This window comes from Mercenaria mercenaria, chromosome 12, assembly GCF_021730395.1.
Source record: "Mercenaria mercenaria strain notata chromosome 12, MADL_Memer_1, whole genome shotgun sequence".
Taxonomy (NCBI): Eukaryota; Metazoa; Mollusca; class Bivalvia; order Venerida; family Veneridae; genus Mercenaria; species Mercenaria mercenaria.
In genome coordinates, this window is record NC_069372.1 from 3,246,013 (window position 1) to 3,371,904 (window position 125,892).

At 35.0% G+C, this 125,892-nt stretch overlaps 7 protein-coding genes across 8 annotated transcripts; 3 read left to right on the forward strand and 4 right to left on the reverse strand.

Moving 5' to 3' along the window:
• Positions 1-905: 905 nt before the first annotated feature.
• LOC123535370 (ABC-type oligopeptide transporter ABCB9-like) lies at positions 906-37,445 on the reverse strand. 2 transcript variants are annotated; one of them, XM_045318006.2, is made up of 14 exons: positions 37,315-37,445; positions 31,752-32,019; positions 29,607-30,162; positions 27,577-27,687; positions 25,710-25,824; positions 24,132-24,262; positions 19,641-19,846; positions 12,859-13,056; positions 11,602-11,730; positions 9,251-9,439; positions 8,111-8,284; positions 5,857-6,052; positions 5,384-5,490; positions 906-4,900 (listed from the first exon to the last, which is right to left on the reverse strand). In XM_045318006.2, the coding sequence occupies exons 3-14, from the start codon at positions 30,136-30,138 to the stop codon at positions 4,490-4,492; spliced, it is 2,499 nt and encodes an 832-aa protein (XP_045173941.2). In that variant the 5' UTR covers positions 30,139-30,162; positions 31,752-32,019; positions 37,315-37,445; the 3' UTR covers positions 906-4,489. The 2 variants fall into 2 exon arrangements, with proteins under 2 accessions (XP_045173941.2, XP_045173937.2); XM_045318002.2 differs by lacking the exons at positions 24,132-24,262; positions 31,752-32,019; positions 37,315-37,445 and adding an exon at positions 22,594-22,724 and having other exon boundaries at positions 29,607-30,891.
• A 5,512-nt stretch (positions 37,446-42,957) lies between these two features.
• LOC128547089 (cerebellin-1-like) lies at positions 42,958-44,891 on the forward strand. The gene is made up of 3 exons (XM_053518808.1): positions 42,958-43,091; positions 43,696-43,863; positions 44,446-44,891. Exons 1-3 carry the CDS (start codon positions 42,971-42,973, stop codon positions 44,886-44,888), a joined length of 732 nt encoding a protein of 243 aa, XP_053374783.1. The 5' UTR covers positions 42,958-42,970; the 3' UTR covers positions 44,889-44,891.
• Positions 44,892-51,229: 6,338 nt separating this feature from the next.
• Positions 51,230-60,637, forward strand: LOC128547182 (cerebellin-3-like). The gene is made up of 3 exons (XM_053518997.1): positions 51,230-51,415; positions 53,671-53,838; positions 55,565-60,637. The coding sequence occupies exons 1-3, from the start codon at positions 51,295-51,297 to the stop codon at positions 56,005-56,007; spliced, it is 732 nt and encodes a 243-aa protein (XP_053374972.1). The 5' UTR covers positions 51,230-51,294; the 3' UTR covers positions 56,008-60,637.
• A 1,205-nt stretch (positions 60,638-61,842) lies between these two features.
• LOC123534420 (uncharacterized) lies at positions 61,843-66,679 on the forward strand. The gene is made up of 3 exons (XM_045316662.2): positions 61,843-62,411; positions 63,616-63,774; positions 65,150-66,679. Exons 1-3 carry the CDS (start codon positions 62,159-62,161, stop codon positions 65,344-65,346), a joined length of 609 nt encoding a protein of 202 aa, XP_045172597.2. The 5' UTR covers positions 61,843-62,158; the 3' UTR covers positions 65,347-66,679.
• An 11,791-nt stretch (positions 66,680-78,470) lies between these two features.
• Positions 78,471-84,189, reverse strand: LOC123535188 (agrin-like). The gene is made up of 6 exons (XM_053518908.1): positions 84,033-84,189; positions 82,933-83,062; positions 80,667-80,784; positions 79,985-80,085; positions 79,584-79,716; positions 78,471-78,605 (listed from the first exon to the last, which is right to left on the reverse strand). The coding sequence occupies exons 1-6, from the start codon at positions 84,076-84,078 to the stop codon at positions 78,471-78,473; spliced, it is 663 nt and encodes a 220-aa protein (XP_053374883.1). The 5' UTR covers positions 84,079-84,189.
• Positions 84,190-85,952: 1,763 nt separating this feature from the next.
• LOC123535051 (four-domain proteases inhibitor-like) lies at positions 85,953-95,730 on the reverse strand. The gene is made up of 5 exons (XM_045317577.2): positions 95,575-95,730; positions 90,182-90,311; positions 87,760-87,877; positions 87,076-87,176; positions 85,953-86,088 (listed from the first exon to the last, which is right to left on the reverse strand). Exons 1-5 carry the CDS (start codon positions 95,609-95,611, stop codon positions 86,016-86,018), a joined length of 459 nt encoding a protein of 152 aa, XP_045173512.1. The 5' UTR covers positions 95,612-95,730; the 3' UTR covers positions 85,953-86,015.
• Positions 95,731-102,374: 6,644 nt separating this feature from the next.
• LOC123534701 (four-domain proteases inhibitor-like) lies at positions 102,375-106,327 on the reverse strand. Its single transcript, XM_045317052.2, has 5 exons — positions 106,175-106,327; positions 105,460-105,586; positions 104,893-105,010; positions 103,310-103,410; positions 102,375-102,528 (listed from the first exon to the last, which is right to left on the reverse strand). Exons 1-5 carry the CDS (start codon positions 106,209-106,211, stop codon positions 102,456-102,458), a joined length of 456 nt encoding a protein of 151 aa, XP_045172987.1. The 5' UTR covers positions 106,212-106,327; the 3' UTR covers positions 102,375-102,455.
• Positions 106,328-125,892: the final 19,565 nt, after the last annotated feature.

A 125,892-nucleotide genomic window follows, 5' to 3' on the forward strand; every position in this document is an offset into this window, starting at 1 on the left:
TTGCATGTTGTTTGCTGCAACCTTGATCCTTAATAGTGTGACCCAAAAAACAATTGGGGTCGTCTACTCTGTAAGTCTTATCACCCTATGAAGTTTCAACATTCTGGGTCAAGAGGTTCTCAAGTTACTGACAGGAAATGGATTTTCATACTCTGTTCGCTGCGACCTTGACCTTTAATAGAGTGACCCCAAAAACAATAGGGGTCATCTACTCCATAAGCCCAGCCACTCTATGAAGTTAGAAGGTTCTAGGCCAAATTGTTCTCTAGTTATTGATCGGAAATGAAATATGACTGGCGGAAGGACGGACAGGGCAATCATCCTAATATGAAGTTTCAACATTCAGTGTCAAGTGGTTCTCAAGTTATTGATCAGAAATGGTTTTCATGTTTAGGCCCCTGTGACCCCAAAAATTATAGGGGTCATCTACTCCATAAGCCCAGCCACTCTATGAAGTTAGAAGGTTCTAGGCACAGTTGTTCTCAAGTTGTTATTGATCGGAAATGAAGTGTGACTGACGGAAGGACGGACGGACAGGGAAAGAACAATATGTCTTCCCCGGAGGGGGGAGACATAATTATTTCATACTGTTAGTTTGTATGGGGTTTAACGTCACACCAACACAAGTATAGGTCACATGGCGACTTTTCATTTTTTGATGTAGGAAGAAGACCCCTTTGTACTTCCATGCATTGTTTCAGGCTCGCGCATACCCCTGGTTAGAACCAATGACAGGCCGTAAGCCATTAGCCAGCTGGGCGGCTTCCTGTCATCAAACAATTCTGTAACCCAAGTGAGGTTTTGAGCCAACAGCGATGAGGGGCAAGTGATTCAAATGTAACCAGTCAGGCACAGTTTCTTCAATATTGCTAGTAACACTGGAAAAAGACAAATTCCATACACTGTGGTCTGAAACATTTTATTATGCTGAATGTGCACACATCAAATAGAACACTTGTGACATTTTGAGTAACGTGTGATACAAAACAACACAAATACCATAAAACTGCTAAAAATGCCTTTGAAAATACATATTTGCGAGACAAATATGAAGGTATAAGGACAAAAGACGCAAAAACAGATAATTCTTTAACTGACCATCAAATGCAAGTTCTCGATAAAAACTTCAATAAAAGAACATACCAAATTGGTTTAAAACACTTTTGTGACAAAAATGGCACTCTACATTATTGGTAATTTGAAACTACAAACAATTAAACAACAAATTTTACAGTACTAACTAACTTAGCCTTATCCAGAAAAACGTCTTTTCAAATTGTATACTGCACGACTTTCACATGTTCAGTCAATATCAATTCAACAGTTATCAACAAAATTCAGTCAATTAAGACAATATTTATGGATGGAAAAGTAATGACATATCACAATACAATTGAGCACATAATCAGAACAATGTTCAAAATACCTATTACAAGACCACTAATTTAATTTTTACATTATTTTAAAATGCAACAGATATTCTGGCAGTTATTTTGTAAATTCTGTAAATCTCTATGCTTATCAATTTTAAAACGTCCAATATATCGTTACAATAAATACTGACTACACAGAGCTCCTATGTGATAAAACTTAATATGTTACTTCTCAAAATATTTTGGAAGTTCGAGTTTTGAAAAATATGCACCCCCACCATCGCCAAATAGATAATAAAAACATTTACGTGGTTTGAAAGATTAAAATAAGCTGGACATTAGTTTCGAGCTATTTGTTTGCTTGTTTTGTTGTGTTTCGATGTAGTTTGCTTGTTTTGTTGTGTTTCGATGTTGTTTGTTTGCTTGTTTTGTTGTGTTTCGATGTTGTTTGTTTGCTTGTTTTGTTGTGTTTCGATGTTGTTTGTTTGTTTGCTTTGTTGGGTTTAAAGTCATACTGACACAATTACAGATCACACAGTGAACTTTCCAACTCTTTGTGTTGGAGGAAGACCTCAGGTGACCATTTGGGCATAATTTTCGGCAAGAGCAGGCACCTGAATAGAACAGCCGACCTTCTGTAAACCAGCTAGATGGCTTCCATACAGGAAAAATTCTACACCCCATGTGAGATTCTGAACCCGAATTAGTGTGCAGCAAGTGATTCTAAGTCAGTAAACTTAAACATTTTAGATTATAAGTTATGAATTTCATTAGATACTATAGGCAGTGGAACTAAAGATACCAACTTCAGGTAGGCAGCATTAAAGTGCACAGTCTGAAGAAAAATATCATTTTCTGAAAAAAGAAAAGAAAAAGAAAGAGTTATTTGAGACAAAAATAAATGTTTGGAAAAAATGGAGACAACTTTGCTAAACATAGGTGACTGTGAGGCTATTTTCTTCTGCAATCCATGCACGTTTTACCTCTTTGCATGAAAAATGCATGCATCATTACTACAGTGGTCAGTGATATGAAAAGAAAAATATGTAAAGATCAAATCGAGAAATGCTATTAGGAATATGTGACATTTTTTGTAGTGAACTTTGTCAACAGACAGTTAAAAAAAAAACCCAACAGAATTTCACCAAGTCGCTGTTACCTATATAAATGCGTCAAAAAGTATGGGAGAAATATTTTGTGACTGTTAGATGCACGAGTGTGTTATCCTGTATAGTAGGTAACATAGATAGATTACTTTTCCATTACACTGAAATACCATGGACGGGATTAGGATTGACAAACGGTGTTTAATCAACAATTTCACTATAAACAGGTTGTTTCCCTTGTGTAAAGATAGTTAAGGTAAGTCTTTGTACAATAAATGTCTGTAATATCATACCTATTATTGTCAAATTCATATCTATTGTAGTCAAATTACTGGTATACATGACATGAAAACATTTCTCTAAGATTTACAAAAGACATACAACTGAAACTGTTCACAAAACCTGAGAAAGAATGAAACTAAAATACATTAGACTAAATAGTGACACTAAATGCTTTTCAAAATTATACAACTTTTTCTCTTTGGCAGGAGTTTAAAATAATTACAAACTTTTTTTATAAAATAATGACAAATAAATGAATTTACAAAAACAAATCTAAAGACTGACTAGTAAATTCATTTAACAGAAAAAATATGTAAAACTTAATATATAGTTTACATATCTACTACATATACCGTATATGTTCGCTTATAAGACGCAATTTTAGAAGTCATATTTCCAGTTCAAAGAGTGGGGAGCATCTTATAAGCATACACTACAAAGAAATCAAACGAAAAAGAAACCACGGATTGCATGGCCGATGCCGGGGTGCGTCTTATAAGCGAGTGCGTCTAATAATCGAAAATATACAGTACTCAAGAAAAAGGGCTAACTTAACCTGTACAAAATTATAATATTTAAAGTCTGGACTTCAAGTCACTACAGCAACAGAGTATATATAGCGCTCCATATTTCTGATAAAACAATAATTTATTCATGTTTTTCAGTAAATTAACTTAGAAATACATCTGGTAATTTCACACCAAAAATAAATGTTAAATATATTTTTCACTAAACTATGGTATATCAGATGATAAATCATAGGAAGGCAATTCTTCTTTTTATTAAAAACTTCTCACAGAAAGATAAAATAAAACATATACAGATCTACTTTCATCCAGTGATAATGGACTTGACCACATACCACAACATTTAACATCATAACACTCTCTCACTAGTCTGTGTAAAATCTATTGCTTGTAACAGAATATACAATGCCTCATTTTCTTCACTGTTGAACTACGAAACAAATCACGCCATCATGAAGTTATACAATATATACATTTTTGTAATACACACATAATACTTAAAGCCATTGAAAACACAGAGTAAAACTGGACACACAATTACAGTAATATAAAAGAAAAATAGTTCCATGTTAGTTATAAAATAAATCAATGAAAACATAGCAAAACAATTGTTCCCTATTGTTACTAATTTTGTAACAAGATTTTACCATGGTTTTGCTATTTCTTTGGAATATGACTTGGTGGATTTCCATTTCTCAACATAAAAGAATTAGGATTTAATTCATGGATAGATGCAACCACAATATCCATAAAACTAGTTCATAAAGAATATTATGATTTCAGAGCAAATTACATTAATTATATCAGCAATATTTCAGAAGTATTTTTTATCGTCGATCAAAAATAAATTTCAGCCTTACTTATAATTTCTTAAAAGACAGAAAAAAGGCCCATCTCACAAAAATGTTATAGAAATATATACATTTTACAGAGCAATTTTATTTTTCTAACATGAATTGAAAATAAACATGAAATGAAAATGAAAAATAATACAATTTGCTTTTACAAGACTGATGACAAAAAGTAATACAGTCAAAAGTAATAAAACAGTCTATATCATGTGTTAACAATAATAAACAGTTCATCTTTTTGTATCTTTGAGAAAGATAGAAAGAGTTTAAATACTGTATTCTACTCTATTAACAACTGTGCTTAGTGTAAAAATAAATGTAATATAAGGTATCAGTAGATAAGAAATCAATTAAATTGACCCCACAATAAAGGTGACATTTTCTCGTCCTGTTCCGTCTTCTTCTGAAAGCACGGAATTTCCGCTCGCATGTCTACTTGAGATTCTTCCACTGGGATGTCTATTTGATGATCTATGCCTTCTATAGCATGAACACTCTTGTGGTACGGTCAACTGACCAGATTCCTTTCCTGGCGAATTTGGGCCATCCTTCGACCAAGCATTATCAGACAAGAGTAACTGCCGTTTGACTAGATTCGTATAAATGCCCTTCAACCCAAGAAGTTGTTTATGAGTTCCTTGTTCGATTACCTCCCCTTTATCTATCACAATGATTCTATCGGCTCTCTCCACTGTGCTCAGTCTATGAGCAATGATTATCACAGTTCTGCCACTCAGGCTCTTGTATAAAGCTTGTTGTACCTGAGAAATATATAAAACTTAAAATGTTTACAACAGCTGACTGTTAAACAAGAGTCATCTACTAGTTACATGTACATAAAAACATCATTTGATGTATGATATAAACATGTATATGGATATCGTTTTTACTCAAAGGATTCTACTTGAGCTATTTTTATACCCACAGCCACCTTACCTGATTAGGTATAAATAAATAAAATAAATACAGGACTGTTTTCAATGAGTAAATCTTTATGTACACATTAAAACCTGCTTTAGTGGTCACCTCTATAAAGCAGCCAACCTGTCTTAAGCAGCCAGTGTCTCATTTTCCAAAATGGTCATTCATTCTATAAATTACCAAGAAGCCACCTGCTGTAAGCAGCCACATTTTCTCACTCTCTTGGCTGGCTGCTTAAGACAGGTTTTACTGTACTAGTAAAATCCTCGTTTCAATGACTTTAAATATATGCAAAAAAATAAAAGATGACAATGAATTCTCACCAGATATTCAGATTCTGCATCAAGAGCACTAGTAGCTTCATCCAGCAACAGTACTCTAGGTTTCCTTAGTAACGCCCTCGCAATAGCGATCCTCTGTTTCTGTCCACCTTAAAATGAAATACACAGGTGTACAGAAGACTTGTACATGAAGAATTTAGATGAATCATTTAATAAGTGTCTTGAGCTGTCCAAATTTAGAACACTGAAACTTCATACTGATTTCATTGTATACTTATTACAACTGCAAAACGCCAGCTCTGCAGTCTAAAATGTGAACTGAATTGTTAACAAAAGTTGACATTTGGCAGGGTAGCCGAATCCTACACCTGTTGGTATAACCGATGATTTATGTGTAAAAATGGGCTCAATATTGGAAAACTTTTAACAGATGCTTATAACTATTTTTGAGTATATCCCACACCGTCTTGCAGTAACCTTTCAACTGCTTTATAAAATTTTGCTATTTCCCTTACCTGACATCTGAACACCTTTTTCTCCAGTCTGTGTTTTATAACCATCTTTCAGCTCTGTTATAAAGCTATGAGCATTGGCCATCTCTGCAGCTTCTTTGATCAATTTATCACTCCACTCATTCTCGTGCAGGCCATATCGTATGTTCTCTTCAATAGATCTCGCATATAGGACTGGTTCTTGTCCAACCAAAGACACCTGATTTCAACAGAAAGATAAATATTTCATTCAGAAAACGTCTGAACAATTCTTTACAAGAGAACACAGCTTAGCTCAGTAGGGAGAGCGTTGGTCTACAGATCGCGGAGTAGCGAGTTCGATCCCCGGGTGGGGCGTATGCTCTCCGTGATGATTTGATAAAAGACATTGTGTCTGAAATCATTCGTCCTCCACCTCTGATAATTCAAGTGGGGAAGTTGGCAGTTACTTGCGGAGAAAAGGTTTGTACTGGTACAGAATCCAGGAACAGTGATTAGGTTAACTGCCCGCCGTTACATGACTGAAATACTGTTGAAAAACGGCGTTAAACCCAAAACAAACAAACAAACAAACAGAAATGTGAAAGTAGGTCACTAGGTCAAGATCAAGATCAAAGTTAATTTCGGTACACAAAACTATGCAGTTGGTCCAAATTTGAAGGCTGTAGCATGAGATATGTGAAAGTAGGTCACTAGGTCAAATTTCATTTCGGAACACAAAACTATGCATGTGGTCCAAATTTGAAGCCTGTACCTTCAAAATGTGAAATTAGGTCACTAGTTCAATGTCAAGGTCAAAGTTTACTTCGGTACAAAAACCTATGCCAGTGGTCCAAATATGAAGACTGTACCTACAGAAATGTGGAAGTAGGTCACTAGGTCAAGATCAAGGTCAACTCATGCCAAGGTTCATCTAGCCACTCAAAACTATACATGTGGTCCAAATTTGAATGTTGTAGGTTATAGACAAAATTTTTTTTGAAGCTTTTCCCTATATAAGTCAATATAAACCATGTGACCCTCTGGGCAGGGCCAGGGAAGGGTCATATTTGGCCCTAGGGGGATAATTTGAACAAACTTGGTAGTGAACCACTAGATGATGCTACATTACAAATACCAACGCCCTAGGCTTTGTGGTTTGGACAAGATTTTAAAAGTTTTTCCCTATATAAGTCTATATAAACAATGTGACCCCCGGGGGACACAACTAGGGTACCAATACATCATTCTGACAAAGTTTGGTCAAAATCCACCCAGTAGTTTCTGTGGAGATGCAATAATGAGAAATTGTTAACGGACGGACAGACGAAGGACCACATACGCAGAGTGATTTGAATAGCTCACCATCTGATGATGGTGGGCTAAAAATCAATAGGAAGCAAAATTTGCTTTCCTTTTCATATATCTCATTAATTGTTTTGTTTAGTTTTTAAATATGGTTTTTAAGTCACATACAATACTGTTCATATGCCAAAATTTAAGCTTTCATGGTGGACGTTAATCCCAGGTGCCCCTCCAAGGTAACGGCAGACACTTGGATAAGATCACTGAACTGCGAGTCAATAGTATAATGGCTTGAAATTGCTTCCATCACCTCTGCTATCAACTAAGATACACCAATCTTTGCTGGATTTAAAGCCACACAGAAACAGCGCAGGTCTAGTTACAAAGCAATGTTCAAGCCTTTAACAGTAGAGAACTTTTATTCTAAGCAATTATGTGTCTGGGTAGAAGCACCAACTTTCAACTGGCCAGTTAGGTTTATTCTACCTAGTTACATAACGAGCAAGTGACTGCATCAACAGTCTTGACAACACAGAAACTGATGTCCCTTTACCGTAGTTGAGAAAATATTTTCTTCAAACAAGACCTAATTTATTTCTCTTTTAATCAAAGAAGACTGAAACTGTGTGTTTTATTGCTTTGTATATCACAAATTATTACATAATAGCATGAAACATCATATCATGCACACTGGGAAAGAAAACCATACAAAACAAGCAAATATTTGGTGAATATCTTCAATGATGTAGATATAATAATGTGTTAGAATCGAAGTAAAATATCTCAAACAGTAACTTGTTCTTGAATTAAATCATTATTTACTTCAGATACGTATAATTGTGTCCCTCAGACTGTACCCTCATGATATAATTCTTTCACATCTGAACTCTTAACAAACGGTTTTATTCCATGACAAATCACTGTTTCGGACAATTACTTCTTAGATATGGTTGATTAAGTCTTTAAGAACATATGATAAGAATAATCGCTTTACCTGTTTATGTAGGTAGTGGTGATCATAGAGCTGTATTGACATATTGTCAAGCAATACCTGTCCGCTCTGTGGTGTGTAGAAATACTCTAACAGATTTACACACGATGTTTTACCTCCCCCGCTAGGACCTACAAGGGCAATAACTTCTCCAGGGTTCACAGTAAAACTGATATTCTGAAAATAAAGTATTTCCATATAAAATGCAAGGAATATAACATTACGATGTCAGATTAAGTATATGGAATCCTGAAAGTATTTTATTGTTCCAGTAAGACTTTTGACTGAAAATTTTCATTCTAAAACTTTTTAAACATTTTATTTCACTCTGGAAATTTTCATGTCATTATAGAGATACAATTAAGTAGTTGAAAAATAATATTGAAGGAGTACACTGACAAGCCTGTCATATTTTCATCTGGTTAAATGTCAAATATATATCCCATATTGTACTGAACAGCATTAAATAATCATACATTTTATGTTTTTTGTCTTGGTGAAAAAGATAACAATTCAGACAGGCATGACCTATATATAGAGATCAAGGTAATTGAAACAACAAATACTGCAAACATAAACAAGAAGAACAGAGCTTTAAACATTCATTAACACTGATTTTTGTAGGGGTACTTCTACAACTCCAGGGCTTTTATAATCCAGTACACACGGGTATTCTCACTAAATATTGAACAGTCAAATATTGAAATATATTGTATTCAATACCAAAATATTGTATGTGTCATAATGCCAATTGTTGAGATGAAGAGAATTATTATAGGTTATTAGCTTTGTATCGGGAAATATGCAAGAGTTCTGCAGCAGAAATACTGCGCGACTTTAGGAGCGTAATATTCTTCCGAGAACGAGTGCATATTTCCCGACGCAAAGATTATAACCTTTTTATTACATACGTATCTACACGCATAAAAGTAATGTTAATATTAAAAATTTGGACAATAGCCTGAATAAAATCGACAATGCTGAACTAAATAAAAAAATTAATGCAATGTCATACATAAATGCCCCCGATATGAAATTCAGGCATCAGTTTATGGAAAAATATTGACGTTTCCAGTACCATTGTAACTAAACATTAAACATGTTGAATAGAACTGAGTATGTAATAATATCCTTTATACTTACCTTCAAGACAGGAACATCTGGTCTGGATGGGTAGGAAAAGCAGACGTCCTTGAACTCTATATGACCTTGAATATCATCAGGTGCCAGGTTACCTTGGTGATTTATTTGGGGTTTTCTATCTATATATTCAAACACTTTCTCAGAAGCTCCAGCTGCTTGCATTAGCCCAGTATATACATAACCCATACTCTGTAATAATAGAAAAGAGATTTTAAGGCACACTGTATGGCAAGACAAACATCACATTATCAAAACATTTCTTAAATATTAATCAAAGGCCTGAATGGCCTGAGTCGGCTAATGATTGATGTACTGACAGTATAGTCTACCAGTTTCAGTTTGTTTTTAGTTTTTTTCTTAAAATTTCATTACACAGCTCGATATTTACCCAAAATATTATATCCGGATACGATTACACTTTTCTCCAGTTTGAACAATATATTTTACAAATTGTGATGATACGAAGACATTTAGCAGCAATTGGCAGTATCTGACATTGAAGTTTATGGTTCAATTACCTCTTATTTAAATCTTTTCATAAAAAAGTTATTTCGTTTCGTGAAAGCAGCCAAACATAGACGATCTACTTTCGATTTCAAAAACTACAAGAAAATAGAATTTAATGTTTCGTCGATTTGTTTATTTCGCGAAAAATAAGAATTAAAATCATTTTTAATATCAGTAGTAACTAAACAAACCAGTAAGAGCTTCTTCTTCCGATAATTTATCCGTTTACTGACTGCAAAATTCAACCCACGCAAAGTTTATAGAAATCATACGATGCGTGTTTACGTTCAATGTGGGAGAATTAAGCCTGATCGGCTATGTTACCTAACGCATCCAGACGATTCAGATTTTGTTTTTAAAAAAGCATTGTGTGCGTTTCTGTAATTTTATATACGTTTTTATACGCTTAGAAATTATTAGACACGCGTATTTGCATTATTACTATACGTAATTTACGCTAATACGCATCTTATCTGGAGCCCTGTGGAACTATTTTTTGTCTTTCGCTGGATGTTACCCAAGCTTTGTAAGCCTGCGCAATTCTTAAAATGCATATTTATGCTTAATGAGTTACATTTGAGAATTGCACAATTACAAGTCATAAATATTAACAAATAAGAAAAATCAACAACAACACGTGTAGCGTTTGTTCATAGATTATTATTAACTTCCAACGTTTCGGCGTTAAGCCTTCCTCAGGGAAGAATAACAATAAAAACAACGGACGTGACGTCGTTAAACAACGTCGCGTAAAAAGGCGGTAAAATGTATACAAAGTTTAGATCTACATTATTTACAATGTAAATAAATTAAAAATAACGTTCCTTTAAACGGATTTAACAAACATACCGAGTAAATTGTCGGATAGTGTTTATACAAAATTTCCTATACTTATGTATATAAAATGTTTTTTTCTGTTTTTTATATACATAAGTATAAGTCATAAATATGACAGATTACATCGTATATTGGTCATAGCAAAGGGACTTTACACAACTTAACTTCATTCATGCAGTGAACTGTTTGAAGTTTGAGAAATCTAATGGAACTACATCCCTTCACTGTGTTATTTGGTCCATTTAGAGAATCGTTGGATAGCAAGGACTCGTCAAAAGGCTTTCAGCCTTTAGCCGACTCAAAAATTAAATCAATGTCATTATAGTTGATCTATCAAGTACAACAACATTAATTTCAATTTACAACAACTTTTTACTTAATGACAAATTTAGTAGACCACTTGTCAACATATCTTGCATAAATCTCATTTTTTGTTCACAAATAATGCCTAGAAACAATATGGTGACTGATTTTTGCCATTTTGCAATGCCGGTCTGTCGCAGCAACACAACAACAAATGTCAAACATTAGGTTATTTGACTGGGTGACATTTGGTACGGCAATGTTCGGCAGTGCACCATGACAAGTTTTGGTGGGGAGATGTGCCGCTGCTTCAGAAGGACATAATGTATGATACAAATTAGCCTACATACCAAATCAATATGTTTTCATTTTTCATTTACATTAACAAACAGATGACAGTACTTTCCAAAACATCAATTTGGATGCCTTCACTTTTAAAATAAACAAGATCTTCTAAAAATCACTAAAAGCACATTTTGCATAACAATATTTTGTCGAGAATGGCATATTAAAAAAATTCAAGTATATATATCTATTTTAAGTGTTTTCAACAAAACAAATTCAGATTTCTATAAGGTCATTACTTATGAAACATGGCTGCAATATCTGATGAGTATTTGATTTTTAAAATATCAGTACAATAATGTCTATATGAAACTTGTATATGTGGTTGCCATAGTAACAAGGAGAAAATGCAGACTTACATCAACACAGTCGCCAAGTTGTATCTGGTACAGTATAAACGATATCAAGGTGCCTCCTGTCAGGGCTCCATCGATCACCAAATGTCCACCATAGTATAGTACAGACACTGTCAGGGCTAGCTCAAATAGCTGTAAAAGTTACAAATATAATTAAAAATTATGTAAGTTTCTGTATCCTTTAATACTTATCATTTACAAAGACCTATTACAAAACACTTGGTTCCAAGGTTTTAAAACTGAGTTTTGAGACCAGTCAAGAATGCAACTTTTTCATTGGTCAGCTTCAGGTACGAGCTCAGAATCAACCAATCACATGGTAGAATTTCAAGGCTTTTTAAAAAAGAAAAAATGAAAAATCAAGGGCCATAACTCTACTGAAAATCACTGTACAGGAACATGCTGATAATGGCCTAACAAGACTTGGCATTGATCACTCTTGTAAGGTTTGGTGGAAATCTACTGCATTATTTAAGTGCAGTGGTTAAAACATCATAAAATTTGATGAATCAAGAGTCATAACTCTGCTGAAAATCATCACAGGAACATGCCAATAATATGCATAATGAGACTTTGTAAAGTTTGGTGTAAATCTGTCCAGCGGCTATCACTCCAAAAAGAAACAAGCCCAGTGTATGCACAAAAATGCTTGGCAATGACCACTTGTAGAGTTTGGTGTAATTCCTCCTGGTGTGATCATGCAGTTGGTACTGATCACTATGGTAAGGTATGGTATGGTGGAAATCTGCTCAATAATGTCAGAGAAGTGGCCAAACACCATAAAATCTGATGAATCAAGGACCCTAACTCCGCTGAAAATCACTGACCTGGAACATGTCCATAATATGCATAATAAAGCTTTGTACTGTTCACACCTGTAAGGTTTAGTGGAAATCTGCCCAATAATATAAGAGATGTGGCCAAAACATCATGAAGTTTTATGAATCAATGGCTTTAACAGTAAATTATCAAACTGGAAAATGCTGATGATACAGTATGAACAACTAGGCTTAGCAGTAATCTTGTGAAGTTTGGTGTAAATCCATCAAGTGGTATCTGAGGAGTTGCCTGGACATACAGAGCACTAATCATTATGTCTCCTCCACTACATTTGGGAACACAGAACTCAATGAATCATTTTGGCTTTCCATTTTATCTACTTTTTAAATTTTATGCTAGATTCTTAATTCAAAATGATTTGAAATACATCTAAGGCAAACCCATTAAAAGTAAATCTATATAAAAACAAATGCAACTGACCATGTTTGACCAGACAAATCCTGAGTACATGAGCGCCTGTTTTTTGTTCAGTTTGTAGGTAACAGCCAGTTTGTCTGCATACCTCTGTATCTCTCCTTTCTCGTTGGCAAAACTTCGCACAGTACGCATTGTGGAACATGCTTCTTCTGCTACATTGTTAGCACTGGCCAGGCTGTCTTGTACCTCCTCTGACAGTTTCTGAAGTAGGCAAGTACACCACTGCACTAATTACATCTAAACAAGACTACATAACATTCCTCACAAATTTTCACTAAAGAGAATTTATCGTCCTATTCACCACTCCTGAAATGTTCTATAATTTTTTTGTTTCATATGGATTCCTCTAGCCTTGGAAGTCAATAATTTATGTCTTGACCATACTAAACATTACATGCTTTCAACACAATGCCACTAAGTGCTTATTGGCAAAAACTGGGTTTCTGATATTATCAACACTTTCCCCATATTAAAGAACGTTTGAAACATTCTTACTGAATTCCCTTTCCCAGACAAACACAATCCATTCACTGTTATTTGCTGGATTTTAATTCAACACAATTAACCCTTAGCCTGCTGGCGGCAGATGATTCTGCCTTTGCGACCAGTGTAGACCAAGCTCAGCCTGCACATCCGTGCAGTCTGATCATGGTCTGCATTGTTCGCTATTCAGTCTGTAAATTTTCAGTGAAAGCCCCTTTGAGTAATAAGTGGTACTGTCCAAATTAAAAGATGGACCAGTCCATTATAGAAATATAGCAGGTTAAGGGTTAAGATCATAATTATGGTATATTTACATCCTTTAATGCAAGAGTAAGACCTAAGGTGCCCTTCTGAACATTCTTGCAGGCAGTGGCAAGCATCTGGGTATAAAAGACCTTCCCTTTGCAGGGCAGCTGATGGCTATTGAAATAGCTTTCTCAAATGAAAGAATTCCTAATCCCAAGCTGGGTTTAAAGTCCACAGAAATAGTCAGCAAGCCAAAGAATCTTGTTGGCCTAACTCTCTTACTTACTGCGACAAGAGGTCATCTTTAACTACCAACACAAAATATACATTTTTAATATTCCAACTACAGTAAATACATTCTTCCAAGCGAAAGTACATGGTTTAACTAGGCATTTATTTAAGCTAAATAGGTCACTCTTAAACCAAAGCATTGCTGGTACTTTCTGAAAAACACTAGTTGTAACATGCTCCCATTCAATACAGCAAGCATGGCCCACACCTTCAAATGGCCCACACCTTCACCATCAGCCAACACCTTTAATATTAGCTAAAACCTTTACCATCAGCCAACATCTTCAATATCAGCTGAAACACTTTCACTATCAGCTGAAACACTTTCACCATCAGCCAACACCTTAACAATCAGCCAACACCTTCACAATCAGCCAACACCTTCACAATCAGCCAACACCTTCACTATCAACAAACACCTTCACAATCAGCCAACACCTTCACTATCAGCCATCTTCACTATCAACCAACACTTTCACAATCAGTCAATACCTTCACAATCAGCCAACACTTTCACCATCAGCCAACATCTTCAACATCAACCAACACCTTCACTATCAACCAACACCTTCACAATCAGCCAACACCTTCACAATCAGCCAACACTTTCACCATCAGCCAACACTTTCACCACCATCAGCCAACACTTTCACCATCAGCCAACACCTTCACCATCAGCCAACACCTTCACCATCAGCCAACACCTTCATTATCAACCAACACCTTCACCATCAGCCAACACCTTCACTATCAACCAACACCTTCACTATTAACCAACATCTTCACTATCAACCAACACCTTCACAATCAACCAACACCTTCACTATCAGCCAACACCTTCACTATCAGCCAACACCTTCACTATCAACCAACACCTTCACCATCAGCCAACACCTTCACTATCAGCCAACATCTTCACTATCAACCAACATCTTCACTATCAACCAACACCTTCACTATCAGCCAACATCTTCACTATCAACCAACATCTTCATTATCAACCAACACCTTCACTATCAACCAACACCTTCACTATCAGCCAACATCTTCACTATCAACCAACATCTTCATTATCAACCAACACCTTCACAATCAACCAACACCTTCACTATCAGCCAACATCTTCACTATCAACCAACATCTTCATTATCAACCAACATCTTCACTATCAACCAACACCTTCACTATCAGCCAACATCTTCACTATCAACCAACATCTTCATTATCAACCAACACCTTCACTATCAACCAACACCTTCACTATCAGCCAACATCTTCACTATCAACCAACATCTTCATTATCAACCAACACCTTCACAATCAGCCAACACCTTCACAATCAGCCAACACTTTCACCATCAGCCAACACTTTCACCACCATCAGCCAACACTTTCACCATCAGCCAACACCTTCACCATCAGCCAACACCTTCACCATCAGCAAACACCTTCATTATCAACCAACACCTTCACCATCAGCCAACACCTTCACTATCAACCAACACCTTCACTATTAACCAACATCTTCACTATCAACCAACACCTTCACAATCAACCAACACCTTCACTATCAGCCAACACCTTCACTATCAGCCAACACCTTCACTATCAACCAACACCTTCACCATCAGCCAACACCTTCACTATCAGCCAACATCTTCACTATCAACCAACATCTTCACTATCAACCAACACCTTCACTATCAGCCAACATCTTCACTATCAACCAACATCTTCATTATCAACCAACACCTTCACAATCAACCAACACCTTCACTATCAACCAACATCTTCCAGGGTTTTCCCGGACGCAGGTTTTCTGCGTCTCTGACGCGCTTTTACTGCTTTGAACTCGCATCTTTTAGTGCCTCAGCGTCCCACTGGACCCGCAAAATCGGTCACGAAACTCCTTTGCACTGAAGCCTCCTTTGCGCAGATACCCATGTAAAATGCGCAGTTTTTTACCACCGGGACCATCACGGAATCGTGGGTGCTCATTATACACAGGTATAGACGATTTTCCAACTTCAAAACAAGTTTTGTTATCGATGTTCGCCATTTTGGTAAAGGGAACCTACTCTCCCCGCTAACTGTCACCGCTAAAATCTAAGATTGCCGTTACGTTCCGTAACAGATCGAATGGTTTATTTTTTTATTAAACAACATTAATTTCATATAAATTTTAAGTATTTTGATAAAAAAATATTAATAAATCACAGAAATTATGATACTAATTAAGGATCAATATTATCTTTAACCGAGATAAAACTGTGAACAACATAATTGACACGAGGTGACACGTTAATTGCCGGTAATTACTGGCTATTTAATCATAACAAAAAGACTATCACACCTTTTGTAATCAGTCTGAATTGAGAAGCTCATGCCATTTGAAAGATACCATTCCGAAATATTGAATCAACTGCTGTCTAAATTAACAAGAGCACCGCCTTGCGGGTGCTGACGCTCATCTGATTTTTTTTGTATAATAGAAATATTGTCCTACCCATGATTTTCTAAGTCTAAAAAGGGCCATCACTCTTGCAAAAAGCAGGATAGAGTTATGTTTCTTGATGTACAGTGTCCACTTATGATGGTGAAAAACTGTTGCAAGTTTTAAAGCAATAGCTTTGATAGTTTATGAGAAAAGTTGACTTAAACATAATATTCAACCAAGAAAATGATTTTTCTAAGTCCAAAAAGGGCAATAATTATTGCAAAAAGCAGGATGGAGTTATGTTGCTTGCTGTACAGGGTCAGCTTATGATGGTGAACAAGAGTTGCAAGTTTTAAAGCAATAGCTTCGATAGTTTAAGAGAAAAAGTTGACCTAAACATAAAACTTAACCAAGAAATCTGATATTTTCTAAGTCCAAAAGGGGCCATAAATCTTGCAAAAAGCAGGATGGAGTTATGTTTCTTGCTGTACAGGGTCAGCTTATGATGGTGAGCAAGTGTTGCAAGTTTTAAAGGAATAGCTTTGATAGTTTAGGATAAAAGCTGACCTAAACATAAAACTTAACCAAGAAAACTGATTTTCTAAGTCCAAAAGGGGCAATAATTCTTGCAAAAAGCAAGATGGAGTTATGTTTCTTGATGTACAGGGTCTGCTTATGATGTTGAACAAGTATTCCAAGTTTCAAAGCAATAGCTTTGATAGTTTAGGAGAAAAGTTGACCTAAACATAAAACTTAACCAAGAAATCTGATATTTTCTAAGTACAAAAGGGGCCATAAATCTTGCAAAAAGCAAGATAGAGTTATGTTTCTTGCTATACAGGGTCAGCTTATGATGGTGAACAAGTATTCCAAGTTTTAAAGCAATAGCTTTGATAGTTTAGGAGAAAAGCTGACCTAAACATAAAACTTAACCAGGCAACGCCGACGCAGACGCCGACGCCGACGCCGACAACCGCTCAAGTGATGACAATAACTCATCATTTTTTTTCAAAAAATCAGATGAGCTAAAAAGATACAATTAAGTTCATTCGGTTTTGGGGTAAATTTTTATAGTAATAATGTCCATTTTCAAGATCAATACTTTGTGGACCCCCAAAAATTATTAGGGACCCTTAAATTAGCAGCCATGGGAGTCCATCCCAAATAAAAAACCCGAGGGAAAACCCTGATCTTCATTATCAACCAACATCTTCACAATCAACCAACATCTTCACTATCAGCCAACATCTTCACTATCAACCAACATCTTCACTATCAACCAACACCTTCACTATCAGCCAACATCTTCACTATCAACCAACACCTTCACAATCAGCCAACATCTTCACAATCAGCCAACACCTTCACTATCAGCCAACACCTTCACAATCAGCCAACATCTTCACTATCAGCCAACATCTTCACTATCAACCAACATCTTCATTATCAACCAACACCTTCACAATCAGCCAACACCTTCACTATCAGCCAACATCTTCACTATCAACCAACATCTTCATTATCAACCAACACCTTCACAATCAACCAACACCTTCACAATCAACCAACACCTTCACTATCAACCAACATCTTCACTATCAGCCAACACCTTCACTATCAACCAACACCTTCACTATCAGCCAACATCTTCACTATCAACCAACATCTTCATTATCAACCAACACCTTCACAATCAACCAACACCTTCACTATCAGCCAACATCTTCACTATCAACCAACATCTTCATTATCAACCAACACCTTCACAATCAACCAACACCTTCACAATAAACCAACATCTTCACTATCAGCCAACACCTTCACTATCAGCCAACACCTTCACAATCAGCCAACACCTTCACTATCAGCCAACACCTTCACTATCAGCCAACACCTTCACTATCAGCCAACACATTCACTATCAGCCAACACCTTCACTATCAGCCAACATCTTCACTATCAGCCAACACCTTCACTATCAGCCAACACCTTCCCGATCAGCAAACACCTTCACGATCAGCCAACACGTTCACCATCAGCCAACACCTTCACAATCAGCCAACACCTTCACAATCAGCCAACACTTTCACCATCAGCCAACATCTTCACAATCAGCCAATACTTTCACAATCAGCCAACACCTTCACAATCAGGCAACACCTTAACAATTAGCCAACATTTTCACCATCAGCCAACATCTTCACAATCAGCCAACACCTTCACTATCAACCAACACCTTCACAATCAGCCAACATCTTCACTATCAGCCAATATTTTCACCATTAGCCAACATCTTCACAATCAGCCAACACCTTCACTATCAACCAACACCTTCACATTCAGCCAATACTTTCACCATCAACCAACACCTTCACAATCAGCCAACACCTTCACAATCAACCAACACCTTCACTATCAGCCATCACCTTCACAATCAACCAACACCTTCTCTATCAGCCAACACCTTCACTATAAGCCATCACCTTCACAATCAGCCAACACCTTCACAATCAACCAACACCTTCACTATCAGCCATCACCTTCACAATCAGCCAACACCTTCACTATCAGCCAACACCTTCACAATCAACCAACACCTTCACTATCAGCCATCACCTTCACTATCAACCAACACCTTCACTATCAGCCAACACCTTCACAATCAACCAACACCTTCACTATCAGCCATCACCTTCACAGTCAACTAACATCTTCTCTATCAGCCAACACCTTCACTATCAGCCAACACTTTCACCATCAGCCAACACCTGCACCATCAGCCAACACCTTCACAATCAACCAACACCTTCATTATCAGCCAGCCAACACTTTCACTATCAGCCAATAACTTCACTTTCAGCCATCAGCCTCACTATTAGGCAACACCTTCACTATCAGCAAACACCTCCCTATCAGTCAATACCTTCACTATCAGCCAATACATACAGTATCAGCCATCAGCCTAACTGTCAGCTAACACCTTCACCATCAGCTTACATCTTCACTATCAGCTGACATAGTCAACACCATTCTTACGGCCAATGCCTTCACAACTGCTGACACCTTTACTATCAGCTGACACACTTTCACTGTCAGTCAACACCTTTCTTACGGCCAACACCTTCACAATGGCTGATGTGGCTGATCCCTTCACTAAAGGGCTGACACCTTCACTATCATCAAACACTTATGCCGTTACCTAACACCTTCACAATCAGTCAACAACTTTCTTATGGCCAATACTTCCACAATGGCTGACATTTTCACTATCAACTGACATTTTTCTAATCAGATGACACCTTCACTATCATTATTCACTAGCACTTACCTTGTAATATTTCCCATAAATTTTCGATACAGCTAGCATACAGGGTAGGCCAATGAACGTAACAACAGTCAGTCGCCATGACAATTTGAACATAAAGAAGAGTACACCTAAAGCTTTTATGAGGCTCCGTAAAAATATGTTCACATTGAGACCCAGTGTATCGCTCATCGTTGTTGTATCTGATGTTAACCTGGATGTTATATCACCTGTAAGGTATAAAGATAGGACTGTTACGTTTAGTCAACAATTTCCATCAAATTAATTATAATTCAATCTATATACTGATTTACAGCAATGATACTAATACAATATCAAACACTTCTGCCAGATCAAATTCAAAATTTAAATCCACCCAAAAAGGGTTTCCTACCTACCTACCCTATTTATTTTGGGCATGTTACTGCAAACAAACAAATTTTTTAAAGGTCTTATGGGAAATAAGAGAGAAAAAATATCACTTTTTTGATATAACAGTTAAGTAAAACTATTCAAAATTCTTGTCTGAATTGAGCTGCCCTGACGAGGTATGAACATGAGCTGAGAAATACAAACTGTAATAATTTTGATAATTTGATTTTTCATCTGTAATTCACAGAAAATAATTCATGCTCATCAAAATAATTCTGATTACCTCCCCCTTAAGCAAATCTTTTCAAACTCTTGAACAATTTCTGACAAAGAAATCACAACAAATCTCCATTTTCTTTCTTGTTTCAAACATAGAAGAGAGTGCATTATGGTACTTTAAAACTATATAACATTTTGCAAATTAATTTCATGTCAATTAGTTAGTAAGCTTGAACCAAAGGCCATTTTTAAAACATGAGGACCATGATGGTCTTGAATCGCTCACCTGTCCCCACATGACCCAGTTTTGAACTGAGTATGACATCGTTTTTTTCTATTATTTGACATAGTGACCTAGTTTTTGAGCTCATGTGACCCAGTTTTGAACTTGACCTAGATATCATCAAGATAAAAATTCTGACCAATTTTCATGAAGATCCATTGGAAAATATAGCCTCTAGAGAGGTCACAAGGTTTTTCTATTATTTGACCTAATGATCTAGTTTTTGAAGGCATGTGACCCAGTTTTGAACCTGACCTAGGTATCATCAAGGTGAACATTCTCACCAATTTTCATGAAGATCTCATGAAAAATATGGCCTCTAGAGAGGTCACAAGGTCTTTCTATTTTTATACCTACTGACCTAGTTTTTGACTGCACATTAACCCAGTTTCGAACTTTACCTAGATATCATCAAGTTGAACATTCAGACCAATTTTCATGAAGATCCATTGAAAAGTATGGCCTCTAAAGAGGTCACAAAGTTTTTCTATTTTTAGACCTACTGACCTAGTTTTTGACCGCAGTTCAGTTTTGAACCTGACCTAGATATCATCAAGGTGAACATTCTGACTAACTTTCATGAAGATCCATTGAAAAGTATGGCCTCCAGAAAGGACACAAAGTTTTTCTATTTTTAGACCTACTGACCTAGTTTTTGATGGCACGTGACCCAGTTTCGAACTTTACCTAGATATCATTAAGGTGAACATTCTGACTAACTTTCATGAAGGTCCATTGAAAAGTATGGCCTCTAGAGAGGTCACAAGGTTTTTCTATTTTTAGACCTACTGACCTAGTTTTGGACCGCACATGACCCACTTCCGAACTTGACCTAGATATCATCAAGATGAACATTCTGACCAACTTTCATAAAGATCCAATGGAAAATGTGACCTCTAGAGTGGTCACAAGCAAAAGTTTACGGACGCACGGACACATGCACAGACAACGGACGCTGGGCGATCACAAAAGCTCACCTTGTCACTTTGTGACATGTGAGCTAAAACACAATTTACAATGTTTAATACATTTAAAGCAGACTTCAATTTTCTAAAGTTAAAGTTAATAAGTGATATTAAGGTGAAGCAGGAAATTGTGTTAGGGAGATCTAACCAGAAGGTAACTTCTATTTATGGACATTTATTACCAAAAGATAAAACATTAATCAGGTATTGTAAATATAGAAGCTGCCACTCAAAGCATCAAATTCATCATTTACCGACATTTACAGATAAAAAGCAATCTGACCAAAAGGACAGAGTGAGAAAAAGCAAAAAGAATAGATAGAGAGAACTTTTTTCTTGCATGCCAGACTGTGGATTTTCTCTTGCTTTTCCAGTGCTAGAAAATCTCATCTTACACCCAGGGGTGTTAGATGACTCACAAGCTATAATTTATGAATGAATGCGTAAATTCATATGCTAATATAACAAAATAGCGCCTTTAAGAAAAACCTTCGTTTTTCTTTATATCTTTTACAAATTGAAGAATAAGGCATGCAAGAAAAAGAATCTATCTCTAGTCTAAGGTACAGATGGAAGAATCTGGCTCTCGGGTAACTGTTTTGCTGTAACTTGACTGAGTCTCCTTACCGACTAAACTGTTACCCTCGAGCCAGATATTCCCATCCACACCTTCAACCAGTGAAAGGTTCTTATAAGATGCAGACATGTCCGTCTAAGCTAGCCTAGCTCTATGCAAATAGACAGTCTGGTTCTTTAACTCTATTATGCTGGAAGTGATTGGTTCTGCCTTTGCGACCAGTGCAGATCATGATCAGCCTGCATATTTGTATTCAACCAGTCTTTTTGCTAAGCACCCCTTTTAACAGTTAAGTGTACTGTCCAAACTGGAAGATGGATAAGTTCATAATAGAAATTTAGCAAGGTAAGGGTTAAAATGCCAAGCATGTAGGACCCATACATAATGTACCAAGCCGGCTTTCCTGTGGAAAAACCAGTACTGGCTTCTTAGTTAGTAGGGAGACACTCAACAATACCTCAGAAAATTCCGTGCCTGGACCTACAGTCAAGCATTTTACTGCTAGGCCACCTAGCATCTATAGTGTAACATGCAACTTTTCTGTGCACAGCAATATCAAACCTGTTTGTACAGTGTCAAAGAATCCCACTTCTTGTTTCAATAGAGACATAAACAGAGCTTTTCTAATTCTGATGTTGAACCTATCTGAAGCTATTGTAAAACAACCACCTCTTATGCCTGCCGCAAGTGCACTGAAACAGGGGAATATTAAACTCTACCAAAATGTTTGTTAATATATGCAGGTACAGTCAAACCTGTATCAAAGACCACCTAACAATACAGACCACCTCAGAATAAAGACCACCTCTGAATTATATAAAAGACCATCTCCAAATAACAACCGCCTTTTAATTAAGACCACAACCATTGAAGATTGCTTAAAAGATATTAATTTTTATATCTTAAATGACCTACAAGTAGTACAACTTTACATATTATACCAGAGAAATACAAGACAAATAGTTAAAACTACATGACTGTATAAAAAATATGTTTAGATTTTTCAAATGTGGTCTTTATATTTAGGTTTTACTGTACCTTGCAATGCAGTCCAAGACATTCATTTACTTTCATACCAGCAGTCCTATATATACAGTGGGTTTTCGGATATTTGCACAACCTATTTCCCAGGACGAAATATTCATATAACAGGAGTGTACTGGTTATTAAGGTTTCTGATCTTGTTTCAAAAACATTTCCAAAGTTTTTGTTTTGTATATTAAACAAATGACACTTCAGTCCCTTGTATGCCAGAATGAAATATTTGTCCATTATTAGAGATAAGACATGAGCCGCACCATGGGAAAACCAACATAGTGGCTTTGTGACCAGCATGGATCCAGACCAGCCTGCGCATCTGCGCAGTCTGGTCAGGATCCATGCTGTTCACTAACGGTTTCTCTAATTGCAGTAGGCTTTTAAAGCGAACAGCATGGATCCTGACCAGACTGCGCGGATGCGCAGGCTGGTCTGGATCCATGCTGGCCGCAAACCCACTATGTTGGTTTTCTCATGGCACGGCTCACATAAAGATTTCAATAAACAGACATACAGTACAGATTGTATTACAGTCAAATTCTGAAATTTTGTGGTCACAAAATTTGGCGGTTCTGGTCAAAATGACTATTTTGTGAAGAACATTAAATGAATGTAAACTGTACTTGTTCATTTGGGTTTGGGTAAAATCCATGAAAATAAGTCCCTTTATGATTAGTTATGATTTTTCATTCTACAGATATTGCACTTAATGCTTTCTGCAATTTGCTTTTGAACTGAATTATTTTTTTTTTCAGGATATGCTTCATGAATGACTGCTGTGTTGAAAATAAATGAAATTCTTGTGACTTAGATCTAGGGTAAAAATAAACACAACGAACCATTCAGAATTATGCACCTTTGATAACATGGCCATTTTACTAATACTAATGAGCACCATTTAGGAATTTGATATTTATTATGTTGTTTTTTTTAATATTTTGGTTTATACTATCAAAATTATCAAATAGCATATTTTTCAGAAACGCACTGGCTTTAAATAATGTGGCAACATTTTATCAAAGATGCAAAATTCCATAACCATCATCCTGAAATTATCTGACCTGTTTGAACAGTATCAAAAAATCCCACTTCTTGATTAACAATGGAAGAAAATAGTGCATTTCTGATTCTCAGATTGAGTCTCCGATTGGCCATAAACATACAGCCTCCTCGCAGTCCTGCTGTTATTGCGCTGTAAATGTATAAATTTCATGATTCTTTAGATCGAAAGTTGTTAAAAGCCAAACATTTGTAGTATTGGCCAATCTGAGGCAAACTGTAATTATTGGTTTCAAAATTGTTTCACCAATTCTAATTAACCTTTAGCCTGCTGGCGGCAATTGGTTTTGCCTTTGCGACTAGTGCAGACCAAGATCAGCCTGCACATCCGCACAGTCTGATCATGGTCTGCACTGTTCGCTATTTAGTCAGTAAATTTTCAGTGAACACCCTTCGAATAATAAATGGCATTGCCCAAATTGAATGATGGACCAGTCCATTTTAGAAATTCAGCAAGCTAAAGGTTAAGTGTCTAATTTTGCCGAAAACAAAAGACAGGGTCCTAAATGCAGTCTGTGCTATGAGTTCAATGAAGAACCATCAGTCTACATTACAGTAATTCACTAATTTGCTGATCCATTTGCAAGCTCAAATGATTACTATTTTACTGTCGGTAAAATAGTAATCGTTCTGAGTTTGCAAATGGATCAGCAAAATGCCTGAATCTTCTAAGTTTCTGAGCAATTTAAACATAGAAACAAGGAGCTGCGTTCAATAAACGCTTGATGCCCCCAGTGGCATCCTTGTCAATACAAAGCAACCTAAGTCCAAAACAAGGTCAAGGTCAGCTGATGTTTGAAGATGAGGAATGGTCACAGGTTACATCTGTATTAGTATCAATTAATTCTTGTAAGCGGTATTGATGCTAGACGAAATGGTCCCATTTGGATAACCAAGAGATGGCCCATATAAAGCAACCTAAGTCCAAAATGAGGTTAAGGTCAAGGTCAAACTAAGGTCAGGTGATGTCTGAAGATGAGGAATGGTCACAGGTTACATCTGCATTAGTATAAAGTAATTCTAGTAAGGGGTATTGATGCTAGACGAAACGGTCCTATTTGGTTAACTCGTACGGATGGACGCACGAACAAACGGACGGACAGGACAATCACTATATGCCTCCCGCATCAGTAGACGCCGGGGACATAATTATAAGAAAAATGTCTGCGGACCATAAGAAAAGCCTCTGTGTTCCAGCTACTGATGCTTCAGCAAATGCCGTTTCATTATAACAACGGACGCCTGTTTATACTCTCCCTAAAAACTTTTACGCCAAAATTTGTGTTCAAACAACACTTTTATTCCAACATTTTCATGTGGGGAAGTAAGTTTATTGTAGTTAAGAAGCTAGAGCTTGTCAAAAATCTTAGTTTATGACAGAATTTAATTTAGCTTTTTATATATTTCATGTTAAAATAACTGTAATACAAATTTACCAAATACTATAAAATCTGCAGAATCTGTTGGATGCCCTCAGCCTAACCGCTGAAGCACAAAATGATTCCTCGGGAGGAGACAGATGTAATTAACAGGAAACATGAGGTTTTATGCACATATTTATATAAAAGTGTACTGCTCACCTTCCCACTGATATCAGAGCCATTACAATGATAGCCTTTGTAAATTCCTTCTGTGACTTGTCTATAACAATCCCATCTACAACCTTTCCTGTGTAAAATGGTATAAATATCTCACCTGAAATGAAACAATAAAATGAGCCGTGCCATGAGAAAACCAACATAGTGGGTTTGTGACCAGCATGGATCAAGACCAGCCTGCGCATCCGCGCAGTCTGGTCAGGCTCCATGCTGTTCGCTGTCAAAGCCTATTGCAATTAGAGAAACTGTTAGCGAACAGCATGGATCCTGACCAGACTGCGCGGATGCGCAGGCTGGTCTGGATCCATGCTGGTCGCAAACCCACTATGTTGGTTTTCCCATGGCGCGGCTCAAATATGCTTTTATTCCTTATAATTTAAATGCCCTGTTTCTAAAGGGTTAAAACACTGAGCTCCTAAAACATGGATGAACTAAAAATTTATGCTGATATTTTTAAGTTTGTTTTCTTAGTCCATTTCATAATCTTGGAAGGCTTAGACTTCATTCATCATGTGACAAATCAAATTTATTTTCACCTCATATACAGGGGCAGATTCAGACTGACTGTCAGGGTGCAATTTGTAAAGAGGTCAGCTTGTTTGACCCATGAAAAGCAGAAGTTAAAAGAAAAGATAATGGTATCACCCATTGAAATACTGAAGACAGCTTTAGAGAGACAGATGTGGAACTACATATAAGAAGTAGTATGATTAAACTGGGTGTGAGCCATGGAGGACGTGCTCTCAAAGATCACAACTGCTGAACGAAACCGGTCAGGGATGATGACCAGAGAGCAAGTCTTCCATGACTCACATCCAGCCAAACCATACTGGAAGTAATACCACTTGGGGCCTGGGGACATGCTTCACAGCAACTCCAACTAAGAATCCCACATCTGGGAGTAACTCAAGCATCGGCAATAGTCTAAGCAACCCTAAACATGCCTCTTTAGCCCTGCCAGCACAATAGTTACCGTGAGCAATAACAATATAGTGCCACAGAACAGAGAATAAAACTGAAACAACTCCAAAGATGAGAATACCTTTAGACATATCCAGTAGATGGATGTCTCTCTACAAAGAAGCAATATAGATCTCTGTAAATATGTACAGTCTCAAGGCACTGAAGACTACATACTAACACATACTACTGATCATCTAAACTACAAGGGTCTTCTACTGATCACAGGTACCGGTAATCATACGATGCAGTCCACGACACTAGGTCCAAATATTCTTAGGTTATTAATGTCAGAAACTGTTTTTAGACTCAAAGTTATTGTGACCTTGACCTTTGAATAACAATCATTAAATTATAGAGAAATCTTTACTTTCCATTAAGTTCAATGGCTGTACACCTAAGCAATCTCTGGTTCTACATCAGAAGCTGTTTTGAGTCTCAAGGCCACTGTGGTGTTGACCTTTGACCTTCTGAGCTCTTCAACTACAAGTCTCCTGACATGTAACAATGCCATGGCTTGATGGCTTTAAGCCCCAAGTTACTAACCCTAAACAGTCTTTAGTCCCAGTCACTTAGATCTTGACCTTTGACCTATTGACCATCAAAACTTTTGGGGTCATCTACATTTAATAACGTCTTGAAGGTTAATACCCTGGCATTAATTTTCTTCAGTCATTCAATTGAAACCATTTTCAGTCTTAGTCACAGGGACTTTGTCAACTGACATACAGTTCCCAATAAACACTGGTCCTCTACTTGCAACAAATGAAGTTTGAAATCCAGAGGCCCAAGTGATCTCTAGTTATCTATCTAAAACTGTTTTCAGCCCCAGGGTCATGACATACTAATCCTCAAAACTTTAGCTGCAGATAAAGTGTAGAACACTTACCAGTAGCAGACAGTGTTAGAAATAAGAACCCTGCTGAAATAAACATCCAATCTGGCTTGGAAAATGAAAACAGTCGTAGAATTGTACTTTTTGCATCACTTTTCTTTTTATCTGAAAAAACATTGTTAAACAAGAGGACCATGATGGTCCTGAATCGCTCACCTGTCTCCACATGACCAAATTTCCATGAAGATCCATTGAAAAATATGGCTTCTAGAGAGGTCACAAAGTTTTTCTATTATTTGACCTAATAACCTAGTTTTTGAAGGCACATGACCCAGTTTTGAACTTGACCTAGATACTATCAAGGTGAATATTCTCACCAATTTTCATGAAGATCTCATGAAGAGTATGGCCTCTAGAGAGGTCACAAGGTCTTTCTATTTTTATACCTACTGACCTAGTTTTGACCACACATGACCCAGTTTCAAAATTTATCTAGATATCATCAAGGTGAACATTCAGACAAATTTTCATGAAGATCCATTGAAAAATATGGCCTCTAGAGAGGTCAAAAGGTTTTCCTATTTTTAGACCTACTGACCTAGTTTTTGACCGCAGTTGACCCAGTTTCGAACTTGACCTAGATATCATCAAGATGAATATTCAGACCAACTTTTATACAGATCCCATGAAAAATATGGCCTCTAGAGAGGTCCCAAGGTTTTTTTATTATTTGACCTACTGACCTAGTTTTTGACCGCAGTTGACCAAGTTTCGAACCTGATTTAGATATCATCAAGGTGAACATTGACCAATTTTCATGAAGATCTATTGAAAAGTATGGCCTCTAGAGAGGTCACAAGGTTTTTCTATCTTTAGACCTACTGACCTAGTTTTTGACCGCAGTTGACCCAGTTTCGAATTTGACCTAGATATCATCAAGATAAACATTCAGACCAACTTTCATACAGATCCCATGAAAAATATGGCCTCTAGAGAGGTCACAAGGTTTTTCTATTATTTGACCTACTGACCTAGTTTTTGATGGCACGTGACCCAGTTTCGAAACGGACCTAGATATCATCAAGGTGAACATTCTGACCAATTTTCATGAAGATCCATTGAAAAGTACGGCCTCTAGAGAGATCACAAGGTTTTTCTATTTTTAGACCTACTGACCTAGTTTTTGACCGCAGTTGACCTAGTTTCGAATCTAACCTAGATATTATTAAGATGAACATTCAAACCAACTTTCATACAGATCCCATGAAAAATATGGCCTCTAGAGAGGTTACAAGATTTTTCTATTATCTGACCTACTGACCTAGTTTTTGACGGCACGTGACCCAGTTTCAAACTTGACCTAGATATCATCAAGTTAAACATTCTGACCAATTTTCATGAAGATCCATTGAAAAGTATGGCCTCTAGAGAGGTCACAAAGTTTTTCCATTTTTTTGACCTACTGACCTAGTTTTTTACCGCACGTGACCCAGTTTCGACCTTGGCCTAGATATCATCAAGATGAACATCCTGACCAACTTTCATAAAGATCCCATGAAAAATGTGACCTCTAGAGTGGTCACAAACAAAAGTTTACGGACGCCACACGATCACAAAAGCTCACCTGTCAAAAAGTCAAGAAAGGTGTTTTCATTAAAATATTATTTCATTTATAACAATAATCACTAGAACCACTGAATCAACTTATTCACAATTACTTAAAATTAAATGATAATAAATCAATAAGGATTATATAAACTTTTATGTAAACAGTATGATTTATATAAATTTTCAACCTTTTCTGCTATGAGCCGCGCCATGAGAAAACCAACATAGTGGCTTTGTGACCAGCATGGATCCAGACCAGTCTGCGCATCCACACAGTCTGGTCAGGATCCATGCTGTTCACTAACAGTTTCTCTGATTGTAATAGGCTTTGAAAGCGAACAGCATGGATCCTGACCAGACTGTGCAGATGCGCAGGCCAGTCTGGATCCATGCTGGTCACAAAGTCACTGTGTTGGTTTTCTCATGGCGCGGCTCATATCTTGTTTTACTCAGCTCTGAAAACACATATATTTTACCTTTGTCTTTTTCTAGTTTATTTTCTTCTTTCTTATCTCCAAGCAGGGCTTCTGATTCCGCAGGATCTCCATCACAATTTATCTTCAAAACTGGTGGTTCGACGACAGTTATATTTCCCAGAATTCTCCACTGAAGCACTAACAATACTGAGCTAACAAGTGTCCATGTGAAAAGGCTCCAAAACCAGACGTTATTCAAAAGCTGTGAATGTTCTGATACCGATAGAAGCTTTATCAGCGTAAACATCACACATATTCCCGCTAAAAATACTGAAATAGTTCTCGTTGATTTTACCCGATTTATTCCTATTTCTCGTCCTAACAAAATGCCCAAGACTAATCCAAGACTCACGGAACATCTCAAAACACAAAGTATCCATAGATCAAACACTGAACTTGTGAAAGAATAGCGGAAGAAAGCCCCCTTGAATGTCTGATGAAATTTACGTCCTTGACAATAGAACACTGTAGTCAATACTACATCAATTAAAGACACCACACTTACAAACAGAAGCACAATTATTCTCCTCATTTTTAAGTACGCTTTCAAATATCACTAAAAAAATGAACAAATCCTGGTAAAAGTCTGCGTCTTTAAAATACAATGTACATTTACACAATGTAAGAAATTTAAGGCTCTAATCTATTTAATGAGATAGTACTTTCATGAATACTACAAAATCAGGTAACTGTTGAGTTTGTGTGGTAGATAAATTGTTCATTAAATCTTGAAGCTTAAATCTATTAAATGAGGAAATACTTTCACCAACATCTTAAGTACATGTATATATAACATACAGACAAGGTAATTAATGAGCCATTTCATAATAGAAAGCTGTGTATTTCACAATATCCTGAAATTTATCACAAAAATAATTGCACAACTAAGAAAATAAAACAGAGACCTTGAAAATTAAAGTGACGTTAAGCAAACTGTGAACACAGTTTACAACAAGCAAAGATGCAAAAGGCAAAAAAGTTTTTTTACACAGATTAAATAAATACTTCAAGTGAATAACTCTAACTAGTATTTCCACTTTATCAAACAACTGGGCCGTTTGTGCTGGCTAATAGTTGAGAAAAATTCATGAATGGCAGTAAAGTTTTAGAAATAATCAAACAGATTTACGGTAATCTGAAATTACTGGCACAGTTTTTCTTAAATTTTAACAAACATACTACAAGTTGGAAAAAACTTCATTTTTTTTATAAACAGAACATTGGAAAAACAGTATAGAATTAACAGAAAAATAAAACATAAAAGTCTCAAAGAAAAAAAGAACTTAAAATTCTATTTAAAAAAACAACAACAAAAAACCCATTTATAAATCTAAAACCAAAAATAATAACTATAAATTATCCCATGTATAGTTTCATTACACTGTGTAAATAACTTAACAAAAATGAGTATTATGCAAATTTTAAACTTTATTTCTTTCTTTCAGTAATTACAAAGTACGTCCATATTAGGTAAAATGATATATTATATATTAAAAAAACAAAGTGGTTCAATGCTTGATTAGTGTATCAGATTTATACATTACCCGGTATCTAAATTTAACAAAAATGTAATGGTAACAAAACACACAAAATCTGTGTCCCAGAGAAATTTGTTCAAGTATTTTCTTCTTTGAAAGGATGCAGACTTAAACCCAGGAAGTTATTTTACAGCCTATAATATACATGTATGAGCGTCCTTTGCCTTACTTGAAAGACTATCAGGCCCGCAAAATCTGACCTACATGTAGCTTTACAAACCAAAAAGATGCGTAATTATACAATTTGGTTGCAACGTGGAAAAAAATTCACATATTACAGTTTAAATAACTAAAGTATTTTGATGTAAAACAGGGTTAATTGTCAATTCAAAATGGATTTGATGAATCAGATCTGTTTTGTAGAATGTTATATAACAAACTTAGTGTATTTGGTAAGTAGCTTTCAGTGAGAAATCTCATGCTGGTCTTAAATGCACTTAAAAAATTAACAAACCAGTCAAAAATGCTCACCATCTTGGGATTCTTTTTTCTTTGAAGGTGTATGTTTTTCTAATCTCAGTGTGGCAAACATTACCTGTTTTAAAAAGTTTCATTGATAGGAAAAAAAAAACGTTCATAAAATACGTAATTATGCTCTTCTGCTCACTATGTTCCGGCAACAATAAAATCGGGAAAGTTTCCTCTATTCGACGTGTCCTCCATCTTTTAATTCAATTCTTCGGGACAAGTACACAGCACCACAAATGGAGGCGACAACGATAAAGAAGGCGAAGATGTAAAACGACTCCTCATCAAAAATATCAGTAAAGGACGGGATGTGCTGTGACAATTTTGACACAATTTTATGTTTGTGTGAATCCTTCGGTAGCATCTTGATTGTCTTGGTGAAACAAGTCGAACAAGTTATAACATGTCTGAAAATATACGAATACATCCAAGGTCATTCACAAGTTTCATCCGAACTGCTTAACCCTTAGCCTGCTGGCGGCAAGTGATTCAGCCTTTGCGACCAGTGCAGACCAAGATCAGCCTGCACATCCGTGCAGTCTGATCATGGTCTGCACTGTTCGCTATTCAGTTAGTAAATTTTCAGTGAACACCCCTTTGAATAATAAATGGTATTGCCCAAATTGAATGATAGACCAGTCCATTTTAGAAATTTAGCAGGCTAAGGGTTAAATTCGCCTTAGTGTTGCTTTAAAAGTGTATACAATTTTGTGTAGTGTTACATATGCTCTTATTTCAATTTTGTACTGTCTAAATATGATTACAAGAGCACCACAATGCAGACTAATATACGCACTAAGGTATGACCCTTGACCCCTAGCCATCCAGCCATCCAAAATATGTGCTTTGCACGTTGTCTCGATGTGGTGAACATTTGTGCCAAGTTTCTTTAAAATCCTTCATGCTGTTCAAGAGTTACAGAGCGGACACGAAACAAAGTCATAAAGGCTTTGACCATTAAGTGTGACCTTGACCTTGAAGTGAACCGTCCAGAACATGTGGTGAACATTTGTGAAATCCTTCAAGGGGTTCAAGAGTTACAAAGCGGACTCGAAATTGCAAACTGACAGATGGATGGAAGAACGTCTTTACAAATGGATACTTATGTAGCTACCCTTTCGTTCTCTCTATTATTCTTTTAGCCGCTTAAGAGAAAAAACAGCCACATAAGAGCTTATGGAATGAATGACATCAAACAAAAACAAGAGCTGTCCGTAAGACAGCCAAGCTCGACTATTCGAAATATTGTCACAGAAGCAGGAAATTATTACCCAAAATGTTAAATATCAAAAGAGTTTTAAGTTCGAAACGGGACATAATTTGACCAAAATGCATATCAGAGTTATGGGACTTGATGCTATCAACTAGTTTAATAACCCTGAAGAAACATGTTAAGTTTCAATTCCACATCTGCATTAGTTTTGGAGATAGTAACTTGCATGTAAAACTTTAACCAGAATTTTCTAAGTCCAAAAGGGGGCATAATTTGCTCAAAATACATGTTAAGAGTTATGGAACTTGACCCAGTGAGGTTGGTAACTGACCTAGAAAAAGAATAAATAAGTTTCAAAGCTATATGCCTTTTGGTAATAGCTGTAGGTACTTGCACGCAAAACTTTAACCAGGATTTTCTAAGTCCAAAAGGGGGCATAATTTGCCCAAAATACATGTCAGAGTTATGGGACTTGATTCTATCAACTAGTTTTATAACCCCAAAGACACATGTGAAGTTTCAATTTAATATCTGCATTAGTTTTGGAGATAGTAACTTGCATGTAAAACTTTAACCAGGATTTTCTAAGTCCAAAACAGGGCATAATTTGCTCAAAATACATGTCAGAGTTATGGGACTTGACCCAGTGAGATAGGTAATTGATCTAGAAAAAGAAAAAATAAGTTTCAAATCAATATGCCTTTTAGTAATAGCTGTATGTACTTGCACGCAAAACTTTAACCAGAATTTTCTAAGTCTGAAAGGGGGCATAATTTGGCCAAAATACATGTCAAAGTTATGGGACTTGACCCAGTGAGGTAGATAATTGATCTAGAAAAAGAAAAAATAAGTTTCAAATCTATATGCCTTTTAGTAATAGCTGTATGTACTTGCACGCAAAACTTTAACCAAAATTTTCTAAGTACAAAAGGGGGCATAATTTGCCCAAAATGAAGGTCAGAGTTATGGGACTTGGTGCTATCAACTAGTTTTATAACCCCGAAGACACATGTTAAGTTTCAATTCAATATCTGCATTAGTTTTGGAGATAGTAACTTGCATGTAAAACTTTAACCAGAATTTTCTAAGTCCAAAAGGGGGCATAATTTGCTCAAAATACATGTTAGAGTTATGGAACTTGACCCAGTGAGGTTGGTAATTGACCTAGAAAAAGAATAAATAAGTTTCAAAGCTATATGACTTTAAATGATAGCTGTATGTACTTGCATGCAAAAACTTAACCAAGGTGTGATGCCGACGCCAGGGTGAGTAGAATAGCTAGACTATTCTTCGAATAGTCGAGCTAATTACAGTCACCTATTGTTCCTTTAGCCATCTAAATATCCAAATGTTAGCATGGACAGACACCAAGGGAGTCCCCGGGGTATAACATAATACGTCCCTTCGGGCGTATAAAAACAATATTCATATCTAATGGAATCAGTGACGCAGTGGTTAGCAGGTTGGACTACAACGCCAGCAGTCCAGGTTCGATTCCCGGTCGTGGCTGATATCCCGCTGGCTGATTTACTTAAACTGGTACTGTTTTCAGCAGTGTAGACCTAGACTGGATGCTGGGGAGGTAAATATGACACCTGCCGTAGGCTTGGCTGGAAATTAGTTGTTCCATCCATTCCAGGCGGGGACTTTCCTTGACTACCCACATCAAACAAGAAACTTTATCTTTATATATATCATGAAAATAATGCTGCGAGCAAGTACAGTCAAACTTCCATTGCTTGAACTCGACGGGACTAGTAAATTTTAATCCAGTTATCAGTAGTTCCCACCATCAAACAATGTACAGTATACAGGGATTTTGCCAGGACCTGATGATGAGTTTGCGGGAACAAAGTTTGACTGTAACAAGTAAATGATTTGTAGGGTTCTTGCCAGGATATTTTTGCATGTTGGGTGTGACATGCCTTCAGGCTTTGGGCTGTATATTCGACATCCCTTACTATTTCTGCCATCCCTTAAAGGTGGTCAATCACATCTGAGCAACATTTTCTGACATTTTTCAGTTTTCACATATTCTGTTAGAGATTTATTTAAGAAACAAAAAGGCCCATTACATAGAGATAGATCCCTATTGGAAAAGTGTATTTTATTATTTTTTATGAACCCTGACTTGTTACTAATAATACTAAGGCTCACACATTTATATATAACCAATATATTCTTTTGTGAAATGCAGGGATCGAATTTAACGGTCGCTAACTCGCAAAATTCGAGTAAGAATAAAAAAAATGCGAGTAGAAAATCATGGCACTCGAATATTTTTGCGATCACGTTCGAAAATCGGGGAATTCGCTCAAACTGTCCTTTTCTCTTTAAAAACTCCTTTCGGGCAGTTAATTTACCGATAATCACGTGACTGCTTCTAGACGCTTGTCGCTTTATACAAAAGTAATTATCGGATATGTAAGTAAGCGTCTAGGCAATATTTGTTTTCATTTTGGACGTCTGTAATTTGCAAAGTTCTGTGAAAATGGAGAGGAAATAACATGTTTCTTGGTGCAAAAAAGCCCGCGGAGCTCGAAAATGTTGCAACACTACCAACAGTGACCTGAGAAAAACTTAAAAGATCAACGTCAAGCCAAAAGTCCAAAGAATCATTGAGTACTTTGGTTTGTATCGTACTTACAAAACCAGAAAGTCCCAAGCCTGTCCGAACCGTGAACTTTTATATGAAACCAAACAACAACAAAACAACTTGAATTTAGCACGTAAACAGCTTTTAAATAATTGCTAGTTGAACCCATCATTTTGCTAGTGGAAAAAAATGGCACTAGCAAAAATTTGCTAGTTGGAAAAAAAGTTAAATTCGATCCCTGAAATGTGACCAGTTTGTTTAGGTCTCAGACCTGCTTCGTTAAAAAATATGATGCAGTATATATATGACAAAATAACAATATTAACTTTTAACCTGCTTGCAGCAAGCGATTTTGCCTTTGCGACCAGACCAGTGCAGATCTAGATCACTATTTGGTCACTAAATTTTCAAATAATAAGCGGTACTGCCCAAATTGAATGATAGATCAATCCATTTTAGGAATTTAGCAGGCTAAAGGTTAAAAGACCTGAATGCTTGGATCAGTACAAATATATGTAGGATACTTCAAGACATATGCCTGACAGCCTACCATAACACAGAAGGACATAAAACATTTTGACAACTTGAGCTGTCAGAGGACAGCAATGGTTGACTATCTGACTATTCAACAACCTTGTCAACTGAATGAATATTAAAGTAAAAAAAGAGGTATAATTTTGTAAAATTGTATAACAGGGTTATGGAATCTGTACAATGCATATCATCTCATGACAATGGACAACTGTGTGAAGTTTCAATCCATTCTCATTAGCATGATTAGTGGGTACTGAGAGTCTGAGATACCAGCTTACATACAAAAACTTAACCAAAATTTGCTAAGTCAAAAAAGAAACATAATTTTGCAAAAATGCAAAGAAGAGTTATAAATGTAACATGTGCATTACAATTTACATGTCAGATCATGACAGTGAACAAGTGCTGAACTTTCAATCCATTTCCATTAGTGGGTACTGAGATACCAGCTTACATACAAAAACTTAACAAAAAAACGCTAAGTCGAAAAAGGGGCATAATTCTGTAAACATGCAAAGTAGGGTTATGGAACCTGTGCACTGCATGTCAGATCATGACAGTGAACAAGTGTGTGAAGTTTCAATCCATTCCCATTGGTGGGTACTGATATACTAGCTTACATATAAAACCTTAACCAAAAATTTCTAAGTCGAAAAAGGCAAAATACTGTTATGGAACCTGTGCAATGTAAGAATCAGTTTATCACAGTGAATAAGTGTGTGAAGTTTCCCACAAGCGGTTACTGAGATACCAGCATACAAGAACTTTTAAACCAAATTGGGACGCGGACGCCTGGGTGAATCAAAAAGCTCTGCCTATTCTTTGAATAGTTGAGCTAAAACATAAAAATTTTACACTTGGGGCACTGCTTATTTTCAACAAAGCAACATGGCTTGAAGGAATTTGGTAGGTCACTCAAAGAACATTGATGTCAAATTATTTTGTATTGGACCAGCAACTGTATGATATCCAAGTCACGTGGGTTGACCCTAATATATACTGTTCGGCAAAAACTTAGGATGATGATTAATATATCACTTAATGAAGCAAATTTAACTTAATGTTTTTGTTTATGCTTTTTCTCTGAAGAAAATTTCCCAATTTACCACATCTCCCATAAAGTTTTCAAGTTTGCCTTCATAAAAAGTCCATAGGTATGCATGTCTGTGCAATTATCCGATTATCATTTAAACAGAAAACAACAAAAATTAATATAAGTATGATCAAATGATAAAACATCCAATAAAATTAATTTAAATTATGCCTGTCCGAAATAAAAACAGCCGAAATCTTAACGTTTAAGCGTGGAAAACATGTCTTATCTGAATACTTGTATATTTATCATGATCATAAACTTACACTTATCTAATCTAGTTATTTTGTGATTGAAAACGAAAGAATTTTGTAATCAAACAAATATCGACTGGTAGATTTGCGTGACGTTTCCACAAATTATTGTTGGTCCTGCCGGTTCAGTATAACATATTCTCAGATATCGCTGTCGTCTCTATCTATCTACTTCTACTTCTACGGGTTACTCCCCAAAAATCAACGAATATTATGACTGGGAGGTGCTAGTCAGGGAAACAGTGTTAGTCTAAAATAAAATAGTTAAGTGCATTAGTTAAAAGATAATAAGATAAAAAGAAGAGCGCAACATCTATATTAAAATTAAAATGGAGATAATGCACTAGAGATATTGACCGTCGCCAGCCCCTCTGTAAAGATATTGAGGTTGGGACTGGCTTGGATGTGACTTGGGAGAGTATTCCAGTAGCGGATAGCTCTAGGGAAGAAAGAGTTGAGATGGTACTGTGTTCGAGACTGGGCCGTTATGAGGAAATTCAGGTTTCTAGTGTGAGTCAGGTGATAATGATCAACAAAAACTAGCTTGTGTTGTATTTTATAAAGGAATATTACTAAGTTATAGACCCTTCTTTGATATAATGTTTTCCAGTGTAGTTCTTCTAACATCTGAGTAACACTGCTCGTGAAGTCATAATTGTTACAGACGTACATGGCCGCAGCTCTCTGTACACTTTCTACCTTATGGGCAAGATGTTTCTGCCAGGGGTGCCAAACAATTGAACAATATTCCACCTGGAGTCTGGCATAAGTTGTGTAGGCAGCCTCCTTAACCTTTTTGTTTGTTGTTTTGATGTTACGTTTAATAAACCTGAGTGAATTGTTTGCTTTGGAGGTGATGTTATCTATATGCTGTGTCCAGTTTAAATCTTTTGAAATGGTAACCACAAGGTATTTTGCTGAGTCAGTTGTTTTGAGTGTTGTGTTGTGCAAGGTATAAGGGAATATTATCAGTTGTTTTTTCCTAGTTATTCGAAGGACCTCACACTTGTCATGATTAACTTGCTTGAAACTCCATAGCCCAGTCTCGCTCCCAGTCTTCTAGTTTGTAAATATTATTTTGTAGGGTCTGTACGTCGGCCTGTGAGCTGATTGTTAAGTATATCATGGTATCATCAGCAAATAGGCGGGCCTTGCTCTTGATGGATTCAGGAAGATCATTGATATAGGTTAAGAAGAGACAAGGACCAATAACCGAGCCCTGTGGAACACCTGATAGTACTGAGAGTTCCTGAGATAAGTGACCATCTACCGCAACTCCTTGAGAGCGGTTATGTAGGAATGAACTTATCCAATTGACAGTTTCTAAATGAACACCATATCTATGAAGTTTATGGATAAGCTTATGGTGGTCTACTTTGTCGAATGCTTTTGAAAAATCCATGACTGTCACGTCTGTTTGTTGACCTTTTCCTAGCCTGTCAAATACTTCTTGTGTAAACTGACTAGCTGTGTATCACAGCTGCGTTTTTACCTAAATCCATGTTGGAAGGGACTGAGAATGTCATTGCTACCAAAGTAGTTCATCAAGCTGGAGCCTATTATATCTTCCATGAGTTTGGAAGTAATACAGGTCAGTGAGATTGGCCTGTAATTGTTGGGCTTTGACTTTGGGCCTTTCTTATAGACAGGGGCTATTGTTGCCTTTTTGCAATCCTGAGGGACAATACCAGTGCAAAGAGAAAACTTGAAAACTTCGCAGAGGATGGGAGCAATTTCAGAGTGCAGTTTTTTGAGGACTCTTGGTGAAATTTTATCAGGGCCATTTGCTTTATTTGGCGAGAGACTACATAGTAACTTATCTATTCCTTCGACAGTAATAGTAACAGGGAGCATGTGACCTTTTGGTGGGTTTACCAGACTTGTACAAAGCTGTTTCAATGATAGAGGTTGTGGACGAGAAAAGACAGATTCAAACTGTCTGTTTAGGACATTAGATTTATCAGTGGGGTCTGTGTAAGTAACTCCCTCTGACTTTAGAGGTGAAACTCCACAGTTTTCAGTTTTGTTATGTTTAACAAAGCTGTAGAATTTCTTATTTCGGCCTGGCTGTGAGTCTCCTTCAAATATGACTGTTTCTAAGTATGACCAGTAAGAACTGCGAATTTGTTTTTGGATAGATGCTTTATGTTATGTGATTGTATTTGTATAGCGTCGTGCTATTTATATCGCGGGAAATCGCACATACAATAAGAATATCGAGCTTATAAAAACAATAATGAATATACAACAACAATAACGTCTTTTACAATAAGAATATCGAACATACAATAAGAATAACGACATATAGAATACCAATGGTAACACTTAGAATATGAATGATACGACATTGAATAACAATATCAAAGATACAATAAGAATAACGAAAAATAGGATAACAATAATGACTTTTATCATAAGAATATCGAACATACAATAAGAATAACGACATATACAATAACAATGGTAAGACTTAGAATATGAATGACACGACATTGAATAATACATGTAATATCAAAGATACAATAACAATAACGAAACATAGAATAACAATAATGACTTTTACCATAAGAATATCGAACATACCATAAGAATAACGACACATACAATAACAATAGCAAATTTTAGAATACGAATGACACGACATTGAATAACAATAACAAACATACAATAATAAAAACATACATATATAATTTAGCAACGTTTGACATGCCATAGTCAGCTTGATTTTAATTCTTAATTTTGGTGTAAAGTTTGTCCTGTCGTCGAATAAGTCTGACTATATTAGGCATACTACAGGGGAGGTCTTGCCTGGTTTTGGTAGTTTTAGATCTTATGTGGGCTGAGCACAGGCTGTTCATTTACTTTTTAAACTCCCCTTTCCGGATATGTGCAGTCAGTGTCAGAGAAAGATTTTTACAAAAGTATTGACAGTGAGATGTCAAAGTCAGAACGTGAGACTGAAAACAGTTAAAAGTGTTAGATATACAGACAAGAGTAGTAAAATCAGGTTATTTAAAACACACACTCTGCTACAACTATTCAAGCGTCGGCAGAAGAACAATTTCAGATGGGAGGTTAATCTATAGGATGAGAGTCCTTGAAAAGAAAAAAACACACGAAAATTTGAAGTAATTAGAAACTGTATGGATTTGTTCATAAGCCAGGGTGTCTGTGTGACGAGTCAGTCTCCGGCGTTCTTCAAAATATGCCGGGACATGAATAGCTGCTAGGGAATACAATTTTGTAAAACACTATTATTAGTTTTGCATCAGTTCGTCTATTTTCCAAAGATCTTAAACCGAGAGAATTTTGCATATCTCAGATACTGTCATATGTGGAATAGCTGTTGTGTATCCATCTGAAGTTGCTCTTTTTTGTACCATTTCTATTTGACATTGATATCAAATTTAGTGTAGGGTGACCAGACTGAAGATGATTATCTTTTCTACCTGAGGTCTGACAATATTAAGAGTTTATAATGCTGTTTCTTTAACCTTTTTGTTTTTAGTTTAGATGTTACGTTTTATAAGTCTCAAACATTCCCACATTAATTGGTGGTAATAATACTAACAACAATAAATTCATTTTTAAAGAGTGTAAAACGCACCATGTTCTATACATAACATACGCATTTTTTTTTCAATGAGACCCTCTAACAAACAGAAAACACACAAATCAAGGTTTCACAGAAATTAAATTTGACACGGTCGGATCATTTTTTTTTCTACAATGTAAATTATGATTTAACTCCGGTTTTTTTTTCAGAAGTTCAGAATATACTTAGAAACTTCGACAAATAAAAAAGATATTGTCGTGTGCTTGATATTTCGCTTAGACTAATTTGAAAAAAAAAATGGATCTCACAAAAGTTTTCCTAATGGGAGTCTATGGGGAAATCACACTTTTGATGCTATTTTGGGAAAAGAAATTTTTCTGCACTGTAGAATTTAATTAAACTAAAGTCTTCTCACTGTGATAAATAAACAAATAGTCTATAATACAGTGAATTAAATGTATAGTTTCGTGTGTTTCTTTTGAGGTATTTTTTTTTTTTTTTGCATTATTATAGACATTCGCTCATCTCCAATAAATTTAAGACATTATTTGGAATTATTTGGCGTGTCAAACTTTTTGATATCATATCTTATCTTTAGAAATATAGCAACGTAGCAGTTGTAATACATTTACTCACGGGTTGCTGTTAATTCATGATTCCGTATGACAGGTCCAGGCTTTAACCTATGTAGTACGGATAAATTACGTTACGCCATCACTTCCGTGCAGAACTACCTTAAATAGAATAAACACCTGTATACATAGTGAATCTCTTCACTGTATATTAATTAAAAGAAAGTGTTTAAGTAAGTATTTAAATGAAATTATTGTGATAGCATTTCTAATTGAGTAGAGGGACGCACATATCTTTGCAAATTCGTACAGACAGAAAAAGTAAACGAACGGACGAACGTTAAAGAAGATTAATTTTAGCTGGAAGGTGCTGTATATCAAAAGTCGTTTCAGAATATGGTGGCTGATTTGTGATATTCGTTATTTCTTTCTGTCGCGGCGGCAAAACGACAAAAGTCGTTATGGCGCTATCCGCCGATCGTCGTTGTTATGGCGCCCCACCGAACGGACTCGCCCGGCAATATGTCTTTCAACGACCTTGGAAATGTTTGATGATATGGATATGAGTCTGTAATAGTTCGTTTCCTACTTTGAACTAGATTTAAAAATAGGAAATACTTCAGTTTCTTTAAGCTGATATGAAAAAAGCCCATACTGAATACTGCTAGCTATTTATGATGTTATAAATATTGCAACAGTTACAGTGTCACAGCAAAGTTTGATAACCAGATCAATACCATCTGCGCTGGTAGCCTTTGTATGAAAGATGGGTACACATTTTTTCTGGATGGTATATGTTTAAATATGGTATACCTGTTTTTTCTACTTGTTTTGCACTTTGACTATAAATAAACGGATTCCAAAGGGAAAAAAAACCCTCAAGTATTAAATCTTTTGAGACAATGTTTTAGAATGTTGTTATAACACGTCTTCTTAACAAAAATAAAATTTCAGGCTTAGGCGGGCACTGGTAGAACTACCGGAATTCAGTAAGCCAACTGGATGGCTTCCTCATATGAAGAATTCTACACCCCTAGCGACTGACGCTTCAAACTCACACTGATGAGGGGCTTTGAATGTTTAGTGAAGGGCCAGTGATTCGCGGAGGACCCAGCTTAAATGGAAGGGCATGAGGCATTACATGTTGCTATTATTATATGCAGAAGCATGCGCAATCTTTTATAAAAAAAAATTATGTGCCATAACACATGATATTGTTCTGTGGCGAACCTTCAGGGAAGGTAACTAGAGACATGCATTGGAACTCGGTACTAATTGAATATATACATGATTATTATTTAAGGTGAGTGAACAGAATACTTATTTAGAAAATATTAACCGTTGAGAATCATTTTAGGAATGATAAATGTATTCTTCCATATCGATTATAAATACTAAAAGTGTAAATACTAAAAGTATTGACATTAATAATTTTATCTACTCAACTACCACTTCTAAATCATAAGAACCGATTTATCGATCCACTCCAATTCTCTGTTGGGCTGTGTACTTAATTCTACTTTCAATTTGGACTTAAACCATGTTTGCGTATTTTATCGGATCGGTTGTTATTTTGTGTATCGGTATTAAATATATAATTTTAAATAGACTTGAGAAATTGCAAGCAGATTACAACTCTCTGACTATTCATGATGCCAAAGGTAAGTTATAAATACAACATTCTGATGTATCGATCCATAACGTGATTTTGTTATTGATGTTTGTATCAAAGAGCTATAAAAATAAATATACTTCTTTGTTTGTTTGTATATAGATTTACGGAACAAGACTGGATTAGTAAATCGGTCAAAATATATGCTTCTATTACAATATACTTCCGTGGCGTAATAAAACAAGTCCCTTATCAGGCTGTTTCACAATAATACGGATTGGCAAGCTGCAACTTATGTTTCTTTGACAAAGTTACTACCCGGCATTTCACACCGCTATTTTTTGTCTATCATTCAGAATAGTATTATCATCCAAGATGGTATACGAAATATAACGTTATTTTTAGGAGGGATTTATAATTTTAGTGAAACATAACCTAAATATTGCCTACATATGGAATAAGCAAAATACCGACAGTCTTGTATCAAAACATGCTGCAAATGATCATGACGAATTATAGCTCGTATCAAGATTATGGTCATTTAAAGTTTTGTAATTTGCGCATGTTTTAAGTCAATGCTCAAAGAGAGACAAAGCTTATTAAACCAAAGAACACGGTTCTATGTTATAGAAACGTGCTGTAATATTTTTCAGACGGTGTCTGGACACAGTGGGGATCATGGGACTCGTGCAGTGCAACGTGTGGTGGTGGTATAAAATCTCGAACCAGGACTTGCTCTGATCCAACACCATCACCTTTAGGAAAATTCTGTGACGGCGAAGGCATACAGTATGGACCGTGTAGTCAGAATGCATGTCCGTGTATGTATGCAAAGGTTGTCTATAAGTATAAAGTTCTATCGCTATCACTAAACTGTGTTTCAATGCCTCTCTTTCTCATGTTTAAATTTGTTTTGCATTATGCACTAATGTCCGAGATATTATAGAAGTCCATTATATGTGAACTTTCTCAGAATTAGGATAATGTGAGACATAAAAGTTTTGCTTTCTGTATTGTTTGTTTGTTCTGGGTTTAACGCCGTTTTTCAACAGTATGTCAGTCATGTAACGGCGGGCAATTAACCTAAACCAGTGTTCCTGGATTCTGTACCAGTACAAACCTGTTCTCCGCAAGTAACTGCCAACTTCCCCGAATGAATCAAAGGTGGAGGGCTAATGATTTCAGACACAATGTCGTTTATCAATGCTTTCTGTAGTCACCGCCCTATCTCTGATCTGCATGTAAGGTTATATAAGAAAGCTTAACCGCGCATAATCTCTCCTTTATTTCGCTGTAAAAACATGACATGTCTTTGGGTATTTTCATCATGATACAGTTTCAATTTTAGAATTGGTCATTGAAATACCATCCCATAGTCGACTTATATTTAGCTGATTTTTCAGGTGCAGATTTAACATCCAATATTGAAACTGTACTACAAAGACGAAAAACCGATGTCGCATTTACAGCCTATTTGTCCAAAGAGGCCTCCCAGCTCAGCGATGCTCAGATCATTCCATTCGATGAAGTGATATTGAACGAAGGACAAGGTTTCAACACTAACACCCACATGTTCACCTGTCCAGTTACCGGTACATATACATTTCAGACTGCTTTGCTGTCTCCAGGGAGTGCCATCGCTATAACGGAGATTGTCAAAGAAGGGAACCGGCTCGTTCAAGCTCATGCGGAACCAGGCGCAACTCATGCTCAAGGGTTTAATTCCGTGGTTACGAAATGCAACGAGGGCGAGAACGTGTGGGTTCGAATTTGTGTTCATGGGAATGCAGTTTATAGTGACAGATTCACAACATTTTCCGGCTTTCTTCTGTGGGAAGGAAAATAGAAGGCCAACTATCGTAATCATTATAAACATTTAACAATTGAAATACCTAGGGCTTAAACTTTGATTATAACTGATTGCAATTTAATCAAATATATAGTTTTTTGACATATCAAGTTTAATGTTGAACAATTTTGATACAAGTAGCATATGCGTAGGAGCAGGGGGCATGGGCCGCCCCAACCCCTTGTATTTGAGAAGGACGGGGTGGGGGCAGCATATGCTCCACCCCACCAACTTTTGATCAAGAAAACTGTTGTTGTTGTTTTTTTTTCACAGAAAAAGCAGTAGATAAAGGAAAAAGCAATTAAAGAGAGCACTTAGATATACTGATGAGAATGTAAGGATTTGATGTGATGTCTATAGTCAGAAAAACTGCGCCAATGAGTAAGATGCAAAAGAGCGAAATGAGGGATATGTTGAACAGAAAGTCTAATTTATAAGTTGGTGCATAAGCCAGTATTGTGGAGGTGCTACCAACTGTCGCAAGTCTAAGGGAATGTGCGCATTGTATTCAGCGGCTCCATTTTTCACGTTTGAGGCATACAGACACTAAATAGAAAAATGGCGCGAAAAAAATAGAAGTCGCATAATGGCGGATACAAATAGTCCTCAGTTTTTTTGCTCTGCAGAGCTATTTTCCTTATTTTCTTTGCAATTGTTTTGCTAAAAGCACATGACAGATCTATGTTTGACATGTAGGTAGCATTTTCATAATGAAATAACAACATGACAAAATTTTTCATGGAAACTTAGATCATACACCACCAGTATAATTTGGGGTCTCATTTTTTAGCTGATTTTGCAGTTTGTGTGTTTGACTGAAATTATTTTTCTTGCATCAAACATGACCCCCTCTTTTCTTTTGATTTTTAGTTAGCACTGACAATATTCTTCAAGAAAATGTAAGTTACATAAATTTAAAATGGGCCCTGATGTGTGCTGCGGTCATTGGAAATAGGTCAATTTTATATAGAATAAAGAACAACAACTATTTAGTGTGTTATAACCTTGATACGCCTTGTGTAGATCTAGTCGTTATAAAGCTGAAAGTGGAGATAATGTACGTAATAGATATTGCAACTGGCAACATATATTAAATATTTTATTCCAAAATAACTTTGTAAATTAAGCTCTCTGTCTTTCTGCCAATAATTGCGTGTCGCCGAATGAAACGCGCCAACAGTGACGTATATTAAAGGATTTGGCGTAATGAATGACAAAAACGGACTGAGTGGAATTTTGTCCTGCAGCTTGCTTAGTCGTACCCTTAAAAGTTATGCTCTTTGTGCTCTGACTTGTCTTCAGACAAGTTGTTAAATACAGCATTGGTGTAATTATACCTTAGATTAATTTAGGAGGAAAGCATCGCGGAGTCTTACACTTTATAAGTCATCGCACCATAAAATAGGAAAGAGTAGCGACTAACTGTAGAGTACGTAGAGAGGTCAATTACCAAACATGCACTGTGCTTTATGATTTTCGCATTGTATCATCTTTTGAAAAACATTCCTTACATGTTTTACAAATATTTGATTGAAATAAGCATTATGTTTAATCTTCCGAAGTCGGCATAGTATAGCTACTACGGACTACTCTGGAATATTTAGAACACTGTTCAGAGATATCAAAAGAATTATGGCCTTGATCTTTTCAAAGTACAATCGGTAATATCCCGTAAAATATATATATGGCACATCATTATATGACTCAATATACAATATTTCATCAACAACACGGAACTATAATTATATTTTTGACTGACTCACTTCCTATTTGGTGTAAATAGTCCTGTTTCAGGGAAGCCGTTACTTCTCTAGAATGCGATATAAATGTAGCAATAGAATTACTAACACAAAGATTCCTATTGTAACTGTGGGAAACTTACCAGGTGGAATCAGTGTGTACTTTATGCTGTTTGGGACAATAGCCAAATAATATTGACTAGCAACACCAGCAACGCCTTTTCGTGCTGCCCGCGCCAAGGGAAATCACTCTTGCTGTGTTCCGGGTTCAGGCTATCGCCCCGTAGACCGTACCAGACCGTACGCGGGCACTACACTCCTCCCCGTCCTATTGAAAGGAGGTAGTCCCTACACCATGGAAGTAGACCATAGTGTCTTAGACCAAGGAACTATACCAAGGTCTATGCTCATAAATATGAGATTTCCTGGGTTTAACCAGTACTAGTATTGTGTCACTTCAGCCACACTACCACCGCAACCGGCGACCATGGATCTCCGCATCCATAGTGCACCGGGATCAGCCCCTATGGCTTAAACAGAATCAGTTCTTCTATAGTTATTCAATGCTATCATAAGAACTGTTCCTACTCCAAGAAAGGTCAGCAGCCGAACTCTTACCATAAAACAACCTTTAGTCAAACAGGCGGCTGACCCTTTCCTCACACAGTTGCCTCTACCTGAGCTTTGCCTAACAGAGGTGGGGCCTAGGTAACCTTACTGCTAGTCCAAGCAGAGCTCAAGTCTCCCCTGTGACAGGGCCTTGCGGTGCCTGCCCTATCCTAGTAAAACTGTGTGAGACCATACTTTCCTCGTCTGTGGTCACTTGGACGAGGCTTCACCGGACTAATCTGTTTCAGAGTCCGATGTCTCAAAGAGGGAAGGCTATGATTGATTTCAATAGCTTCCTCCTTCAGACTTTTCAGCATACCAAGATGAATGCCGTCTTGACCTAAGTCACACTGACATAAAACACAATCTAACAGAAGGAATTGTTCCCTGTTTCACCGATTTGACTCAGCTGCTGGACTGGTACGAAACAGATCGGACCATGCCGGATCTGTCCTACTTTGTTTCCAATCCAAAACAAACAGCAATCTCTAATCCTGTTTCCGCTCATCACTCAGCTCCACTACTGAGAACCACCAACTACACAGTCTAGTTTTTTCCCTCGGAGCTCCTTGATCTGGTACCGAGATCGAACTCTGAACGCTAGACCCCGGACCCTGTGTAGAGTCAGAGGTACCTGTCTCACCCTTAGGCACGGCAAGTCTTTTTAGTTTGTCCTTTGGATAGGACCTTAGACTGTGAACTTGGCTGCCCTACAGTAGGCACTGAACCTGACTGTCCAGACGTGACTGTATTACCGAGGCTCTGAACAGCCTAGGTCTTAACCTTCCTTGTGGTCACCATGTTCATGCTTACAACAGCATCTTTAAACATACCTACCACAAAGGAGCTTACTACCTTAGAGTAGTCTAAATCAATACAAGCATCTGGTAGGCTACTTTTCTCAGAAGGGTCATCCCGCATCTGAGACTACTATTACAAAGACTGGCTTGCCATTCTTACCCTCGGTGTAATCTGTGGTTCCATCGTGATGCCCGTAGACAGTCGTACCCTATGCCCTTGTTGGTCCCAGATCCCCTGGATGCTCTGTAATGTAAACTCCAGGTAACCGCTTTTACCAACGGCACTGCGATGTCTACATCAAGATACCCGTAGACAGTCGTACCCATGCCCTTGTTGGTCTTAGGTCCCTCAAATGCTCTATGATGTAAGCTTCGGTGTCCCCTATGACCAACGGCACTGCGTCGTCTACAAGGTTAAAGGACCCCAACTTTCGTTGTCTTCTTAACAGTAATTACACCTGCCACAAGGTAACTGCTACAGTCGTGTTCCAGCATGATACTTTTTGCAATGCCTCCAACCGGCATTCAAGACATTGCCTTAGCTTTATCATGCTCACGACCTACCCCGTGCTGCAGCACAATATTCAACCGAGACAGCTTCTCCGGCCACTGTCTCACCAGTTGGCCTTGAGGCTCTTGGAACCCCGTGAACCACCTCAAACTTGAGTGGTCATTCCGTACAATACAGCCTACCAAATAAGAACATAACTACCATATGCAATGACCTTCTCCTTGCTGCCCTGGACCTATGGTACCCATGCACTATTCAAATTATTCAATGCATTGGTGTCAAGTATCAACTTATCTATCCCCGTCGGCAAGGCTAACACAGGCGGTTGCATCAGAGCTTCTTATCAAAACTTCCAAAGCTCTGACCCACTCCCCCCGCCACACAAACCGAAGTTTGCCTGTCAAAGCATAAAACAGATTTTGCTTTCATAAAGCCTCTATGGTGTTTCACCAGATCCACCTCTACTGGATCTGACTGTCATGACTTCTTCAAATTTAAGCTCTAATTGCTTAAGTGCCTCCATGACAGTCCTATTATTCGGTGCCCCTTGTGTGCTACCGGCCATTTCTCCCACTGCAGAAACATGTTCATCTTCTTTGCACCATTCCTCCTCTTCGAACAACTTAGGTTGGTGCTTTGACATACCAAATATAGCGATGTGTGTCTGTTGGTATTTACAGACTACCTGCTTGGCCTGTTGGATACTCGTAGGATGAAGCATAAACACATAATTGCCTGCATCCTTATCTAACAGGCCCTGGCAGAAACGACTTATGACTTGATTAGTCACAAACGAATCTGGCAGGCCTCTGAACGCTCTTGCCGCAAGTGTCAAAAGCCGGCCTGCAAAATCATCTAACGACTTGCCTTCTTTCTGGCAAGCCTGCTGAAATTGCAACTGAGCCGCAGCTGGCAACTCGTGCTCACCAAACCGCGCCTCAAGCTTACCATGTAAACCCCGATAGGAGTTCACCTCACCACTATCATGTATCAGTACATAATAGTCCATGGCTTGGCCAGTAATACACCAGCACAAGCCCTCATATTTGGCAGCATCTGACCATCAGCATGCCTCAGCATATCTGGAAAACTTTAAACCAAAAGCTTCCCAGCTGCCCTTACCATCAAATGTCAAATGCTTTTGCAAAGAACTTAATTTCTTTGCCAGCTCCCACTCCCCCATCTGAAATTCAGTTTCGTTTCTGGTAACGATACCTTATTCCTGCCCGATGCTGGTGTCCCAAGGAATTCAGCTGGAGTTTTCAAAAATGGCTTGTGCATACCAGAAGATACAACATGCATTCTCGGTCTAGGGGTGATCCTGAAGTGGCCATAAGTTATTCTGGGTAAAAGCAATTCGACCCAGCTCAGACTCTGTACATTTCTTACGACACAACACGGACAAGACTTCCGGGATTATGTTCCCCGTTGCCTCACGCACTGACAAAATTGCACTGGCAATCTTTGTATTAATGCCAGGTGTCATACTCAATTGCTCAAGGGTAGAAAAATTAATTGAAATCACTTGTGCACTAATACCAGATGTAACTGACTTACCTTCTGGACTCTTTTGTTGTGACATCTTTGATGAAAATCAAAATAACAACAACAAATTCAGAAATAACTTTAATTATTTCTATTCCAGAATGATCCAAAAAAATTCTTTTAAGGATCCTAAAACTTCAACCAAGGTAAACTACAATGCCAACTAAAGGGATTTCCAATGCATGGTGTAAGTCCCAACAAACTATCAGGAAATGTCGAATAATTTTTCACTTATTCAACCTAATACACTTAAATAAGTGTTTTAGACCTAGAACGTAATCGACTTTATTCAATTACGCCTCACCTGGTCCCTGATCTAATACATGTCACAACCGTTTTTAGACTGGCAAGTTGGCAAAACCTAAAAATCAAAAGTTCGGTAGCGATTTATTGGTCGGCGAAATATGGGTTCTAAATGAACCGCTGCCACCAATATTGTAACTGTGGGAAACTTACCAGGTGGAATCAGTCTGTGTTCCGGGTTCAGGCTATCGCCCCGTAGGCCGTACCAAACCGTACGCGGGCACTACATTCCGTTAGAATTTCATTCAAAATGGGAAGGTGGGGTCCCTTTTTTCGGCGTGAGCTGTATAACACGGATTTTGACCTATATTCTACATTAATAGGGGCACGAAACAGGGGCGCGCTGAAAAAGATAAACCATTGATTACTAAGTCTTAAGAAATTGAATATATTAAACAGAGGATATTTACTAGTTTTGTTACCCAAAACTTAAATGAGTTATTCTAATTCTAAGGTCTTTAGTAATTAATCATCGCAAGAGAAATTGAAAGTAAACTTCTTTCCCCCGTTGCGCACCTCGCTTAGGTAAGCTGAAAAATCTTAAATTTCTTGTTACGCCTGTTCATGAAATTAAAAAAAAAATACATGATCACCTAAGAGGAGCGCAAAAAACCTACACCCCATAATGGAAGTGCATGAGGTTGAAGACTACACACTATTTGATCATTTAATTATCTATTCTAATGGTAGATGCAGTCATACAATCATCATGAACTGGTGGTGAATACAAAGTTTACTTTTTCTATTCAACTTATTCATATATCGTCTTTACACAAGGTCGAACATTTGTAAACTATTTGGGTAAAGAATTGATTTACCCAAATGTATGTATCGATCCGCTCTAGATCTCTGTCTGGGCTGTATACTTAAGTCTACTTTCGATTTGAATTTAAACCATGTTTGCATATTTTATAGGATCGGTTGTTATTTTGTGTCTCGGTATTCAATATATAATTTTGAATAGACTTGAGAAATTGCAAGCAGATTACAACTCTCTGGCTATTCATGATGCCAAAGGTAAGTTAACAACGTTCTTTTATAATAGAAACATCAAGGATGTGAATAAGTAAGAAGTGGGTGGGGTATGGAGTAACATTTTTTTCTTGGAAACCATATATTTCTCTTAGAAGAATTAATAATACTGAACAAACATATATTGGACTAAATTTGAAATGAATAAATATACCTGAAACTATTTGTAGGTATTAACAGAAACTGTATGCTATCTGATGACCACCAAACGTGGCTCAATAACATTAATTTTACCTGTGCACAGGGCATTTTTAAATATTTGGACGTTTAACATGTCCCGGGCTATGCGAAAAGTCAAGCTCGTAAGAAATACGCCAATCATTATATATTTCAATGTATTTCACGTATAAATTTTGAATGAGTAAATGTCATCTTTCAAATTTGCTTCAGTATTGCTTAAATTGTGACAAAAGCATAACTGTACAATAATTATGCTATACTGAAATAGACCCGTAAATTTGATCTCTCAACTGGAATGTAACAAACATTTAAATTACCTTTATTATTTACAAGGATGTAAATTGACTAGGTCTTTAAAATGTTCGCATTATTCTTCTCCGAATAAAGTTACATTATAGCGAACTATTTGTAATTTCGGTAAATTTTAACCATCTAAAAAGTTATTTTGACGTTTTTTACACATTAAAGTATACACGTGTGTCGAATGACAGGGGATGTCCTGCATCTGAAGGTGACTCAAATAATTCCTCTGTCAATATTTGCATCCGCATATGCCGATACGGTCATGAAACTTTAACACGTGATGAGGTTTATTATATCTACTTATTTGATTAGCATTTTTTTCCATCTTTTGTTCTCATTTTGATGGCACATCGAATCGCAGTGCTGAGTCGAATACGATTTACCTTGGTGAGCTTACTTTTCCCCTGTGTTTTAGAGTTTCTCGGTTATCATGTTTTCTAAGCGTGAACGGCGACATTTTACAGTACCATTTGTATATTCAAACTTTTCAATCCTTCTACAACAACCAGATTTTTGTTGTTGCAACTTTACAAAGACAGTACTGTCACCATCTGTAATGACGACTTTAGTGTAGCGAAGACCATGTACAGAGTCCGTTTCCAAAACTGCAGTCTCAGTTATGTAACTTATGTCCGATTCTATGACTTGGAAGCTTCCAGCCTAATTTTTCAAGCAGTTTTGCTTGGAGGGTTCTACACCTTTATTCTTAGCTCTAGTTTTTTTCTTTACTTACAGAATTTATTACTGGCCCCGATGTGCAACAGTGTGTTCGTTTCTGCATCAGATATACCCGCTACATCTTTGTTTGCATTATAGGAATGATTATGAGGTCTTTTTACCATCTCCGTAGCAGTAACAGCAGGGATATTTTCAACAAAATTTTATTTCTGTACAGCTATCCTACTTTCTTCTGAACTAGCGTTTGCCATATCATCTTTTAAAGCCTCGTGTCATCACAAACTAACCTAAACCTCAATGGAAGTGAACTTATTGCTATTCAATGATGGAAGGTACAGAGTCCCTCAAAGCTCAGTAAGATCATTGTCACAATAAAATCCCTTATTAATCTTGTGACTGGAACTAATGACAGATTTGAGTGAATGTATTCAATTTGTCCACACAAATACAATTTATATCAGTGCTTTAAAACACAATGAGACGTTTTGGATTTTGGGGCCCACTCCTATCTGTAAGCCTTGGTGGCAAGATATTTAAAACCCTTTAGTGACCTAGATCATTTTGTAGTCCCCAGGCGTCTAATTAGTTTTGTTTTATCTGTTCCGAGATTTCAAAAGCGTATTTGTTAATATGCTTTCTAAATAATAAAAAAAACTTTTTTGAAGATTTCCACGAATGAAATTTCTTGAAGAACTATACGCTACCTTAAGCCCTTATTTTCTTTCTCATTATTTGTTGGTTGGGAGGAGCTTATTAAACGAAGAGAATACAATTGTAAGTAGTGATATTACCTTATATCAAATAATATTTTTAAGCATGTTATTTAGTGACTCTTGATATAAAAAGTGCCTGGAATTGAGTTCTGCTGTATGTGCACATGTCAGGAATAAATTCCAATATGAGACGAAAATTTAAAATAACGCATGAACAGTCTGATCGGAAAACTAATTGCAAATAACAATGAAAAATTATAGCTCGAATCAAAATGGTTGTTTAAGATATATTGTTTAAATCTATGCACTAAGAAAGAAACCACCGCTAAGCCAAAAAACTTTTTCAACGTATAATAATATTTTTAGACGGCGCCTGGACACAGTGGGGACCATGGGACCCGTGCAGTGCAACGTGTAATGGTGGTATAAAGTTTCGAACCAGGACTTGTTCCGATCCAACGCCATCACCTCTAGGAAAATTCTGTGACGGAGAAGGCATACAATATGGACCTTGCAGTCAGAACACATGCCCATGTATGTATATTGTCCTTGAAGTTATACCTCTGTCAATAAACCATTTACATGTACTGTATATATTTACCACTCATTTGTGTTTCACCATTTCTTATTCCCAGAGTTTCCGAACACATTAATTGGATCCACTCTAAAGGTCGCGTAACAAATAATAAACATTAGTTGAAAGGAAATGGCTTTATTTCTATAATTTAACGGACAAAACCGTTTTCTCATACTGTTCTATTGTGAAACAGTTGCAGGTAAATTATGAATTCATTCACACAGGCACAGCTGGCGGATTTTGCAGCTTTTGCCCCGAGTGCCTCCGGGCATTGGTTCTGGCACGAGCGGGCACCTGGGTAGAACCACCGACCTTCCGTTGGCTAGCTGGTGTGCTTCCTCAAGTGAAAAATTCTACGACCCAAGCGTGGTTCGAACGGACGTCGTTGATTCATTTATTTATTTTGTTGGGTTTAACGTCGCACCGACACATTTAAAGGTCATATGGCGACTTTGCAGCTTTGATGGTGGAGGAAGACCCCAGGTGCCCCTCCGTGCATTATTTTATCACGAGCTGGCACTTTGGTAGATCCACCGACCTTCCATAAGCCAGCTGGATGGCTTCCTCACATGAAGTATTCAACGCCCCGAGTGAGGCTCGAACCCACATCGATGAGGGGCAAGTGATTCAAAGTCAGCGACCTTAACCACTCGGCCACGGAGACCCCCGGACGTCGTTGAGGGACACGTGATTCGAAGTCAGCGACCTTTGATTTTTTAAGTTATCTTGAACATTTTATGAGGCCTAAATAAATTATTTGTCTTGCATTGGCTATATTTTGCAAAGAGATATAGTCACAGCATAGGATGAAATCTCGTAATAAGTTCCATCTGTCTTTTTAAATTTTAACCCAGAACTTTCTCTCATTATTAGTAACACAAGTAGATATTTTGTATTGGACAAGTTATATATATTACATTCTTTTTATTTTTATCGTTATTGAAGTATACATTTAAAAATCACGTGAATCCGTTCTGGAATATTAGTAATAAGCGTTGAGCGAAGGCACTGGTCCAGAAGTAGCAAATCGTACTACGAAACCAGGGGTTGTAAGTTCGCGCTACAGCTGTCACAATCCAACTCAAATTACTAACATTCCTTTGTAGTTTGAATGTTTCACAACTGGCATGCTTAACTTGAACCAGTTAAGCTTATAGAATTGGAAAGTCTTTTATATCTTGTACTATCCACCAATTAACATTACAAACGTCCTTTTGGAAGAGACGCCCATATAGGTTGCCGGTATGCATATTATGCAAGTGCATTTTGAAAGTGTGCGAAACAGACATCAGCTCAATTTTAACACCTAGACCTATGAAATAAAGTTTGATATTCTGCACACAATTACATCAAGTACCTGTATACAAAACACCCTCTGCAATATAATTTGCATCGATACTGACCGCAATAGCTACACTAGACTAGCTCCTAGACTATGATAAATCTTTTTTACATTTTTATGATTGAATATAGTGAACTGAGCCAGTTTATATCCTGTGTCCAATATCATAGATAATTTTAACATCATTCCTCTGTGAAAATCTCTAAAATAGACTGGCTTTTGTCTCTACGAAATTGAATTCGACAAAAAAGGGGGAAAATGTAGAAATATATTTATTATCAGTCTAGTGGCTAGTCTATACCTACACTTGCTATGATTTATATGATTTTTCTGTTTATTAGATGCAGAGTCAACATCAAAAATAGAATGTCTACTACAGAGCCAGAGAACTTACATTGCGTTTACAGCCTATTTGTCCACACACGCCACACATTTAAGCAATGCTCAGATAATTCCATTTGATAAAGTGGAACTTAACGAAGGACAAGGTTTCAACACCAACACTCACATCTTCACTTGTCCAGTAACCGGCATCTACACATTTCAGACCGCTACAACGAGTACACTTAACGGTGCTCTTCATGCTGAGATCGTTAAAGAAGGGAACCAACTTGTTCAGGCTCATGCTGAACCAGGAGGAAATTATAATCAAGGGTTTAATTCCATCATTACGAAATGCGACAAGGGCGAAAAAGTGTGGGTACGAATTGATCGTTATGGTAATGCGGTTAATAGTGACAAATTTACAACATTTTCAGGCTTTCTTCTCTGGGAAAGTAAATAGACTCATTAAAGTATGTACAATAACATTAATAACGGAAATACACAGGGCGTACGCCCTCTAAAACCAACATTAACCAGGCATAATACGTACATGTGCAAAAACCTGCTACCTAATTTTACAAAGACGTCTACTTTTTATTAGAAAATGGTGTTTTAGGATATCTAGACGCATGGTACTATTTTAAGTAATTAATATATTTAACAACATTTAACAATTCCGATGGACCCGGGCTGATAGGTTACTTGGTAAAGGAATCGATATTGATGGCGAAAGTGCCTCTGTTCTCCTTTATGCAGATGATATAGTAGAGGATCACGATACTTTTTAAAGTAAGCGGATATATTCTTAATGTGACAACAGTACCTGGAGAATTTGGCTGAAAATCTACTGGAAATCAGTTATTAGTCCCCTACTGGTTGAAAACCAGTTTCGGGGACTATAGGAATGCGCTTTTCCGTCATTCCGTCCGTCCGTCCGCAATTTTGTGTCCGGTCCATAACTCTGTCATCCATTAAGGGATTTTAATATTACTTGGCACAAATGTTCCCCATGATGAGACGACGTGTCATGCGCAAAACCCGGGCCCCTAGCTCAAAGGTCAAGGTCACAATTGGAGGTCAAAGATCAACATGGCTTTTTTCCTGTCCGGTCCATAACTCTCTCATCCTTGAAGGGATTTTAGTATTACTTGGTACAAGTGTTCCCCATGATGAGATGACGTGTCATGTGCGAATTCCGGACCCCTAGCTCAAAGGTCAAGGTCACAATTGGAGGTCAAAGGTCAACAGGGCTATTTTCCTGTCCGGTCCATAACTCTGCCATCCATGAAGGGATTTTAAATTTACTTGGCACAAATGTTCCCCATAAAGAGACGGCATGTCATGCGCAAAACCTAGACCCCTAGCTTTAAGGTCAAGGTCACAATTGGGTGTCAAAGGTCAACAGGGCTTTTTTCCTGTCCGGTCCATAACTCTCCCATCCATGAAGGGATTTTAATATTACTTGGCTCAAATGTACCTCATAATAAGACGATGTGTCATTCACAACTTTCAGACCCCTAGCTCAAAGTTCAAGGTCACACTTAGCAGTCAAATGTTAACATAGCATGAACAGGGTCTGTTTCGTGTCCGGTCCATAACTCTGACATTCATTAAGGGATTTTAATATCACTTGGCACAAATGTTCCCCATGATGAGACGACGTGTCGTGCGCAAATCCCGGACCCCTAGCTCAAAGGTCAAGGTCACAATTGAGGGTCAAAGGTCAACAGAGTTTTTTTCCTGTCCCGTCCATAACTCTGCCATCCATGAAGGGATTTTAATATTACTTGGCACAAATGTTCCCCATGATGAGACAACATGTCATGTGCAAAGCCCAGACCCTTAGCTCAAAGGTCAAGGTCACAATTGGAGGTCAAAGGTCAATAAGGTTTTTTTCCTGTCCGATCTAGAACTCTGTCATCCATCAAGGGATTACAATATTATTTGGCATAAATGTTCCCCATGATGAGACGACGTGTCATGCGCAACACACAGTACCCTAGCTTAAAGGTCAATGTCACACTTTGAGATCAAAGGTCAAGAGGATTTTTTTCCTGTCCGGTCTATAACTTTGTCATGCAAAACAGGATTTAGATATCAGTTGGCACAATTATTCCCCTGGATGAGACAACATGTCTTGCGCAAAACCCAGGCCCAAGGTCTAATGTCAAGGTCACACTTAGAGACCAAAGGTCAGACACAAGAATGACTTTGTCTGGAGCATTTCTTCTTCATGCATGGAGGGATTGTGAAGTAACTTGGCACAAATGTTCACCAACATAAGACGGATTGTCATGCGCAAGAACCAGGTCCCTAGGTCTAAGGTCAAGGTCATATTTAGAGGTCAAAGGTCAAATTCAAGAATGACTTTGTACGGAGCATTTCTTCTTCATGCATGGAGGAATTTTGATGTAACTTGGACCAAATGTTCACCACCATGAGGCACCCTTGTTTTTAGAATTACGTCCCTTTCTTATTACTATAAATAGATTTTATTGTAACTTTTTTATTACTGGCGGTAGAAAAAAAATCGAGACCACTTTTCTGTGGTTGTGGTACAGCATGCATGTTACATCCAATTTTTAGATATATTTTGACCTATGTCTATCTGTTAAAGAGTTTTTTGTGGACTTATATTATAGCTGCGAGTGTCTGTTTTGTGTTATTGATTAACACGGTTTTAAATGCATTTCTAAATGTGTGTAAATATGTATATTGTTGTTGTTGTTGCTACTGCATGAAAACGTGCTTAAAATAAGTACGCATGCCATTTTTCATGTTATACAGAGAGATTTTATGATAATAATGATAATTATAATAATCATATTTTATTACTTATCAGTGCAAAAAATATAGTTTTAATAGTTTTATTTTAAAGGAATGCATCCGTTGTACATAATTGTTAGTATGGACAGATGTTTGAGCTCGTATGAGCACCATGAGCTTTAACCTTTATCCTGCTCAATTTCTAAAATGGGCTTGTCCATCATTCAATTTGGGCAGTACCATTTATTATTCGAAGGGGTTTTCACTGAAAATGTACGGACTGAATAGCGAATAGTGCAAACCATAATCAGCCAGCATGGATGTGCGGGCTGATCTTGGTCTGCACTGGCCGCAAAGGCAGAATCATTCGTGTCCAGCATGATAAGGGTTAAGGGTCTTTATGAAATCCGCTTGGTTTCAACATTGTCTGAAAATCTCGGACGTTTCAACTAAACTTCACGGACATACTTTAAATTGTCCCTTTTCAGATTCATACAAATTTGGGTCATCCAGAAAGGAACATTGAAACATCTTGGACCGATTTCGACTGACTAATTACTTGAGTAACACTCTTCAAAATTCCTTCAAATCAGTCCTACTTGTTTAAACGAAATGACTGCTAGAGGGACGGGGCATGTTTTCCTTAAATGGTCTTTTTTCTGAAACTACTGGCATTATCTCCAAAGAAAAACATGGTCGTTTTGGGACGGAGCAGGCTTTCTTTATATAGCTGTAGTGGAAAGTTCGATTTCAGAAAATTATGATCCTTGATTGAAATCTTACTAAATTCATCCCAATCGTTCAGCTGTGTTAAAAAAACTTGAGCCGATTAAGGATCGTGGTTTTCTTTATACCGTTATAGCGTTAAACTTTTTTTTATATATATAATACAGCTGGCCTGGTTTCAAATTACTGAGTTTCACAGAATTGCTCAACTGGTGACCCTTAACCGAGAATGTAAAAATGTGTTTTCGTTTCGAAAACGTGGCTGCCAAAAGGGGAACGTTGTCACATATCCTTATATCTGCGCAGCAGAAACTTAAAACACCTTCTCGCCAGAAACCGCTGTCCAGATTTGAAATAATTCTATACTCATTTTCCTTTTGGTTAATTATTCCGTTGACCAACAGAGCTTAAAAAGAAAACGAACCAAAAGTCATTTCCCCTTAACCTTGAGATTCGGTCCAATTTAGAAATTATTTTCCAGCATTGTTCTTTGGAGACGATCCGGCAAGAATATACCCTTTTTTTCTGCTGTGACACCTACGCTTCAATGATTGGCCCGATCATGCTCGTTTTCCCTGTGTAGCTATATGAGACCTGCAGGTCTACATTTAAAGTAATATTTTGGACTACAAAAAAATGTTGCATTTTAGAGTCTTGGAGTTCGGGTTAGCAATCATGGTTCTCTTGGTTACGTTGTAGTATTTATGTGGTATGTTATATGAATAAGGCTGGATTTTAGCATGCCTCCAGATTTGGCTAAAAAATAATCTTTCTTTCAAATTGAAGTTTGGTCATATTATGAACATTAGAATATGAATTTTTGTTTCTAACATATTTTAAAAGTTCCAAATCAAGAAAAAAAGATGACCGCGTCGGGAATGGAACCCCGGACCGCCGCGGCAATAAAGACATTTTCCCGTCGTCGTAACCAATAGCGCTATAGCTGAAGTAGTGAATAATGACTTCAAAGTATAGATATTTATAATGGAGACAGTTTACCTGGGGTAAAAGCGTGACAAACGCTTTTCGATTTTCATCGCAGAAAGTAGTAAAAACAGCAAATTCTCATGTGTTTCCGTAACACAAAGTTTGTCAGTAATTAAGTTTTAAAGCCTTCTTAAGAAATATAGCATTTATTTCAAGATATCTAAAAAAAGATTTTTTTTGTTGTTGTCGAACGATCTGGAGGTATGCAGCTTTAAGTGTACTTATAACCCTTTTTCTAGATATATATGTACAAGTTTAGCATATGAAATGTCATTTCTTTTATAATTATAAATATAAGCTTATAATAATTTAAAAACTCTCTTTTGTTTATAGTTTATTAGCTTCGTATCGAGAAATGTGCACGAGTTTTGCAGCGGAAATATTGCGCAACTTCAGGAGCGCAATATTATTCCGCTAAAAAACGAATGCATATTTTCTGATGCAAAGCTAATTATCTTTTTATTACATCATGACTTATCAACACATATTAATATTGTATAAATGTTATGAATTTCTTCCATAGCCTGAATAAAATGGATAAAACTTACATAAATATGTTTATGCCTTATGGACCTTATGTCATATGATGTGGGGGATGATGTAAACAAATATTTTAAGTTTGAGTCAAATCCATTTAAGATACAGTCACATAATACGGATATATCCGTGCGTTGAGGTACGGTGCGGATGGGATTGGTCTGTGGGGGGATAAGTACGGAGCAGTACGTCTTAGTTCGGAAAAAATGGTGAGAAACGGGGAACAACAAAAAAATACAGGACGAGAATATGTACAGATAAGTACAGGGTAATACGTTGAATTACGTTTTACTGCGCCTGGCAACTTGCCCAGCGCTTGGACGGGTCTGCGGTGAACTACGTTGAACTACGCATAAGTACGGGCAACCTCGGATAACTACGTTCAGCTACGGCAAGGTACGTTTCAGTACGGATAACTACGTTTTAGTACGTTTAACTACGGATGAATAAGTTTCAACCAAGTTGGACTAAAGTCACGCTCAAATGGCTACGGATCGCTCAAACAATTTTGTGCATGTTCAAAAGTTGGAGAAACTTGCAAGTTTGGGATAAGTCTTGAATACGTTTTGACCAAGCGTTGGTACGGATTGATACGGATTACTACTTTGAGGTACGGCTCAGGTACGGATCGATACGGATTACTACGTTTCTATCCATGGCAAGACGTAGCTAGAATATGAGTATAGAATTATTTCAAATCTGGACAGCGGTTTCTGGCGAGATGTTTTAAGTTTCTACTGCGCCGTATATGTGACTGGGGTATTAGTAACAAAAGAGATATTGTGAAAAAAACATCAAAATTAAACTGAAATTCTAAGTTAGAAAAGGAGCATAATTCGTGAAATATTTAAGCCAGAGTTTTGAACCTTGTATCATACGATGCTATGATGAGGACGATGGTAATGATGAGGAATAAATAGTTTACATTTGAAGCAAATCCATAAACAAATTACAGAGATAAAGAGAATAAAATCTGTAAAAAGTGCACCAAAACTTAAACCAAGGTGTGGACGCGGACGCAGACGCCGACGCCAAGGCGGACACCGGGTCGAGTAGAATGGCTCTCCTTATACTTCGTATAGTCAACCTAAAAAGACCCTGAACTCTAAACCTTTGTTTTATACGTGACAGCTCACGTTTTGAGTATAATTATTTCAGCCTCTATGACCCTCCAGGCAGACGCGAATAGAAAACCAAATTATAATCTAGACGAAATAGTGAGAGTATGTCCCCAAGAGGAATCTCTGCGGAGAGATTATATTGGTCTGCACCGAGAAAAACACTGAATCATATTGGGAAATATTTAGAAGCAGATTGTTTGATGTCCAAATACAATCATTTATTTAATCAAGTTGTGAAATATCCATTTTGCAGAGCATCTGGTTCCGTGATTTACTGCACCAACTTGCGCAGATTTTTTTTCTACGGAGCGTCAAGGATTTAGATTTCGGAGCGCGAAAGTTAGTGACGAGGATATTTATAGCAGTCAATGACAGGATAAAACTATATAGCTATTTTTCTGTATATTTCATGAAGAACATAGAGGATATTTTTTAATCGAAAATATATTGCTGGAATTCGCCTGCAAAAGCATAATGACAGACTTTTGTTTTTTATCTGGCATATTAATTCTATTTATTGCCACGGTTTTTAGTATTCTAGCTCTCGTTCTAGACTTCTGGGAGGTTGGAAATATCGATTCAGTGGAGATAGGTCCGATACGCTTGAATTATGTTCATATGCAAGCTGGATTGTGGCACGAGTATCACACTTTGCACGATTTCGCCGGAACGGAAATTTCTACCAGAGTGGGCAGTACAACTAAATTATGGAGAGAAATAAATTTTGGTAAGGGTATTAAGATTTTTATGATTTTTTTATCATTATTGTATTGATTATTATTATTATTGTTATTATTATTATTATCATCATCATAAAGGCTTCTTTTAACGATAGAACTCATCAGTTGTCCTTGAGGCTCTCAACAAGAACAGCAAGATAATTAAAACAATACACAAACAAATAAAAATGCAAAAATGAAATTCAAAGTCAGAAAGCTACAAGACAGATCCATTAAGCTAAATTACGGCATTAGACGAAAACAGAATTTATATTGGTGTGTGATTACTCCCCAAGTATAAGGATTTAAAGCGACTGACAGACGTAGCTGATTTGTGCATGTACATGATCTAATATAGATTATTATTATTATATTATATATATTAATTATTGGTCATATTCTAAACTATTTTAAAGAATGCTAAATCAAAATAAAAAGCATGTGTGAGTCGGGGATCGAACCCGGGGTCTGCCACGGCAATAAAAAGTTTCTTACACTCTTGAATAATACACCCCGGAGGGTGTTTGTTAATATTTGAATGAAAAAAAAGTAAAACAATTTAATATTCTCATTTGTTTCCATAACATATACATGTAATATGTCGGTACCTAAATTTCAAAGCCTTCTTACAAATATAGCAGTAATTTCCTGATATCTTAATATTTTCTTTTTTTTTTTCATTATTGTTGTACGATCTGAAAATCAGTCCCTTTAAATATTCTGTCGAAAAGTCTAAGCAAGAAATGGTCATTATGTGCTGTCCAAACACCGGATCTTGATTACTTTTGTAATGAAAATTGGAAAAAGAATTCTAAAGTTAAAACATCTTGATTTTCTACAATTTTATTAGTTAGGTAAGAAGCCGCCCTATGTGTACTTTGGTTTATAAAATGATATGAATACAGTCTTTGTGATACAAATATTTAGTCCTGAAAATACATTTTTTGCGTGTAAAAAGCAAGCTCTGTTAATGTTCACTTCAATTCACTGCGTAGCAATGAAAAATTTAAATTCTTGTTTACCCTCTCAGATAGCAAAAGCATGTTACAATATACACTGAAGTTGACTAAATAATCGATGCAATTTTAAATAAATTGAAAGGGATGCTAAAAATCAAATTTAGCTCCATGAAACACAGAATTGTTTTAAAAGATTTTAGACAGTTTTACAAGCAGTAGCCAAGACTTTGACTATTTTTTTTTGTTCTTTCAGACACCGAGATAGGGATGATGTTGTTTACAATGCGTCTCCTGCTATTTATAGCAGTATTTTCATTGGTTGCGGCCACTGTTTGTAGTATCCTAAGACTGAAAGTCTATCAGGAAATGAAAAGTCTTATGAATACGGCTTGGTCTCTTTCGTTCGAAGCAGGTAAGTTAAAAAGTAAAACATTTGCTACATGCCATTTTATAAAAACAGTTATATACAAAAAAATATTTAGGAATTTTCTAATGAGGGTATCAAATAAACCTAAACCATACTCGCCAAAGAAAATTTCAAAGTACAAACAGTCAGGAATTTTTTAATTTTGGTATCAATGAGGATAGGTACAGCGTTTCTTGTTGTAAACGACTTGAGCGTGAAATGAAATTTGACGTAGATTTATTCCATAGCACGGATGCCTAAAAATCCAGTATACAGTGTAGCTACAACAAAAGATCAAAGTACCATTTTGCTTTTGCCAGTTGCTTTTTCACACCAAGTTCTGACGTCATTCAATGACAGTGTATTATGATGTTAATTTCAAATTCCCAAAAGCGCTAGTAAACTCAGCATTATTAACATTAGCTCTCTGTTCTTCCGAATAAACTATTTTAACGAATACAGTCTTAATAGCGGCAAAAATAGGATAATCTGAAGAATACAGTAAACGGTTCCGTTGCTGAATCGATAAGGAAATTAGGTTTAGCATGAACAAATGATCCTCAGACTGTAACACGACAGTTATATCCAGGATTATAATGGAACCACTAGCCTTTCAGGAGAAGTTATTCCCTTTATTTAGGAGATATTTTCTCCTTACAAATCTCCATTCATGAATTGTTAGTGGGGGTAACGATATGTAATCATAGTTTTTGAAGTTAATGGTATTTTGTAGGCTACATGTGTATGGTTTCTAAGGCCAAAATCTCTGAAAACTATATAAATAATTCTTAGATATAAGTTGAGAGCTTGTGTCAAATATTTCTTAAACTACGAAAAAATCATTATACGTATGGTTCTTGCTGTTTGTACATTCGATTACATTGGTTTCATCGGTTTCTAATACGGTATCCGTTCATTTTGAAAATCTTTGAAATTATTCTACTAATGATATCAATTATCTGTTGCCAAACAAAACAGCAGAGCAGGTATTCATCAACCAGCGCTTTCCGACTTCGAAAAGCAATTTTTAATAACAGCACGAAAACTGTTCAGGCTTTCAGATTTGATTGCCGTCCGGTCCCTTCACTCCAAAAATTAATTGTAAATACTATTGACAAATTGTGTTCAGGACCATGTCAGAAGAATTGGTTTTCTTAAATAGTTAATGCCTCAACTGAGAACTACCGAAAATATATTCTTTACTGTTTTAATGGGCGTGTGCCGGATCCGCCATCCCGTGGACCCGTTTCTGCCAAACCATCGAGACCTTTAGAATAATGAATAAATTGTACTTGTATCTGGATCTTGACTCGATCTTGACCCCTCCCCCCAACGCACGCACGCACACGAACACGCTCACCTCTGTTCCAACTTTTTTCAGGTGTCCTGTTACTGGTCTGCTTTGTGGTATATCTGACGGGTATAAAACAGAATACGACTGACCTACATGCCGCATTCTACCTGGACATTCTGGCCTGGCTCCTGGCATGGTTTGCTGCTATTCTCCTCTTCATGTCATCTCGAACATTTGTTGCCATAGTTACCGAAGACATGGATCCACCCGCAGAATTACTTTAGAACCTATGATGTTTTTAACCGCGCTATCCTTTCAGGGACAAATTGACGCTGTATAAAAATCTAAAATCAGTGTTTAAAGAGGTTATCAAATTGATGGCAACCAAATGGGATCGGTCTGAATGTAATTAAAACAAACAAAAAATCCAAAGTTTTTATTACACGTGAATGTTTTCTGCTTGGAGGGCCAATGAGTAATTAAATCCAAAAGAAGTTCCACTGGAAGCATAGAACGTAAGAAAGCAACGGTTCATGAGTGTTTTTGAAATGTGCGTCATCTCTCATTTGTTTCCAAAAACACATCGGTTGATTGACTAATGAAAAAAATGTCCTCTAACTTGGATTCTTGAATTGTGCAAATGACCAAAATGATATTTTTCTACATCACACGTCGATTTGCTGAACACATTAAGTAATTAAGGATAGAAAATTTTCCGGAGAAACATGTTGTTTCAAATAGTATGTTTGATTGCGATAGACGGTGTTCGCTTTTGAACTCACACGAAAGATAAAGTGATATTCTGTTAAATAAAGACGATCTAACCCGTCGCTCTGACTTGGATAAACAAAGCAAATTCCAATTGGCTTTCAACAGAAACTGAAAAATTACTGTTAAATTCGTATAAATCAAATTTTAAGTTTTCGTTTCCATATCGAAAAGGCATTTCAATTTCCGTTTATATCATTTGATTGTTTATATAACCAATACCGAGTGTTCTTTTAGTCATGTCTTCTTTATACATTTACAGCCTTCCTATTTTTTTATACTTCACTTGTCAGAACAGCTTGCAGAACTTTTGTAGTTCTTTCGAGATGCACTGCAAGATCTAAAAAGTGCGCGAAACGGTGCTTTAGTCTTCCTCGGCCATTTTGAATTGAAAGAGCCATGTGATCTCATCTCTGCCGACGTAACCTTAAACGTCAACAAAATAGACATGAATATGACCATAGACACAATGCTTGGAATATGAATATTAATGTCAGTTCAGTTCGCTCATTGTTGGCTCCTGTTATTGGTATTCGTCTCTTAATGGTTGAAAATCTTGATATGTATTATACATATATATCAATACATGACCATGTACATTTAAATTGTCTTCAAATGTGAGAGCGTATTTTTTTTCATAGCTGTGTTTTTTTTTCTAACAAAAAAGTTCATTTATTAAAACAAATATCAGAATAACCGTGTTTTGTTGTAATTTTGCTATATTCTATTCTTTTTTTTTTCATTAATAATAATATTTATCCGTTTTGCTATCATGTTCTTTCAATGTGGGATTTAATACTGTCATACTGAGATTTTATTCTTATATGTGCACGGATACATGTCACATGTTTTTGTTAATTTTCATTTTTGCACCTGAGGAGTCAAAACTGGAATATTGAAAATTTACGCAATTTAGTCGTGCACGTTCAAAGTGGACCTACAGAACCTAAACCTAAAGTTTGAAACATGTACAGTGACTCGATTCTTTAGGTTAAAACTCAGCAACGTAAAGGGATTTTCTGCAGGTTGGTGAACACGTGCTAGTCTTGCAATATCAGATTGTTTGACCATTAAATTTTATTTATTTCGAAAACCTGCAAACATAATATAATATACATACTGAGAAATTTTCCTCACTTATCAGGGGAAGGAAGTGTGCAAATACTACGATTAAGTCAGTTTCGCTGTTAGCGTTTTCTCCCCTTAGCGCTTTGATAACTCTTATCTCAAACAGTGATCAAGTAACAAGACATCATCTCTCACATGCTTGATTGTCTATATACATTCAATTAATATAAATGAATAGCATTTTTTATTCGGAATGTGAATGTTGTGACTGATGTTTTTCTTTAAACAAAATATTTTAGCAATTTATTTTCTGTGCTTTGCGCGAAACAATGGATACTTTTTCGCTCCTAATACGCAAGTGTTTCATTAGAAATTTATTAGTTTTATGTATTTATAGATTTCTGATCTGAAATTTTAATCCAACAAAAGTATTTAAACTGTACGAGAGGAAAACATTTCAATACAAGATAGCGGTATGTTTTGTGATAGTATCTATTATCAGATCAGAAATCAGATTTTTTTTGAATAATTGATGTATTCTTCAGACTGAGTGACAAGCGGATAGATCTATCAAGTTTACCAAATCTATTCAATAATTTCATTGCACATCTTTTAATATTATCATGTATTGGTATTTAAACAAATCAAAGTATACATGTGTATGATGTATGGATGAATGGCTATACCCTGTTTTAAATGTACGCATGCAGCTATGATAAAACAAAGAGTTCTTATGAAATTTGATAATATTGAATTAGGTACATTATATACAATATCTGCACATCTGTTTATAATATATCATCTCCAACACCATTCCCCTTATTTTCAGAGTCCTTATCTTTGCATCATCTTAACACACACTTATCAATAAGCAACAGTAGCTTTGCGGAGTAACTTTTGTAGTGATTCCTAGTGATTTCAGTCTTCTTTTAAGTTCTTTCGTGGTCATTTCACTGTCGGGTTTTCCATTTTCTTTTTCAAATGGCTTTAAAACTTAATTACTGACAAACTTTATGTTATGGACACATATTAGAATTTGCCGTTTTTAATGCTTTTTACGATGAAATATAAAATATAATTCCTTGTGCTTGTATTTGTATCTATAGTTATATTATTTTATGAATGTTTGCCCGGTCCTGAAGATTTTAAACGACATTTTGTAGAACGGTTTTAAGTATACGTAGAAGAATGATCACCATAGTAGAGTTTTTCGTTGATAAATCATGATAAGTGTGACACGTTTTCCGTCTTTTACAGAAAAAAAAAATATAAAAAAATGTCAGACAGATGACTCGAACACACTACCCTGCGGTTAGTGGCAAAACGCTTTGTCCGCATGATACATGATGGTATATAATTAGCATTTCAATAGTTGTATCGTTGTTTAGGTTCGGACACCGAAAATTTATTTACGAAAACATGCGGAATATTCATGAGTGCCAGGTCAATACTTACGGACAATACGTAATTATATTATATAGTTTAATTTGATAATTATTTTCTTTCCTTGTTTCTTATTATTTTTAATAAAGGGTAAAACATGAAAAAAATAATAAAACCTAAAAAGTTGACCCAAATGAACACAGGTGGTAATTATTAGTTGTCGATTCTCCATTCATTATGAAACACATGTGCATCTGTCCACTGTTAATTACATCTAATTAAGAGATAAACATCTTTTTGGCGTAAAACGACACGCACTAGAAAACTGCTATCAATTTTGTAATCTCATTAATTCTTTGAAAGGCATTTAAGTTTAGTACTACATTGTCAAAAATTATAGCCATTTAGATTTCGAAAAATGTAGGAACATTTCAACTCTTTCTTTGCGAGATTTTTTTTACAATTTTCCATTTAATTATTGGAACAGTTTACAAGGTGCGTATAAAAAAAACCCTACAAGTCATAGCCAATATCTTGTCAATTTTCTTTTAATTCTAATTCACTGATACAATCCGCTACTTTGACATAAATCACGCATTTAAATTCAAATACTTCTGTCATACATCGGCACGTGTCACGATGTTATAATATACCTTTCATTCATACATGCCGTGATTCGGATGGCAACATACGTGTCCCTTTAGAATATAATTAACATAATTTAATTTCTGCGTACACTGATTTAAGGCATATGACCATAAAATTTATAATGCTAATATTTTGTCAATACAATACGCTGTCCCGTGCCACGATGATATACATGTATACAAGAAACAGGATGCTACCTGACCAAAATGACACTTAATAAATAAATTAATTAAATAAAGTTTAAATAAACTAATTCACTGAAATACCCAGTCATTTTGTCAAAATAAGTCATAATTAATATACTGTATTATTATTTTGGTTATTACTGTAATGCAACTACAGAGCTGCTTTCACTTTTATTTTCGAATTTTTAAAAACATATCTCAGTATTTTGAAAGGAAAATGCCACGAAAACTTTACAAAGAAAAAAACTTTTAAAAGAATGTTTGTCAGAGGGAACGCACCTAAAAATCATGCTAAACTCTGTTAAATAATTATACAATCATGTACTGTTGTATTCCTATTCCGATACGGCTCTATCTTATCGTAAAACTTAGCACGTTTTTGTCAATATACAGAAAGCGTTGAAACTCTGTTTTTAAACTAATTTAGAAGCAAGAAAGAAATAACTTATTTTATAATGAAATATATGTCTAGAATGTGCATGGCGGGAACTTTCCAAATATATCAGGGATGGAAATTTAACTTTGATATTTCCATCAAAATAATCAGTAAAAACAGGATTATCGTGTAATTCTGCCAAATATATATAGTGAGTACAGTCGAGACTGCCTTAACGACCCCCTGAATTTAGCGACTCCCTGTCATATGCGACCCTATTTTATGCTCCGGACGCAATTTACTATTAAAAGAGCCTGAATTAAGCAACCCCCTGCCTTACGCGACAAGCGACTGTGAAATCAGGCTCCCGAATCGATATTTAGACCGTTTTCAGCGACTTTGAGACGCTCCCTCGCAAGATTTTACACAATAGAGTTACCGTTCTTTATCTCGCGTAAAGTTGTTTGAGACGAGAACTTATTTGTTTACAAAAAATGGCTGATGAAAAACATAAAAAGAACTGTTTTGACATTAGAACAGCGTGTTAAGGCACTTGAATTGCTCGATTAGGGAAAACCAGCGTATAAAGTCGCTGAAGAATTCGGAGTCGGTGCATAAATTAACTTTATTCCTGGTGAAACAAAAATATGGCGGTATTTAACAGGAAACGACGGAGTAAACACAGATTAAAGATGCAGTCAATAATCGAATAAATGTCAATGAACAATTAGTACACAAAAATATAAATATCAATAAACCTCAGTGTGTAAATAGTTTAAATGGAACATTTATATTTTACTGCTCCCCTTTATTTTCTTACCAGATCATGAGCTTAAATTTGTTTTATCAACATCATACGAATGATGCAAATTATTTGAAATTTATATTTTATCAATATGCAATAAAAGAAATAGTATTTAATCATTTTCCACTCCTACCTTAAAAGAGGCCAATATATAAGTATCCGATATTCATGTACTTTAATTGGAAAAATATATGAAACCAGCGTCATCCTGTTAAGTGAGACTGTTTTAAGAGACTCCCTGTCATATGTGACCTTTTTCGCTGCTTCCCAAAGTCGGTCTCTTAAAACAGTCTCGACTGTATATTGAATTTGAGAGACTTTTTTCAAACGAAATTAGAAGCAACCAAATATTTACTTATTTTGAAGAAAAATATACCATCGTAAAGGTATTGAATTGTTTTTTAAGGAAATATCAGGGATGGTATAATAGAATAAATAGAAATGTGTAATTTATGACATTTTCTATGGTAAATGTATCATTTTCTTATATAAATCAATGTAAGTTTAGGAATAGGATTTATCAGTTGCGCTGTCCGGTGGCTTATCAGAATATGTGCCGTAGATGTACCGATAAGATCGCCAAAGAGGAGAATTGTTCAACATGAATAAACATTTGAACCCCAAACTTCCGCATGAATTACCACGAACGCGGCTATCATGACGTCATTATTTGTGAAATATTAGTAAAAAAACAATTATTGAAATTTATGCAACTTGGATATTTTATTCTCTGTCACATGTTACAATCAGAATTTAAATGTTTACGGTGTAGTAGTGGAGTTGCACGGGCCTAGGTTCTCTGCGTGGAGACTGTGGCCATGATGTGAACAGATTCCTTTCGCAAACTCGCAACTGAAAATATAAAAATAAACTTTAACCATTAGCCTGCTAAATTTCTAAAATGGACTGGTCCATCATTCAATTTGGGCAATACCATTTATTATTCGAAGGGGTGTTCACTGAAAATTTACTGACTGAATAGCGAACAGTGCATGCAGGCTGATCTTGGTCTGCACTAGTCGCAAAGGCAGAATCACTTGCCGGCAGCAGGCTAAAGCATACATGTTTGTTTCAGTATTCAAATACCGATTTTGCTTTACCGCAAATGGCTTTTGTTTGATTTTGTCCAGTGGTGGCCAAATTTATTTTGATAAGATTGATGACTTCACCATCTAGCGGGAAAGAACATCATACTATACAATTAATTTATAGAAATTTCAAATTATAATCGGAAGATTAATGGTTCAAATTTAAATGCCTAAACTGAATACCTGTTTTGGTAGGTCACGTGTTTATGACCATCGAAGGCACACACGGGTTCAGGTGAATATCCACTACAATCTGTTGCCAGGATATTTTGGCAATGCTGTGTTCCATACTCCGGTTTTTCCGACAGAGCGATTCCTGCATTAAAAAAAAAAAACTATATCAAAATATACCACATTCATCAGGATGGAAAATTAACGCATAAGACTTTTAAAATATGTATCCTGAGAGTTGGCATTGACAAAACTAGAGCGTACTATAAGAATCTTTCACGGGTTGTTGATTCGGGGTAAGGAGATACCGGTCTCTCGGGAAACTTTTTATTTTAGTCGGCCCTGAGCTGTGTATGACCATCCGACTTACAACCAGTCATCGATTCTTTCAAAAAAAAAAATAGAAGAGACAAAATGATCGAATGACTTTCTTTTAAGCACTAATCTTCATTAAGGATTTTATGAATTTGGGCAGTCATTCATTCGTCATAAGTAAGTCCTTGCGACGTCATACATCATTGAATCCGGCAAGCACCCGAGCTCCCGTTCGTTTGATAAAAAAGGACATGGCTGACTCATAAGTTCTACACATCGTCTTGATGAGGTGATCATTTGACCCAAGGTTTCATGAAAATCCTTCAAGGGGTTTAGGAGATACAGAGCGGACAAAAAATGGAAGGCTCAAACATTTGACCTTGAGTTGTGACATTGACCTTGAGCCGACATGGCTGACTCATAAGTTCTACACATCGTCTTGATGAGGTGATCATTTGACCCAAGTTTCATGAAAATCCTTCAAGGGGTTTAGGAGATACAGAGCGGACAAAAAATGGAAGGCTCAAACCTTTGACCTTGAGTTGTGACCTTGACATTGAGCCGACATGGCTGAATTATGAGTTCTGCACATCGTCTTGATGAGGTGATCATTTGACTCAAGTTTCATGAAAAGCCTTCAAGGGGTTTAAGTTATATGGAGCGGACACAGTTGTTACGGACGGACGGAGACCATTCCTATAACCCCCCGACACTCGTGGCGGGGGATTAAAAATGGATCATGATGTGTGTTGCAGCCATTGGACGTTTGTAAATTTTATACAGAATAAAGAACACCATCTATTTAGTGTGTTTATGCAATAAGAACTTACTGTAAGAGCGGTTTGGAAGAAATAAAATTAAATTAAACTCACCCACAATAACAAATAAGCACACGATCTTGAACATGTTTCTTTATCAAATCTGATGACACTTCTGTTCGTATTTGCGTAAGCATAGCGACACATGGGAATATGACAGACAGATAAGGTGGAGAAAAATCACGACTAATGAGATAATATTCCACCTAGTTTGAGCAGTGATAATGCTTCGGTACCATGTTCCTTATCATCATAAAATCAAGAAGGGTTTATACGAGTTTTTTTTTAAAGTTTTTATTTGATTTATCGAGGACCCACTAGTTATACAGACAGACTCCACAATAATGTCAGGATTATTATGCCTCCTTCCATCCCACCCCACCACCTTCCCCATATCCAAAAAAGAAAAAAAAGAATAAATAAATAAAATAGATAAAAAAGTACATAATTTTATATTTGCACTGAAAGCGATAGTTCAATTGCATTGAGGATCGAGAGACAAAGAACATGCTAATTTTAGAAGCACCCATTCCAACCAAAAAAAGCGGTCAACATTATAATTCTGTATAATATAGCCATTATATGATAATAGAAAGAACAAAAAAAAATTCGTAAGGAAACAATGTGATGTCAAAGCTTATTTGCAAAACCAAAAGAGCACTCATAAACATATTATACATGCATATGTGAAGATCTACGTCTTAAGACAACATATATATGAGACTTGAAGTAAATCTACTTTCCTTACAGTTAGTCGAATTTAGACTTGAAGTAAATCTACTTTCCTTACAGTTAGTCGAATTCAGACTTGAAGTAAATCTACTCTCATTACAGTTGGTCGAATTCAGACTTGAAGTAAATCTACTCTCATTACAGTTAGTCGAATTCAGACTTGAAGTAAATCTACTCTCATTACAGCTAGTCGAATATAGACTGAAGCCGCTAAAATGAAGTTTTATTTTCTGATTTAATTTCCTATAATGACAATCTGCAATTTCCGTCCGGTTACGTATCCTCCATGTGCGATTTCGGCATTCTCCGGTTGAAATGGAAAGTAATTTTCTGATATGCCCGAAGAATGCCGAAATCGCTCAAGGAGGATACGTAATCGCATGGAAATTGCAGATTGTCATTACGGCTGAAATGATAGACCAGGGGCGGGTTTATTGGAGGTGAGATTTCTAGGAGGGTCGGAAGAATGCGCCAACCCCAAGAGAAATAGACGTCAAATTGTGTAACATGATAATTTAGCCTATTTAGCACAATATCATGTTTTCAGTTTATTAATTTTCAACAGCAAAACAAAAAAAAGAAGAAAAAAAAGAAATTTGACCAAATTCTACTGTTGTTCAGTCACTCTGCTTCACCAATTATGAATACTGCATAAACGAGTCGAAAATTTCTTCTTTAATGAACGAAGCACCCATTTTAGGCTTTCAAAAATCTATGTTTGCCGGATTTAAGTTAAGTTTTCAGCTGTGCGTATCGAATCCGGTTACTTCATGATAAATCACTGTGAATACAAGTCTTGTCGCGAAGAGTCGAGTTGTAAGGAAGCCATCCAGCTTGCTGTCAGATGATCGAATGTTCCAATGAAAGATCCCTCCCCTCTTGTGCCTGAAATTATACCTCAATGGAAAGGTCGGCTCTTAAATTAAAAGCTGAAATGCCACAAGTTGTCGGAAACTCAAACAAAACAAAATTATGTACATTAAAGTTCTTGTTTGTATTTAATTCACTCGAAGCTACTAAAACGATTAACATTGTTCAGTCATGTAAGTCAACAAATCTTATTTTAAATAATTAGATTTCACGAAATATACCACTCACGTATCATAAACTGCCATTACAAGAGTTGTTGAGTAAGTAGTAGTAAGCCGCAGTAATGAGGCCATGAAGCACGGTAAGACTCAGTAAGAGGCGAGGTAATAACCGGTAATACTTGGAAAACTTTCAATCTGTCTGGCGCAATGTCGTGACAATTCTTTGATGGAGAAACGTATAAAAATCACCGAAAATCAGTCCGCTGGTCATAAGAAAATTTCGATTTCTTTCTAAAGAAACTAAACATTAAAGATGAAACTTTTTGTTGCAGTTTTGTGCGCTCTTGCAGGTAAGAGTTTTTCCTCTATTAAAGTAAATCGTTAATAAATTCATAGATGTGTAATAACATATATAGATCTTGAGTAGCAAAGCAGAAATTCATGAATAAGCTTGTTACAAATTAGGCCTTACCCTGCCAAATTTCTATTATGAACTTGTCCATCTTTCAATTTGGACAGTACCATAAACTGTTAAAAGGGATGCTTACCAAAAAAATACTGACTGAATGGCGAACAGTGCAGACCATGATCAGACTGCATGGATGTGCAGGATGATCTTGGTTTGCACTGGTCGTAAAGGCAGAATCACTTGGCGTCAACAGGCTAAGGGTTAGGTGGATCTAACACTAGGGTGTCCATAATTTTGGTTGAAATCATTGTTATAATTATGATTTCATAGCCGTATATCTTTTTTTGTTTTAGAAAAACATGATTTAAGATATCCTAAAATTATTAAAATTTTGACATTGTTTTCTGTGATTTTGTTTATTTTAAAAAAATATTTAACTTTTCCTTCATAAATTGAGCCTTTCTAGTTTTAAATGTGCAGCTTATCGCCCATGATTATGAAATGTTATGCTATCTATTTAGATCTATTACATGACTCCTTATATCACCTGTCGGTTCATAGTTTGTGTTGTTGACCGGTCTGTAGTGCAACACAGGTTCCTAGGCCATAGCCAAAATTCTAGACTTATTTTCTGATGTTATGTAATGAAACACTTACATAATGGCTTTTGACTATTGAACGGCAAGCGTTTTCTATGATATATTATGTCATTCTATAAATAAAGCGAGCTTGTATCATCCTTATACATGAAATAAGGTTAAATTATTGTTGTTTATAATTAAAGTGAAATTGATAATGTTTTCTTCATACGATATTGCGTTCTTTTTCTACTCAGCTTATGTTTCCACCGAGATGTGCACGTCTGCAGACGAATGCACCTTGACATTGTGTGACAACAACGCTACAATTATATGTGAGAGAGGGGAATGCACGTGCCTTCAACAGGCTACATCCGGTACAACTGGAGATAGAGGTGATCATTGCTAACTTTATTTTCAAAAATCTGTTAGGAGTTACTAAAACGATATTGTAAAATCGTATCATATATAATTCTAGGGAAATTTTGATTGTTTTTCAGACTGTTAAAGACATTTTTGTTCATTTCTCACCAGTAATATCTCTGTCACAGATCACTGTATACATACTGTATATTGAGTAATTTTCGTGAGAGTTTTATTTCTCGAATATTCGCAAATATTGCCACTCGCGAATTAAAAGTATTCGCGAAATGTACCTAAACACAAAATATACGTTTCGCGAATTCTTAACACCGCGAATAAACCATGAAACCGTTAGATACAGCCGACACAAAAGTTACTATTTCTGTTATTATCTATAAAAGATAAGGTATGCACAAGTCGTCTCCCATGAAATGTTTATATCTTTATTTTAGAAATTTTGCTATCAAAATAATTGGCGGACCACCTCGGTAGTGGTAGAGCGCCCGCTTCGAGTGCGGGAGGTCGTGGGTTTGCTCCCTGGCCGCGCCATACCAAAGACGTAAAACATGGTACTAGTAGCTTCCTCGCTTGGCGGTCAGCGTTAAGAGAATAGTGCTATGACTGATCAGCCTGGTGTCAGTATAATGTGACTGGGTGGGGTATCATGTCACGTATCTACGGCGTATTATTCCAGTGAGGCAGCACTATAAAATTGGGCATTGTGCTCACTGCTACAAGTAAACACCGTCGTTTATATATGACTGAAAAATTGTCGAAAAAGACATTATGTACACCTGAACGCGCGTACACACATCAAAATTGGCGGAGTCTTGATTTACTAATATTTCTTGTCGGCTCAGGAAATATATTTTGTTTAAGAAATGATATATCCCAAACAGTGATTTGTCTGGAGTTTGGAGTTTAGATTTTAGATGCGAAGAAATTATATCACGAAGGCGCAGCCCTGGTAATATAATAATACGCTTCTAAACGACAAAACAATAATTTTATTCACGCACAAATCACTGTTTGAGATATATTGTTTCGATTCTAACACGTTATCAAGGACTATTATGTACGTCCTTGGCGATATCCATCAAATATTTGCCTGATTTTTGTTGATTTCAAACAAATCGGGTCGTGTTAGAATGTAGAATAAAATCTGTTGACTATATTAAACGGAATTAAAACCGACTGTGGAATGAAACTGGCAAAAAAAAACTTCAATTTCCTTTCAGTGTGTACCACCTTAGCTGATTGTAATGGCCTTCCTCATTGTCATGGTGACAGTAACCATGGTCACGGCGGATCACATGGTCACGAATGGCACTGTTTCGATGGCGTTTGCAGATGTGCTGGTTACCATCCATGAGGTAATTATGATTTACGACCATGTCGGAAAGGACAAAAAATACATAAAACTTGTAAGATGACCCTTTGGAAAAAACAGATCCAAAAAGACAAGGAAATAGTAGCTCTAACGCCCAATCTAAGAACTAAAACACATTACGACCGGCAGTCAATCATTTAAATTTATAATTGCACATTCGATTTTGGATACATTATCGTTTGTTTTTCAATCGAATTATAAAATGTTTGTTCCTGTTTCGTAAGACTTCTATGTGTGCACCCATTCAACAGCTGATCATGGTTTACTTAATAAATATCAAGGCCTTAGAGTGGTTTGTCTTCTAATTTACCATGGTTCACAGTTCAGATGCGCAGGAATTGAACCACGAGGGCATTATCCCGAGCATTAGCCCGAGTGGTTTAATAACCAAGCATCTGAACGATGAATCGTTGTAAATTAGACGACAAAGCACAAGAAGGCCTTGATTGTTTTCATATTTACATGGTCATTGAAATATTTTGGTAAATAATTGACGTCATGATACTCTCTTACCGGTCCGCGCGTCAACCGTTGTTTATCGCAGAATATACAAAGCTCAAATTCTTTGTTTAGACCTGACAATCAAAGATCGAGCCATGTTAGATTGTGATTTTCTTCGCCATGCAATTCTAGATACCACTTTTTTCTTCTCTTTCAGATTTTCGTCCTTCATAAGCATAGTGAAGTATGCAAATTTAATACATTTTAACACGTGTTGCAGCTATCTACATTTATTATAACGATTTTATCTTTATGTTTCAATAAAATTACATGAAATAAAACAATGTTATGTTTTCTAACCCCGGCAAATCGTCGAAATAAAATAGAAACTTTGATGTACATGTATATTAATTCTAACTTCAAATATTGAACTCCTGATTTTTTTTGTGGCAAAAAAATGTCTATTTTTAACTTGACCTTTGTTTTAATCTCCTTTTCCCCCGACAAAACATTTTTCATTATAGATTCAAAACTAATCAAGATATTTTGAAACTTTAAAAAGCTCCTACTGCCATTTGTGGGGTTCTTTAGAATCACGGAAGGTGGACCAAACAGTAATTCGTATTGTCCAGATGAATGCTATAAATCGTATTAGTCTAAGAATACTTAACACGTTTGAATAACTAACGTACATAGTTACCTATCTGAGGCTTGATTTAATTTCTAGTCGAGACTTTCGACTCCATCTTGGAGTCTTCCTCGGGACTGTGATGTCACGTGACACGACCTTTCGTTCAGATTGGGGCCCCCTTCATGATTTCAATCCTTGATCTTACGTCTCACTGTATATTCTTCACGACCGACAACCCGGATGTTATCCAATGTTTGCCCACTGATGTTAAACGGCTTCTTTTTATACTCGTGTGTTTATTTATCCATACCCTTGAATTCCTGGCAGTCTCTCCATTATGGATCTACTCAGATTCACAACCGTCATATTTGATCTTGTATATTACACCATATTGTTTTTCAGCCGAGTTAGGGTCTTAAGAATGTACTCATTTTGATCATATTGGGTTAAATTGTTTGTGGTATGTTTGCAATCCATGCTTTTTAAACACTTTTTGTTTTGTGATGTGAACAATAATACAGCCAGTCTATCGGAAGGTTGCGTCACTTGACCACCATCGTCACGTGACATCACAGTCCTAAGGAAGAGTCCGAGATGGATTCGAAAGTCTCAACTAGAAATTAAATCTAGCCTCAGAAAGGTAACTATCTACCTTTAATCAGTATGATTGAGGCAGAAATCAACCCAGCTATTTGACACACCATTAAAGAGGCACCACAAAATAACTGTATTCTTTTGTATTTCCATGATGGTAATTATACATGCTTTGCATGAAGAAAATGAGAAATAACACGTACATGTATCAAGTTGCAAACTGATTGTGACATAATTATATAAGGCCAAGACAATGTGTTTAATGTTTTAACATGCCATAGAAACAAAGTAGCAATATGTACATAAATCAGTGTATTTAGTTAAAATTTCAATCACATTTTGTTTCTACAGTGTAAGGTATTCCTCTATATTCTTAAAACTATGCTGAAAAGAGATTGACTGTATAAGTTTGCAGATGAAGTTGCGAAAACACATTTATTCAGGAAGGGCCTAAATTTTCCACCTAAAACTTGAATAAGCTGTATTTACTTGCTGATAGAATGACTTTCAGAAGTTTTATGGTGAAAATAGTCACTAGTCGTGGTGTCTTAGTTGTGATACTTGGGATAAAACTACGAAGACCCTTAATGACAGAACGTTTTGTAGATCCTCGTATACCTGAAGGGCCGAGGTCTCTCCTACCGGAAGCTGAACGACTCCTAAAATTTACGTAGTGACTTATACCTAAAAACAAAACAAAACAGAGTGGAGAGGAGAAAAAACCCACACAAATATACGATATAATTAGTATGGTACAACATGCGTATATAGTGGGATAGTAAAATTTGTTAGTAGTGCAGTCCCCAATCTTTGCAACGTGAAGGTCCATGTGTGTGCACTTCGCTTTCTGGTATTCACAACTGAAACACAAAACAAATTTTAAATATGGAGAACTCTTTATAAACTGTTAGTAGCCTTGAATTGTAACTCATGAAGCCATTTCTGTGCGCAAATTTTTGCTGACTTCTTATTGAAAAAGTTATTCAAAATTATTAAAAAATAAAATAGTAACGTTATCTTAAACGTACAATTAAGGTATTGGATGAGAAATCATTCGGTACAGTTTATTAGCGACTAATGAAAGGATAACTTTTAGAAATACATTGGAAAAATACACGATGAACATACAATGACGGGTACGTATATCCGTCTGTGCCACACACTTTCTCGTTTACAGCTGGTTCGCAGGAACGATGACTCAGATAAATGCATTCGAACTCGTGCATAATCTGAAAGTAGTCACAATAAATATCAGTAAAGACTAAAGTAGTCCCAATGCATGACTCTAGTTACCTCCCCTGACGGTCCGTCCAAAACTGAAATGAAATGAAAGTGATAATTACGTCAAAAGTTGGACTAGTCTTAAATATGGTGTCCGGCATTTTATTCAAAATATTTCAAGAAAAAATTGGAATTATCCCTAAAACCCGTTCATACCATTGCTATATACTATAAACAAAATAGTTTACAATTAGATCTCTATTTTCTTAAAGCAGGCTTACTCTTAAGCTTTTCCTATATTTCCGTTGCAGTTAAGTTAGGGTAAAGTTTTGGGGTAAAGCATAATATATAGTTCCCAAACACAATCTCAGACTTAGCTGAAAAAGGCCCCAGAGCCCACACCCCCTTGCGCCTCCGTCTGTATGTTAGAATTTGCATATAAGTGACAAGAAAACAGACTCGAACTGAATAGAACATGCTCGAACTGGATGGAACAGGGTAGAACTGGATGGAACAGGCTAGAACTTAAAAGAGGTGACACTAAATCTTCATGGGAAAATGTAAATCAGACAAACTATCTAAAACCTACTTCACTGGCATGTTTAACTTCCTCTGTACTTCTGGTAGCATGCGGATCATTTGTACATGGACCTTTGTGTGCCTGATGGATGTGGTCATTGGCACAGTATGCTTTGCCTAGCTCGCACCTTAAAATATTGTATACAAATCACATGAAAACTTCTTATATGATTTTCTCTATTAAAACATTCTTACGCGAGAATGACGTCACGTTAACGTGTGATCACGTCATTTTTTTTTGTTGCGACCAATAAAGAGCGCTATTATATTTTAGCCTTTTTTTTATTCTATTTTTGCAGGTTCTTTTTATATCGTCTTTATTTTCCTTGCAAGAGTTTTTGTATCCATTTTGCAATGTTAATAGATTCAATATCTGTTCTGTTATGAGATCTTCTAAAAATGTCAATAAGTACTCTGTACATGTATAAATGCACGATGAAATCATGATACAAATAGTATAAAATATATTTCTTATCCAGGTAAAAAATAACATACTGGAAAAATAAAAAAGTAGCTCATCCTGTATTTGAACCAGCACAGTAAGCTTATAAATCATACAGTACGTGTTAACAACTAGATCACGCCCCTACTTACACCGGTTTTGCGATATAAGCTGTTTATAACGTGCCAACTTGATTCCCTGGATTTGTTATTGGTTGTTCCGGTATTAGTAAATAAAGGCTACAGTTATCGCGTTTTGTTACAGTCCATAAAATAAATAAACGTGTTTGTAAACATGGACGGATCCAAACAAATGGGGAAGAAGCATTTTATAGAAATATTTCGATGGCAAAATACAAAACATATCGTAGTCCTGACCAACCTATAAACCAGGTCAGTCTATTATATAAGTACAACAACACGGTTGACCCATGTCAACGAGCTGTAATAGGTACTAATAAGCTTTGATAATGTGGCAGTTGAGTCCAATAAGTCCAGGGGTGTTCAAAGATAATCCGTCACAGATCTATTGTAAAGCAATTATTGGATTTACCTGTATTGGAAAATAAACAGTGTCGATTGTATTGAGGTCAACTGCCACATTATCAAAATTTATTAGTAGTTTGTTTGTTTGTTTTCAAACCCATTTTTTAACAGTATTTCAGTCATTTAACGGCGGGCAGTTAACCTAACCAGTGTTCCTGGATTCTGTACCAGTACAAACCTGTTCTCTGCAAGTAACTGCCAACTTCCCAAAATGAATCAGAGGTGGGAGGACTAATGATTTCAGACACAATGTCGTCTGAAATAAATAGTCACGGAGAACATACGCCCCGCCCGAGGATCGAACTCAGGACCCCGCGATCCGTAGACCAACGCTCTACCTACTGAGCTAAGCGGGCGGGCCTGTAATAGGTAGAGCTACGATGGTTACTTAGGTAGATGGCCAGTGAATAAGAAATCAGGTTGCCGAATATACTACATATCCTGCACAATAATGCAGTGGACCGTCGCGAAACCACGCCCCGCCAATGGACTTTAAGCTATAGTTACCGGATACATTAACCCCTAGCCTGCTTGCGGCAAATGATTCTGCCTTTGCGACCAGTGCAAACCAAGATCAGCCTGCTCCTCCGTGAAGTCTGATCATGGTCTACACTGTTCTCCATTCAGTCAGTATCATTTTTCGTAGGCACCCCTTCTAACAGTTAATGATACTTTCAAAATTGAAAGATGGACAAGTTCCTTATAGAAATTTAGCAGGGTACGGGTTAAAAGTATTTCTCGTATATGTCCTTTTTTTCAATTTTTTTTTGGTGTTGCATGTCTACGGCGTGATAGTCCTGTGAGGTAGCTCTATAAGGATGGGCATTGTGCTCACTACTACAAGTTTACAACTCTTTTATATGAATGTAGAATAGCTGGAAAAAAGACGCTAACTTGAACGCACAAACTGCTTATTGAGAAATGACAAAAGAAATGAGACTCGGTTCTGAATGGTCGGGAAAACTTGTGGGATACGTTGATTTTCAATCACTTGTTTTTGCATTTCGAAGGAAAACGCTTCAAAATTTACAATATATATATATATATATTACAAAAGGCCTACTAACTTCAAAATACAAATATGTGATCCATATGTTTGAATAACAAACTTGAATTGCATGCTTGAATTACTCACTCTTTAGACCGCTTCCTAGACAACTAAGCACTGCTGTTAATAGTAATATACTGTCTTAATGCTAGAAAATTACATAAGTAATTTGGTTCCTTTACATATAAATTATACCCCTTTTTGAATGTATAATGTACAAACTTTTCTTCAAAATATTTACCCATTTCTGTACGTGACATTATCGCTTCCACATCTTTCATCAACTTTGTGGCTGGTGCAAACTTCGTTCTCCAAACGATGACAGATAAATTCCGAATAGGGATCCTTAGTGGGAACTTGACATTGTACCGCTAAAAAAATAGCATTTCATAAGTTAAAATTACGTTGAAATGATAGACTGCTTTGACCATAACTGGAACTTTTTGATGGTTCACGTGTCGGCGTTTAAGAGATAGTGCGTTGTTGCACCTCAAAATGGTAGCAACACATTTTGGTAGTCACTACCAAAAGTCAGCCGAGTTTTGGTACCAAAAAATGCGTTACACTCTATGCAATTTCAAAGAGAGTCATGGTAGAACTAAGTTGCTCATCCGACCATGACCTTTTGACCTTGAAAATATGATGCAGGACCATTAGAACATAAGTGAGAGAGGTCAATGCAAAGCTAATTTTGACTTACATCAAGAGATATTGAAGGAACATGTCACAACTGTTCATCACACTTATTTGATGCGTCGTTTGCATGACCCTGGGAAGGTTTCACAAACGCCAATAAAATCTTACGTAATTTCTTAGCTAAGTTTGTTATTTCAAATGCGTGTCTTCATGTCTGACTTTTTCATCTATATCAGAACCGTATATGACTACTTCATAGATCAAAACACAATAATTCAGAATTTTACAGAAATTTTCAAAAGGAAGTATAGAAATAAGAAATATTCTTAATTAAATACTGAAGTTCGTTATATCGCGCTTAAATAGAAATGTTGTATTTTCGTGATTGAAAAAGTACTACAGACAAAAATATTACTAATCTGTAATCATAGTAAAATTATGAAATAATTTAAAGCAAACTCGTGTTTTAACACTGTTTATATACGATGGGTGGTTATACGTTGAGCGTAATAATATAATTTCACGAGAGTGCAATTGAACCACGTATAACCGCACGAGTGTATAGTGTTCATACACGATTTTACAATAAATTATTTCGATTCTAATATGTCTTTATTTATCTATTTATTTATATAATTAAGAGCGAATAAAACACAAAAAGAAAGGTAAATAAATCACATCATTAAATGCACAACACTGTCTTACCTCCAGCAAAAATTGCCAAGCACACAAGAAAAACACGAGTCGTCATGGTGTCAGATCGTAGCGTTATCACAATATGGTGGATGAAACTATTAGTTCACTGACTTAAAAATAATTGTCAGTTACGAAATTCAGTTTTCTTATCTTTGTGGTATGGCACATATTTGAATAGAGTTCAGCTTAAAGAACATAAACTGACCATAAATTGTCCACATAAGGAAAGGAGGACTGTTATCTAAAAAAAAATGGTCATTTAAGTTTGCATATATTTTATGTCAATCTATCTATACTATAAATATGAATTATGTCGGGATCGTATGAAGCAGCAGCCGCATATACTTTGAATGAGGTCCTAATATTGCCTTTTTCGAAAAAAAAACAACACATTTTCTTTCCCTTTTCTCTTCTTTCCCTTCGTCTACGTGATATTTCGCGCCATACATTTTAAATGTATAAACTAACTCCGACTATTTTTTTTCAAGGAAAATTAAGCATTTGTTTTTCTTAAGAATAAAGGATGAATAGTTCAGTAAAATATTATTTCCAAAACACTCGCCTTTAAATAGTTTATTACTTGCTCTTTGACACCATTGCAAACAATTTAGTAATCTGTATTGATATAGTTATCCTTTCATATTAACTTCAGTTTTCCAGGTGAAAAAAAAAATGGTCCTTTTTAGGCATTTTGTAGATGTGTGTAAGTATTTTTGTTATCGGCTATACTCGAACATTCTCGCATATTTCGGAATTTAAGTTCTCTAAAGGAAAGACTGACTTTTTCTAACCCACGGTCAAAATGAACGGATTAAGAAATGAATAGACGCTCCATTATCTGATTTTGTTTACAGTCAATAGCCAATTTATGGAACAGCTTGAGGATCGAAATTCAAATTCTCAAAAAGAAGAATTTCGACTTCGCATCGAATTTGGATTTAGCAGGAAGCTCGAAAGCATCAGCGTTAAATTCGAGTCAACACTAAACTTCCATAAGGCTATTCAGTTTGTGATGTTTTCAAATGAGCCGTGCCATGAGAAAACCAACATAGTGGCTTTGCGACCAGCATGGATCCAGACCAGCCTGCGCATCCGCGCAGACTGGTCAGGATCCATGCTGTTCGCTAACAGTTTCTCCAATTCCAATAGGCTTTAAAAGCGAACAGCATGGAGCCTGACCAGACTGCGCGGATGCGTAGGCTGGTCTGGATCCATGCTGGTCGCACACCCACTATGTTAGTTTTCTCATGGCGCGGCTCAAATGTTTTATCTATTCTGTAGCAATATTTTGTTGGAGTTCGTTTTACATGTATACCAATGTGATGCATGTGTATTATTCTAAATAACGTAAACTGTTTAAAGTCTAGGTATTTAGAACATCTATCTAAAGATACATGAGGGAGAAATCGGCGAATCACTCAGATAGTTATGTATCTCTTTTACGGTATTGCAGATTTCAATCAGTGCGTGTTTATAACAGTTCCTACGGGTGCATAATGCACATCCAGTTTGGTCTATCAAAGTAACTGTAATGGGCGGCTTTTCTTTACATGGCGCCAGATTGCAGATGTTGTGACAGTTTATGAAATCTACAAGAGTGCCATTTGGGAGAGGTACACAACTAAACAGAATGATTGCATACTCGGATTGATCGGGGTTTTTCCATGCAAAGTAATGAAATGTACAAGACCTATCACGGCACCTCTTATCTGTAAAAGGGTTTTGTAACAGATACATGACAGAAATCTAAAAGATTTCTAAATTTAGATAAATTATTTTTAGTCAACTTAGTTCAAAATGTTAAAAACTAGTAAGAGAGTACCGACTTCACCTTTGCCAAATTTTGACAAATTTGTTGGCGTAAACATTTTTCATTACTGGAAAGAAATTAGATGAAACTTCTTCTTAAAATAAAATAATACTAGAGAGTTTTTACTATTCAATGTAAATTTATTGTCCCTTTTTGGGGAGCTGTATTTACATGTATGTAAGTTAAGCATAACAATCCCCAAATTTTGCCACGTGAAGATCTCTGTGTGTACATCTAGCCTTTTCGTATTCACAACTGAAAAATACAGACAAAAGCATTCAACATCAGCTAATCTCAGAGTTACATTTGAGCAGCACCATGAGAAAACCAACGTAAAGCATCTGCGACCTGCATGGATCCAGATCAGCCTGCGCATCCGCTCAGTCTGATCAGGATCTATGCTGTTCGCTTTCAAAGCCTATTCCATGTTGGTTTTCTCATGGCGCGGCTCATTTGTTGTAGTTAAGATTAACTTTGTAAGCCATACTACGCTCAGTTTCAAAAGAAAGTGTGCACTTAGTTTTCTGTTATATTTTCTCGGTTATTTTCATGAAAACTTATAATGTTTGGTACCAAAATTTAAATCAGTTCGTAAACAAATTGGTGTGCATTTTAGATTTTGAGTTATACCTGAGAGTTAATGTATGAAAAAATGAAACATAAACGTCGGGGAATTTTTTGAAGTATTTAAACTTTAAAAAGGGCACACTTTCTTTTGGAACTGAGTATATTTCTGTACTTACTTGACATGAAATTCCTTGATTTGTTTATCAAATGTATTGTTTTTAGAACTTGATGAAAGAGAAAGTTGAGAAATGCACGAGAATTACCGAGCAAGAATAAGTAAATAAGAAGTAAATAAGATAAAGTAGATCTATAAAAAAGAATTGTAACATATTTTTGTCATGCAATTTATATTTTCTTCTTCAGTAGACAACAGATTAAATGATACCAAAATTATATGAGCTTCAATAGTATATATATTTTAACAGCACTGCTATGTACAACTTGCTTATTTGTGGATTGGATACCGAAAGGCAGGAGACCCGAAAGGACATTCGGCAATTTATTCTCGTGAGGCGATTCCGCATTCCATTGATTCTTCGGGCGTAAATATAGCTTAACTCAAACATGATTTTCCTTTAAAATAACGGAGATTGCCGAAGTCTTATACGGAAAATATGCAATTTGTCGATTGTCCTCCCACGGGCACACAACCTCAAGGAGAAAACATATTCATACAAAGTGGGATATGTTCTTCCGTCGGTACCACATATCTTCTCATAGTATGCAAACTCGCACTCACGATGACTTAGTAATGTACATTGGAAGTCCAGAATAATCTGTAAAAGAGAGGAAAAAGAACGTTAGTTGAAAAATGTACCAATATAATCCAATCAAAGATCATTCGGAAGCTCTGGATAAATTAAGTAAAACAATGGCAGAACAGATATAAACGAGTCTATCCATGATTGGTTAAGAGATGAGCAACACCCGTCCCCCCCCCCCCCCCTCCCACCCACACACACACCTAAACCCTTTGCGCCGGACTCTGTTATGATAAGACATTGAATGGACTGAAAAATATCTCAAAGTACTTCAACAATATCAACAAAATGCGGGACAACTTGAATTACGTTGTGATAATTTATAATTAAATCAATAAACAAGCTCGGGAATACTTACAGAATTATAATCAATCTACCAAAAAATAATATCAGAATGAAAGACATGGAAGACATAAGAAATTTTGACGTATATAGCTAATCATTGTAATATTTAATAAAGTTCAAGTTCGCGGCGTACAGACAGTAAATAAATGAAGGAGTAGACTTTAACAATGATTTGGAAAATGTAAAACTATTCCAAACTGTACCAAAATAAGGGAAAACTTGTTTACAAATGATGACCCAAATAGTTTCTTACAGCACTTCCATGAATAACTTCTTCGGGGCTCCTTGTAGTTGAAGTGGACTGTATGCATGGGCCCTCATGTAACTGATTGGTGACATTGTTTCTACAGTGGGCTTGACCAATGTCACACCTTAAAACGAGTTTGATCATTGGTAAATAAGCAGTACTCAAGAATAGTTATGTCCCTGGCCTATTTAAGTGTCATATGTATTTGTAGAACTACATTAAGTAAAAACTTAAAAGTAAAGAACATATATGATATAGATGCTAATTAAACGAAATAGCAGAGTGCCATGACAGATTCACAAGCAATCTGTAATATATATATATATATATATATATATATATATATATATATATATATATATATATATATATATATATATATATATATATATATATATATATATATATATATATATATATATATATAAAATGTAAAAGTTTGTACCGGATCAAGTATATTATAAAGAAAAAATAAACAACATTACATGAGTAACATTATATTTGCCTACCGGTTTCGTTTATACTCATCAGGGCAAATAAAACAATATGGCGTCAATAAATGTGTAATTGCTAAGCAACGTCATTTTTGCGTACACATGTGTACACAACGTTAATATTGTAACGTCATGAATATTTAGAGAATATGTACTATTGTTTCAGACAAAAATATACTTAAAGCACGTTTGAAAGAATTGGCCGCGGTTCTGGTAGAAAGAAAATACCCATTACAAGTTATTAAAACAGGAATTATTAAAGCCATACAAATACCTAGAAGTACATTATTAAGCGTTCAGAATAATAAAAGTGTAAATATTATACCATATATTTCTACATTCAATCCTAAAAGCAGGGAGCTATTTGGGATATTAAAAAGTAACTTGGATATTTTAAAAAATGATGATACTATGAAAAGAATACTAAACGACACGAAAATCATAAAATGTAAAAGACAACTTCCGAATTTAAAAAGTATTCTTATTAAATCAGAATTTAATGAAAACAGAACTTTTCCATCAGTACAAAAATGTAATGACCCTAGATGTAGTTTATGTATTTGTATTATTGAAGGGTCATCTTTCAGTTTAAATAATAAAATATTTCATGTTAAAGAAAGCATGGACTGTACTGTTCGAAATGTATTATATGTATTGGTTTGTAATGGATGTAATGAATTTTATATTGGTCAAACAGGAGATAAACTCAGAAATAGAAGGACAGTACATGACCAACAAATAAGAGACCCATCAACAAGACAATTACCTTTAAGTACTCATTTAGATTTATGCTCTAAAACCGTTCCTAAATTTTCTATATTTCCTTTTTACAAATTTCATAGTAATGATGTTTCAGCTAGGTTATCTAAAGAACGCTATTTCATTGATATTTTTAAACCGAAACTTAACCAAAACTGATGACGTTACAATATTAACGTTGTGTACACATGTGTACGCAAAAATGACGTTGCTTAGCAATTACACATTTATTGACGCCATATTGTTTTATTTGCCCTGATGAGTATAAACGAAACCGGTAGGCAAATATAATGTTACTCATGTAATGTTGTTTATTTTTTCTTTATATATATATATATATATATATATATATATATATATATATATATATATATATATATATATATATATATATATATTGCGTTCTTGAAGTGATCTGTCCCTTCTTTAACAGTCTGGTGTTGTAGGTGTGGGCTTATCTGGAATCACAGTCTTGTTTCAAAACGCCATTTCCGTCAGGTTTTGACATATAACAATGTTAATGTACACGTGTTTTTGTATTTGTCACATAATGGATTCCAAATAGGCTACAGTGTTACACCCTTACCAACATTTAAGCGATATCGTAAAAACTACACGTGTAGAGAAATAAAAGACTTAAAAGACTTATCGGACCAGGCATTACAAGGAAAAATCTCGAATTACCCACGGTTCAAAGTGTAGATGCTGATATACTGCATGGGCTGTAACAGACCCCTTTGTAAATCACCCCACCTCATGATTATGACAACCTTTTTTTTATTTTGGCTGCTGACGCACTTAAAATGTTACATCATCTTTATCATATCTTGCAAATTATTATCAGTAGACCTATATGCTACTACATGTATAAAATGTTCAGTCTTATCTCTAAACGATAATAATGTGTGTCACTGTTGAAGTCCTTAGTTTTAAGTTAAACTTTTAGAGCATAGTTACACCTTTAGTTTGCTGGCGACAACTGATTCTACCCTTGCAACCAGTACAGACCAAGATCAGCCTATACATCTGTGCAGTTCAATCATGGTCTGCACTGTTCGCGACTCGAACAGCAAATTTTCAATGAACACCCCTTTGATTAATAAATGGTATTGGCAAAATTTAATGATGGACCAGTCTATTTTAGAAATTTAGCAGGATAAGTGTTAAAAACCTACATGTTTCTGTATGTGATACCATCTGTCCCACATCTCTCGTGCAGGTGGTGTAAGGTGCAGTCTTCATTCATGAGCATGCTGCAATACCAATCACCCTGTCCACCATTCCAATTTTGCTGACAAAATGACACTGAAAGAAATATTCAAATGAAATATGATAAAACAAGAGGACCAAGATGGCCCTAAGTCGCTCACCTGAGAAACACACCATAATAGTGTAAACATGTTTGACCTAGTTATTTCATGGAAACAAATATTCTGGCCAATTTTCATTAAGATTGGACCAAAAATGTGGTCTCTTGAGTTAAAACAAGTATTTCCTTAGATATAACCTAATGACCTAGTTTTTGACTCCAGATGACCCATATTCAATCTTGACCTAGATTTTATCAATGCAATCATTCTGACAAAATCATGAAGATCAATTGAAAATACAGTCTCTATCGAATACAAAAGGATTTTCTTTGATTTCACCTGGTGACCTACTTTTTGACCCCAGATGACCCATATTCAAATTATATTAAGATTTTATCAAGGCAATCATTCTGACCAAATTTCACGAGGACCAATTGAAAAATACAGTCTTCATCGCATACAAAAGGTTTTTCTTTGATTTGACCTAGTGACCTAGTTTTTGACCCCAGATGACCCATATTCAAACTTGACCTAGATTTTCTTAAGGAAATCATTCTGACCAATTTCATGAAAGTCAATTGAAAAATACAGTCTCTATCGCATACACAAGATTTTTCTATAATTTTAACCTCAGATAACCCATATTAAAACTCGACCTAGATTTTTTTCAAAGCAATTATTCCAACCAAATTTCATGAAGATCAATTGATAAATCCAGCCTCTATTGCATACACAATGGTTTTCTTTGATGTGACCTAGTGTTTAATTCCAAATGATCTATTTTCAAACTCAGCCTAGGTTTTATCAAGATGATTATTCTGACAAAATTTCATGAAGATCAGTTGAAAAAAAAACAGCCTCTATCGCATACACAATGCTTTTCTTTGATTTGACCTAGTGACCTAGTTTCTGACCCTAGATGACCCATTTTCAAACTCGGCCAAGATTTAGTGAAGGTAATCATTTTGACAAAATTTCATGAAGATGAAAAATACAGCCTCTATCGCATACACAAGCTAAATGTTGTCAAACAGACAGACGACGGACGCCGGACATCGAGCGATCACAAAAAGCTCAGGTGAGCTAAAAACAAACCCTATATTAGAGGCACTGACCTCTAGATCGTAAGAAAACAAATACAAAAGATATCTGAAAATTAATGCTGTATTTCTTACGAATGCATTAAAACTTAATTACTGACAGACTATATGTTACGGAAACACGTGAGAATTAGTTGTTCTTACTACTTTTTATGATGAAAATCGAAAAGCGTTTGTAACGCTTTATGTGAGGAAAATTGCATCGATTATGAATATCTATATTTACACGCATTGAACACTAAATCCTCCATGGCGTTAATTGCAACGACAGCGAAAAATGCCTTTATTGCGGCCGCGATCTGGGTTCGATTCCCGACGCGGTCATCTTTTTTTCATGATAGCGCATTTTTAAAATAGTTGAGAGACAACAAGAGGGGCATTGACCCTAAAACGCTCACCTGTGTACAAGGCTTCAAGCGTGTTTGTATAAGTACAGAGTAAGGTTTCTTTATATACATGTCACACATACTTTTGAACCTAGGGCAATAATTTGAACAATTATGGTAGACATAACAAATCTGATGTCACACGTCAAATATCAAGCCTCTAGCTGTTATTGATTCAGATAAGAAAAGTGAACACGTCCCCTGACAGCCATGTCTTTTGACGAATCAAAATAATTTGAACAATCTTGGTAGAGGGTCACACAAGTACTATTTGCGCAAAATTCTTTTAAAATCGTGCTTGCAAGAAGATTTTTAAAGTTTCAACTATATACATATAGGGGAAAGTGACAACGCCGCCAGGCGGCCATGTTATTTGACGTATCAAAATGATTTCAACAATCTTGGTAGAGGGTCACACAATGACCATTTGTGTAAAATCATTCTAAAATCGGGCACGCAGTTTCATACAAGAAGATTTTTTTTAAAGTTTCCACTATATACATACAGGGTACACTGACCACGCCTTTCAGCGGCCATGTTTTTTTTTTGACGAAAATGTATTATTTGAACAATCCTGGTAGAGGGTGACATAAGGACAATTTGTGTGAAATTATTTCAAATCGGACCATTGGTTTAGGAGGAGATGTTTTTGAAGTTTTTTTTTTCTATTTTTAGCTCTGGCAGCCTATATGTGTAATCAAGCGGAATCGTTTGAACAACTTTGGTAGAAGACCGCCCAAGGAACATCATGGCCAAGTTTCATCAAAATCCATTCACTGGTTCTGGAGGAGATGTCGTTTAAACACAAATGTTGATGACGGACGGACGACATGACGCACGCACGCACGACGGACGCCGGACACAGCGTGATCACAATACCTCATCATGAGCGCTTTGTGCTCAGGTGAGCTAAAAACTCGTAGTCTGATGTTAATGTTATGACCAAACTTCAATTTGAAAGAAGGATCATTTTAGTCAAAATCTTGAGGTCAGTGCCTTTAAGGTTAAGGAGCCGTACATTGTCATTTCTCTCTGCAGGTCGGGACCTGCGAAGAATTCGAGTTTTTGGGATGAGTCTCGGGACCCGGATATTTTGCATGTATTTCATGCTAGGATGGTCGCAGATGACCAAGCACTGACCTACTTTCAAAATTACGCACCGAAACGGCCCGAAACTGGACCCTTCAAAATCGTCATTTCTCTCCAGGAGGGGACCTGCGAAGAATTCGAGTTTTGGGATGAGTTTTGGGCCCCGGATATGTTGCATATATTTCATCAAAACAAAGGTTTTTGAAGCTCAATTAATAAAAAAAGTATTTGCAGGTTAGATCTCTCTTCATACTATATTAGGTGAGTGGGTTATGATTTATGCATATATCTACTATAGACAGAGCTTCCAGCGCCTGTGGTCAAAACGGAAAACAAGTTGACACTATTACCCTGCTTGAATGTAAAAAAAGCCATATATAAACTATTTTTTCTACGCTTTGTGTACTAATTGACTGCATGATAACCTATTCCAAAAGGAGATAGGGAAGGAGAAAAAGGGGGATGCTGCGTGTATGTGGTCGCACGGTCATATTTTTTTTTTACAACGGTGTCCCTGTTTAGTGTAGTAAAAACTGTTCAGTGGGAAGGACTCTTAAGTGTGACGGGGTTACAATTTCTCAGTGATCATTGCAAATGATCAGTGTGGAGTGATCACAGCTCTGAGTTCTTTTTACAGAATATTGTTCACTAGTAGTGTTCACGGACCGTGAGTACTAATTGAGTAGTGTTCACGGTACTGTACTGTGAGTATTGATCAATGACAAGTGATCACGGTACTGTGAGTTATGCTCATTTAATAGTGTTCAGGGCACTCTGAGTACTGCCCACTGAGTAGTGTTCATGGTACCGTGAGTACTGCTCACTTAGTAGTGTTCACGGTACTGTGAATACCGCTTACTGAGTAGTGTTCACGGCACTGTGGGTATTGCTCACTGAGTAGTGTTCACGGCACTGAGAGTACTGCTCACTGAGTAGTGTTCACGGCACTGAGAGTACTGCTCACTGAGTAGTGTTCACGGCACTGAGAGTACTGCTCACTGAGTAGTGTTCACGGCACTGAGAGTACTGCTCACTGTGTAGTGTTCACGGCACTGAGAGTACTGCTCACTGAGTAGTGTTCACGGCACTGAGAGTACTGCTCACTGAGTAGTGTTCACGGCACTGAGAGTACTGCTCACTGTGTAGTGTTCACGGCACTGAGAGTACTGCTCACTGAGTAGTGTTCACGGCACTGAGAGTACTGCTCACTGAGTAGTGTTCACGGCGTCGTGAGTACTGCACATTAAGTTGTGTAAACTGAGTAGCATTTAACAGTACTATGAATACTGCTCACCGAGAATGAACTTCAGGACATGTTTTTTCATAAATACTTTCGAAATCTGAAAATTGTCCTGAATTCATATTCTTATTATATTCTTTTATCTATCTGATATTTGAGTTTTATTATCTTTTGACCTTTTGACCTTTAATCGTCATAACAGTTTTAGGCAATTAATGTAAAAAAGATACTCATTAAATCTGATATATTCTAGTAAGAAAAGTAATTAATATCTATATGAAATTACAGACATGACGATGTGTTTAGACACTGTAGTCATCAGTACTTCTGTTGCAGTCATCTTGGACACAATCTTGAATTAAACAGATCGCCACCATTTATGCCGGCAACCTGATAAACTTCTGATCTTTACAAACATTTACATTTAAATATATGACTTGCCTTGTTTAAAATTGGGTCAAGCATAATTTACATAACTGGAACTATTTTACATGTGTTTTTTATACGTAAAGAGACATCATCAATACTGTAATTTATTATGAAATACACATGTAAAAATTTGAAATAATCATGACAGAAATACAAGCCTTTAACAGCTTTAACATATTGTAGGTAGATAGCTTTAAGAGGCACCATAAAATAACTGTATTCTTTTGTGTTTCCATGATATTAATTATACATGCTTTGCATGAAAAATATGAGATATGCAAGAATTTAATTTCAAATCGACAGTGACATATACTAGGCCAAGAAAATGTGTTTAATGTCTCAAAATTTTATTGAATTAATGTAGCAATATGTACATATATCAGTGTATTTAGTTAAATTTCAATCACATTTAGTTTCTACAGTGTAAGACAGTTACTTATCTATATTCTTAAAACTATACTGAAAAAGAGACTGACTGAATAAGTTTGCAGATAAAGTTGTGAAAAAAATTTATTCAGGTAGAGCCTAAACTGTCCCCCACCATAAAAGTTTTATATTACCTTTATTATAAGAATGATTTTCATGAAGTTTTTGTGTGCGAAAAAAGTAGGTCACTAGGTCGTGGTGGGTCTTTTTTCCCCAGTTTCCGGATGATAAAGTAGTATTGAGTAGTAAATTTAATTTGTTTACAAAGATTCTTCATAAAGCCATACTATAGTTCATGCTACATTAAAAATGAAAGACACCACAAAACACTGTCACTGGGAAGGATACTAACGTTTATTCTAAGAACGAACAGAGCACTGTTTACATATCAATATACTAGTTTTTCGCGAGAGTTCCATTCATGAAGAAGCATAGGCCGCTTTTCCAGATCTGATCCAGCTAAGGTAATTGTTTTCAAAATTATTTGATTACTTACAACAAAATGTAATTCGTAACATCTGATTGTGATTACTTATTACGATGACCACATGTCTGCCACTTATGGTTCACAAAATGATTTTTTCTTACCTATGAAAAGAAGGGACAGTATAAATAAAGATTCCATTTTCTTTATTCTCGCAAAATCCTTAAATCCAGTACAATACAAGCACTTAGTGTATCAAACGATGTGCAATTGGCAAAGGGTCTTATCTAAAAATCGTGTCTTTGTTGAAGCATGTTTCTGATTGTTGCACGCATGTATTAAGTAGTGTAAAGTTTTACGAATATTGACATTTTGTTCCAAACCTTTGTCAGTCTAGAGAGACGCTGTGAGAAATAAGACAAAAACCTGAAGTCGACCGCTCTATACGAGTGTCATTCAATATAATGCGAACAATCACATAAATTCTTAATTACAATATTAATTGTTCAAACTTTGTCATAATCCTTCAAGGTAACTTCCCTTGTGGTCAATGACCGACTTTTATCTTTCCGGCAGATTTTCTATTCTTAATTCAGTAAATCGAATTCCCCTCATATTCTCTAAAGTCGTAGTCACAGGGGCTACTCTCAGGTGAGTATGGTGGATGATCAAGCGTTCGCAGTCAGTGACGTCACGCTCTGAGAGCCTGTGTGGGGTTGCGTTGTCATGAAGTATATGATTTGTCCGGCGGCGATTTTTACGCCTTGCTGGTCTCAAGCATTTTTAATATACCTTATGTAGTATGCACTGTTGACAGTCTGACCGACCGGAACCTTGTGGCTTGTCAGAACTCCGCAAATATCATACGCGAATATCATCAGTTGATTGATTTATCCATTGAATCCAATGAAACATTGCTGGCATGGGAGAATTCGGAGTATGCCACTCTGCTGACTGTCGTCTCATTTCCGACTTGTCAGAACTTATCTACGTCTCATCTATTGCTACAATTTTGGATAGAAACTTCCGTTCTTCTACATTAAAGCGCGAAAGCAAGTTTGTAGCGATTTTAAGCGGCGTTCTGCCTGTTCTGACGTCTGACGATGGGGCACCCACCGCGCGGAAACCTTGCGCATTTTTAATCTGTTCCGAAAAATCGAATGAACGGAGTCAACACTAATGTCCATTTCCTGTGCTATCTCTTCACATGTAAGTCTTCTGTCTGTTTTCAATAGTTTTCTCACTTTTTCTATATTATATGTGTCCGTTGCACTGATATTCCGTCCAGCATGCTGGTGGTCTTTCACTGTAATTCTACTGTTCTTAAATTGAGCCGCGCCACGAGAAAACCAACATAGTGGCTTTGCAACCAGCATGGATCCAGACCAGCCTGCGCACGGTTTCTCCTATTACAATAGGCGTTGAAAGCGAACAGCATGGATCCTGACCAGACTGCGCGGATGCGCAGGCTGGTCTGGATCCATGCTGGTCGCAAAGCCACTATGTTGGTTTTCTCATGGCGCGGCTCAATTCATTTACCCATCTCGCTACAGTACTTGAGAATATGAAAGAGAGCATTCGCCGCAAGCTTCTTCTAAGGCAAAAAAAAAAAATCCCTGGCTCTCTTGTTTCGGCGGCACTCGATTTTTATGTAACTACGTTGATCTTGTGACGTTACCGCATCCATGTTGTTTTGAGTAACGTCAGCGGAAGGCGAGCGCTGATGACGTCATCGATGTTAACGTGCTTAGGGGGTTAAATGAAAATAACTCGAGTGCATAACCACATAGTTTATTTGGGAATGCACTCCATATCTAGAGAATGCCATCAGAAGTTACATTTTCCTCAGATATTGGCAGACTAACTACTTTGAATGTAAACTGTGTCACAACTTTGAACGTGGAATGCGTCACTTTGTTGAATGTCGATTTCGTGACTACTTTGAATGTCGATTGTGTCGGCACGGTAAATGTCTATTGAGTCACTACTTTGAATGCGGAACATATCATTACTTTTAATGTCGACTGTGTCATTACATTGTATGTCGACTGCGTAATTTAGTTAGAGATGGTACCTCAAAAATTCAAATTCATCTTTACATATTTTTTTCAGAGTGAAATGATAGCTAAGTGCACCAATATTCTAAATATATTTATGGTTTTCCTCTTCTCCATGTAAAAATAGAATTATTTGATATTTAAAAAACGACTTTTTCAAAATATCTGAAGCAAAATGGACAACTCTTGTATTGACCGTTTTATAATGATTTTAGGATTTCCCCAATTATAGTCTATATCAAAAGTTTCCACAGCTAAATAAATTCAATAGAGTATAGTGTAAGTTTAGTCTACTTTCAGCACTCTGAAAGAGCCTATACTGAACTTCCTTTTGTCTTTTAATAAAGTCAAAATCCAAGACTAGCCAAGAGTCTAAAACGCTTGAAAAAAATTCAGAGTGAAAGAGAATGACATGCTGTTTATCATAAGCTTGCCAAAACCATACCAAAAATTTACCTGAAAGAAGTTATTAAAGATTTTATAACGTAAACAAAACCCCTACACTATTTTACCATCAATATTTCCCATTCATAAATGCACTCAATTCAGGTGATAATTGCTGATATAATTGTAAATGAGAGGCCCTAACAAACTTTTTTCTTTTTCAAGTTGTGTAAACAGTTTAGGTTATAGATTAATGTTGATATCTGAAGTTACTCGCTCACTTTGTTAAAAACAATAAATAAAACACCTTATAGCTCCTGAACAGTAAGAGAAACTCTTCCAAATGACTAAAGCATAAGAAACACTTTCAAAATGATTCATTTAAGTGATAAATATACGCAATCTAGCTACTTTGTTACACAAAAGTGATACTAGTTTAACTTTTTGTTTGTTATTTCTCATTGTTGGATATAGAAATTTTACATTTTAATATATAAATTTTGTGTAAACCAATGTATCACCATTAAGAACAATAAATAACTTTGACAAAAAGATCAGAACTTAATACCGTTTCTTAATTTCGTAAATCTTCTTTAAAGGAATTTATGCATAATTTTACATTATCTTCATGCATAACTAAACTTTCTATCAGGACCTCACTACAACGTATAAAACAACTGTCAGTGTAAGCCATGAGAAAAGTGTGCATATTGTATATTGAATACAATGAAATTTAAACAAAAAATTAATGTAGGTCATATTTTGTCTGCCTGATCAGTTGTCGGAAAAAGGACCTATCTGATTTTTCTTTCACTTTTGTCCAATGTTTTATGCAATCTGACTAAAGTACATCTCCTATTACGCTACGCATAGGATCTGAGAACGACCTATTCATTGCCTCGTTCTGACGACCCTTTCGCTAGCCAATCAGAGCCTAACTTACAACATCTTGCAAATCTACCTGTAGCCTTGACTTTTGATATTTACAATTCTTATGTCATAATGTATCAGATAGCCGCCTAGCTCAATCGGTAGGTCACTTGCTTTGTAAGCGAGGGGTCCCGGGTTCGAGCCCTGGAATGACTGCACATTTTTGTTACTCTTTGACATTCGAACAAATCGTCTGATTGGATAAAATAAAAATAGCAATACTGGAAATCCAAAATCTACAGAAGACGAATGTGAATGGGTCGTTCTCAGATCTTCGTTTAGAAGATCAAGTACTTTAGTCAGATTGATGTTTTATGTTAGCTTCAGTTTATTGGTCAATTCAGAGTTGTTCCCCTTAGATTTACTTGGGTAGGTACCATCTCTAGTTTAGTGATCTTTCGCTTTATATCTCATAAAGTACTATCTCATAAAGTACTATACGTGTCATGTAGGCGTTTCTACTCCTTTTCAAATCGCCTGTATCGGCAGACATCCAGGCATCGCGACATCAACGCATCACCATATCCAGGCAACACCACATCCGGGCATCGCTGTTTTTGTTTACAAATTATTCACTTTTGGGATTGTCTTCTAATATCGTGCTTTTCGATTCAACGAACATGATGATTAATGCAAATTGATATTGACATGTAAATTACTTCTCTTGATTTATCCACTGGCATCAGACTAGAAACATGTCTGTACATGTTATACCCTACCCCTATGTATACTATAAGAACCATGGTCATGAACGGGAAAATGAACTAACCCATTTCAGTTGTACATTTCTCACCTAAAACATGCGCAGTCCGATGAATGGTAGACTGGCATAGTCGTTAGAGTCCTTCAAAACAGATATCTCTACTATAAAGTCCTCCTTATCTCTGACTCGAGATGAACCTAAAAAGAAAATGTTTTTTTGTTTTTTTTTTAGAAAATATCAGTGTCAGTATGAAGAAAGAAATTAACATTATTGCAGATTATTTGACCTTAACCGAGTTAATGGATACAAACGGTAATTTACAATCCATCGTGCACTAGTCATATTGTCGTATTATTTAAAATTGCAGAGATACTACACATGTTTGAATATGCTTTCTTCAACGTTACAGAAAAAAACTTATGAACTAATAAACATCCGGTCATCACAGCAGTGTGCACATGTTACGAAATGTAAACAAACAAAAACAGAATGCAAAATATTCACTATAAGGCCACACCAAATTGATTACTTGGTCAAAGGATTTCCCGCTCCATTTTCTTTTAGATTTTTTTTTTGAAAATCAGCTTCCGCTCGCTTCAGTTTTTGCAGACTGGTTTCAAAATTTCAGAGCGGACCTTTTTTCACTGTGTAGGTGTCGTTTTTCACTGTGTAGCGAAAGGGATTAATAAAATTTAATACTTTTAATCAAAATTGTCCATTAAAACACCAGAATAACATGTTTCAGGCTCTGTATTTGTCTCAACAATTGCAAAGTATGCAAAGTTGACAGCCGATATAACAGTTAGATTGTGTAATTAAATCTTAGAGAGGTCATTATGGAAGAGTTCACGCAAGTCGTTTTCTTCAGCATCTCATTATTTAAAACAGTGTCATCAAATAATAACTGGTGATAAGAACAAAAGTTTTGATGGATCGTTAAAATTATACAGATATATATCAGCAATAATTGGGTAGCAGTTAAATGATGAACAGGTGGTATAATTCAATTTAGACTACACGTACATCAAGTGTTACATCATGGAAATATAATTCTCATTTCCATGTGTGGTGCAACAGTAATTGTGTCAGGCAGCTATAGTAATAACTATTCTATCGTCAGAAATTTGTTGTGATTACACATTACCCCCAAGAAGGCAGTTGCTATTGTTTAGAAACTGCCGCTTAGTCTAAAAAAAAAAGACTCCTGTCAAATACAGTGAATATTTTAATATTTGTGTACACACAGGAAGAATGAAGTTCTCTTACATACTCAGTCCATGAATCCATCATGTGCACACATTAGCTTGAGACCAAAAATGGGTAAAAAGTTGTCTAGTCTGTTTGTGCATTTTTAGGACAGATATTATGGGAAATGGAACTGCATACATGTACATGTGCTTGTGTAATACAATCTGACATTTGTAAAATACATGAGTTTGAGTTTATTTAGGGCTCAAGCATTTGACATCCACACATTCACCTATTCCAAAAGTTAAGTAGAGCCAGAGGCATAAAAATATTTTATGCTTATCCTGCTGTTTACCCTTATATAACTCGTAAGAAATAAAGTATTGCTGACAGGGATGTTATATTATATTGCTTCTATCAGCTATGTAAAATGAACACAATTTTCTAGTGGAGAAGGGGTACGCACGTGGTAGTACTACGCACATGGAACTTAAAATAGGGCAAAAAGAAAACCCAAAGAGCATATATACAAAATCTCAAGCCAAGAAAACATGCATTAATTAAAAGCTTACTTTTTTATTATTTTCAAGTAGAGTTGAAATACAAGAATATCATTTTACTGTTTATAGACCATTTTTATCTGATTTTTAATGGGTATCATTAGATCTAGATCTATTTATCAAAAAGAAACTGAACATGAAAATGCATGTATTGTTATGACTTGCAGCATCAAAAGTATGTCTTTCTTTATCTGCCAAAGTTAAATGTTAAAACAAAGAATAACAGAAACTGCAAAATTAGTCATTGAATTTACATGTAAATTTGGCATTCAGTGGATGATGGATTTCCTGGTATCTGGCGAAATTGCATTGGAAGTTGACAGACGCTATGATATATAGATCTTGGTTACATAATGTACTATAGTAAGGTGATTGCAGTGTCTTCCATACATATAATGATTTCTGTTATACACTACATGATAGTAACATAAAATCCAAGGAGAAACCCTTTGTTTATGTAGCTAGGGCACTGGTTTGCCTAGGATACAAATTTAGCCAACACATTAATTCTTTACACTCGAAGTATGGTTAAATTGCCAGATTTTCTTGTATCCGCCTATGTTCCTTCAGCTTGTTTACATCTTTCAAATGTTTTTAAATATTACAATGTAGCGCGTCCCGGTAAACATAAAGATATATTGAAGTCAGGTGTTTAGTGGCTACCTTTGGACAGTTTGTCATTAACCATCAATATTTAAGGATGTTTGGTTCTTTTATGTGTTTTCAAGCCTTTTTGATATGTTTTGGCAGTGCTTGTTGATTCTTGTGACAAGGTTTGTTTTTTGTTTTTGTTTTTTTTTTTCTTCAAAACTCCCCTCGCCCGCTCCAAAAATAGGTGAACTCCATATATTTTTATTTCGCTCGCTCGCTCCTATTTTTTTTTTTTGAAAAAAAAAATCCAATTACCAAGAAATTAATTTGGTGTGGCCTAATATACTGATGAATGAAAGTCATCTTAGAAATTATTTTGAATTTTAACCCTTATTATGCTGGGATACGATACGATTGATCATGATCAGCCTGCACATCCGTGCTCAAAGTTTTATCAATCGGGAAAGCAATTGATATACTTTCAAAAGGGGTAACCTACTATGATATGCCACTTCAATTATATCAAAAGCTGGGGATGATAAGAGAAAGACTAGTTTTACATATTTTATTCAAAATGGACATATTGTTGACTTGTAAATACTTTGACATAACTGACACTGATGCAAAGGCATTTAGGCATTGCAGTCGCCAAGCTTGGCTACGTGGAGATCCCTGTGTTGACATCTGGCTTTCTCATATTCGCAGCTGAAATATAAAATGAAATAGTTGTGTAATCAAACTCGTTAGTCTGGGCATAAACTTCTACTGACATTCTCTGATATATAATAAAAAGAATAAATGGACCAGGATGGTGCAAAACACTTTCCAAACTTAAAAGCATAGTGTTCGTTTTAGTTAAATAGGATTTTTGTTCGCAGTTACGCTGTACGAAACCAAGGATTATTGTTCATGTTTGAAGAAAATTAAGAACTTAAATGTATCGGACGGACAGATGTAACGGAAACGTTACAGGTTTTAGGTCGTTACTATCCCCATCTTTGCTCTTTTTGCCAGTAAACACAATCAGACAGAATGTTTGCATACGGTGTCACCCCGATATTGAAGTACTTCCGGGGGAGAGGTTCTTTGAAATTGTGAAGTCTCCAGTTTGAAACCATCTCAATTTTGATTGGTTATGTTTCAAATCATTATAGACATTGTGTAAATTTTGTCTTAAAGGGTGTTTTATCTGTTTTCTGCAGGACTACATTTCTGTGCGGAAGGATTAAAAAGTACCCCAGACCAGCCAGTCGTGACAGATGTGTATGAACAGTGTGGACAGTGATTGTGAACATTTAAGTATAGCAAAAATGTTCATTATTCATGAATGATAATTTTTGCTAGTTCTGACCGACTTGAATAGCGTTAAACTTTAGAAATACATAGATGCCACTGCTGCAATTTTGTTATGCAATTCGCAATTCATGTCTAAAAATGCCTGTTCTATACCAAAGGAGAAGTGATAGTGGGCCAACAGCATACGTACAAATTCATGTATGTTCTGGCATCAGTGCCACATATTTTCTCATTCATAGCTGGCTCACATCCTCTGTGACCAAGCAAGATGCACTGAAAGTCCAAAATTACCTGAAAGAATGGAAAAAAATGAAATAACGTAAACATCAATACTGAAATTACATGAAAGGGGAAACAAGAACTCTGCAAAGCGAGGCAATATACGCCCGATGATGTTAGATCAGACGAAGGGGAAGTAAAATAAATTGGAAGCTTTTTCTTTTAATTTGTCTATGTCAGAGAGTTGGGGCGGGTTATAAGGCTGTTGTTGGTGGTCAGGGTCTTGTGTGACGGGAAACTAAGGCACAAGGAACTAAACGTGATTTTTTGGAGGGGAGAGAATTAATGTGGGGGTGGAGGAGTACATGCGATTACAGTGGTGTTTTTCCCGATAAATTAAAAGATGTTTACGTTATTTCATTTTTTTAATGGAATAAGCAGAATCCAGGCAATTATATATATATATATAGACCAATCTCAATTTTGCCTACCATATCTAAGATATATGAACGACATATATAGCTTCACAGTTGCAATTATATTTCAACAAGACAAATATTGTACACAAAAAACAATTAGGTTTTCTTCCTACTCATGTATGCCACACTGCTTTAACACTTTTCTCTCATCACCACCTACCTTCCATAGGCCAAGTTTGAAGTCAATACCTTGAATGGTTATTTAGTCATACAGTCTGGACATGAAATATGATGGACAAATTTGACATTGAAGTATCCTTGACCTTTCACCTTATGACATGGTTTGTGCGCTCTGCACATTGTCTTATCGCATCCTGTATATATATTTTAAGTTTAAAATTAATACCTTGAATGGTTATTAGGTTATGCAGACGGACAGACGTACGTGCCATCATATGTGTAACGTTCTTAACGAGGAGGAAAAAAAGAGAAAACAAATGTCTGTAAAGAGAAAATAATTACCTGAAAGAGGAAATAGTTACTTAAAACAAGAAACTAATAATCATGAAAGAAAAAATATAGTAACATGGCAGGAGAAAAGAATGACACGAAAGAAGAACATTGTTACATAAAGTAGGGAACGAATTACCTGAAAATAGAAAATCATTTACATAGAGGGGAAAATTACCTGAAAGTAGAAAACATTTCATGAAAGAAGAAAATAATTGTATGAAAGGTAGACAGAAATACACGAATCGAAATATAAATAACATGAAAGCGGGAATCATTATCTAAAGGAGGAGAATAATTTAAAGGAGAAAAGTACATGAAATAAAAAAGCATCATTTGAAAGGAGGCGAAGGTGAAAAAGTACTTTAAAGGAGAAAACAATTACCTAATTACTTTATTTAATAGTAGTGCCAAAAGAACTGTCTTTGATTGAATCGTCACTAAGAGAGGGTTTTGCTCGTGACCACTACATTTGAAGGCGGAAGTTCTACTGTGCCAACATTCAGAGTATTAGAAAAAAGACAGTGAGTTAACAAGATATTTAATAAGCAACAGGCAATGAACAGTTTTGTTAAAACGTAAAATAAAGACAAAAGAAAAAAAGTAAAATTTAGTCCATTCTAACCGCACTTCCGTGAACGACCTCCTGTGGACTTCTTGTCGAATTAACGGTGTTGATACAGGGACCAGTGTGAGCCTGACTGATGGTACCGTCCGAACAATGAGCCTTTCCAAGTGCACACCTGAAAATAATGAAAGAACTAAAATTTAACCCTGTAAAGCTATTATAACCTTCGGTAACTACTACATCTTTGATTTTACGATGTGTGTTAAAAGGGGGCGTATCGTTGCAGTGAGAACATTAATTTTCAAATTAATGACAAGGATGATTTAGTGTTCTCTATCCGCATAACTTGTCACAATCCTGCTTTTGCAGTAAGGAGTCAATGTTCGCCTAATTAAAAATTCTAGCAGTGATTTGGTTAAGAAAAACGTGAAAACAGCAATTAACGAATTAAATGGAGAAAAAAGTTTAGCACACTCATGTGCACGAAAGATTCCGTCAGGACGCAAGAATGTAGCCTTTGGATGAACGTACGTATTAATTTACTTGAGAACAGGTTTTAGAACGGAATGTCAATCTTGATTTCCTGAAATCTCAAATTTAAGGTATGACTGCTCTACTACTCACATGTTTCTATATGTAACGCCATTTGTTCCACATCTTTCTTCTAGGTGATGCGTCATACAGTCTTCATTACCTAGGATACCACAATACCACTGCCCATCTCCGCCGTTGAAATCCGCACAAAATGCCGCTTAAACGACATAAAGAGTACATTAATGTGCATATAAAAAGATGTTTTGAATTTCGTTACAGCACTATAAAAACTATCTAAAGACACAGGGTGGACAACCCACGTTGTTTTCGGTATCGTACACACGGGGAAAATCGCTTCAGGTTACATTTGCGCTTACAGTTTACTGATTATCTGATACATTTTAATAAGATTAAGAGCGTCAAAGGAAAATGTGTTGTTTCCTTGCTACAAAGTGTGTCAGAAATTCTTGATACTTTTCTCAAACATTTCGCCCAATTTTTTTTTTGCATGTACATGTAATATGCAGATATCGTAAACACTGGAGCCAGGGCGAACGCACTCATTTCTCTGTATTCAACGCTTTTCATTTTATTAAAATCCATCAAGTGACAAGGAGTTTTACAAGCAAAACTGTTACATGAATCGAGCGGTTTTCCCCGTATGTACGATATCAAAAAGTCACGTTGGCTAGCCACCCTGATACTACACTTGACTATCGTTTATCCCGAAAACCAGACCTTTGGGTTTCCCCTTTTTCTACTTTATTAAATTAACATGGTAAGAGGAAATTATTAGCTTACTTACCAGAAATAAAAAACGCCAGACAAAATACAAACTTCATTTTTCCCCAAATTTTGTTTGTGTCGCTAGTGATATGGCACTACTAAATCGCACAGGTCGAAGAGCAGAAACGTTATCTAGACTAAAGTGGATATGATGCCATATTTAAGCACATCGTAGGTCATGTTTGGAATAAGGTGTCATGAAGTCTCTATTGATGTTCTAAATATTTACATGATAAAATTGTTAAATAATACTTCAAATTGAAATATTTCTTACATGATTCCGGTCAAAAATAATGCCTTTCAAGTGCTGATTCGCATTTTTGAAAAAAATCATATCTCTACGAACAGCGTGTACACAATTTTAAAAGTATTATTTTAAAGATCGTAGTCTGCGGCTGAGCAACCCCAGAAGAGCAGCTTCAAATGTTGAAAGTTTATTTACTTTAGCAACTTGCGACGCAAAAGTTGTTACACAAGGGATAATGAGAAACATGCCAGTGAAATAAATGTGGTTTTAAAGCTAAAAATAAAAATGTGTAGCTTGGTTTAATTTGATATGTAAAGCACATTTACATATAAAGGCGCTCCGAAATTGTTTTGTATTATATGCACTGTGCTTCACCTTTGATATATCTTAGCTAACAACATACGTGATAGACTGAATGTTTACAAACGTGCATAAATTGAAATAAGAAAGCTACGCCGATGGAAATATTTTCCATGATCGACTTGACCGACTTATGATAATATAATGGCCTAAAGGCTTTGTCTTGCACACCGGACTGGCAAGCCTCATTACCGCCCAATGCGCAGGTGCCCTCGGGACGGATATTTCTATCCGATTGGTAAACACATGACAGATATTATTAGTCTTTAATTCTTCCTTTGACGATGATTAAACTAAGCCAAAATGTGTTTAAGCTTGTTATTTTCAGTTTTAGATATATTCCAATGGCTTGTTTCACATAAAGTATTATAGTTTTTGAGAAAGTCTGGCTTTAACATATTTTGGCATATGTTACTAATTCTACATTTCAAAGGCAAAGACAGAGCTTAGGGTCAAAATTATTAACTTTGGTTAAACACATCTTGTATCAGCAAGAAATGTCTTTTCTTTCAAGCTGGTTGACTCATGTCCTTCCAGGAAAAAAAAGACTAAAAGTGTGTTTATACACCATCTACTAGCATTTAGGAGTGACCTGTCGCTTTTATTAATAGATTTGAAAGGTTACTGGAATAAACCACTTCAATAAAGGGGTACCCTACTTTTTTATAACTTACTTTTATAATAGATATTTAAATGACTGTCCTGTTCGACAATAAGACGCATTGGTGCAGTGGTAAGCGTGATGGCTCTAGAATCTAACTTATGTGAGTTCGAATTCCGACGGAGATGAATTTTATTTTTTCATTTTATATTTTGCTAACATACGTTTTAAAATGATGATAATGTTAAACATGTATTTGAATCGCATTACTTGTATCCTTTTGCTATTTTCGAATATAATATAGGTTTTTCAAATATCTTCTTGATTGTGAATTATTCAGCATGGTTGACAAAGCTCTTAACAATTTGGTCACTCAATTAGCTGATGACACTGATTCGGAGGAAACTAACAGTTACACCAACAGCAAGTATGAAGATGCTCCATTGGACGCGTGTGTTTGAAATGTATTGAATATATTGAAATTGTACGAATGAAATAAAAAATTGATAAATGATGAAATAAATTGTAATAAAAACAACAACATGAAAATGTAAGTAAAACAAATTCAATCATAAAACAAATCGCACAGTGTGGGATTCGAACCCACAGCCTCTTAATCGCAAAAGTTAAATCACTAACAAGATTCCTCAATTGTACCAACTGAGCTACCGATACATTTTAGTTTGTACATTATTTGAAATGTATTTATAGTTTTAAAAACGTCAAATATCTTTCAATCCCTTATTTAATAAATGGAACAGTCTGGAAAATACAAATCTAAAAATAAAAGCGACAGGTCACTCCTAATTGCTAATATGTAAACATGAAATACTAGTAAACATTTGTGTATATATTTGTTCGTGCGTGTATTGAACTACATTTTAAAATACGAACTGACCCTAGCTGACCCAGCGTTCTGTAGAAAGTGACAGAAATTTTCATTCTCTTGCACTTCCGGTGATATTTCATTCTCTTGCACTTCCGGTGATATTTCATTCACGAACGACAACTCTGCTCGCAGATCGAGAAATTCTCTACAATGAAATACTCCAAGGGAAAGAAAATATTGCTTATGTTGTATTGTTGCTTGTCTTGCCGACTCAAAATAAAATTTATCTTAACTTATCTTAAACATATTTGATTCAAACTTAGAATATTGTACCACATCAACACCCACATCGTCACCCACATCATATAACACAACGGCCATAACACTTGCACCAATTTTTCATGAATTATGCCCCTTTTTACGGAGAACTTCAGGTTAATTGCGGTGCACTTTCACTATGTCTTTGTTATTGTTTTATGGATTTGATTAACTTCCACATCAGTAGTTAGAGACATGATGTTTCTAGGACATATTTGACCCCCCTGACCCCTTGTCCCTATTCTATAAGTGGACTTTAACCTTGCCCTAAACTTAAAATACTAACTTAGTACCCTTGATACCCTTAAAATCTTTTAAATCTTTAGTTAAACCGAATGAAAACCTTTGGTTTAACCAAAAAGAGATTTAGTCTTTGGTCCGGACTGACCAATGCTGGACAATTAAAAAAAAGAAAAAAAAGATTTTAACAAATTATTGTTAAAACCTATAGTAAAATAAAGTAAATCTATTTTTAGTAACGTTTACAATGTAAACGCCTATTATTAGTAACGTTTACAATGTAAACGCCTATTATTAGTAACATTTACAATGTAAACGCCTATTTTTAGTAACGTTTACAATGTAAACGCCTATTTTTAGTAACGTTTTCAATGTAAACGCTTATCATTATATTTGAAATACCGTGCACAATGTTTGTGTTTATTTATAGTAACGTTTACAATGTAAACGCATGTCACTTCCGTTCAAGTTTATTTTTAACATTAGTGGAATTTCTTTATGTCTATACTTTTATTTATAGTAACGTTTACAATGTAAACGCATGTCACTTTCATATATTGTTCAACCATGCATCGTCGAATGGTTTCAGTTGTTTATACAACATATTTGATCTTATTTTCAATATGCATGTTCATTCGATACAGGTTATACATGTTCATCCAGTATAGATTTATCCGATATAGATTCATCCGGTATAGGTTCATCCGATACAGCATCCGATACAGGTTCTTCCGATATGTAGAATCTGATGTAACTACTCGTCAAAAGCGTAAAATTTACTTCTGTAGATGTTGAATCGTTATAAGGATTAATGTCAAACATTGTTCCTTGTGTTAGATGAATTTTAATTTTTTTCTTATACATAGATATTATTCTGTCCGATCCAATGTCAAAGTCCTCGGCTACTATATTTACAATATTGGTAAATGTACTAAAAATTAGATCATCATCATTATTCCACCGCCTAAATATAAAATGTGATATTGGGCTTTTAGTCGGTTTATCCGGTTCAGCTATAAACCCGGGCCCCGCTAATAAAAATTTAATATCTATTATATACATTCCAGTTTTTTTAATCGCAAACACACCCTTCAAAAGCACATTTGGTACAGCTACACTATATTGTCGGTTTATGCTTATAAAATCTCTATAATCTAAGATAATTCCAGGTTTAAATTCAAGTTCATTTAAATAGTTCAGCCCGGCCATATCTTCATATGTTGAATATATCCAGACACCACGACGGTCAAAATACTTTTTCATTTTTATGAATGTATAAAAACTGTATTTATCATAATAACTGTTATATTCAAAAAGAAACACTTCACATCCGACTTCCTCTAGCCTTTCTTCTATTTTCCTGTCTTTCTTTTTAAGTTTAAGAATTATTTCAGCTAAATCATCAATTCGTTTTGTTGTAGCAACTTTATAATCAAGCAAATTGTCAATAACAACATTTGTTCTAGCTAATTGTGTTTCTTGTTTTAAGAAAACATTTTTTACTTTTGTAATTTCTTGAGTATTAGTGGTAATTTCTTCGACATTAGTGGTTATTGCTTTAGTATTAGCAGTGAGTGATTCTCCTTGTTTAGCTGATATTTTAACTACAGAATCCAAATCATTTATTATTTTTTTAATTTTATCATTAACTGTGTTAATTGCTTCAGTATTAGCAGTAATTAACTCTCCTTGTTTAACTGATTTTTCAACTATAAAGTCCAGTTCATTTTTATGTTCTTCAACTTTAACATTAAGCTGCGTCATATCTTCTTGTAATTTTTTTGTAATATTACTTAAGTCTGCATACTTTAAATTATGACGGTTGTCAACAATACTAATCCAATTTCGAATTTGTTTTTTAAAGTCATCTATTTTAGAATTAAGCTCTTCTTTAAGGTTATCTAATGCTTTGTCATGATTATCACCTCTTTGTGAAGCTGCCTTTTCCAGTTCAGATTTATATTCTGCAAGTTTATTTGAAATCAATTCTAATAAATCTTTATGCTTTTTTCAGTTTCAGTATTTAGTTTATTTATTTCTGTTCTGATTTCTAACTGATACATATTTTGTAACTTTTTCTCAGCTTCAATAATCTTGTCTTTTAGTTCTTCATGTTTAATCATACTATCTTTTAATTCTTGAACTTGATTGTATAACTTTTCAAAAAAAATTGGTTCTAAATACTTTTTTTATATTGTCATCCGTTAAATCAGATTTCTCTTCAAGTTCTTTAATAGAATCAGTCATAGCTTTCATTTCTTCTTCAATTTTACCTTGTAATTCAACTATTAATAATGAATTCTTTTTAAAATCTTTTGTTAATTCTTCAATATTCTTTACTTCTGCTTCTAGTGTTTGTTTTATACTTTTGACATCTTCAAGATTATAGTCATCTATTACACTTTGAATTTTTTTTATACAAAAACCGTCTTGGAACTACATCAGCGGATTTATCTGGATTTCCCAGGTTGATTATTTTATTACCTCCCATATCTAATGCTCTGTTCATTGTGTTATCAAGTTCCTTATTTCTGTGAAGATATGATTCCATGTCCTTTCTAAGCTTTTTATATTGTTTTTTTGTAGCATAATCACTTAAATCAATATCAAATTTAACTTTACTTATACTGTCAGGCTCACTTATTTGTTCTATATTATTAAAAACTCCCATTATATATTACCAGTAAAGTTTTTTCTTAAAAACTTCCTTGGTTTGTCAATATATAAGAAATCATATTTTTGATTTGTTGCATTAACAAAAGAATCACGATCTATATTTTGTTCATTACAAATCATATCATTTTCTCGTTTACCTGGACTTTCAAATAAAATATAATGTGAACAGTTAATTCGGATATCTTTTGGTGTTTTATAGTAAGACTGACTTAAATAAATAACACAACAGTTTTTGTGACGTTCTTGAATAAAGTATTTTGTTATTTCATTTTAAACCTTTTTATCTTCACATACAAAATCATCAAATATTACTACTTTTTGTTTTTCTGATTCAAGATCATTAACATCAATTATTTCATTATTAGAACATTCAAGTATTTCATTTGGATCTACTTTAATTTTTTTTGCAATTTGGCTTAAGTGGTTAATTAAATCTTGATATTTAGATTGTTCTAGGTTTTTAGCATACAAGTATAATTTATCATAATATATAAGAGGTTTTCGAAGTATATGCATTAATGTATTTGTTTTTCCAGATCCAGAAGATCCACATATTAACATTCTAAAACATGAATCTGGCATAAAAGGATAATATTGTTTAAAGTTATTGGATTTATCACTTTTTGTATCATAATTTGGAATTTCCATTTATATAATATTACATTATTTTACATTATTTTACAATATCTTACATTATCTTACATGATTATATAAATGCAATCAAAACTTAATGAAATAAGAATAAGAAAAAAATTAGTCGGGCAAAAGATGAGAGCTCTTAGAGAAGAAATAATGAAAGAAAAAATAAGAAAAGCTACAAATCGGGATATGTATACTGAAATTTATAAACCAATTACTGAAAAAATAGAAAGTCAAAAAGAACAATTATCAAGTCAGTTAAAAGCATTACCTGGAATAAAACAACAATTAGCGTTATTAGGTGATGAAATGAAAGACATACAAACATATCAGGGTTTACCACAGCTATTCCAAGAACCACTACCAATCACAGAGTCTCCTGAAGATAAAGACCTGTTGAGGGAATTTGACAAATGGGAGAAAACTATACATGAAGTAAATTTGGATGCTGGTTTGGATACTGATGTTTTAAAAGAATATGGATATTCCAAACCGTCTGAAATGTTTGACTTTTTTACTGCAGATGAATCTAATCCTGATAAAATATATGAAGACACAGTCCAAAATACAATAGGTAATGTTACTACGAATATCGTGAAGCTAAACGGTCTGATAGCTAGCAAATCAAGATCAAAAGATCCAAATAAGAAAGAAGAAGCAAAAGAATTAAAACATAACCAAGGCGAACTGATAAAGTACAAAAAACGGTTGATAAATACTTTTAATTTAGCTCCTACATATGGACAAGGAATAAAACATCATAACCCATATAAAGTTTCACCAAATGGACAATATGGTAATTTAATTATTAACTTAAATAAACTTTATGGTCAAAACAAATTAATTGCTAAGGATAGAATAACTGGAAAAGAAGTCATTAACACTAAAGTAGATGATGATTTAATTGATTTGATTAATAAAAGATATAACAATAATAAAAAGCATTCAATTCATTCAAGAAAAATATTTAAAGAATTAACAGAAAAGTCAGGATTACCTATCAATAAAAGATCTATGAAATTTAAAAAAGTAATTAGGGGACAAGGTTATGACGTTTGTCCATGTAATCCAAAAGAATTGGTTAATGACTTGGAGTTAATTTGTGGTTCAATTGATGCTGGAAATAATAATGAAGGACTAAAAAATGAAGGTATTAGAATAATTGATGAACTATTAAAAATGAAAAAATTGTTACCAGAACAACATGAAAAGTTATATAAAAATTATTTTTCTTGAATATATAAATGGAACAAAAAATAGTATTAAGTTCTGAAACAGTGAAAGATAATAAAAATAAACCGAGTGATTTTACAATCAGATTTAGTCGTTCTTTAATTTTAGATAAAAATAAAACTTATGTTGTTGGTTTGGATAGTATTAACACTATGACCTACTCTTGGCATAATAATAGTGATGAATATGACAATAAAAGAATTCGTTATCATAATGGTAAGGATTGGAAAGATATTATATTTACAAATGGTTCTTACAGTTACACAGATATTAATAATTATATTAGGGAAACATTAATAAGTAATGATGATTTTGAATTTAATAAATCAGAAATTGCTCCAATAAGTTTGGAATTTGATTTAAGTAGTTTTAAGATTTTGATTTCAATTACAGATAATTTTAAGTTGGATTTGGAAATATCAAATTTTCATACATTGCTTGGATTTGAGAAAAAAAATTGGAAAATACGGAATGGGGAACTACAACACCAAATATAACTAACTCTGTGGATACAATTTACATTCATTGTGATCTTATTGATAATTCACTTGTTGATGGTAATTTCAGTGATATTATCTATGCTTTAAGTACTGCAGATTTAACAAGAGCTTATCCATTTACAAAAGAACCACAAAGAGTTGGATATTCTGAAATTAATAAATATATTATAAATTCAAAAAGAATATATATTACAGATGTATTTGGTAGAATAATTAATTTTAATGAGGTTGAAACAAGTTTTACACTAATTTTAAAAGAAATATGAAATTATAAATTTTAGTTTTATATAATGTACAAGAAAGTTTATGACAAAAATAAAGGAATATTTATTTATGTTGATGCTCACACAGGAAAAGAAATCATACATGGTACAGGTATCTTTGACACTTTAACTAAATTGTTTTCAAGCGGAGTTGCATCTTCAATTAGCACAGCTGGAAAAAAAGCTTTGGAAACAGCAGGAAAAGCAGCACTTGAAAGTGGAACAAAAAAGGTTGGAACAGAAGTTGGAAATTTAGCTGCTGATAAAATTGTTGAAAAATTTAAAAAGAAACCTGCTCCGGCAGTTGGTAATTTAATTGCCAAGGAATTACAAGAAAAGAATAACAGTAAAAATAATAAAAATAATAATGATAAAGAGGAGGATATTCATATGAGAATAAATAGAATATTGTCAGGATCTGGGACACGTAAACGTATTAACAGATTAATTTATAAAAACTAAAGTTTTAACTTTAATAAAAAATAAAATAAAAAATAAAATAATATATAATATATACATGTTTAGAACAAAACAATATTGTGAAAGATATGAATTAACTCCTATTCAATTAGATACAGCCTTAATATCTGTCTTGGGAAATAATGTTAAACAACAAAAAAACGGATATCACTTTACAATTAATGATAGAAGTTCATATTTTGATTGGTTTAATGGTTATTTTGAAGTAAGTTTTAAAGTAAATAAACTTGCTAACGGTGATGATTATGGTGGCGATGGAAATGGTAATCAAATTGCTCTAATTAATAATGCAGCTTCATTAATTGATCAGTTAGTGGTTAAACAAAATGGAAAAATTGTTTATGATTGTAATAATTTATATAAGGTAGTAAATGTAAAAAGTTTGGTTGAATTGTCTGAAGATTATGCAAAATCAACTGGAACAAATGAGTTTATTTATTTAGATACTACTGCTACTGCTGAGAGCAGGAATGATCAAGCTGGATATAATAGTGGTTTTGCTTCTAGGAAGGTATTAATCCAGGGTAATAAAGAGGTAAATGCTAAAATTCCATTAAATAATTATTCATTTTTTCAGGGTTTAGAAACTAATATTATACCTCCAAGTCAAATTCAAATAACACTGCAGTTGACAGATGATGATGAATTAATTTTTAGAGCTAATGCTGCTGATCCAGGTAGGGTAATTGTAACAAAATTAATTCTATGGTTTCCACGTTTGATTTTTAATGAATTTGGGTTTGATCTAATTACTACTGAAAGATTTAAAAAAGCAAGATGGTCATACCTTAGGGAAATGGTGACACAATCAACTGATACACAACAGATTAATACAACTTTTAGAATAACAGCTGGTGTAACAAAACCACAACATGTATTTGTTTATTTACAACATCCTAACAAAAGTAATGCACAAATACAAAATCCACATTTATTAGATACATTTAAACTTAATGCAGCAGATGAAAATTGCACTTTGAGTTCTTGTCGTCTTGAAGTTGGTAATGGTGTTTTTTATCCAGAAATAGAATACACAAGTATATCAAGAATATACGATGATGTAATTAATTATTATTATAAACAAAATAATAAGACTACTGGAAGTCTGCTAAATCGATCAAATTTTCAAAGTTTGTTTGGATTTGTTCATTTTAACTTGGAATATAAAAAGGAAGTAACTACAGAAGATCCTAAGCATATTACATTAACAATTAAATTAACTGCACTTCCCACTGCAAGATATCGTATTTACGCAATTGTATTGTATGAAGAAACAGTTGAAATAAATACTATTGGAAATGAACTTGTTATTGTTTAAATAAAATAAATTTTAAATATATAATGTCATCAAATTATATTGAATATAAAATTAACCTAACAGATGGACAAAAGAAAAATTTAGCACAAGCTTATAATAATAAAATTCCACATACTTTTAGATTAAAACATGAACAATTACATGGAAACTTCCCTTTACTATTAACAAAAACACAAATTAATCAAATTAAAAAAGCTGTTGCAAATAATAAGGGATTAGTAATTACAATTTCAAAAAGTCAAATGTCCAGTCAAGGTCAAAATGGTGGATTTTTAGGAGCTTTGGCTGGTTTGTTAGGAAAAACAATTCTTCCAATGGCAGCAAAAATAGCTCCAAAAATATTAGCCCCTCTAGGCATTGGAGCTTTGTCTGGGCTAGCCAGTACTGGTGTAAGTAAAATACTTGGAAATGGTATGATTTCAGTAGCTAATGATAAGAGAAATATGATATCACCATATCTTACACCTAATCAAAAAAAGCAACTAGTAGGATCTGGAGTGATTAAATTAACACAAAAACAAAAACAAGACGGCGGCTTTTTAGGCATGTTGGCTGCTAGTCTAGGAATACCTTTGATTACATCTTTGTTAGGTGGTAAGGGACATGGCCAGGGTGGAATTATAAATTCCCCGGGAACCAAAGGTTTTGGTCTACAGATTGATTCTCAGAAAAGACCTTACAGACGAATTCCTATAGTAAAAAAAAAATAAAATTTATAAACAAACCTATTTCTAACTTTGAAATTGAACAATGGGTAAAACAATTAAAAATTAAAAACTTTAGGGGTGTGTTTAGTAGAAATAATTTATTAAAATTAAAAGAAAAGGTTGAATGTGGAATTATAAATTTGGACGACTCTGTTGGTCCTGGAACACATTGGGTTTGTTACTTAAATAATATGTATTTCGATCCATTTGGACTTCCTCCGCCGAAAGAAGTAATTAAGTATATACCAAATGTAAAATACAACAATGTTCAATATCAAGACAAAACAAGTATGCTTTGCGGATATTATTGTTTATTTTTCATTAAAATGTTACAAGATAAAGTACCGTTGTATGATTTATTGTATAAAATACTAAAAATTAATAATGTAAAACAAAATGAACAAACTATTATAAATTATTTTAACCAATAAGGACATTTATTTAACTGGAATAATTAATATAATGGGAATATTCAATGATATAAATGAAAAAGTAAATAAAATAGAAAGACAATTAATAAGAAAACCTCCATTGTTTTTAACAATTTATACCCAAGATACCGATGGTGGATTATTTCAATGGAAAACTGTAAATGCTAGTCCTGGTTTAGTTCAAAATGGTAATAATGTAAGAATCATGCATGATTCCATCTTAATTATTCTTGTTGATGCAATTAAATTAGATAAAGGAGAAGCTAAATTACAATTAAAAAATAAAGAAAATGTAATTCTTCAAAGTTATCATGTAAAAAATAATAGAAAAAATGAATCTATTTCTATTAATTATGCAAATGAATTTAAAATAAATGATGTTATTTATATTAATTCTTTAAACGTTATGAATATTCAGTTAACAATTTATGGTTCTATAATTTAAGAGTTAATTAATTTAAGAATAAGCTAATGTATCAATACCATTATCAAGAATATATCTTTTATCGTCATAACATGATAAAGATGTTTAATTTATAACATAACTGGAAAGATTGTGTTTATCAGAACGAATAACTTTAAAGGTGTGATTACTTTGGGTTGAATTAAACAAAGTATCTTTATAATTTTTATGAACTATTGTTTTCTTAACAACAAGTTTTTTAATTCCTTTACATTTTTTAACATTTACTTCGTTTTCTAATAAATAAGAATACATTTTACTTCTTAATCCGACAAATTCAACAATGGGAATGCCGGCAGCTTCGTCTTTAAATTTTCCAATTACTTTTTTATTATTGTCGAAATAAAATTTTGAGTTGTTATCGTAATCACTATTATCAAATAAATCTTTGTACTTATAAAAATCCTCATATGCATCTTTGGTTTTTATTTCATAACATAATGAATCAGTGTCAGTGAATAGTAATTTACAATTACCTTCGTACTTTTCCTTAATATAATTATAATGAAAATCATACATTAAATATTTTGATAAATCTAGAATGCACATTCCAACATAACAAGGTCTGTTTAATAATAAACTTTCTTTTATTCTATGAATACCAAATAAATTCTTGTTAAACATCGTTGAACTAACAAATGAAGGTCTGGCTATATATTTTAATAAAAGGTTTTCATCATGAGTTAATTTAATATTAACCGTCTTGCGTAAATTCTCCATCGTCTTACCGAATACAGAATTGTTCATTAACTTAAAAAAGTCTTTTTCAAATGAATTTTTTGCTTTAGATCTTTTTTGAGTATTAAAATCAATATACTTTTTTAACCAAGAACTTTCGTCAAAAGTTAATATTTTGTGTATTTTTGTTACTTTTAACCCTAATTGTGTATATAGTTCAAGATTTTTAAAATGAACTACATAATTTTGTTTTTTCATTAAAGTTGGAACTAATTTTTTTACGTTACTTTTTCCTATTTCAAATTCTGTTTTAATATTTTTACTATAATCAGAAAGCCATTGATCTGGTATTTTAATTTTTTCAGGAGCTAAAGGATAATCATTGTTGGTTTTATGTAATTCTTTTGGATATTCAAGATCACATTCAACTATAAAGTTAGTTTTACCTTTTGCAATTAATTTCTTAAATTGTTTTTCGGATATAAATTTAAAGTTTCCAGAGGGTAAAAGGTTGACACATAGCCCAACCGTAAAGGTTATTGGCGTCAAGGTACATAATGTATTTGTTGTCAAGTTTAGGATTATAATCTTTCATATATTTATTGTTTGCTTTACTGTATCTGTTTGAAATATAACTTATTCCTCCTCTCAGTCCCTTTTCAATAAAAAGAGACATATCAATATCAGTTATTAAATCTAACTTAATTCCAGTCATTTTTAACATTGCATCCCAAGCTAAACCAGGACTACTAAAATAATGACAAGGATCTAATTTGTAGTACTCTAAACATAGTTTTCTAAAATTTTCAAATACATCAGCTAAAAGTAATACATCAGTTTTTAAATATAGATCATGATATTCTCCCATTGTTTTAATTTTAAATTTATTCCAAACATTTTTAGCATGTTCGTATTCATTATCAGAAATATTAGTTTCATTTAAAATTGAATAAAACTCTTCTTTAGAAGGTAATTCTGTTTCTTTGAATTTTTTAAATGAATCCATGTAATCATATGGATAAACACTTTTTGTTTTTAATAAATTAATGCTTTCACAATCAAATTCTTGAGATAAGTATTTAAATTCTGGAATATTTTTTACTAGGTTAGCCAATGATTGAGACATAAATTGAAATGAATCAATAAAAACCAAGTCGGAAATCATAAATGCCATATATCTTTCCATATTGTTAGGAATAACATTAATTTCTTTTTTAAATTTCCCTATTTGTTGAATAATAAAATGACAGTCATAACCTCTTAAATTATGAAAAATAACAGGAATTTTATGTGTTAGTTTAAAATTAATATTACATTCTGAGTGAGCACTTCCTCTGAATTTTCCTGTTATATGACAGTGATCTCTTACTTTGATTGAATCTTCTATATATTCTTTTTCACAAATATGACAAAACTTTTGTTTTTTAAATTCACTTTCATCTTTTTTAGACATTCTTAGTTCTTGGTTAAAGTGCTCTTTAAATATTTCTTTACAATATTCCTCTTCCTCAAGCATTTTTTCAATAAACTTATAAACTGCATTAGGACCTCTATAAATCTGGGTTGGTTTAGTATATTTATCGTCATAACAACAAACAACTTTATAGCCGTAACCACAATCTATATGATTTTGATATGGTTCAGTAAATGAAGATTTAGTTGATGGTAAAGCAGTTAAAACTTTTTTAGTTATTGATTCAAAATCAGCATAAATTACAAAAGGTACTGCTAAACCTTTATGATAATTTTTAAATTGTACTTTACTTCCCTCTTTTGGCATTTTTACACCTTGGATACCATTAATAGCTAAACAATTTGGAATATGTTCATTTAATATTCTTTCTTGAGAAAAATGTTGCAGACAACTTTTACAGAAGTGTTTTTTATTTGCATGTTTTGTTTTGTTAAACATTAATCTATTAAAGTCTTTTATCCAAACATAATGTTGGACTACAGTTCTTGAGGGCTTACAGTCATCATCAGTTATTTTATCATTAGTAATTAGCAACATGTCACAGTGTTCTTCGTATTGATATTTTGATATGTACAATGGATAAATACTATTTTCTTCATAACCAAATATATTAAATGATATTTCATTTAAAACTTCTATTTTAGGTATTTGATTTAATGTAACAGGAAATTTAATTCCAGTATAATCAAGATTGTTTATATGTTTTTTTATAATTTGAAACTCTTTCAGAATGTTTTGTTACAGGAAATTTATAAGCTAAATGACACCATCTAAAACATTCGTTATCATCATTCTTTATATTTATTAATCCTTTCTTCGGATTTTGTAATGATTTTGGTAATTCTAAATAACTTGAAGCAGCCAATGGACTATACTTATATCTATTTATATAATGAGCATCAACTGACTCTATTCTCCAGCCACTTCCTTCAGAAATCCAATTACCAATTCTATTTATTATTTCATCAAAAGCTTGATGTAAAGTTTTTTTTATTTCGTTTGTGTTAATAATTTCTAAAGCCTTTGATTGAAAATAAGCTGATTTATATATTGTATCAGTTTTATCCATTTTTGCAAAAGTTATTTTTAAAACAACGTTTATTTTTATACCTTTTAAAGTTTTAAGTTCAGATTTAAGTATTTCATAAGAGTTGTTTATAGTTAAATATAATTGATTTTTTGGATCTTGTTTATATGTAATTTTAATTTCAAATTTCTTATAATATTGTTTTGTAGATCTCTCGATTTCCATCTGTATATTATATTTAGAAAATAAAATTCGTTAAGCAAAAAAGGATTAAAAAAAATAATTAAAAAAAAATAATAAAATAAATAAAGTTTTAAATTATCTTTAAGAAGAATTAAAATATTTAAACTTATATCTTTTTCCATTAGTTTTTGATATTCCACATTTTACTCGGTTTTCTCCTTTGCAGCACATTGTTATTAACCCAGAATTAATACCAAGGTCTTTAGACGCTGCATAATTGCTTTTATATGTTTTTTCTTCATTAGTATCACAGTCGGTTACAATAACTTTTTTAGGATTGTTTCGAATATTATTTGGTCTGGGACAATCACATAATCTTTCAGCATTTTCTTCTTCAGTTAATAGACAACCACAGTTCCATTCAAATAAATTATTTTTTAAAGATAAGGATCTATAACATTTTATAATTTATCAATGACATGATTTTTATATTCATCGCTAACTATTTGATTAAGTTTTGATTTAATAACATTTCTTCTTTTAAGAACTTTCTTATATGAATTTTTGTCTGGATTCATTATTTCTCCTAAAGTGCTAGATAATTTTGACATAATCATTCTATCTACCTTTCTATTAACCATCTATATATATAATATACTTATAGAAAAAAATCTCTAAAAACGCACGTAAAATTTAATACAGCTCTTCTTCTTTTTTACTTTTATATCCGTTAAGTTTAAATTCCTTCATATACGTTTCAAAAGGCATTGAATATTTTTTTCTTCCTGCATTTCTAATAGTATTGTAAAAATATCCTGAATAACTTGTTTCTCTTCTTCTTTATTTACTTTTCCAATCCGTGCTTTTGTTATAAGTTGTTTTATTTTGTGATGATGTGCTTTTAAAATAAATTTCTTGTCGTCAAGTTTTAGTCTGTTAGTAAATATGGTAATTACTGATGGAACAGCGCCAGCAACTGCTACAAATATAGGAATAGCTGGAACAAGTGCTAATGCAGCTGAACAACCAAAAACACCTGCTGTAATATATAATCCGGTACTTACTCTCCCGCAAAATTTATAACTTTTTCTGTAAGCAGCAGCTAGTTTAGTTAAGTGAATGATTAACTGGTCTAATGTTTCTATTCCATTATTAGAAATTAAATTTTTATGGCTCATTTATATAATATATTTTTTAAATTAAATTTCTTCCAATTCACTAAACGGAACCCAACTATTAAATTTTTCACTATAACCTTTCCATTTTACTAAAGCTTGTTTTTTCTTATAGTCTTGTCTGATAACTTTTTCTATTCTAAAAACCTCTTGTGTAGTAGGTAAAAGTTCTTGTTCATAAAATGAACCTTGAATTATTTCATCATTTAAATCTTTAATAGTGTATGTTCTGGGATTTGTATTATTAATTTTATAAATTATAAATATTTCCTCTGTCCAGTTTGGTGTATATCCTTTTTCAAAATGTCTTTTAAGTTTGCTTAAACGAACTCGATCACCAATTTTAAATTTTACTCTTTGGTATCTTTAAATCACCATATAAATTAAAGTAAACAGTACCTTTATTTAAGTTTTTACTAGCTTCGGTTGGTGTCATTTTTATACTAGAATGTTTTGTTTTGTTATATTTATCAACCATATCCTGCAAATTATCTAAATAAGTATAAGTATTATTTGCTGTAAAATATTTCCACATTATTCTTTTTAAACTTCTATTAAATCTTTCTATTACTACAGCCTTTCCTTCATTAAATGTATGGTACATATTAATCTTATTTTTATTCAAAAATGATTCAAATTTTTTATTATAAAATTCTTTTCCTTCATCTACCCATAAATTTGCTGGTAATCGTCCTTCTAAAATTATTTTTTCAAATGCTTCAGTAACAGATTCTCCAGTTTTATTCTTTAATGGAATAACCCAAGCATATTTACTAAATATATCAATAACGGTTAACAAGTACTTTACTCCTTTATTATATTTTGAAAAAGCTTGCATGTCAACTAAATCAGCTGACCAAGTATCATCAATATCATTAACTATCACTCTTCGTTTCCTAAATTTTCTTTTAATTGGTTTGTGTAATTCTTCTGCTAATTCATCGCTCCATGTGATTCCGGGGGTAGTAAAAGTTTGCTCTACCCCCTTTTCCCGTTTTTTGATTTTTGTCCGAGACCAAGTGTGTATTTCGTTTTGATAGCTGGTTTTACAACTAAATGTTTTGCAATCTTTTCTCCAAATGTTTTTGATTTAGTTTTGTTTAAATTGGAAAGCATTTGCTTATCACACGTACCCTTTTTTACACCACTGTCATAGCAAAAATCATGGTCCATACATACTGCATCCAGTTCATTGACAAGGGGTCCATTATCTAGGGGATTTCCTGGCCCACAATAATTATATCCTGGAAGTGTTAAACCTTTCTTAGGTAATAAAGGTAACATTGCTTTGTGAATATCTAAATTACCCCCTGTACTTTTAACAAACTTTGATTTCATTTTTCCACAAGATAAACAAGTAGCCCTTATCATTTTTCTCCCGTTTTTGTTGTAACATAATGAGGATTTATATTATCAGTAAATCTTCTTTCTTTCAAACAATATATTTTATTCTGTAAACTCATCTATATCATATGTATTTAAAACTTTTAACTGGGTTTAAAACCTGTGGGTTTTAAATTGTCCAGCATTGGTCAGTCCGGACCAAAGACTAAATCTTTTTTTGGTTAAACCAAAGGTTTTCATTCGGTTTAACTAAAGATTTAAAAGATTTTCAGGGTATCAAGGGTACTAAGTTAGTATTTTAAGTTTAGGGCAAGGTTAAAGTCCACTTATAGAATAGGGACAAGGGGTCAGGGGGGTCAAATATGTCCTAGAAACATCATGTCTCTAACTACTCACATCCTCCTCATCATCATGTGGCACCAGGTCAATAACTCTGGTTCAAATATTTCATGAACTATATCCCATTTTTACTTAGAATTTCAGTTTAATGTTGATGCTTTTTCACCATATCTCTTTTGTAAATGATTGGATGTGATTAAACTTAAAATTGTTGTTCCACATCAACACCCATATAATATATAACACAAGGTCCATTATGCTGGCACCAATACGTTATGCGTTTTTACTAACAGAAATTAAGGTTCAATTTAAACAGTTGTGATGCACTTTCGCTCTATCTCGGTTATTACTAGATAGATTTGATTCAAACTGAAAATAGTTGTTCCACATTATTAGCACATGGTATAGTTTAATAATATCTTATTGCAACAATTACAATAACATGAATGGTAACAGTACATATGTATACATATATATATAGTGCAAATGGGTCGGGCTACAAGTTTTAACAAATTAGCGACAGCCATCCCCAAATGATATGATACATGGTGCATTACTTTTGAATTTTTTTCACGAATTATGTCCCTTTTATACTTGTTATCACTAAATCCATTGGCACAGACTTAAGTTGTTGCCCAATATATTCATCCTCATTTGTGTCATTAAACACTCCACTGACAGCTCCAACTTCCTCAGATGTGCCCAAATTCAATATCCAGAATCGAAATGGTCGAGCTCGTTGTCTCTTGTTCTTTTTCTATCATAGAGATATTTCCTTTATGGGAATATAAGTCTCTGAAAATCGTTAATGGTAGAAAATGCCGAAAAAAACTTTATCAAGTAAGTGTGGTTTATATATGAAATAAAGAACAGCTTGGTTTAGTGGTGTTTTTCAGATAGTGTAACTTTTGGAAATCAGGAAATCCTAAATCGTTGCAAAATGCAAGGTAGTTATAAAGATATGCAAGAAATACATATTTCAGAAAAAGGTGTGTTAAAGTTGCTGAAAAACCTGAAAATTGGTAACGCTCCTGGACCAGACAATATCTCCCCACGTGTACTCAAAGAAGTAGCAACTGAAATCGCACCAGTACTGACAGTTATCTTCAACCACTCGTTCCAGACAGGTGAAATTCCAGACATTTGGAAAACTGCCAACATTTGTCCAATATTTAAAAAGGGTAAACGTTTTGATGCAATTAACTATAGACCAGTGTCGTTAACATGTATTTCGTGTAAAATAATGGAACACATAGTGACAAGTAATATCTTGGCACATGCAGGTAGATATAAAATACTTTGCCCCCTTCAGCACGGTTTCAGAAAGGGATTATCTTATGAGACCCAACTGATAATTTTTTTTGATGATGTAACTAAGAATGTAGACGAAGGTAAACAAACAGACTGTTTGGTAATGGACTTTTCAAAAGCCTTCGACAAGGTCAGTCTATTAGTGAATAAGCTTCGTCATTATGGGATTAGTGGTAAAACAAATAAATGGGTTGAAAGCTTCTTGTCTGGTAGATCTCAACGTGTTGTGGTAGATGGTGAAACATCGGACAGTGTGCCAGTGGCATCTGGAGTTCCACAGGGGTCGGTTCTAGGGCCAAGCTTATTTTTGTTCTACATAAATGACATGCCACTTGAAATTACATCTAAAGTAAGACTGTTTGCTGACGATACCATCATATATTTCGCCATAACATCAAACTCAGATTGTGGAAAACTTCAGGATGATCTCGATAGACTTGCATTGTGGGAAAACACCTGGTTAATGAAGTTCCGCCCGGATAAATGTAATGTGTTGTCTATTACAAAAAATAGAAGAATCATTAAACAGAATTACACGTTAAGAAATCATACTCTAGAACAGGTAACATCAGTAAAGTACCTTGGTATCACCATAACATCAGATTTGAAGTGCACTCGACATGTAAACAACATCTGTCAAAAAGCAAACAACACTATAGGATTTTTGAAAAGAAACTTGAACATCAGTGATAGGAATATTAAAGAGAATGCCTACAAGTCACTTGTCAGACCTTCACTTGATTATGCCTGTTCTGCATGGGACCCCTATTTGGTTACTGATAAAAATAAATTGGAAATGGTACAGAGGAGAGCAGCCAGATATGTATGTAATAGTTACCATTACACTGCATCAGTTTCAGAAATGATTGAAAATCTTAACTGGAAATCACTAGAAGAACGT

What these genes read in the sequence shown, in the direction of transcription:
- LOC123535370 (XM_045318006.2), bottom strand. Translation starts at nt 30,138, where the DNA reads ATGAGGAGAATAATTGTGCTTCTGTTTGTAAGTGTGGTGTCTTTAATT. An exon ending in AACTTGGCGACTGTGTTGAT is followed by an intron (nt 9,440 to 11,601) that starts GTAAGTCTGCAT and finishes CTATTATTACAG; the next exon opens with AGTATGGGTTATGTATATAC. An exon ending in ATGCAGAATCTGAATATCTG is followed by an intron (nt 4,901 to 5,383) that starts GTGAGAATTCAT and finishes TATATTTCTCAG; the next exon opens with GTACAACAAGCTTTATACAA.
- LOC128547089 (XM_053518808.1), top strand. Translation starts at nt 42,971, where the DNA reads ATGTTTGCGTATTTTATCGGATCGGTTGTTATTTTGTGTATCGGTATT. An exon ending in GACTATTCATGATGCCAAAG is followed by an intron (nt 43,092 to 43,695) that starts GTAAGTTATAAA and finishes AATATTTTTCAG; the next exon opens with ACGGTGTCTGGACACAGTGG. An exon ending in TAGTCAGAATGCATGTCCGT is followed by an intron (nt 43,864 to 44,445) that starts GTATGTATGCAA and finishes CTGATTTTTCAG; the next exon opens with GTGCAGATTTAACATCCAAT.
- LOC128547182 (XM_053518997.1), top strand. Translation starts at nt 51,295, where the DNA reads ATGTTTGCATATTTTATAGGATCGGTTGTTATTTTGTGTCTCGGTATT. An exon ending in GGCTATTCATGATGCCAAAG is followed by an intron (nt 51,416 to 53,670) that starts GTAAGTTAACAA and finishes TAATATTTTTAG; the next exon opens with ACGGCGCCTGGACACAGTGG. An exon ending in CAGTCAGAACACATGCCCAT is followed by an intron (nt 53,839 to 55,564) that starts GTATGTATATTG and finishes TCTGTTTATTAG; the next exon opens with ATGCAGAGTCAACATCAAAA.
- LOC123534420 (XM_045316662.2), top strand. Translation starts at nt 62,159, where the DNA reads ATGACAGACTTTTGTTTTTTATCTGGCATATTAATTCTATTTATTGCC. An exon ending in ATGGAGAGAAATAAATTTTG is followed by an intron (nt 62,412 to 63,615) that starts GTAAGGGTATTA and finishes TTGTTCTTTCAG; the next exon opens with ACACCGAGATAGGGATGATG. An exon ending in GTCTCTTTCGTTCGAAGCAG is followed by an intron (nt 63,775 to 65,149) that starts GTAAGTTAAAAA and finishes AACTTTTTTCAG; the next exon opens with GTGTCCTGTTACTGGTCTGC.
- LOC123535188 (XM_053518908.1), bottom strand. Translation starts at nt 84,078, where the DNA reads ATGACGACTCGTGTTTTTCTTGTGTGCTTGGCAATTTTTGCTGGAG. An exon ending in AAGTTAAACATGCCAGTGAA is followed by an intron (nt 80,086 to 80,666) that starts GTAGGTTTTAGA and finishes GACTACTTTCAG; the next exon opens with ATTATGCACGAGTTCGAATG. An exon ending in GGATATACGTACCCGTCATT is followed by an intron (nt 79,717 to 79,984) that starts GTATGTTCATCG and finishes TTTGTGTTTCAG; the next exon opens with TTGTGAATACCAGAAAGCGA.
- LOC123535051 (XM_045317577.2), bottom strand. Translation starts at nt 95,611, where the DNA reads ATGGAATCTTTATTTATACTGTCCCTTCTTTTCATAG. An exon ending in GGTATCACATACAGAAACAT is followed by an intron (nt 87,878 to 90,181) that starts GTAGGTTTTTAA and finishes ACTCGTTTTAAG; the next exon opens with GTGTGACATTGGTCAAGCCC. An exon ending in GGAAGAACATATCCCACTTT is followed by an intron (nt 86,089 to 87,075) that starts GTATGAATATGT and finishes TGTATTTTTCAG; the next exon opens with TTGTGAATACGAAAAGGCTA.
- LOC123534701 (XM_045317052.2), bottom strand. Translation starts at nt 106,211, where the DNA reads ATGAAGTTTGTATTTTGTCTGGCGTTTTTTATTTCTG. An exon ending in GGCGTTACATATAGAAACAT is followed by an intron (nt 105,011 to 105,459) that starts GTGAGTAGTAGA and finishes CATTATTTTCAG; the next exon opens with GTGTGCACTTGGAAAGGCTC. An exon ending in AGGTCGTTCACGGAAGTGCG is followed by an intron (nt 103,411 to 104,892) that starts GTTAGAATGGAC and finishes CCATTCTTTCAG; the next exon opens with GTAATTTTGGACTTTCAGTG.